The 127,370-nt window shown below is 39.2% G+C and overlaps 3 protein-coding genes across 8 annotated transcripts; 1 reads left to right on the forward strand and 2 right to left on the reverse strand.

The window, feature by feature from the left end:
• Nucleotides 1–10,629: 10,629 nt before the first annotated feature.
• On the reverse strand, nucleotides 10,630–14,605 carry RPS13 (ribosomal protein S13). Its single transcript, XM_074884885.1, has 6 exons — nucleotides 14,513–14,605; nucleotides 14,022–14,070; nucleotides 12,517–12,595; nucleotides 11,853–12,022; nucleotides 11,378–11,478; nucleotides 10,630–10,707 (listed from the first exon to the last, which is right to left on the reverse strand). The coding sequence occupies exons 1-6, from the start codon at nucleotides 14,533–14,535 to the stop codon at nucleotides 10,674–10,676; spliced, it is 456 nt and encodes a 151-aa protein (XP_074740986.1). The 5' UTR covers nucleotides 14,536–14,605; the 3' UTR covers nucleotides 10,630–10,673.
• Nucleotides 14,606–15,747: 1,142 nt separating this feature from the next.
• Nucleotides 15,748–89,321, reverse strand: PIK3C2A (phosphatidylinositol-4-phosphate 3-kinase catalytic subunit type 2 alpha). Of its 5 annotated transcripts, XM_074884519.1 has the most exons (34): nucleotides 89,257–89,321; nucleotides 82,870–84,527; nucleotides 55,414–56,588; nucleotides 50,110–50,216; nucleotides 48,242–48,399; nucleotides 45,085–45,205; nucleotides 44,307–44,418; nucleotides 43,624–43,703; nucleotides 43,456–43,519; nucleotides 40,936–41,079; nucleotides 38,721–38,763; nucleotides 38,420–38,633; nucleotides 38,220–38,342; nucleotides 36,414–36,581; nucleotides 32,973–33,081; nucleotides 32,348–32,490; nucleotides 31,485–31,673; nucleotides 30,920–31,013; nucleotides 30,572–30,666; nucleotides 30,079–30,259; nucleotides 29,371–29,475; nucleotides 28,265–28,357; nucleotides 27,805–27,934; nucleotides 26,152–26,288; nucleotides 25,308–25,477; nucleotides 24,035–24,191; nucleotides 23,522–23,631; nucleotides 22,569–22,776; nucleotides 20,032–20,156; nucleotides 19,519–19,636; nucleotides 19,341–19,422; nucleotides 18,776–18,885; nucleotides 18,420–18,545; nucleotides 15,748–17,872 (listed from the first exon to the last, which is right to left on the reverse strand). In XM_074884519.1, the coding sequence occupies exons 3-34, from the start codon at nucleotides 56,521–56,523 to the stop codon at nucleotides 17,690–17,692; spliced, it is 5,109 nt and encodes a 1,702-aa protein (XP_074740620.1). In that variant the 5' UTR covers nucleotides 56,524–56,588; nucleotides 82,870–84,527; nucleotides 89,257–89,321; the 3' UTR covers nucleotides 15,748–17,689. The 5 variants fall into 5 exon arrangements, with proteins under 5 accessions (XP_074740620.1, XP_074740623.1, XP_074740619.1 ...); XM_074884522.1 differs by lacking the exons at nucleotides 82,870–84,527; nucleotides 89,257–89,321 and adding an exon at nucleotides 68,247–68,349 and having other exon boundaries at nucleotides 50,110–50,210; XM_074884518.1 differs by lacking the exons at nucleotides 82,870–84,527; nucleotides 89,257–89,321 and adding an exon at nucleotides 68,247–68,349.
• Nucleotides 89,322–89,425: 104 nt separating this feature from the next.
• On the forward strand, nucleotides 89,426–120,487 carry NUCB2 (nucleobindin 2). Of its 2 annotated transcripts, none has more exons than XM_074884523.1 (13): nucleotides 89,426–89,647; nucleotides 100,878–101,021; nucleotides 101,658–101,765; nucleotides 103,083–103,209; nucleotides 106,590–106,693; nucleotides 108,376–108,561; nucleotides 109,201–109,291; nucleotides 110,846–110,904; nucleotides 112,424–112,516; nucleotides 113,570–113,659; nucleotides 114,240–114,410; nucleotides 114,740–114,821; nucleotides 116,613–120,487. In XM_074884523.1, the coding sequence occupies exons 2-13, from the start codon at nucleotides 100,878–100,880 to the stop codon at nucleotides 116,723–116,725; spliced, it is 1,368 nt and encodes a 455-aa protein (XP_074740624.1). In that variant the 5' UTR covers nucleotides 89,426–89,647; the 3' UTR covers nucleotides 116,726–120,487. The 2 variants fall into 2 exon arrangements, with proteins under 2 accessions (XP_074740624.1, XP_074740625.1); XM_074884524.1 differs by lacking the exon at nucleotides 89,426–89,647 and adding an exon at nucleotides 89,737–89,863.
• Nucleotides 120,488–127,370: the final 6,883 nt, after the last annotated feature.

Consider the following 127,370-nt stretch of genomic DNA (forward strand, 5'->3'; position numbering starts at 1 on the left):
CCACATGAATTTTACCTTTTAGACCTTGTTTATATGTAAGTATCCAGAAGCTCTTTGACTCAGGGCAAGGAATAGGACACCTCTGCAGCTTCCCAGGGATAGATGGGGCATGAGGGATTAAACATGACAGATTCGGCCTGAGTGGCAGTTGGGTCAAAAGGTCCCTGGTATTGAAGCCCGAAGTAATTACTGTTGTGCAAAACCTAGTGGTCCCGTTGCCTTCCCTAAATACTCCTTACTTAACAGGAAAAGCAGGCAGCATAATATGTAGTGCAGTAGTAAAAGGCTTTTCCAGGGGATTGGATAAATGAACCTAAAAAGTTAAGACAAACTGATCAAATGCCTGGCGCTTGACACCCAGCACTGTCCTCTCATGGCTTTCCTCAGGCAGCATGATCTAGCTGCACTTAATGCCCCAGAGTTATTGAGACCACACCACAGCCCAACAACAAGCCACGGACTGCATTTATGCTCATTATTTTGAGCTCAAAAAGTCCATTTATTGGTCAGCACATGAAGTGTTTACTCCCCTTTTAAGGCTTCGCTTCCACATACTGAATTATTAACATTAGCAAAGAAAAAAAAGGGTAATTGAAGGAAGTTACTCTGAAGAAAGATGTCTTTGTAACTTTATTTTATTAAGAACAGAAACTGCAGCCCTACCTAACACACTCATAATTCTCCATAGACTACAGCATAATTTGGATCTTGCTTTTGTAGCAAGTTTGAACTATAAAAGAACTATGGATTTTAAAAATTAATTTTCAAGATGACAATGGCTTGGTAGACATTTGAAAGACAAAGAGGAGGGTAAAAATAAAAGCAAAACCAATGACTGCTCAGTTACCCTGAAAGGTAAAGAGACAGAGCTACCTGTAACACAAGAAAAGCACTCAGCATACTTCAAGGCTGAGAGAGGAAACATTTGAAGTCACAAAAGGGGAAAAAACACTCTACTGAGAAATCCCTAAACTGCTTTGGGGGTCCCCCTGAGAGGAAATATGACACTGCTATATATAAGGCTAATTATCCTAATTTTATGGGTTTTGTCTTGCCCCTCACAGGACTGCTCGGGCTGTGGCCTGCGTGCCACACAGGGCACGCTAGGGCAATGTCTCCGGGCCACAGCTCCTTCTTCTTGGCTCTTCCCCTTTTTGTCACAGATCTGTGTGGGTCACATAGCAGGGAGACAAAGAGAGTCTCCCAGAAAAGGCACTGGTGTCAGTGGCCTCCTGCTACTGGGACCACCAGAACTCATCTCACGCACAGTTTCCCACACGCGTTGGGTTGATGACGCCAACCAAGCCCAGGCTGAGCACCTGCTGATGCACCAAGCCTCCTCCAGCACCGAGCCAGCTACGTGACCTGCGCACCCACTCGCTTCTGTGCTGCCTCGAGCCAGCTGTCAGGCAAACCTGAACTCTGCAGTCAGACATTGACAGTAAAGAGCATTTAACAGATAGCTGTGCACCAAAAGGGATCCTCTTCTGCCTCCCACTCCTTCACTACCTCTTTCCTTATGTCAGATCTAGTGTCTGCAGACTGAGCTGCAATACTGACTAGAGGCTGGATCGCACTTTCAGCAGCAGCCGGCTAGTGCACCAACATTGCTCAAATAGTAAACTGCAACCTACATAGCTAATGAGAGAACTTTGCATCCTACTCACGGGCTGATAGCAAATGAGGATGTCAAAGATGTCAATGGCAGGACAGGGGAAGAGGATCAGTTAACAGAAAACAGCCCTGCATCCGACAGACAGGGAACGTAGCCAAAGTGCGCAGATACAGAAACATTCTTCTGCACGTGATCTTCACCCCTAGAGCAAGTTGAAGCCTACATCAACATGTATGAGGTTTGGCTCTTCCCAAGCCATGGAACTGGGGAAGGTTCCCATCACCAGGAGCCACCCTGGATGCAGATAGCTGGAAGGTGGCAAATCTGTTTCCCCTTCCTCCTCCATAAAGAGAGAGATGTCTGCAATTCACTGTGTCCTGCATCAAAATGGATAGCAGTTTCTTGTTTGAAAACAGCAATCTTCCTAGCAATGAGAAGTAAATGCCTGCAACTTGGATGGGTGGAAGGTTTCTGTTTAAACTGGCTCTTAACTTGTATCTTGAATGGACTCCAGCAAGTGAAACAGCATTTCAACAGGATGTGCATGTGTGAATGATGCAGGGGTCAGTGTGTGCCCACCAGACACGGGAAGCACAGCAATCAGATGGGCCACCTTTTGTGCCCTCTGGGGAGAGATAATATGGAGCCAGGCACTACTTCTGCTAAAGACTTTTAGCCTGGGAACGAGGTATCTTTAGCAGATCACCAGGATGCGTTGGCTTGGAAGGGAAGTGACGGAAGAGACAGCACCTGGACCACCCCAGCTGTCTGCCTGGCACTCAGGTAGATCAGAGAAAGCTCCAAACAATGCATGTCAGAATCCCAGGCACTTTAACATGCTCCCTGATGAGACTCTGCACTTTAATAAGTGGAGGAGTACGCAGGGACCACGGAGCAGAAAAAAAGTCACTGCTTGAAATACCCAGCACAATCCAACCCATAGTCTGTACTACATTTTGTAGACACAAAAGTGAGGGGTGTTGCTAACACTGCAGACCTCCAGGACAACAGTACACCTAACATTTCTTCACAGTGGCCATATCTTCCCATCAAAAACACACACTGAGAGGGAAATTCCTATCATCTCCAAACTCATGTGAGAAGAAATATGGTTAAGACTAAAAATATACTGATGGCCAGGTCTTTTACATACAACAGGTGCTGGGGCCTGCTCTAGTCTGATGCTAACAGGGCTCACTTTCTATCACCGCTCACGCAGATGTCTAAGGATTAAAAGTCAGAATGCAGGGAGGAAGGCCTATTGTTGAGGTTATTCCAACTAATAAAAGTTCTGTGTTTTAAGACTGGCTGACACACATGCAATACATTCTGGTCTCTTCTCTTTTTTTTTTAAGCTAAGATTCTTGCACATTTTCATAAATCCAGAAGATGGAGCTTTATGAAAGTTCCCATGCTGGCAGATGAACCAAATCCAGGCACATATCTCTAAAGTCTGTGCAAACCCCCCGGAATCAGTACTTCAGCACATCTGCTGTGTTTCAGTGTTTACTCTTACATGACTCTCACCACCACCACTGCAGCTTTCTGAAACTGCTGCTTAGTTTCTCATGCTTCCACAGAGTGAGCCACTGCAAAAAGCTCAGGCTGGAGTTCAATATGTGTGCTGTTAGCAAGTACTGTTGGGTAAACCTCAGGTTCATCATCACAAATACCCTTTCACTTGACCTTCACTACAGAGTGCCATGGGCAAAATATTTCAGTTTAACGTGACTGTTGATCATGTGGTACACTGGAGTGAAAAAGAAAAATACAAGCACATATGTGACAGTGAAAGGAATACTCTCAACCTAAACTGCAAGTTACATAAACACTACTAAACTGCTGCACGCCCTGGGATTATCCATCATTGTGACGAACTGAAGCCAAAGCCTGTGTTTTGTTAAACCATATCTATCATTGGTATCTGCACTATGACATTTCCGATTACAGTTACTTTCAGAGGAGCTTTTCAATTTTGTTGGGCAGACAAATCTAATTGCTGTTTAATACCAAACAACACTGCAGCAGGACGTGATCGCTTTACTTAAATAACATTGTTTTATTAAACTGCTCAGATTCGACCCTTTTAGTTTGATCTTTGGATCAGACCAGAAGCAAGGCTGACAGGAATCCTTATCTAAAATAGAATTTCTGACTAGACCAATTTGTGGCCCTCAGAATTTTATTACACAGCTGCAGAAGGTACAGATGTTTGCTAAGAGGGGAAGACACAGCTTCCAGAGATCACTGAAACATAAGCTTTACCTATGCTTTAAGTGGAATCCTGTATATTAGGCAGCTAAATCAAGGGGATTATTGTGCAGTATTTTACCACAGAACTTGTAAGTCAAGAAGTTTCAAAACTGAGAAGTGACAGTGTCTGACTGTACAACATGGCCAAGCTCCTAACTTTTCCTGCTTTTTGTACCCTCCTTTGCTATATCAAAAGTTGCCATACACAGAAAGACAACAGTATGGGACCACATCATGGTCTGCTCTGAGCTGGTAGGAGGATAGAGGTACACAGCCCACACGAGCACAGGCAGGTAGACAAAGCTCCAAGACAAAGCCTGACTCCATTTCCCTGGTGCCCTATCAAGGAAGGAAGAAAGGCCCAGCCCACTCCCCACTCTGGACAGGAAGGGGTTGGCAAATTTTTCCCTCCACTCTCAACCCTGCACATACACCCGTGCAAAAAAAGGGATTATCCGAACTGCCTACTGCTGTCCAGCAAAGGTCACACTACGGTATTCTGTTCCAGGAGTGCCACACTCTGTGTCCCCAAACATCTCTGTAAACTGCCTCCATGCTCGACCCTACACCACTTCCCCACATATGCCATTTACATATAAATACCCATCTCTCTTTAAAGTGTAATTGTACTACAGGCTCACAGGTAGGACACACGGGGCTGGGACTTAGGGCAACAGAGCTCCATGCCTAGCTCCCCTACTGCCCAGGCAAACTTCATGCCTTCACTGCTTCATGGCTCTGTCTCCCTGGAAAAGGTGGAGGATAGTCTACCCTGTTACCACACAAATCACTGAGATTTATGGGTCAAAAGTACTGGGTAAGAGCCAGACATCAGTGAAATGGTGTTCTTTCAGCATCAAAGTTGCAACACTCACATTTGGTGAATTCCAGAAAATTAAACAGGATCAACTTTGTGGCCTCCTCTGGACCTGCTTGAGCAGGTCCATGTCCTTCTGATGTTGGGGGTCCCAGAGCTGGACACAGCACTGCAGGGGGGGTCTCATGAGAGTAGAGGGGGAGAATCCCCTCCCTCGACCTGCTGGCCACACTGCTCTTGATGCAGCCCAGGACACTGTTGGCTTTCTGGGCTGCGAGCGCACACTGCTGGCTCACAGTCAGTTTTCCATCCACTGATACCCCCAAGTCCTTCTCCACAGGGCTGCTCTCAATCCACTCATCCCCCAGCCTGGATTTGTGCTTGGGATTGCCCTGACCCGTGTTATAGTCCTAGTCTTGCCAAAACCATCAGAGCTAAGCAAGATGTGGTGGACTTTTATTTTAAGGAAAAGATGTTACTGTATTTCCACTGATAAAAAACAAAACAAAAAACCTCACACAGAAACAAGTTCTTTTACAGCCTGTATTTCACAAGAGCTTTCGGTGTGCCCCATTGTCCACGAATGTGTATTATACCAAGAGATGTTTCCACCCCCTTTCTTGCAAATCTCAAATGCCTTTGCCATCAGAACTGATCCTCTGAGATTTGGATCCTTTCCAAGTTCATTTAACCTGATTAATTCTTAATGGCTGTCACTGGTTATTTCACCCAGTCAGTCAACAGCTTCTACAGTTCAAAACGCCAGCCACCCTCTTCCCACTCTGGCATAACACAGGGCTCACGATCTACGGAAATTATTCATCTGCATCATAAAGAATTTGAAGTAGCTGTAAAAGAGATTGATCCCTGACAGCTGCACTAAACTTGAAAGCCCCTTCCTGGCTCTGAAGAAGGAGAATTCTGACCTGAAAAGGGGTTTTGAGTGAGCAGCCTCAAAGGGAATAAAATATTAGCCTGTAAAACCAGCACTCACTAGAAAACTCAGGTGATCTTTTAATGTAGGTACACCTCTTGCCTGAGGCACAGCCAAGGTAATTACTTGCCACACAGTATCTCAAGCTCGAAGGTTGATGTAAGGGGCTGTACTTCACTTCCTTTTGTCCTAAGCACCGAGCAAGCCTACAGAAATTAACTTCTTCTCTAGCGACCAAGCCCTGTAGGACAATGCTACCGTTTATCGTCATATCCTGTACACACTGCTGTGCCATTAACCTTTCATATTGATTCAGCTCCACTTACTGCATCTGTGCTGGTTAACGTCTTTAATAAATCCTGTGGTGACAGGAAAGAAACCAGTGAGCAACACTGTTCATGACAACCGTTACCGGTTTCTAACCAGAAGTAAAATTTATCCCAAAAGCAGGAGAGGGTGGAGAGGAAAGAGAGAAACCTTCATTTCTCCAACTGCAAGCATGTCTAGAAATCCTTGTGAAGCAAGAAAAGGACATTCACAGACACCCCATTTGTGCAGCGAACATTGTTGAACCATTTCCTGTTGCCAAGGTATGTGCTGTTACAGGGAGGTTACCAGGGCACGACGGCGTGTTGTCATGCAAATGATGCAGAGTTATTGAAGGCACTTCCCAGCAACAGCGCACATTTTTTCACTAGTTTGATCCCAGCATTGAAAAGGAAACAAAACAACTGCGTGAACGCGAAGCGGCATTGGCCTAAGCCAGAAATGCCAGCTACCCCAGAGCTATGGGAGTACCAAACCTGCCGTTGGTGAATTCAGTAGGTCCTCCTGCTCTTCATTTAAATGGGAACCGGGAAAGGAACCAGCCCCCGAGTCCAGTGCTTTTTAACTACATTGTTTTTCATGATCTGTAAGTGACACTGAAAACAGTGGAAGAAAGTGACACCCAAACCTTTGCTCAGAAAAATCACAGTATGTTTCATTCACATTTTGCTATTTGGGATTAATTTGCATGCGATGGTTTTGAATTGAAAAGTGTAAAAAGCTTACTGGCAGGACATCCAACTGAAAATGCACTTTAGAAGCTGTTTTCCAGAAAAAGCACAAAAGCATATACTTGCAGCCACACATTTATACATCCAAATAATTTCTTGCCTTTTCCAATTGTTATTACTATAGCTTGGTTGACTTTTTTTTCCCTTTTCAGCTAGAGAAATTCATGGTTCCCAGCAGTGGCAATGACTTATCAGCAGAATAACTGGTACTTAAGTTTCCTTACTTGAAACAAATTACTAGAAGTTTCTTATTTTTCACAGAAGTACTTGTAAACAGGAACTGTTGATAAGAAAAATTCACAGAGATAGAAGATGGTTTATTTGTCTCCAGAAGGGAACCAGCCACACACCACAAAATCCTTCAGAATGAACAGATAAGTAGCACTCAAAGTGTCCTCTGGACATGACTGAATCAGAGCTTTCCCTTAAATCTCTGTCAGGGTTAATCTTTCCCATACTTAACAGTCACCTCTCAAACACTTTCCTGAAAACAAAGGTAGAAACTGCAGGTGGCATCAATCACCTATTGATTTAACCATAGGAATAAAGACTCACCTTTCTGGACTTACCATTCCAGGATGAACTGCAGAAGTGAAGAAAACGTGGAAGTTGTGTCCATACATTTGAATGCTGCCCTAGCTGACCCAAACCAGGGGAAACTAAACTCACGTCACCTAAAGGAACGGAAGAGAACGGGCTTGACTGATTTGGAAAAAAAGGGGGAAATTTCCTTAACAGGAACTCTGACACACCGCCAGAGCGTCAGGACAAACACTTAGAGCACAGAAACTTGAGGGGGGCGGGGGGCAGGGAGAAGATACAGGCCAAGAGAGGGAAGACCTTTGTGGTCCCAAGAAAAAACATTGATTAGAAAGTACTTGGAATCTGCATGGAAAAAACAATCTATAACCCAAAGAATGCCATTTTCCCATCTCCCTGTGCCACGTCCAGTGGAGAAGTCAATGCTTCAGACCTGAAGGAAACCGGTTCTCTCCTTACCACCCGCAGTGACCCAGCAGTGACTGCAACAACCATCATTGTTCTTCCTAAAACCGTATGACAAACCTCCCCAGGGAATGGCAGACAAGCACGGATAGCAGGGGCTCTGCAAGAGGAAAGGGTGCCTCAGCAGCCAGCCTTCAAAACTGTTTGTTCTCCATGAGCCAAAGGGAAGCAGCCTCTGCCATGCACCCCACAGCCCTGGCACAGCTGCAGAGCTGGCAAGGACTGAAGTGGGAGGCTTTTGTGAATCACACTCGCCACACGAACAAGCCTCGTACGGAGCAGCAAAGCACGGCGTGGCCACACGGCTGCTGAGGGGCCCCGGGTACCGTGGCCAGCTGTGGAGGCAGAGGCCCTGCAGCTGCTCCTCTCAGAAGAAGGAAGGGCAGGCTTCACTGCGCCAGAGGGGCCAAGAGAGCTGGGAGCGGGGGAGGCTGCGAGCTCCTTTCTGATGTGTGACCTGGCACAATGCAAGAAAAAGCTCACACCAGGCTAGGGGAAGAAGTAATCATTGCTTAGATTTGTACCTGCTGGGAGAGTGAAAAATACTGCAGGAGGAAAAGGCAACACTGGAAATTCAGAAAAGGCTGCTGGGAATGAGGCAGAAACAGGGACACAGCTTCTCAAGGTTAAGTCAAGGCAAAAGAAACCATAAAGAGACAAGACATTGTGACAGAAAGCAAGAGGGCAGGGGGGCCCAAAGCCTGCAGACTGCTGGGGAGAGGGAAGCCAGGGTGGTGCCTGGAGATAACCATGGGGCAGAGACAGTTTGTGCTGGTTCATAAAAAGAATTCATTTTGGGCAACTATTTGCAGATCTGGATTTATTCCCATTATTGCATCTCTCCAGCCAAGGGAAGTTACAGGACCTTTACCCGGAGCAGCAGAAAAGACTCCACTAATCCTCCCAGGCAGTCACAACCCGTGTTGTCCGTGAGCAGGTGGATGCCAAGCCCTGAGCTGCACCGGGCAGCCCTGGCTCACACAGCACAGACTTCCACTCACCCAGGCCTCTACCACGGCCCTGGGTGAACTCCCCCCATGTGTCCACAGGACCATATTCCTCCTGGTCCCACACTCCCCCCCTCCAGACACACACCGTAGGACCGCATCCTCCAAACGCACTGCTCGGTACCGCGCTTCGCAGGGGCCCGCTCCCCAGGGAGGATTTACCCCTGCCAGTGCCCTGGCTCTGCTGTCCCCACACCTGGCGCTGTGGCAGTCCAGCTGCTGAGCAGACAACCTGGGGCCACTGAGTTTGACCAACGGTGTACCAATTCGGGTCATCAAAGGGGTAAGGGACTGACAACTCTAAGGAGAACGGACAACTAAAGCCAGCCTGTATGATTTCCAGGAAATACAGAATCTTTAGCAACGTAAATAATAGAAATATATGTACATAACAGTACAATCATGGTATCGTTACTGTTCTTTGACAAGAAATTGCCAAATTCTACAGGCAGTAGATATGGTGTACCCCTCTATCCTCAGGAGTACCTTCAACACCTGGATCTGATCTTACTGCAAGCCCAGGGTCTGTCCCCGGGTAATTTCCATTCCCGACAGTACACAAGGTATTTACGTGCTTGTGAGACAGACCCCAGCGCTCTAACAGCCCCTGCCCTTCCCTCCTCTGGCAAGGTCAGCAGCTTTCAGCACCACTGATGGGCCAGATGTCCCACGGGTACAGCACCACCTGCCTCCAGCCCTCCAGCACACCCGTGCTGGACAACACAGTACAGAATGTGTTCAGACCCAAACATCCCAGCAGCACAGCACCCAAGAACTGTGCAAACTTCAACACGCCTCACTGCGTGCTCAAAACCACCGTATCAGTTGGCACCACGTATACAGTAGTACTACAGTTCTAGATCGATCCATCACCTCTTCACCAGCTTGGACCGTCAGCCTTCACACTTCATCTCTAGGTGGCAATATTTGCAATATTAAACTTTTAAAACCATTAATGTTTCAGAAAAAGTGCCATCTGCTGGTAATTTCATTATTTACATATAGCTATTTCAGAACAATGAGCAGTGAAAGTGCCCGTGTGCTTTTCAGCTGGCAACACCTCCAACCCAAAGACTCCCAGCAGTTTTATTTTAATATCATGAAAGGGGTTTATTGCCTCTATATCCCAGAACACTTAATCACCATTGTGAAAGCCTGGCAAGTAATCACCAGAAGCTTCCAGAAATGAAAGTAACTTATTTTGACGGCATACGGAAGCTGGAAATTTAACTTTTAATATGGACCAGACAGTAGCACTTTAGAGCTCAACTGGAATGTAGTGATTTTCTTTTAAAACTCTTAATCACAAGTCTATATTTAACTTCCTAACCAGGGCAGAGGAATCCTTTCTTTCTACAAAACTAAATCCAGAAGTTACCAGGTTCCACTGGTTATGATCTAGAAAGCAGCTACTACACTTTATAAAAGCTACTGCCCTTTGGGTTTAGGGAAAATGACCTCAGTAAAGACAACACCTGAGGATGCTGTCTGTATTTCCAAATCTCAAAGATTATTCTTAAAATTACTTACAAATGACAGTAACTGTCAGGAACTGGTTGATGTCTGCTGAAGCTTTCTGCACATGGAACAGATCCACGTTACCTACAATGAATTAATCAACCTCTCCAATTTTGTTTCCCTTTTTCCCCCCTCCTTCTGCCTAATCCTTTCTGCATTTTCTGAATTTCCAATTCTTTCTCCTGTCATTCTTTTCTTCCACAGCTCTTCCTGCAGGACACAGAGAGACACAGCCCCACATGAATAAAATGCATTTGCTGTGAATGACCAGGTCACTGCTGGTCTGAAATGGCAACAACTACTGCCCAGCTTGGGTACCGTGGGCCACACGTCTGCTCCACCCTGAAACCTTTCCATTTACATGCAGCTTCCTGAACAAGCAGAAGTTTCTATGACACCAACCATTTAGAGACAACACAAACTTAGTTAATGAAAATTTATTCTTTCAGTAAGTCATTGCCAGCTCTTATGCGACCAGGGCAGAAGCTGTTGATGATTCACTAAAAAGAGAAAAAAAAAGAGAAAAAGAGAGAAATATTAATTGCAGAGGCAGTTTTTCAAGCCAGGTGTCAAAAACACCACTTCAGTTTAAAGCTTCATCTACCAGTCCCAAGCTTAATCACTACCCGTTTTTCTGGCTTAAAGATGTCACTCTTCCTTTTAAAATACAAATACTAGGATAACAGCAGAATATTGTATATTCCAAAACCTGGCTAGCTGCATTTAAGTCTTTTCAGAAAAAGAGAAGCTAGACGTAACATCTATGGGAATTCTCCTATGTTGGCTAAACTTTCCTAGAGAAAAACTACAAATTACTTTCATTTTTGCAACAGCTACTAAGCCATTTTTCAGTAAACTTTGAAAGTAACATAAAAGTATAAGTGAAAACAAAGACTGCGGTTTGTATAAAATGTTGTAAAAATTACCTAGTAGATAGTGACTTCATTTGTTGAGGCAATAATTATTTTTTGTAAGTGTTATGAGTCATTTTACCCAGCAATAAGTTTCATTAATTTATCAGTTAATATTTATGAAAATACCTATTCTTTGCTGCCTGGTTTACCTACATGCCTGATCATATTGGACTCTTCACCCTTTGAATGGCCTCAGCGTATTGTTTACTAAACCCACAAGACTTCAGTGAAAATAGTAACGTAAGAGAAGACTTACTACTTCCAATTGGGCGGCAGCACTCTCTTAGTTTTGTAGTAGCGAGCCAACCTATGGATTCTGCTTTCAATCAGAATCAGGCGGAACTTGGCATCTTTATCCTTGAAAAGAAAGTTATATTACAACCAAGCACTACTTTGACTTCTCAATGATGTTCAATTCAGATGGGCTTTAACAAAGTAAAAAATCCACAGCTACTGCTACAAACTCCACATTCCCATTACCAAAGTCTGATGAATCTGGCAAAATCAGACCAGGACCAGGAATATGTGGTTTAAGCAAGGCTTTTAAGATCCTTTTCACAGACAAAGACCATTTTCCATTATCAAAAGGCCTCTCCAAACACCTGAGTTTACTCAAAAGGGGGTGGCTAACAGGAAGCACACTAAGTCTTTGCTTTGTCAAGTTGTAAGTACACAACTGTATTATTTGAAAAAACAAATATAGAGACTTACCTACTTAAATTAGCACTCACCTTTCTGTTTCTCTCAAGATGCTTGCGAACAGCAACAGCTTTCTTGATCAAGTGATAAAGATCCTCTGGAAGGTCTGGGGCCAGTCCCTTCGATTTAAGGATTCTCAAGATTTTGTTGCCAGTAACAAAGCGAACCTGGGCAACACCATGGGAATCCCTCAGGATCACACCTGAAACAAACATTTGTATCTCACACTGAAAAGAAAAACCTTAAACCAATCTTACGAAATCAACCTTATAGTTACAAGATATCCAAAAAAGGTCTCCTCTAAATCAAAAACCTTTCTGGTGGAAACTGTGAACAAATGGTAGACAATGAGTGAGCAAAAGATAACTTACAGAAGCTGAAACACTTTATCAGATAGCACTTAACAGACAGCTAACCCACTCATCACATTTAGGCAGGTAACACATTAAGTGCTACAATATTGGGAAATTTTCAACAGTACTCATTAAAACTAGGTATTCAATCAGCCTTTTCTCTATGGTTAAGAAAGATGTCATAGATATCTTTACTCTAAAAAGTACTGTACCACAGGGATCATTAATACTCTCAGGATCATAATTAAAAAAAAACCAACTCAACATTCACATAGCACCTAAATACACCGCATAGCTCATGACCATAACTAAACTCCATTTAGGAGCGATTCATAAGCCTTACCAATCTGCGAGGGAGTCAGGCCTTTTTTAGCCAGCTTGTAGATCTGTTCCTTGACATCATCAGAAGTAAGTTTCAGCCACTAAAGAAAATCAAACAAAAAAATAAAATCTGATGAACACTGCTTAATACAAAAGCACAGGCTAGCTATACGAATGCTTTTTATAAGTGGTAGAAATAGATGCTTTGTAATGCTTGAAAATCAAGAACTAAAATTGTACTTTTAATGACATAGAAACTTTTTTACATACTATGAACCTATAGTGCTAGTGAAATATGGTAGGGGAAAGGCAGGGGTGAAGGAAGAAAGTCTCTGTTTAAAACACCCCATACAGCCTCTAACCAGCTGCTTTATCATCTTGAACAGCCACAATGGAAGCATGAATACAAACTTACAGACTGCCATTGGGAACTCTTTTAATTGGGCCTTTGACAGAAACACAAAATTGAGAACCATTTAGCCATCTCTCTGTAAAGCACCTACAGAGATCAGTGAAAATCAGACTATAAGTACACAAACTAATTAAAAAATGAAACAAATGGATCTACTTAGAAGTAACAGAAAAGGCACAGTTCTATGTTGAACTGTGCTGACAGAGCCATTGCTTCCATGATTATTAAGGCAAAGACACCACCAACAAGCTAGGCAGTCCTCACTCTTTCAATAAGCTACAAAACCTAGCTTTTTTTTTTCCCTTTTTAATACTGTCACAGTATGAAATAGAAAACCACAGCAAAATATATTTGGAAGTGTTCTGTAGATTACAATTCACAACAGAATACAAAATAAACTAAGCAAAAAAACCCACAGGGTTTTTTAAACCAACTGTAGCATTTGAGCATCCTAATCATTATTAAACCGTTTAACCACCAGCAGTACTTCAAGCAGCGTCACATTATCTCACTTCAAACTGTATCTCTTTATTTTCACATTTTGGGCTTTAATTTCATGTTTGTTTAAGTGTTTTTCAGCACCTGCTTTTTCACATGCACCACAAATTAATCTTTCTGCCAACAGATCTTTCAAGACATAGTAAGTGCGTTGAATGAACCAAGGGCATGTTGATATTACTTAAGTTAGTGCTCTGACCAGCAAATTACTGTCGTAAATAGTTTAGAAAAAAGCCAGTTTATTCCACAATGGTAAAGGCCAAACTCGAGCATGAAGAGAGTAATTTAATCTCTAGGAATTCTCATCATACAAACTAAAAGTAATTGAAGTAGCACTTAAAGAGAGGTACAAAGAAGAAAAGAGACCTTTTTTGCTCAACAAATCACTTAGCTAGGAAACCATACTTGCTTCCTCAGCATTCTAACACCATAGGCTAAGGTAGCATTTTATCAGGCCATAATTTAAAAACGGTGACACAAAATATCGCAGTTCTCTTCGTTTTGTTTCTTCTCCTGGGCACCGCTGAGCTGCACTGGGGGAACTGGACCCTGCGCCGAACGCCACACGGCAGCCGCCTGGGCCCGCCGAAGGGCGCACGGGGCGGGAAGCCACTTACCGTAGGCACACTGCGTCTGTAGGGCAAGGCTGACTGGGACAAGCCCTTCCTGTGGGGAAGAAGCAGATCACACGCTAAGCGGAGCCGGACGAGCTCGCCTGCCGCCCTGACCCGCCACCCGGCGGCCTGCTACAAGCGCTTCCTGCAGGGCCGCATCCAGCGCGCAGAGCCGAGGCCCGCGGCGGCCCAGCCTCCCTCCTCGCCCGGAGACAGGGCCGCCACGAGCACAGGCTGCACCCGGACAGCGCCGGGAACGGGAACCGGCGTCAGTCCCTGCCCAGGGCCGGCCAAGGGAACCCGCACCTCAGCGCCAGCCCGAGCCCTTCCCCACCCTGCCGCCATATCCCCTCAGCCGCCGGCCTCTCCCCCACCCGCCGCACTGCTCCCGCACAGCCTTCCTGCTCCCACATCTGCCCGCTGCGCCCTTTTAGCTGTCGCCACAGCCGCCAGCCACCCCATACGGCAGCGCCGGCCCCGCAGCTGCCGCTTACCCGGGAGCGTGCATGCGACCCATGATGGCGGCGGCAGAGAAGAAGGAGCAGCGCGAGGGGGCGTCCCTTCCCGCCCCGCTTCCGCAGGAAAGGGCGGGGCCACGCCTAGCCCCGCCCCACGCCCGCCAGCCAATCAGTGGCTCCGCGGCCGCGCTGCGCGCGCCCCCAGCCGAGGGCCCGGCTTGCACCGCGGCCTCGCGCCCCGCCCCGGCGGCCCCTCGGCGGGCTGAGGCGGGGCCGCGCGCGGGCCGCGCCCGCCCTCAGGGCGGCTACCGGCGCGGCCCCGGCCCCGCCCCGGCGGACAGAAGAGCAGCACGCTGATGGCTTTTTTTTCCCAGCATAGAGTTTAATGTACTTACAGGACAGTTACGGAGTCACATTTAACCCGTTCGGTACGGGCAGGCCGGAGGGCAATATTGTACATCTTTATTAACGAGCTCGTTTAATTAAAGTATTTGGTTCTTACAGACATACAGACAAGGGGAGGCAAACTGCTCTCCGCGCCTCCCACCGCCTGCAGCACTCGCTCAGTCACAGGGAGGCGGCGGGCCCGAGGGAGAGCCCTGGCGTTAAGGCAGGTGACGGGGATTCCTACACAACCCTCCGTGTAAAAATAGAGGAACGCTGCAGTCAAAGATCGCACATGCTTCCAGAGACAGGGAGCTGTAGGTCGTAAAAAGGCAGTAATAAAAAGTTCAGTGCAAAGTCCTAGGTTAATAGAGAAAAGGAAGAGGTCTTAGCGCAAGCTGTTACTCTGAAATACCCAAACAAGGTCGGTACAGACAATTATATTTCTGGCTGCAGGTCATACATTGCATAAATGATTTTTTTCTTTTCATTAAACGAGATATAAAAAGCTGTTAAAACTACGTTTTCAAGCTACTTAGTGTACTGGTAAATTTCACCCCAACTGAATATTTTCACATCCATCTTTTTTTGGATGTAGTACATTAAAGTCTTATTGCAACAATCACTTTTTTCTTAATTGAGAATAGTGCAAAGAGGGGCAAGCTTAGGGCTGTTCCTCTACAGGTGAGGAGAGGTCAAGGCCAGATCCCACAGACAAAATCCATGACCGTAAAAAGCTTCAGCCAGTGACTATTTTGAAAAGGAAGGGAAAGGCACAAAATGAGTTAAGCTGTGAAGAAGATTAAACCAGAAGTCAGGACACGTGCTAACAATAATACAGTACTACACATTTTTTTCAGAGTCCAGACAACTGTTAAAACTGCAAATCTTTTTAAATGATTTTAGTTTATTTGTATTTTGTGCTGTAAGACACTGTGCTTTAATAGCAAACTGCAAAAAAGGCAGTACATATTGCTTTTATTTTATTTCACAATGGAACGTTTCACAAAAACAGTAGTCTACTTTCCTGTGTTTAAGTGACTTGTGATTCTAATGATGGAATGGAGTAAGTCTCAAAAGCATCAAGTGAGCAGGAAATATCTAGTTAGTTATATAGTTTATTATTTACAGGCTATATACTAAACAAAAAATATGCAGAAGATGCCTAATAAAACTGGGATTTGTTAGCGCCCATTAGTATTAACCCAGTTTCTAACATTCAAGATATTCTCAGCTTTTTAATTGTAATAATTCCTACAAAATTGGACCATGAATACTTTTAGGCACCAGGAGATTCAAGTTTACTTCTCTCTTCTGTATTGAAGGGAGATTGGTCAGTAGCAGGGGAAGGAAAATCAGATTATGAAATAGGTTTTTAGTGTTGGGTATACAGAAGGGCTTTCTCGGTATTGTGTCTTTGTTTATAGTTGCATATTTTACTTTAAAATTTTGCTCTAGTCACAGTCAGTGGTGATAGTCTGTCCCGATTCAAGAAAAGTGCGCAACTTTATAGATTTGTTTAGACAGAACAAGATCATCCTAAACACCGAGTAAGGTGAATAAAAAGGCTACACCTGTACTACAGAAACACCTAATTAAGTAACCAGTGGTATTAACATGAGAGACATTTGTATTTCACTGTCACAGTATAGTTAAAATCTAATATTCCTTAGAATGAAGTATTTTCAGGGGAATTAATTCTTACTGGAAGTAAGAAACAGTGTTACTGTGAACTGTTAAAAAAAAAAAAGTGACCAAGTTTCTCTCTCAAAGCTCCATTAATGCACCTCATTTCTGGCCTGCAATTCACCCAGCAGTTGTGCTTTTTAACTAGAGGCCACCTGAAGGTACAGTGCAAATGCCACTTTGGATTTAGTGTTTGAATCTGTTCCACATTTATTCACGGCGGTATTTAAAAGTCCTAGAAATTAAGACATTTCAAAACACCGAGAAGCTGGGCACATTTCCTACAGCACCACATTCACCAGTCTTCATTCAAATTTTGGAAATCATGGGCAGAAGATGGGGTAGAAAAAATGTATATAAGTTGCACTAACTATGAAGATCAGTATGACTGATGTTATTTGTAAGTAACACATCTCAGGAAGACTTCCAGTAGGACCTGCAAGGTATCAAATATGAGAACATTTCCCCTTTTTAAGGAGCTAGAAGTTATCATGTATACATATTTAAATACCAGATATGAGGTAAAAGAGAAGCATTTGAATTATAAGGCACCATTATTTACAACTTCCATTATTGGCACTCACTCCAGTAACTCTCAGAGAAGCATCAATCTGGGATTAAATGCAACGCTAAGAAATTTTTCCAGCCCTTCAACCTTCATTTCTACAGGTGTCTGTGAAGCCACCAAAATGTTACCCGTCACTGCTTCTGTGATGTCTAGTGGGAATGTAGTCCTAAAATATGTCATTTCTTTGATGTTCTCCAGCATCATGCCATGGATGACACAACACAGGTAACAAATTAAAAGCAAATATGCACTCTATCCACAGGCCTAATGATTAAGTTATGGTTTAACCAACCAGCATGGTCAAACTGTTCATCTCACTTTCAAGGATGGTTTAAAAACCCCTTCCTCTACCTGCAACTCTTAAACATTTACAATGATGCTTTGATAGCATCACATAAGCATAAACCAGGTTTTCTAGAAATCGTCCAAATTAGGCTACATAAACATTGGTCCAACATATCTGTTGAAATGCAGAGTCTCTTGTTTTAAGATGTACAAGTTATCTTCAAGTAGGAAGATGCACCAAGCACAAGCAAATACAATTGTTCCGGTCTTACTCAGGTGTAGAAATGAGCTCACAGATAAGGTACAGCAGTTAGGCGATACCAGTTAACAGTCTCCTTGCTCAAGTTGAAGTCCTTTAGTGAGAGTGTAATTCCACCCAAGAAAAAGTTCTCACGTAACGATTCTGCACTGAGCACACTTAGCTGAAGTTCTCTCTGTTTCAGAGTCTCCATGCTATATCCACTGTACACAAGCTAGAAGGTAAGAAGTCAAGAAATTTTTGGTTATCCAAATGAAGTTACAGATTGCCCTTTCTTCTGACTGTCTAGCCACTCACAGATGTCTTAACTGCACATTATGACCATCCAGTATGTCTGTTTCTCAGAAGATGGGCTGAAGTACAGACATACTTTATTTTGTGCTCCAATGTTAAGTGTTTATAAGGACCAGTGTTTTTAGACAGAAGGACTGTTTAAATGCCAAGACTTCTGAATTAATTCTTCTCCATATTATAAACCAGTGGATCCAGGGCAGGTGAATCTTTAGTTTTAAGATTTCTTTCCTTCTCCCCATCGCTCCTCAGAGTCAGTCTGAGAAATTTCTGCTTACTTGTACATTTACCTCCTCAGTTGCTTTGGGCTTTTTGTTTGTTTTTAAACAGAGCACAAAGTTTTTCAAACAAGTTACTTTTCTTTTTATGTATCTTCGCAGAACTTTTTTTTTAAGACAACATTTTAATTACTGCTTTGAATAAGAGACAATAGCAAACCATAGGGAGTAAATACATAAATTTTAACTTGCCATTTCATTGAAAGTTGGATTTCTTGTCTTCCGGGAGATTTTGGTTTTGCGTTTGGATGTTTTGTGCGTATCTGGAAGTAAGTAAGTTTTTACATAGGGATTTGGATCTGCACCATCTTCTGTAACCTACAATCCAAAAACAAGTCAGAAAACAAGTTAGTGCATGCCTATTTGAATATATTTTCAAGCATCTAGACTTTGCAATTAAGCTAACCAAAAGCACCAGTTAATTAAGTTGGCAGTTAGAAATTTGGAGGGAAAGAGAGAGTTCCACCATTCCTGCATCAAACTAAGTCAAGGTGGTAACTGACAATATGGAAATAGTTTTTGGCAGTGAGCTCAGTATCTCTACTTACCAGGTCTTTAATGTGCATCACCATGATAAATAGAGTGCTATTTCTATATGATATGGATAGTTTCACTTCTCCTCCCACTTTGCCTGAGGTAGGACTTGATGGACTTGCATCTGAAAAATCAGACAATTTCCTCTAATATTTGTACATTTTCATCAGTACTACAGTGACTTACTATATATGGAGGAAAAAATACAAGCCTTAGACAAAGTTCAGTTTCTGATTTTATTTCTAGTTCCCTAATAAGAAGGCAATGCCACAGGTTATAAAGATTTTTGCATTATCTTCTATGAAGCAACTTAGAGGTTTAGAGTAAAAACTTGAATAATTTAGTCAAGCCATAAGCAAGCCCAAGTGATCACATACATTGCTGCAATTTTTGTTATGTTTTTACTTCCTTGAAACTGTATGCAGGCACATTTGGAAAGACAGTGATGCAAAGTTTTCAATGGGGCAAAACTACAGTTAATTAGAAAATATTTAAAAAGAAGAAAAAAAAAAATCACACTGCAAAGGTGTCATACTATAATCACCCAATTTATAAGCACCCCCCAAAAACATTACCTACCTGTAGGTCTGGCTATTCCATCTATTCCTTCCACTTTGTCATCACGAAGTAATGGATGGAAAAAAGTATAAACAAGATCACACTAAATTTGGAAAAAACGTTGCATATCAGTTTAAGTGTTAACAAGCACCAAAATGTGAAAACTTGCACTGGATTTTCTTAAGTTATTTGAACTCACTTCTGCCACCTCTGAAGAACTGTTCATCAGACTCTGTATGTAGCTGTTGAGCTCCACTTTTCTTTTAGCTGCTACATCTTTTATGTGTGTTCGTCCCAGAACCATCTTATTAGGAAAGCTACAAGGGCAGAACAAAATAGAGTTTTCAGTTAACCTCTCTGAAGTAAGTTAGATTTCATTGTCATTTCCATCCTGAAGGGCTGACATCCATTTTTTGATGTCAATCACGAGTGGAAACACAGCATGCTAATAGGTAAGGACATTATAGACAGGCAAGGAAAGGTTTATAGGGAATTTTTATAAGCAATACGACACACAGACTAAAGCCACTGAACTGCTCCTCTGTCTCTCCCCCTTAAAACCTAGAGACAAAGGTTTTCTCCCTTAATTGCCAACTCTGAGGTCTAGTTTGCCCCTTAGCAGTTTGGTCTCCATTTCAAGCTATTTCTTCCTCCACCCAGCTGGGAGCAGTTTCGTTGCTTCCATTGTAATAATGATGAGTTAGGAACATACCCTGGTAACTTCCAAAGAGGAAAGAGAATGCCAAGTTTGTTGTGGAGCTCCTGGAACTCATCAAATGTTCGGAAGACAAATGTTGGCTCAACTTGCCCTTCTCTCAAAACTCTCACTACATAGATCTGTCCAAAACACAAAACCAGAAAGATAAAAGTAGTGACAATATTATAGAACTGACTTAACAATACAATCTTCTTAACAATTAACTCTTTCTACTATGGTAATTCTTCTCCTGCATACGTATCCCAGTAACAGCATTTACATTTTACAGTAGTTTGAATTATAAATAGCCCTACTATAATGCAAAGTAACATCACATGATCTTCCTGTAATGTAGATCCACATCTGACAGGGGGATAAAGGTAGTTAAGGCTAAGCTGTACACATCCTCCCTTTTAAGCCTCATTGTAAGTTCATACTACATGTACAGAATTTTAACACATCAGTGCTGGATTATGTCTAAGATATGTATCTGTTGGGCCAGATCTACCACACACTTTTCAGGTGTGGACTATGAAGGAAACTAATACCTAAATTTTTTCAATCTAAATCTCTCAAGATTCTAAATGATTCCACTTTTAAAGTGATAAATTGGTGGGCAGATGCAAGTGTACTGCATTATACAAAAGGAATTTTTTAAAAAACTGGGGGTTCAGTCCCAGGATGCAGTTATTCACATTATTATGAAAGGAAAATGAAGGCTGAGAAACTGCTCAGAAAATTAAATTCAGTGGACTCATTTTATGGGCAGATGAGTTAAATGTGTATTTAAAAAACATGCAACTGGGAAGAGGTTTAAGAATCTAAACAAGAAGGAGACTACATCATCTTAACAGCTTCCTGGAAGATAAGAGGCTGTTTTGGCTTACACCAGGAGCACTCAAATACGTTTATAATGTAGTGATTCAGTACCAAGCTCTTCTTCACTTCTAGTGTTATTTAGCTCTGTTCTACATTCCCTAGCTGGTGTCTTACCAGATTAAGATATTTACAGCAAATACAACGTGGAAAAGAGATGTACATTAGCATTTATCAGTATAGGTCACTTTTTAAACAACTTGAGGAAGATTTAACTTGAGCTGCCTACTCTAGGCCAGCAAACAGCAGTAGAGAAGTAAAAAAAATAAACTTAAGATGGTTGCACTTCTGCATAGGAATCAAATATTAATACAAGTCTTAAAGCGTAACCCAAGTCTATCAAAGTCCTGAGGACAAATTGTAATGCTTGCTGCCTCTAGTAAGACTGACTAGGAGTGTAGGTGCATTAATACAGGGAATGATGCTTTTACTTAAAAGGAGTAAGTACAACTTAAATGGAAGGTCAGAACAAAACCAGAAAGCGTTTGACTTTATGACTTCTATTCAGGAAGGAGCCATTTTACAGAAGGCGGCTACATAAGCACGTAAACATGACTCAAATCCCCATTTTTAAAAATCATCTCCACCAACACTACTTCTGCCCTTTCTGCTTCCTTCTAGATTCTTTTCAAGAAGTGTCTTCATTTTGAAGACTATTATTGGATGCTAAAAATACCGATCTGTACTCCTGTGGTTGGTTTACCCTGGCCAGCAGCTATGCACCCACACAGCTGCTTGCTCACTCCCACCCCCTCACCGGTTGGACAGAGGAGAGAATAAGAGCAAATGCAAGAAGACTCGTGGGTTGAGATAAAGACAGTCCTAGGGAGGGGAGGTGACGCAAACACAATCTCTCACCACCTCCCACAAACAGACCCATGCCCAGCCCGTCCCCAAGCAACAGCCACCCTGGAAGACAACATCCTCCCACCCCGACTTTCCTCCTCTCCCCCCAGTTTTTATTGCTGAGCATGACATTATATGCTATGGAGTATCTCTTTGGCCAGTTTGGGTCAGCTGTCCCCATTGTGTCCCTTCCCAACTCCTTGCTCACCCACAGCCTACTCACTGCAGTGGGGAGACAGGGGTAAAGTGGAAGAAAAAGAGAAATCCTTGACACTGCAGAAGCACTGTTCAACAGCCAAACCAATGGTGCTCTAGCCAACAGTTTTAGTTAAACACCCAAAACACAGCACTGTGTGGGCTGCTATGAAGATAGGCAACTCCAGTCCAGCCAGAGGCAATACAACTCTGTTCTTCTCCAGGAAGCAAGCAAGCAAACCCATTCCCATCTAGATTTCAATTATGGATTTTGTTTTTACTTTCAAGTCATCCACAGTGGGGCTTAGTTTTAGGTGTCAACACTGGTGTCGGTTTCTGGGCTCCCATTATAGTCAATGCAGTCAGACTTCAGAAAACTCTACAGGTCATCCTAAATCTGACATTAGTGCCCTACTGAATAAGTAACTATCTATAGCTGTATTTACTAAATCTCTGTCAATAAATGGAACCTAGTCGTCTACCTCAAAGCTAGCTACTTAAGGCTAAACAAGACAAGCTTCCCCTGGACTACTTCTCCACGATTAAGTACTGAACTTATAGCAAGATGACGACTATCTTGTTGGAAGAAAATGCACAGTATCTTCACTGAGTGGAAACAGATTCCACATACTTACATAATGTTTGTCTGGGTTATATCGCTTCTGATATGTAAACACAGAGACTTGTTTGATTCGGCCATCTTGTTTAAGAGAGTATGTTTTAGCAGAAAATGAGAGGATGGGTTCATCATTAGAAGGTAGACCTGAGAAACGCAGCTGAGCCAAATTGTGAATAAAGAAATTAAACTTGGTGGCAACACTTCCCAGACTGGATTCAATCAACCTAGGGAAAAAAAAAAAAAAGTCAAATAATAGAGCACACGTCAGAATGCACAAAGGTAGTTCTGTTAATGAATCAGACTTAAGTCTAAGAAAAATAAAAACCAATTTCTTACTAACAGAGAAACAGTTTTTAAACTGAAAGTGAACAATGGGCTACATAAAAGAACGTATCAGCATTTAATAGAAGGTTCAGTATCCAAGCTTTGGAACAGGTTGTTATCCAAGTGAAGCCTTTCCAGAGTTGGTAAAAAAGTTACATGCATGCTACTGCAGTTTCCCCCATATATTTAAAATGAAGTACAATAACACATTTTGTAACACATAGCAACAACTTAGTTACACTATATACACACCCCCCTACTCGCTGCACTGGAACATCATCCCGCCCTCCCCAGTGTGCAAAAGCACTTCTTGACAGAGAACTTCTTTACATGCATTACAAGGTTCCCATCATACACACTGCTATTAAGCAATTTAGGATCCATTTAAAATGCAAGTCTCAAACAGCTGAACAGTATTTCAAACAAAATTTATGCAAAAAGTTTCTCTTAAAGGCAAAATATTTTAGCACAAGCATTAATCTTATCTAAAACTGATCTTATTTCTATAGTTCATTGGTTAACCGATATTTTACAATTGTACGGTGTAACTATTCTACAGACATGTTTGTGAAGGTCTTTAGTACATTTTTTCACAGCAGAAAGCTCCCATTAAGAGGATGATGCTAGTTTTCACTTATCCAGTACCTTGTGAAGAAAATGGTAGCTTCTGCATCTGTTGTTTGGGGCTGGAGAGCATCCTGGACATACTTCAAGTCCTGAACCCCACTTAGTTCTGGCAACCCAGAAGAAAGCATCTGCAGGAATTTACAGCTTTAATGCAATAAAACTAATACAATTTTACATTGAAATGATTAAAACTCTTACACCAAATTCATCTGAAGCTGCACTAACTTGCTAAATGGTAACAGCAATAGCCAACAATTACTTACAATCAGCAGTTACTCCCTTCACCATTTCTGCTGAGCTAAAAGCCATTAAAACACTTTGCAGTGTAAATTAGGGTATCATCTTAATTTTAAATTCACAGGAAATAGATAGGTAGTAAAAAAAGCTTAAAAGAAAAATCCAGATACAACCTTCCTAAAAAGTACTTCTGATGTTTCTGACTTTTAAAGGCATGCATAAAAAGCATAGCATTTAATAAAATCCTACATGAGCGATCTATCAAGTTTCAATTGAATTTAATAAAATGATTACCAATGAAAGTAGGTTAAGGAAGAGATTTGCATGTTTTCTTATCAGATTGTATGCTTGACAACAGAGATCCACGAACAACTGAAAGCGAATAGTGGGTTTTTCACCACCATTAATGACATAAGCCATATCCGATGTTAGCACAAAAGGAGCTCGATCCCTGTTCAAAAAGAACAGAATTCCTAAGTTCATTATAAAGTCTATTCACTTTGTCATGTGCTTCCTCCTCCCTTCCACCCCAAGGCGGTGATACTAAATAATCCATTAATGCCATTTTACTTTTTTGGGGTGGGTTCAGCTGCTTAGTGCTCTCTCAGATTCCCAGCACATTCACATGGTACTGGCCCTACAGCAGATCTCCTGGAGCAACACCTGGAGGACAGGTTACCTTACAATGCCTTCCATCCCTCATTTCTGGAAGCCATAACACACCAAAACAAAGGTAATGACTATATTATCACCTGACTAAAACATAACTCCTTTGTCCTGGATATCGATTATCTTCCCCTACAGAGAGGAGTAGTAAATGCAAACCTGCTGTTCACTCTTCTATAATATTGACATTCACTACTGTTTTTATGAGCCAGAGTCTGTTCTCATTTGTGTTTCACACTCATACATTCAGATGACATAGAGGTTCTGGCACTCAATTTCTCATTCATTGATAAAGTTTACCGAACAAGCACGCAATACATAATTGCATGAATATAGCTAAAAGGGTGAAGCTACACTACAGTTTTATCCAATATTCCTGGAAAAGTAGGACACCAATATTTGTGTTAGATAGAAGGCTCCCAAATATCAATAAAGAGTTATATGAATATTTTCCTGTACCAAAACACTTGGCTTCCATAACTATTGTAAAGAAAGTGCCATTGAGATTTGCCCAGTATGTATACCACAAATCTCTTAAGGAACGAATAAGGTTTGCAAGCACTGAAGTTAAATGATGTTTAGGAGACCAAATTCCTTATTTCAATCTACCAGTAGCTAGGAACAGTAATTTTGTTTGAAAGCTAGGCCTATGTGCTTTGACTTAGAACAGCTCCAGACATCAGAATATGAAAACAGGAAGCCAGAACCTTTTCAAAATTAATTCTGTACAGTTATGTTTGAATGCATTCTGGAAACTCTGTGGTTCAATGGGAAGATATTGGCTTCATAATGAGAACAGCAGATAACAGGAATTTAAGAGTTAATGCTTAGAATTATAACGCTTATAAAAGATATACTAAACATCACTTCACTCTCTACATCGCTCAGCTACAGAAAATACCTTTTAAAGCTACCAAACATTTGCGCATGACCCAAAAATTTTCCAAAGTCAATGTGAAACATATGCCCTGTGTTTCGGAGCATGATGTTATCATTGTGGCGGTCACAAATTCCCAATACGTAAGTAGCTACACAGCATCCTGCACAAGAGTAAATGAAGTTTTCTGAAGCCTGGGAAGGAGAGAAAAAAAGTGAATTGAGAACAAGTATCAGTGGAAAAACACTGTTCATGCATTCAACAGTCAATCTTGACAAGGGTAAATCCAAGGCAGATAAGACGGGCCCTAAAATTTGCTTTTTTCCAAAACAGCACTCAAGCAGATAGCTTCGCAAGTATCTCTAGATATCACACTTCCCAGAAAAAATATTTGGTTTTTAAAAAAATACAAGAGAAAAGAGGAGTTGAAGACAAATCACAAAAGGAAATAAATACGTTAATAGAGAAAAGGGTACAAGGCTTATTTTTCCAATGTGTTGTAACAGCGTTGTAGCCAAAAGAAAAATGTCTTTTTTTGAATCCCATGTGCTTATATGAGAAGAAACCACTGCTTTTATAACACAATTAAGAGCAGCCACCATTCCTCCCTATCTTAAATATGAAATACATTTTTTCTGTATCCAATAAAAACCTCCTGATGTGAATCGTAAGAATTCATCTGGATCCTTTTTAGTTATAAGGGATTTTTATTTGCTCTTCTTCAAGTATAGGAAAAAGTTAAGTTTCCTAAAGATATAAACCAAAAATTTCACTGGAAGATCTGGAAAAAGAATTTCATTCTTTCATAAGATGGTATTTCTCCCTTTTAAAAGATCTTCAGAAGAGAACAACACTGAAAAAAAGTTACCTTTTCATACTCCTCCTCTGTAGGATTATACTTTCTCAACCATTCTGCCAGAGGCTTGTCTTTAAAAGAACCTGTCACTCCATATTCCACTTGAATTTTCCTAAGTGTATCTGAAGCAGGAACAAGCTCTACCATGCCTTTATATAAAACAAAAATACAACAAAGTGTATTTAACCATGTCCTTAAATTATACTGCATTTTTATAATTCAGTAGAATCCTTCTTGACGACAATGGATTTTATAATCCTAGAACAGCTTCCTTCAAACCCCAGCGAGATGTAAAAATAGTGCACTAAGCTCTTCTGCTGACTCTATTACAAAGCATACCATGAAACACATGTAGCAATCCAACTTAGGCTTACTTTACTACAATTAGTCACGGTTGCTAGAATGCATATATAAATTACACTGTGAATAATTACTTTCTACTACATAAACTAGTATTGAACTATAAGCAGTAACTGCAAAATATTTTGATGCTGACACTTCAGATACACTGACACTTCAGTAACTTTAATGGCTGTCAAGCATTGAAACAGACCAGACCGTTGCTCCAGAAATAAGGTTGTGGGCTTTACATGTGGCCTTATTGTGGAGATACCATTTACTAAAAATACTTGTATAGCTAAATCATAAATGGAAAATATTTATTTGATTAACTGAATTTTGTTTCTACCTTGGCAAGAGCTACTAAAGGCAAATCCGTAATTTACATCCATTTTTATTTTTCACTTTAATTCTTCAAGTACTTTAGGAATACTAATATTAGCAGCGATAAAAAAAAGTAACATGCCGTGCAATCCAGTCATTGTTCAAAGTAGGAAGAAAAGGCACCTGTTTCTCTAAAAAACAGGTCTTACATAAATAGAAGCTTTTTGCTTATTTTGCCAGCCTAAACTTTCAACATTTCCATGTATTTAAGGGTTTTCATCAAGCTGTTCTAGCATCTGACTGAAGAAATATTTAAGTTATTGTTTATCCTCTTAAAGATCTTGTGGTTCCTGTTGGCTAGCTCTAGAGAATTACTGAAAACTAGCAAAAAGCATGTTCGAGGTGCAGGGTGGTATTTACATTCAAACTTAAGAGTTCTGTGACCTAGTTTCAAATGTGAAAGACAGCCTCGTATTTCCAAGGAACTTATACCAGCATATGACACTAATTCTGGGGGATAGTGTGTGTGGTGTGTGTTTTAAATTCTTCTTCTTTTTGCAAGTTTCAGTACGTGAATGACACTCCCCGAACCAACTGCAACAGATTCCAAATACTTTAGAATTTCAGTTTTGACTTGAATACTTTCTTTCACCATAACTAAACTTTCAGAATCAGGATTGCTATGGCACCATTATTTTCTTGTGTGGCATTAAGGGCATCGAGAGAAACCTTAGCTTCTATCATTATATTTACTTGTTTGTACTGCTGTTCATTGACAACACAACGTCAGGACTCAAGAGAAGAAACACGTTTAAACGCAACTCAGCCTTCAGGAAATTCAGAACAAGTTAACTTGCTGTACTCTTGAGTACTGAAGTTCCTTGCATGGAGGGCTTCTGGCCTTCCACTGTTTCTGTGTCGCTGCACAGAAATTTTCACTATCAGTGTGACAAGAAATTGAATTGGAGGAGCAAAAATTATAGGCAGCATCTGGTTTTGCACCTCTGTCTTTTCCAGTTGACAGACACTTGAAGATAACCATCCGTAGATCCAGTCCCTCCTGCAGCCAGATCTTATCCATAATCTTAATCATTTGTAAAGCCAACATATCTTGTCGCAAGTCTTCTCCAACCTTAAATGAAAAAATAAAAGTTAGAGACATCATATGCTTTCAGCAAAACTAAACTTCACAGATTGTAATTGCTTTACATTTCTAGGAAGTGATACATTATGCTACTTACTTCCTCATAGCTATGCACTTAAGAAGAGAAATAGGCTGCATTTCAGCTTTCACATGAAGTAGACTTACTTTCACATTTTACAGCCTGTTCAGACATTGGTTTCTAGATACACAGCAACAAACTCACAAAATAACTAAGCTTACTGATCTACCCTAAAGTTAATTGATACCAATAATGATTATCATTCAACGTTTTTTCTCCAACACGCATGTAAGACCTACCTTAAACATCACATTAATTTCTTCTCCCAGAGGGTCTGCATTTATCAGTGCAACTTTCAGTGGTACTGCATTGGAGCTGAAGAACGAACATGCCTACAAGTAGATTTAGTGTTAATACTTAAAAAGGACTACTCCTGCTAGCCCAGAAAACAAGATATTCTGACAACAAGCAGGTTTGACACACAATGTGCCTATTCAGACTTCTAACATTGCGATTGTGGTGAATATGTGTTTCCCTTGAATAAAGAGCCCTTTGGCTGTTATTTGTTGAATTCTTGTACAAAAGCCAACAGTGCTACACAGTGATGTTTTATACATTTTGAAGGGAAGAGTGAATAAAACAAGGATAAATATTTTATCAGCAGCTTTTTCTGAAACCTAGAAGATATTAAAAAATGGGTATTTGCAAGTTTCACAGCATTTTCTCATTTATCTGCTTTCAAGTACAGTAGAGAAGGAAAGCAAGTCTCTCCACACAGGATTAAATCCAGTGTTCACAGACCTTTAGGTTCTCAGTCAAGCATGATTATATCATCAAGACTGTGGTTGAGCAGATATTGCCAAATCTTGCAGAGTTCTGGAAAAATAATTTACCTGCTTCTCCTACATTATTACTTGCTGGACCTTCACAATAAACTAGAGCTACTGTCTGCCTCCCTGGATTCGGTGCATCTCTTGGACACAAGCAGTAACAGGTATTCACCTATTTCACAGTTTCTACTCATTGTTTGAACTTTATAGCCTTGCTCAATTTTCTCTTTTGATTACTACTGTGAAGAAGTCTTCTTCATACACTTTGAATAGTCCCCTGCTTTACTGTAGCCAGAATAGTTGGGTCTCAAGAGAGACGGGGTCTGAAGAAATAGGAAGGTATTACAGATTTTTTTTAAAATACAAGTACCTTCACTGGTTTTACACAAGTATTTGTATAAATTTTTTCTTTGCTCAGCTAATTTCATTGCCTTGTTCAATCAGAATTTTTAATCAAAACTCTCCCCCTCAGTCTAAAGAGCCTTCAAGTACTTCAACTGATATTTTCTCAACTTGTAAAAGCTTTGCCTATATGTAATTTTTCAAAAGGTTTTGAAACTCTGAATGTGCAGTACCTTAATGTTTAGTTCTTTTGCCACAAGACTGGGGTTGAGAGGCAAACGGCATTTGTTCTTCAAGAAAAATAACTGCACACGTTCCATACCATTTTGCAAGGCAGCCTGCAGACAAAAAAAAAAATCTCAGCTTACATTTTCCTAACTGGAGCATCTACAGAAAACTTCTGGACAAAGTTAAACTGAAGCCAATGTTTCAACCCCTCAGTGTCAAAGGAATGCTAGAAATAACTGCTGTTTTAGCTATTAAAAATACATAAGCCTAGCAGTACAACACTAATATCACACAGATTTGTAGGATTCTGGGGTTTTTTTTTGACTGAACCAGATGATAGCATCCCACTCTATCAAACTGTAAGTTCATATTATTAGCATATAAACAGATATCCCATTCTTCTGCATAATGGCATCATTCTTCAGCAATAATAGGTTTAAATACAATTCCAGTTTACTGTACACAGAAACCATTCTACTTCCTTACCCTATCACCTCACACAATCTTACATTTCAGATGACATCAGATTTGACAAATACATCAACCTCATTAAGCCATTATCTTTTTAAAATGCAGAGCAATAGATTCATAGACCTTCCTATATATTATATAGAACATTTTATTGAACTTAGACTAAAAAGGCAATAGAGTGCATTGTTTTCAGGGTATACTCAGTCTAATCTTCCTAAAGAATATTAAAAATATATACACACCTGACGAGCAGATCCACTTGTTTGCTTTACTCTTTCTGCTACCATTCCAAAAAGCTGAACCAGTCTGGTCTGCTTCTCGAGCTCTTCCCTCAACCTTTTTCCACAGACTGAAAGAAAAGCTCCAAGAATTTGCTCATACCTTACACCAAACTTTGTATCATACAGCGTATCCTTAAGAAGCCTGAAATACAGGATTTAAGTTAAATTTTCCTAAGGAAAATACTGCAAACAATACAATACTAAGACATTCAAATATTTTAATGAATCAGTACTATATATATCCAAAGTTACTGATATATAGGAAATAAAAAGAAAGGAGTTTGTGCCTCAGAGACACTGTCTGTTTTTTCATGACAAAACCAGGATCTACATATTGTATACTCTCCAATCATAACATTGTTATGAACTGTGATATTAAGAATTAATATTTTTTTCTGGCAATATTAGTCTTACAGTCAATGTTACGTGAAGAATGGAACAAAGAACATCTTACCAATATAGGTAGTGTGCTATTCGAATGCTTCCCAGCGCCCGAGCCAAAAGAAATTTGACAAGAGCACTGTCAAGGTAGGTTTCATACTTCAATGCCTAAATACAAAGAAAATTAAAATGGATTTAATTTTAGATGAAGACTGTAATTTTACAACTAATGCACAGACAGAACCACCACAAATCCATAGAACAGTCATAAAGGAATTATTTACTCAAATTGTTTTCCATACCACGCATTAAGGTTAAGCATAGAGACTTGCAGTTGTAGTTCAGCTACTATTAATCAGCAATTCCTTTGTGTTTTCAAGAGCAAAAAAGTTCAAACTTCAGTGTAGGCAGAAAGTCCTACCTGCACAAACTGAGGGAGGAAATCTGTTAACTCATCATCACTTAATGTCTCTATCCAGTTCACAGCTGTATTTCGTACTTCCTGATCAGCAAACCTAGAAAGTCACCACAAATCCACATTTAGTTTATTCTGTTCACGTAGGATTTGTCTTTTCTTTTTTGGGATCAACTAGATACAAAAGAATGAATATAAAGTCTTTAATGGCTCAATAAAGGACCAAGAAGTTTGAGGCCCTTCACTACCTACGATGCAAACACATGTGAATGTTTAGGACAAGCATGCTATCTCTCAAAACTTCAGCCTTGATAGCTTGGCTGTATAGCTTGCTCTCCCACTGGAAATTAGATTTCAGAATCCTAACTGCTATTGCTGTTCTTTTACTACATGACTTGGTTAAACCTACATAAATAAAGCAAACACATGTTCTTCAAAATTTTAAGACAAATTTAGCTTTTGATACAAGAAATTCAGCGATATTTTCCAGAAGAACGCCATTCAGAATCTTCTACTGAAAAGTTATTTAATGCACAACACACAGAGAACTTATTTACATTGTTTTCCTTACTTTGAATCAAGTAGTTCCAGTGCAGCTAAGGGTGATAAAGGAGGCCACTGCTGAAGTAATGAATATATTTCTGGAAGACTTGCCCAGTCCCAGTGAGGGGCACTAACCAGTATTTTTGGTAAGCTACTAGTATGACTATGACAATAATGCCTCTTCTCCCACAAAAATTCTTTATCTTCTTTTGATAGCCTGTAGATAAAAGTTAATTTCAGTTTATAAGACACATTACAGACCATCACCTGAATAACCCCAATGCTACTACTCATTGTATACATACAGATTTAGTACCACACATAATTCACACAAATTTTTTAAACATAATTTAACACACAAAATGGAATGAAATTAAAATGGCTATTTCTTCCACAGAAGTCAAAACAAGAAGCAAAATAAAGCCTCAAACATTATGGAAACAGTTGTTCAAAGTTATAATTTGGGCAGAACAAAAATAAGTTTTAGTATAATCTGAAATAAACCAAAATGTTAGTGTTAGTTTGGTGCAGATGAGTGGGAAGGCCTGCCAGAACAGCTTCCATGGCATACCAACAGCCACTGCTGAAACTGCCACTGCTCCCTGTAAGTGAAGAACCGCCAAGCAGGAATAGGCATATATAACAGGCAGCCAAAAGGGTGGCAAGTGCTGTGACAGCAGAATATTATGACACCGGCCATGGAAACCACAAGTAAATTAAGTCAGCACCATTATGTTGCAAGTTTAATTCAAACTCTTGTTTAAGTCTCCACAGGTCTTCAAAAATATATTAGAACCATATTAAAAAAATTTAAGAATAAATAAGCATTCCATACCCCAGCCACAAATTGTCATGTACAAAGAGAACATAGCTAGAAAGAGACAAACATACCCAATAGTGTTATCCTTTGAGAGAATGGCAAGGAGACGTTCTCTCAAAGGTTTTTCTAATGTTTCTATGGAATGATGCACAGTAGTCTTTGCAGCTTGAGGAATTTTATATTCAATATCAAAAGCATGGGATGGGAAGTCAATCTAAAAAAAAGAAAGAGATGATGCAAGTCCTTAAGAACAGTACTGACCATGTTTTGGGATTGCTAAACCATGCCTAACAAGGTGCCTTCTCTTCTGAGAAAAATTTGGACTCTGAATTTAGAATGAGAGGTGCTTATGTTCTGTTGTTGTTTGGGTCTAGACAACTCCCATGTCAGCATACATTTCTGTAGATTGCTTTTCAAAGATGTTCTCTCCCAGTACTGACAGCATGTCCTTCCAAGGCATCTCCAATTTCTTACTTCGAGATAACGATTCAACAGTGACTTGTATACACTTACAGCAGCTTTCCATTCTTTGCCCTCATCACTTCGCAATCACTATTCTATACTGGCTTTCAAATATGACTTAGCAATATTTACACTCACCCCAAAACATTAATTAATTTACTACCACTCATGTAAGAGTTAAAGTCATATTATTCAAATGAAACATAGTCAGATCAAGTCAGAATTATATATAACCTGCAATACTATTCTTTCCATATTTCCTTTCTTACTGGCCATCCCTGGCGCATGATGCGGATGTGACGGGGTCCAGAGTTGCAAGAGCTTTGTCCCACAAGTTAACAATCTGAGAAAAAAGCATGCGCAGGTATTACTGTCATAATCTGTTTACTTCAACAAGATATTAGTTATTAAAATACTATCTGGAGAAGACCAATGGTCACTACAAAGAAACAATTCAAAAGTATTGGTGTGATATAGGATAATAGTTCAAACTGAGTATGTGTTTCTACTGCAGAGATAAGAAAATATCTTATGAGTAGTATTTCAACACTGATGTTCAGAAAAGAACACAGGAAATCAAACCGTACTAGCCAATACAGTTTAGAGCTTAAAAAAGGCAATTATGGTAACTGTCACATTAATTTATTTCTTTCACTGGATGTCTTCTGTACTTTTAAGTCCTTTAAAACACTGCATACAGCTGTTCGGTGGAAAAGACAGAGGAAAAAGTTCAGTGCTGACACAGCTAAATTAAGTGCTCCCTATTTCTTAAGGGAGAAAAGGAGTACTTTTGCCTCTGAGGAATAAACTGAACACACACACCTGCTTACACTCAGAAAAAAAAGGCACAGGTATATGAATATTATAGACATCGCCATTTGCCTGGACTTTCCACATTACTAGATTCTGCAAGCACATATCAGATGACATTTGTATTTGCCAGTTTATCCCCAATATTAATACAGCTTCCAACTGTAGTAAGGCACAACTGAGGATACTTCCTAAGTCAATTAAAATGCAAAATGTTAGGCACAGAAAACCTCTATCGGTCTTTAAAAAAATTAAAATACAGTCTCAGAAGACTGCTTGAAGGCCAAGCCTTTAGTATATTTTGAAAGATGTTTTAAGGTTTATGTGTGTTTCAAAGAACAGTTCTTTATATGTAAATATTGATTAACTGGGAGCTTATGATGCCAATTAAGATTGCTCAATCATGCCACTGAAGTGTAACTGAACAGCTTGTTCTTTTTAATAATTCTCTAGTTTAATATACTTGCCACAGCCTTCTGTCTCACCCACAAGTAAAGATATTTTAAGGCACTCCACAGACACTTTATCCGAAGGGATTTTAATTTGACTACAGATTCTTCCAAAGCACATATATGACCTTTTATTCTTTCTGTGTTTTAGTTAGCTACAAGTTTTAGCTCCTGCCTGCTATTGATGGTATTCTCAACTATAACTGGAATATTTGGCTGGTATCTTTAATTACATACATTGCAAGTGGATTAGACCACTAGCATCTCCACAGCTGCCATATAGAGGCCATTCAGTAAACCCTGGCACAACACATTCTATTGTAGTGCTCTGCATAAACAGAAAATACAGTTTTTTCTCCAAACTAACTACTATGAGAACACCATGCAGCATGAAGATCAATTTGCAATTCAGATCAAAACAAAAGCTATGTTTTCAATTAAATACTGTGAAATGTGGTATTTAGATAGGAGACTGAAATGCAACATCTAAACAGAACACTGAAATAAGCATAATTTATAAAAAGAAATCCAAGTTTCAGTGGTGACTGAAAGCAGCTGCAGGCCATCTTTGCAATGCAGGAAAGCCTAAACTCTTAAGCATCCCTAAGTTGTTGGAATTGTCACCATACAAAAGGGGAAGTGGAACAAGTAGACCCATATCTAGAACCAGAGGATGCAAACCACATGGAACAGACATAAGTAATACACAGAAGTAACTGTCCAGGAAAGAGTTGATTGTCTTTCTGCAGCCTTGGTTGACAATTAGATAATTTAAGCTTCCAGTAAGACCTAGAAGTCAGAAGCACGTATAAATAGGAAATAATAGGAAATCTTAAGCATAAATCCTGATGCTATCCTGCAATGGTGTGATCACTTCTACAACACCATGCCTAACTCTGGCATCCATGGTTCAAGTCTATTGGTTAATGTTTCACTGAACAGCTACCAAAGTGATAAGTGTTTTGGAATACGCTTTGTAATGGAAGTTTTGAGGACAAGGCAGCTTGAACAAATCTAGGAACACTTAACTGAGGAAAGTTACAGTAGGCTTTTCATTCTTAGGAAAAAAGGTATAGCAGGATGAGGCAGCTGTACCTGAAAGGCAGTCAGTTCAAACTAGAAATATGCCATAAGTTTAACACAGTAGTTAATTATCCCTTTAATTTTTTTAATAAATCTAGCTCTGAATCAAAAGGAGTAATTTCAGAATATCCTAGGATCTCTATTACTCAGAGAGAGGCTGATGAAAGAAATGGCTTATTTTTCCTATCTATGAAAGTACACCTGTATTTTAAAATACATCTAAATTTTAAAAGAGTATTTTGATTCTTTTGCTGGCTTATATATTACCACCCTATTATCAGATTTAGGATTTTTTAAAAGGATTAAAGAAAAAAAAAATATCCAAAATTCTCCAGTTTGGCTCCTGTACATGTAAACTTAGGAAACAGGCAGCACTGAATATTTTGCAGCCAAGGAAGAGATGCCTCTAAAGAATAATAGTACTCAGAAATACTGCAGCCATTTTACATTAATGATCTTTTATTTCTAAAAATTTGAGCCATCACCATATTTAGCTCTATAAACAGGACTGGGTGAAGATAAGAGCTATTCTTTCCTATCTTAAGACAGTTTTAAGGCAAAAGTGCTTCTTCCTCAGTGACATGATGGAAGCATAGCACATTGTTTACCTGCTGTCAGGATTCTTTTCTGTTTTGTATTGCACTAGACATTATTCCTACTGAATACAAGGCTTGCTGCGAACACTTTTTTACAAGTTGCATTCTCTATCACCATGGCTCATGAATCGGCTGAGAACTGGCTGTTTACACTTTATCTGCTAAAATATGTGAATACTGACTGAACTGCCTCTAGCCAATATACTGTACTTTTAGATCTTCTACCCAGACATCAGAACTCATGAAATGCCACCTACCAGGACCACAGTCCTTCAGTAGAAGGAAAGCTATCAATTCCATAGACAGTGCCACCTGCAGATACTTTCACTGCATATGACTTTTAGGGCAACTGAGTGGAACATCAGTGGACTCCTTGACTTGAGTTATGCTTACATACTCAATTGCTGCGTACTTACAGAACATGTGACCTCTTTTGGCCCACGTTATTATGAAAATAACATGCAAATAAAACCACTTTCATCCAAACAATATTCAACTTCCTCCAGCAGTCAATTTTTTTCATCCAGTTAGATGGAAATACTACAACACAAGACTGTGCTTTGTACCCTATTTCACTGAAGGTATTATTTCTGTAATAATATAGTTTACGATTCTTATCTTTATCAAGACCTACTATGTTCAATAGCAGAGAAGAAGTTTCTATAGTTACAGAAATGGAGTAAGCTTTATAGAGAGTAAATAATATTAATAATCTTACCCATATTTCGGAGACTTACCGCCTAAAATCAAAAAGAGGTAGAGAAACCTGACCCAAAATTTCTGGGCCCTTTCTCTGCTTATTTGAGTCAGGAGAACTCCCACTATTTTGATTTAGTATTCCAAACAAAGTCAGACATAAGACTGATTCCAAAGGCAGCTGTGAAATCTGGATGGGGAAAATTATTCTGTAAAATAGAAGTATTAAGTCAGTCAGAGGAAAGACAGTTGTTAGTAAATTACAGGTTTATCCACATAATCTGTTGATGCCCATGGCTTTCAAAAAGTGAATTAACATTGAAGAACAAGTGTTACATTTTCATGCAATTATATTTCACTCCACTATCTCCTGTACCAATGGCTTGCAAAATCTGCTAGATTACACTTCTGCACTGGAGCCAGATTTGGAACAACCCTTTTTAATCTTTGTCTATTAAATCACATTCCTTACACAGAACTGCACTGTCCAGCGTAACCAGTCTTCCCACTCTATTCACTATGAGGACACACACAATTCCATGTTAGCTGTCTCCTAACCTCTCAGATTTAGGGTCAGCTGACAACAGTTTCCCATCCAAATTAAACAACCTATTAAGAGCTACTGAAAGCTAAATTTAGATGTTACAAAAACAGCACCCATAAAGAAAGCAGCTGAGAAGTATATACCTCACTGAGTAATTCCAACTGTTTTGTTTACACTGTTTTTATTGCTTAAAATGTTAAGTTTGATTTTGTGTAACACACCAAAATATCATTCTAAAAGTTATCACAGCATACTACTAAGCCAGTTCACTAAAACAATACAACTATATTAAGCAGCTTATGAGCAATCTAACACATCTTTCACTGTAATACACTAGTCCTTGCTAGCAAAAGGTCTGACAAGTAATCCTTTACATCATCAGAAAAAAGGTAGTTGGAGTACTCTCTAAAGGCAGTCATTCTAGAACCTGAAACTCTCATTCATGGTCTGAAATAATTTGTCACTGTAGACTTCCAGTGTATTCCTCAGGGTCTATCTCTGAGCTTTAAAAAACTGTCAGGAAAATAGATATACAACAACATAGAGCTCACCTGATGCTCCAGTTATGACAGTTATGACAGGCTGCCTGATAACTATTAAGTGGAAGAGAGCAAGCTGTGTATAGACATGAAAAAAATATTTTTCCCTCTCAGTTATCAGATATCACCTGCCATCCTCTCCTTATTTCTCTTCTCCATGCCCTTCCTTCTTCCTTTCTACCCTCTTCCCCTGCCCCATAAAGAGAAACTAAAGCTTAGTAGCTCGAACCAGACATTCTCATATGCTATAGACAGATACTCTTAAGTACTTATGAATCTGCTCTTTATAGAAATAATTCTAAATTACATGTTTAAATTCAGATACAAAGTTGTTACTAGTGTTTGGAACAAAAAACGATTCAGCATTAATGTTAGTAAAAGTGAGTTGCTTTTCCTCCCCATTTACATAATTTGAGCACTGCTTATAAGCCAGTTTTATTCATCCTTCTTTGAGCAGCACAAACTGTTCCCATTACAAGGAATGCTATGACCACCCCAACTCCTTATAACTGTATACTACAAAAAACATTAGCACAGGGCACTTGTCCAGCATTTCCATTACCACTTTTAAAACGAACAGTGAAATACCATTTGGAAAAATATTTCTGATTTTGGTCAGTAAGTCTCACACATTGTTCTTTCAACACTTCAAATGGAATCTGAAGCAAAAACTTGCTTGAAAAACCTGTATTCAGCAGCAAGCTAGGTAGGTACTAGCTAAACCAAAATATTTTAGTGAGTTTTAACATGCTGAATTCACTTACAGTTCATCCCATTTAATCAAGTAGAAGAAGTTCTTGTATGTGCCAACCTTCTTGGACTGAACAGGTTTAAAGAGATCTTTTCCATTATGGGTCAGAGAACAAATCAAGTAGTATTTTTCATAACTGGACAAGGAAAAGAAAGTATATTAAACAAAAATAATCCATAAAAGGATAAATTTTACAATTAATAAATTACTTACTTTGATACCCAACCAGGAGAAATTCCATGCGCAGCAAATACTGTGAACTGGAGATGTTCTGTTGCAGTCCATGCTTCCTTGGTACTCTTACTGTCTTTTGCAGAAATTGCTGCAGAACTGCTACATGAATTCATGTGGAGTTGCAGAAGGGCCTCAACTGCTCTTGTTAACTGGTCTATACTGACTCTCAGAGGGTTTTCAGGCTGCAGTGAAACTAAATTATAATTTATCTTTAATACATATCTTCCTAAAAGAGCCACCTGAAAGCAGTTTTTAAATAAAATTGAAGAACTTAACTCACCAGGTGAGCTGTTGCTAGTGTCATCACCACATTTTAAGGATACCTAGACAGTAAAGTTAGAGCAAATTTCAGTACCAAGAAACCCATATTAATTTTCCATTGCTTTTAAGTACCTTGTGCAGAAGTTATGAAACACCTGAATTAGGCCCATATTTGGGTTTATGTAACATCTTTTTACTCAAAGTTCCTCAAGAGCTAACTGACAGCATCACAATTTACATACCATGCAGCAACAATTCACCAAGTTCAAAAGCTCATGTTTTGTTGAGTCACAGCTATTTTGACATCCTTTATGAACTCTTAAAAGACACGGTACTTTGGAATATTGCTCAGGATGCTCTAACTTCTCTGAGTAGAAATAAAACTCGGTCAGGACTGTTACAGATGAAAGCAGAAGCTGATAGCTCTATTACCCAGTAATTTAAGTCTGAACAGCTGCTTTGTTTGTGGCATTTGTTAAGGTATCTTTTGTAGGCAGAGTTCTATAAATTTACCGAATAAAAAAACGTTAAACTGAGAAAACTGAACAGTAAGTACTGTCACTTTGTACTATCTGCTGTGTCTGCTCCTTGATCTGCTAAAATGGAAATCTAAACATGATACAGTATTACAGAAGTGTCTAGTCTCAACAAGGACACTGTTGAAGCCAAAAGGTGACAAACAAATCATGGGAATTTACTCCCTTCTAACAAGGAAGGGTTTCATGCCAAATTCAAATTCTGATAAACCTAAAACTTCTAATGAAAACTAAGGTTGTGATTTAAAAACAAAATCCAGTGAATTCATAATACTTCAGAGAAAGTCTAAGATTGCCACAGCTGCTGCAGAAGAACAAAAGTTCTCCTTACACTTAGTGTACTAGCTGAGCATCTTGTCAATATCAAGTTTTAACTACCAAAAACCTTCACATTCTTATAAAAAACATGCAGAAACTTGGTGGGGGGCAGGGGGAAATCACATCATTTTCTCCTTTCAGAAAAACTGCTTTGTTTCCACCATACTTGTCAAGTAGTCGAAGTACTTCTGGATGACAGGATGCCAAACTGTTGAAACAGCACTATATATAATTTTTCACTCGACAACCTACTGTTTTCTTTTACTTTTCAGCCACTTCTTTCAACCACAAAACAATTACTTTAAAAAAATTAAAAAATAAAAATCAAACAATATCTTACATAGGGTTTAGACGCCACTGACTCCAATCTTTACAGCAATTTAATTTCTGAAAGCAATCCTGTAAGCCTTCATACACATCACTGTTTGAGCCAACATTCATCACAAGAGGACTGCAGGGTTTTATTGATAAAAAAGTACCTTCTTCAAATTCTACTGGGATAGCATTATTTTTGGAAGTTACTTTAACACTGTAATCTAATTATTTCTACAGCTTTCTCCTATCAAAACTCAAATATCACTAAGTTTTCTTAATATGTGTTCGGCACTTACCTGCAAGAATTTCAGGTCTCGTGACAACTATATTTGGTCTGTGCATTTTGCAAGACTTCTGCTCAGTAATACAAATATATCACTGAACTGATGAAGTCAAAAGCAAATAGAACAGCACATGAATCACCACTCTAATAAGGCAGCAGGACAACAGAAATAGCATTACAAGACTACTTAGCTTTTTTATTTGCACACTTCTCCGATTAATGACTTATTTTTGACAACATGACTCGAGACCAATTCTGTTCGAGTGAACTGTTCATTGTAAGGCTGTTTTACCATCAAAATCTGTGCTATTTCAGAGATTTTATTTTTGTTCATATGTTCAGGAATGCAGAAGCATGAACTGTTAAGAGTTTTAAGATACTACTGGTATTCACATAAATATGCACAGAAAATACATGATGTGAATTCCTCCTTTAAGCATAACAGAACTGATTTTAGAGGGCATGAGCTAGCTGTCAGTTTCCCCTTGGCCAGATTTAGTGGAATCTGCTGTGACACAAGTCTAGTTACAGAATCAGAAAACAGTATTTTAAAACTAGTTTTTAAAAAGTCGTCGTTTAGAACAGGAAAGGATTCCAAGAGCAAACAATTAATGCATCAACAGCAAAGATGTTAAAATAAATGCAAGATAACAGGTAAGAAAACCCCACCATAACCCTGACTGAACTGTTGCTGGTATTTGCAACTACCAAAGATTATGAAATCATACTTTTCAGAGTTTAAAAGCATACCTCAGAACACAATTTATAGCATGAAAGTTTACCTCAGCATTTTTAGTCCTTGGGAGATTAACAGCCCTCCTTAGCTTCTTTACCGATTCCGTTATTGCAGGAGTCTCTACACAATCCAGTGCAGAACAGATTTTTCTGACAGTCTTAATTACGTGATCTACTGCTTTATGCTGGTTCTAATAAGGAATGTATGAGAGAACAGATTGATCTGATCACAGTTGTGAATGCCATTATTAATTTTATTTTTTTTTAGAATGAATCACCACAAAAATTTCATTATGAGATGCATGTCTCAGTTATATTAAACTGTGGTGTAACGATTAAACAAATGCCTCAGTATTGAGAACTTCCTTATAGCTCAGTTATCAATGCCAAAAACATAGTAGTACAGATTCTAGAATGAGGTCCCAGGAAACATTTGGAGGTTTCCAACCATTTTTCTATTAACCTCTTGGCAAACAAGTATTTTCTAATGAAATATTAAGCTCAGATTCCCTCATGGCATAAAAAGAAAGTGTAGTTTAAAAAATTATATTCAATTAGTGTGAGGAAGGAATGTTAAATAAGCAGTGTTTCAATTTCAGCCCTCTTAAACATATAGGTTCAAATTACACTTACACTACAGTACAGCTTCTGTCATGGAACCTAATCTTTTTTACTTCACTTTAATATACTTTTGAAAAAAGTTTGTTGCACCTTTTGCCTTGTACATCATTTAATTTAAATGGTTCTTCCAGATGAAGCAATTGCAAACAGTCATCTTGGAGGAGGAAAGGAAGGGAGGGTCATACACTTAACATGAATAGTTCACCTTATCAGAGAATTAAAATGCTGATAGACTGCTTAAGACAAAATGTTCCTGATATTCCCTTCCTTCTTTTACTGAAATATAAGAAAAGCCACTTCAATCTAAGTTATCCTAGGTTTCTTGGGGTTTTTTTATTATAGGCAAAGTCTTCATTCTTAAAAAACACATGTAGAAAATGAAAATATTTGCTTCAAAATAACTGTTTACTTTTTAAAGACTTAATGTATAGGTTTCTTTCACAATCACTTATGAGCACTTAAAACCAAATAAGAGGGATTAGTGCAACATCCTCTTGGTAAGATGTAAACTGATTCCCAACCCCCACCCTCCCAGACACATTCTCATGACTTTCCTACAAATGGATAGGAAGGAAGCCATCTGAATCAAAAATTTTTTGGATTGGGAGTTACCTGGCAACAATTAACTTTGTCCTGGTAAGAAAATAACCACAGAAGTCAGAAGACACTGTAAATATTTAAGCCATACTTTCAAAGCTAACACTTTGAAGATAACAGCTGTCTTGACATATGAAAAGCAGGATTTCCATTGCTATTTTCCTCACAGGCTCTCAAATTGATCTCAATAAAACGACAGTTTTATTGATGAATTCAGGGATTCACTTCAGGAAGTAAAAAATTTCAAATGCAACAACTGCTGATTAATCATCATCACCTACAAGCTACATCTCCCATCCTCAAAAAGACTGTACAAAGAGTAGAACATAAGCCTGAATTGGGATGTTTTGCATTCCTCACCTCAGCCTGTGAAATCACAGTTAAACAAGCAAGCTGAAGCAGCTGCAAGAGCAAAGCAACAAAACCACCACCATATCAAGGAACAGTAACATCTCACTCTTCTACAAAAGACTGTGTTCAAAACTATGCTTGAGAACATGGTGAATCACCATCAAGGGAATTAAATAACATTAAGGGAATATGTAAATAGTGGACATTAGCTTGTTCAGACCTGCATTCCTGGAGAGGCAAACAAACATAGCGAAAATGAAAAGTATTATAATTAAGTCATTCATTTCAAGACTGTTCATATAGAAACTGTTTAAGAAACATAGTTATCTAACGTTTAAGAATTTAGGTCTCCCAAGTTACATTACTATCAGGAGTTAAACTAAGCTTCTCCTTTTAGAAATGAGTAAAGCAGGTTATCTTCAGCTAGCTTTTGCCTTTGGGAAATCACTTCAAACTACTCCACATGCAAACTGTTTTAAGATACCTATCACACACTGAAATAGACAATGGTTTTGACAGTGTATTTTAAATTAATCCAGTAGCGCAGAGTAAGATGTTACTATACTTTGTGTAAAACTTACTTGTATGTTCCAAGCATGCTTCAGTTATACCTCCCATTGCACACACCTATTACTGCTCACTTTTGTGTAGATTTTTATCTGTTACCAATATACGATTCATGGCTGACAACTGACATAGTCCTGATACAAACTTTTTCCCTATTCTCCTAAATTAATCTCTTCCAGCATTTTTGAGGAAAAGGTTATTTTGCACCCCAGGACTTGGAAGATACAATTCTAATTGCGATGATTAGGTAATGTTTGCAAGAAAAGCTAGGAAGATTAAAAGCAACCTAAAACTCCATGATTCCAAATTTACATTTGACAGCTCGTTCACAAGCTTGTTTTCATCTGACAGCTCGTTCAGATCTCAGATGAATTTCCAGCTATCTCATTAGTAAATTTTCTCATGCTACTTTGGGTTCAGCAACAACTTACCTCATTTTTAAGAGCTATGTTAACTTGCTTGTGATAGACATCAAGAAGCTCATCTATTGAAGACCTGCAAGGAATAGTAGTTATTGAACAAAAGCTCATGAGCATAACGTAACCTTGATCAGAAATTTAGCAGTGGACTTGATTACTAAAATAACCACGTAACGCTACCTTATAATAGGTTCCCTGAAAGGCTTTTCTACTTTGTAGAGGTGTTTGGTTAGATGTATGGGTGTTCTGTCATCATCTTCCTGCAATAAAGTAATAGACATTAAGTCCAGTTCTCACCTTTCTACAATTTGTAATACCGTTTTAGAAGTTTCATTACTAATACTTGTGGAGTAGAAGGGGAAAGATATCAGGTGATCTCTTCAAAGGGGAAAAGAAATAACTAATAGTCTACAAAACATGCACACATTAGGACAGGGGGAAGAAGGAAGGAAGAGCAATCAAGTGCCTAACTGTGCAGATATCAAATATTCCTCCCTTCCTCTTTGACGGCCTGATACATATCTAATTAAACTCAAAAACCGTTCTCAACTTATTTAACTTTGAAATTTGTTGCTTCTCTTTCAGGTCTTAAGCTTAGTCCAAATTCACGCATACTTTTTCCAGCTACAGTACTTGGTCTAGTAAGAGAGATTATCCATATTTATATTATTTGCCTTGCAAAAATTCAGTATGAATTTCATTTCCTCTTAGTATAATTGAATACAATTCCCAACACCAAGCAGACATACTAATTTGTTAATAACACAGAAAGGGTACACCTCAGATCCATTAACATTGATGCAAACTCCCAACCTCCTGAAGACTTATATTGCTGCTGCAATACTCACTAAGTAAATACTTACTGTTCGTGCCAGATCTCTGCATATTACACTGTGGGTCAAGAGCTGCAGTTTGATTTCTGTATCCCACTTCCGACAGTTCTGAATATATTCATGACTTCCTATGCAGTGCTTACTGTTAAACAAAAGACAGCTATAGTTACACCAAAAATATTCAGTATCTTTCAAAAAAACTCATGTGGAATATTTAAGGCAACCTGTTTGCTCAAAAATAAGGAAATGTTGAATGAACCTCTATACCATACTTCTTGACCTGATTTTTACCTCTACAGAATAATTTTTAGTATACTATTACAGATACCCATACTTTTGCCAAAGCTTTTAACTACAGTGGCTAACATTGAAACCATATAGTCTAATCCAGACTAATGGGGATCTGTAAAGCATTAGTTTTGAAAAAAACCAACCCCACTCCCCCCCCCTGGATTATTTCAGATTAATAGAAATCATCAGTAGATTTTTCTTCCTGGTTGCTCGGATCTAAAGAGCAGCTGAAGACTACAACATCTACGTACAGAAATGCTCTAGAAATCTGCATCTGAAAGAAACCTGTGTTCAACACAACAGATGGCAGATTAGAACAGATTTCTAGGAAGGTGTTGAGAACCTACTTTGCTGTACCCAGAGCCACTCTAAAGACTTCTGATCTTTGTGCAAAGTGTGACTCCTTCACATCTTTAAGATTTCTGCTTTCACACATTTATTGTTAAAGATACACTTTCCAGTAACTCTACCATGAAAAAGCATGAAGTTAAATACTAATGAAGAAGAGTTTGCTTACTTCTGTAAAACTTCTTCTTGGCCACAGACTTTCAGGATATAGCTGCCAATATCCACTTCACTCAAGTCATCATGCACCCAGCAAAGTGCCTGCATTATTATAAGCTCAACAGGGGAACTCACTGTTTAAAGAAATTACATCTAAAAGTTAAATATAAATCCACAGCAAGTGATATTAACCATTGTTCACTCATAAATTGTAGTTATTAATGAAATTTATTTTTATACTTGTAGGGAAGACTCTTACGCTTCTATAATCCCCTAAATTTCGTAGTTTGAGATCTTCACTTTTTTCCTTGCAAAGAAAAGCATCTTATAAACCTGCCTGTAGTTAAAGAAATCAACAAATCCTTTTTAAAATTAGGATACTGTGTAGTCACTTGACCAAAAGTACAAATGCAGTCTGCACTCTGTTTTCCAGAAGTTTTTATATGAGGATAGCCTTTTTTTTTAATTATAAATTTGCCTTATTTAGCAAGGACATCAAATAGGTAAATGATTCCAGAGCTGCTTAAAGTTTGAAAAACATTATCTGAGGAGCTGGACATGGAACTTCTCTATTTGTTCTGCTTTTGAGGAAGTATCAGCTGTAGCAGAGACAAATCCTACCGAAAGTCTTTTTTCATTTTCCTTTCCACTTGTCTAGGGCAGTTTCTGCATTGTACAGATCATATTTCAGTAAGCATCACCAAGCCTTTACAAAAAGCAACTCTTAACTACCAGTACTTTCACATCAGTCTCCCAATGCTTTTTTGAAAAGTCTTTCTCTTCCATCCAGCAACAGAGCAAAAGAAATAATCCCAGTCAAACCCAAAATCCATTCCCTCGCAGCCACCAGTTGTCACAGATGAAAAATACAGATACATTTTAACACCACAAATGTTTTAAGTACAAAATGCTCTCTACCCCTCCCTACCCAGTTTATGATCTTTTTTAAATTATTTGCAAACAATATCAATAAGTGCCTCAAAATTCTGTAAAAAACACTCTGCAAAAGTATTTCATTTTTTCATCAGTACCTTCAGAGTGGTTCCCTTCACCCCCCCCACCCCCCCACCCCCCCGGGACCTTCCTAATTTTTCCAAATCACCTTTTTTTAAGAAAGAAATGTTACTACTGTGGTGGATAAGAGAGGTAAGGCCACAACAATATTTTCCACAAGGTAACACAAGTGCTTCACCTCATTAACAGATAACTAATTATTACAAGCATAAAAGTATTTGATAGCATATGAAGAATGAGTATGTGGCATTCAAGAACAAGGAATGACAAGAAGTATGAATGCAGAAACACTATTTATGTCATTATTAAGACTATTCAATTTATTAATCTGGAGTGAAACTGCTGTACTACCTTCAGCAGAGAATATGGTGGTTGATAGAGGAAAAAAGATATACTAACAGTTTATGGGCTATAGTCACAGGCTGCATTGGCGAAAGTCTGACAGTCCTGCAAAGCCTAGTGGAGTAACACAAAGATAATGTTACCACCTTTTTCCCTGCCCTCTGTCTTATTGAAAGATATGTGTTTCTTGCTGACACTCAATGATCGCTCAGGTAGACTTGTACTTCCCTGTAAAGTCTAATAAACAGATATAAAATGAATATGTATACCCAAATAAGCTCTAAAATTCATCTGTCTCCCTCCTGGCTCCTTTCTAACACAGGGTTGTCAGAACAATGAAAGGCTGCAGTTCCTTCTGAGCAGGACTGAAAACCATACTAAAGTAGTTCCAGCATTAGGATGCTAAGGTCTGCAACAATCTGACCAAGAACAGAAGGAATTAAAGGAAGAGAATAACTTTAAATATGCCTATTACTAGTCACATGAGCTACAGATACCTGTATTTCACTAGCTACGGAAGACAAGTAGTTTACCTGTGATTAGTTTCAGCATCAGAAAAAAGAGACCTGAGAGTGCAAAGAGTGAGATATGTAGGGCTAGAATGTAAAACATGTTCCAAGGTATTCACAAAACTTCTAGAAATCAAGGCTGAAGTTGTAACATTTTAGTTACGCTACCAAAGCCTTTTGTAGGAAAAGATTAAGCCTGTAATATTAGGAAAATGTAATCTTAAGGATGAAGAGCAGAAACCATTCCTAAGCTACACTTACAATCCCCTCACTACTTAACAACAAGAGTATTAAATCACAGCAGAATAACTCTAAGGCCCAGCAAATTAAAATAGAATGAAAACACTTAGGCATTGAGAGCTTGTTTTCCAACAGAGCAGCTAGTTTAAGTGAGTAATAGAGCAACTTAGTATCTTTTGAGAATAACCAACTCTAAAGCATCCACGCTGTTACAGATAACCAAATGATAACACATCACAGCACAGATCCACTACCATGTGACACGGTCTGGGAACAGGAACCCTCGCAAGGGCTAAGAGACTACAGCAGCAGAGAGGCTAAGAAGTATGTTCCTTCTGAGGTAATTTATTATCAGTCACTTTATCAAGAACTGCCAGAAGTTGACAGCATCCAGAGTTACAGCCTTTAATACAAGCATTCTGTGCAGTCAAGACTGCACAGAGAATATAACTTTCTGTACAAGGCAAACCTAAAAGTTCCACCCCAAACTAATACTCCTGGTTACACACAAGACTGGGCCAGCTAGTTGTGGCACATCACAACGGTATCATTTCAGTGTTTGTGTTCATAAGCATATACTGAAGTCAAGTAATACGTAATAAACACTGAAATTCTTATTTCCCAACAGCAATTTGTCTGAATTTTTAGATAACCTGCAAGAGTTTTAGACACATGTTAGAGTGTTGAAATAAAAAATTAAAATAAAAGTTAAGAATCTCAGTCCTGATGTCATCGTCCCCTCAACTACCATAAAGTAGGTCAAAGTCTTGAAAAACAGTTTGAACATTCCCAGCTGTAGATAGAATAGTGTTTCTGGTTTGCTTGGCATTCCTTTTTTAAAAAAATGTTTCACTTTGTCAGCTTCCAAATATTTTCTGATGGAGGCACTGACCCAGAATTAGGTTGGTTCTTCGGTTACCTTTTCCACATTCCCCACAAGCAATCCACGCACCTGAGACCCAGGGGTTACAAAAACTGAAAGCCATTGCCCTAGACTGAGTGTACAGTCTTAACCCACCATCTTAAGTCTTAAGCAAACTCCAGTTTAAAAAAGCAGAAACATACCATCACATGTAAAAGTTACTGGTTGCTGGAATTCTTCGATTTCTATAGAAACCTTGATACTGGCACTCTCCCCACTTATATTTCTTTGAAGCATGATTGGACTCAGTACAAAGCCTGGATTTGCTTGCTGATTGGTGTAAGGAAACTTGGTCCTCAATCTGAAAGCAAAGAAAGTTTATGAAACATTGCAAAAGATAAGTCTAAAACTAAGGCAAAGTAAGATGGTATTAACCACAAGCCAGAATAGTAAAGACTACCTTTTGCTCTTTACCTAAATTATATGTACAAAATACCATTTAATTTTTCTACTCTCAACAGAACACTGCCCACAATAATTATACAAGCAGTAGATGGGGAAAAAAACCTAGCTTATAATTAGTCAGGTTTTCCATATAGGTTAAAATGTTTAATAGGTCATTGCTTACAGGCCATATCCAGCTTCTGTAGAAGCTAAGCTCTAAAATAGTTGTTAAAAAGCTAATCCATTGCATTTGATGAAAATGAGTTTAAGAAAAAAAGAAAGAGTAATTTGTTTTCTGCACATAAGACCACAAAATGCTTACATCTTTCAATCTTTGGAAGTCTCATTTGAATTTAGATACTATGCAGAAGGTAGTTGTTCCAAGTTGTGGAAGTTGAGAAAAAGGTCTAAAGTAAGGGAAAAGCTTTTATTTAAGACACGAACAGTGTAAAACATTTATCTAGTAATGACCAGATGGTATTTCAATAGCTGCTTTTTATTTTCTACGGTTTAACCTGGATAAAATAATTTAACCTTAACCTTCTTCCAACATTAAAGTAGTATTATAGGAGATCAAGAACAGAACCCATCTGTAACAGTCATCTATTTCATCATCTTGATTCCTGACAATAGCATGAATGGGGGGGGTGCGGGGGGAAAATCCCTCTAGCAAGAGTTGTCCAGTTAAAAATCAGCATTTTAAGCACTGAGTCTTGAAAGAAAGAGCAACAATTAGATTTAAGTAGAAACTGTTGCAACAAGCCTATTTTATGTGAGCTTTGTCTTAATGTTGCTCATCGGTAAGTTTCACAGGTATATGACTTCTCATCTGTTTAATGGAGTTTGCTTTTCATTTCATAAACATTCCTGTTTTAAAAAGTTACTGTTATGCTTCAGATTCTCTATTTCCCCCATTATTTCTTGGATCTTGAGAGGAAAAGAGGCAAGACTACTAGTCTATCTTCTCTAGGAAGAAAGCAAAAAGAAAGAAAAACTAAAAACACATCTCTCATTAAATTGTGGCAGTAAGCAAAATAACAGAAGGAGCATTCCGGGTTATCAAGTCCCATTGTGACCTTTAAGAAACTTCACCACCTGACCAAAAGAGGAACGAGTCTGAAGGTTTCATTTGTTACAGAATTCCAGTTGTGGAAGCAGTAAAGATCCGAACATTTAAGAGTTAGAAAGCCATTGAGTGACAGGATTTAGTGAGGTGCATCAACTAAGAAAAAAAATGCTTCAAATTCTTTCAAAAGAAATTGTATTAAAAATAGATAGAAGAAGGACTTACAGATATATTGAAATACAGAAAAACAGTTTGAGGATAAAAAAGTATTACAAAAACAAGGAGAAAAGCAAGAGGAGAGTCACGGGACCAAAAGAATAAAGAAGAGATATGATAATCCAAAAACCTTAGTACTGATCACCTTCACAACTCTGTTGCATTCTTGAAAAAACAAGACAAAACTAGGAAAAACTGGGATAAGAAAAGGGAAGAGGACACATACTGAAATCTGCCCCATCAAGCAAAAAATGTAGGACTAGCCCTGTCGACCTAACTGAAAATGAGTTATTTTGTGCTTTTTTTCCCTTCTGAAAAGCTAATTCATGTTCAGTAATTTCTTACTTCGTAACTGCTTGAGAGAAAGCTGACCGTTCTTGATTCTGCCCTTCAATTTCTTGGAGAAACACGTTTTCTGTCAGCATGCCAGTGGTCCCATTGTCTTTCTGCAACTCAAAGATAACACAGTATTTAAATACCCACAAATATTCCTATAGCCAGCAAAGCCATGTGTAGAAGATAGATTTTCAGGAGTCTGAGGTTTACTATTAGTTTTATGTTTACTTCTATAAGGAGAAACATGTATAACATTACTAAATTGAAAAGTAAAGATTCACTGGACCAGTGACTCCTTTACAGAAGGTAATTTATTTGACAGCGTCATTATCAGTTAAGATTAAGTTGCAAGCGTAACAGTTCCTGAGCTCTCAGCAGTGACCTGTTGCATTAGAATTTGGCTAGATTTTGCTGAACCAGAGGAGGAAGACAGACAAATGTTTTTTCCTCCACTTCCGCGATTCAGCCTTCAGTTTAGTCCCAGAAAGAACCATCACACATCAGTTCTGCCCATGATTACCTTTTCCTACAAAGCAGGAAAAGATAAATTGTCACTGGAAGGAAGCAGCATTCATAACATAAAACTCAGAACTAATCTCGTGGTATCAAATTACTGCTGTTTTAATCCCCTATGTCATACGCAACCGCCAGCTCACAAAAATGTAAACCACAGTCTTTGGAGTATGCAATCAAAAACACAATTGCTAAGAGAACTGCAGTTTCAAACAACGAAATCTGATAAACTTTTAAAAACCACACAAACAAAAAACTGCAGCAGCTCTTAATCCATATCTGTTTCTGATCCAGTTCACAATACAGCCATACAAATGCTAGCGTAAGCAAAAAGCAAGAGAGCAGCTGGAACAACCAGTGGGGTTGAGGTGGAACTCAATCGTCTGTAGTCTAACAGCCCCCACTAGCCTGAAGCACTCATGAGACTCCAGCCAGACACTCCCTGGAATAAGCTGATCTTGAAGAGTTCGCTCATGTCCAAGCCAGGGTCATTGTGCACAGAGAATAAAGACATTTTACAATGCTTATAGAAACTTTTAATCCACCGAGGAGTCCAGAAAAAAAGCAGACTGCACTACAGTTTTTCTGAAAATCATCACAATTTATTCATATTTGAAATAGTGATTAACTACTTAACTAGTATGTGGTTATTTATTATTAGCTGACAAAGTTGGCCGAACATCTAATTTCATTAGAGCACATCAGACAATACAGTTAAATTAGACTGTCTCAGAAAAGGGATCAAATGTGTAACATGCAGAGCTAGGGACTGTCAGATCTTCTCCTTTTAGCACTTTTTTTCCCCTCAAATTAACTCGCTTAAGCAGTGCAGCATAAACTTAGAAGGGATAATATATGCAACTCATAACTGCCACTTTAATTGCATTTAAACCTAGTTATTTCAGCTAAAATATTGGTTTCATGAACACTCATCAGTTCAAAAGGATAAATTCTATATAATTGGGGATTAGCCATACCATGGGAAGCTATTAGAGCTGGAAGCTGTAAAGCCACAAATCTTAGAATGAGATTCAGCAGCATGAATACCACCCTAAGTTTATAAAGGTTCTTCTATTCTAACATCTCAAACAAGTTCTATCACATGAAATACTTACGGGCAGCTGCACAAGACCTGCTGACAAACCTGTGCAATTGTAGGTAGTACATGTATTCTTTACACAATTTCACAACAACAAAACAAAAAAACCATATAAGGAAAGAGGAAGTTAATGTACCAAGTCAAAGCTAAACACCTGTGATAAACATTCAACTAACTGCTAGTCAGCACTCAACACAAAACTCAACCATTTCAAATCAAGAAGCTTTGATAAACTAAGAAATCTATTTAAAATCCACTGGACTCAGATGATTAGGGTTTTGAGCAACAATTTCTTTAACTTCCAGATGAGCAAATCTAAGAGGTGCAAAAGCTATCAAACAGGAAATAACTTGTAAGAAGGGACTTCAGGCCAAACTAGATAAATAGTTCATATCAGTACAGCCTGCAAAAATAGTAGTGGTCTGCAAACATAATTACTCCTAACAATGCAAACACAAACCCCAGTAAATTACCAAAAGTCAAGTTAAATCCCATGAGTATATAAAGCCACAAGACTCTTCAGCTCTGTGGAGAGGAACAGCAGAGAAGACACACCTAGACTAGGACAGAATTATGATTTTTACCTCTGCTTTCAGAAAGGAGAGTGACAAACACTGACGTATTTAAAAGGCAGTACTGAATATATAGGTACTTCATCAAATATGAAGCAAAACTCAAAGCAATCTATTGATTCAAGGGATTAAATATGATAGAATCAAAATATATGACCAGAAATTTTTACTAATAGTTTTGTTTAAAGGAGCAGTAAGACCATGAATTATTCAGGGGAAAAAATGATCCAGACTACTTAGGATTCAAGACTTCAGCATATACTTTGAAGGAAATATATACCTGGAGGTAAATGGGATAAAATACAAGAGAAATGCCAAAAATGGAGGCTAAATAACTTAGCTTCCTACTATACCAGACGGAAAATTATTTAAACTAAAAAAAAAAAAAAGTAGCAGCACAGGATGGGCAAAAGATAAAGCAAAAGCCACAGTTATGCTGAAAGGATATCCATTTGAGAGACTTGTCTTTAAATCTATTTATTATCTTCTTTAATAACTCAGCACAAGCAGCACAAATAACCCTGCTGATAATTTACAGTCCTGTATCATCAGCTAACTTTATAACACAGACTAGAACTGAAGTATTACGCCAGAACTAGTAAACCACAGACTGGAGGAATGCAAGTGGAAAGTAAATCTTGAATCTTCAACTGGGCATTCACTGCAGCAATCTGTTATAAACTAAGAACTTGTTTGAAAAAGAGGGTATCTTAAGAAAATCGTATCTATTAACTACTACAGGATTGATATCTGCTGTTGTGATGCCATCGTGAATAAAGCAAACGCAATAAAAGTCTATCAAGCAGGATGCTCCTACCTGTAATGAGCAGTTATTCAGGCCACTGTACAAGGCACATGGTACACTGTGCTCTCAGAGAGAACCAAAATTCTCATAAACCATCTTCAAAAAAAAAAAAACCTGACAGGAAAGAGAAGCTATCACACAAAGCTTGCAATGAAAGCTGACAAAGTCAGTGTCTCTTATAACATGTTGAGATAAACAACAAAATGGGTCTTTATCTTAAATACCTGCTGTTCCATCCCATTAAGAAGAACATTTGCTAAGAGCTAGTTATGAATGCATTTCTGCTGAAAATCAGATGACTGATGAGGTCAGTGAGGGTCTGGAACAGTACTTAAACCAAAAGTAGCAGGAGAAAAGACCACATGTGAAGGCAGAGCTTGAGCACCTTATGAATTAGTTAACATGTGATCTTAAATAGCATGGGATTAGACCTGAGGAACAGGAAAGACCCTTTTAAATACTGCAATCTTGAAAAAACCCTAGAATTCACAAAAACAGACTGTGTTCAGCAACAGTCAAATATTACTTTCTACAGACAACACCTCAGAAACACTGATCAAGTAGAGTTTAGCTATTCCAGTCAATAGTTACATTACAACCAGGCAAACATCACTGGAAAGCTGACAAACACATCACTAGATAACATGACAAACTGAAGAAGCAAACTGCTGCAGAGCCCAAATTTACACGCCTCTCCAAATACTAGGTAATAACTGAGCTCATATATCACAGCTCAACAGTGAATGGAAAAAATAAAATTAAGTTGGACCAAAGATCTTCACACATGTAATGTTAAAAATGCAATCCTTCAAAGACAGACATAAAGGTTTTTTTTGGTCCTTCTCCACTGGCCTTCTATTAAACTTTTGCCAGAATACTGACAAGTAGCCCAGAAAAAACAGGAAATCCTTCAAATGAGGCGCCAAAATTTTCAATTCAATGGAAATTTAGACAGTCTTTAAGCCAAAGTCTAGTAAATATTCCTTTTTCTGAGAAAACTCCCCCAGTCTGGGGGGGAGGGAAGAATTAAGGAGCAATTTGGAAAATATCCCTGACTGATAACAATTGTTTTTTATGACATGTCCCTAGCCTATTAAAAACACCTAGAAAGACAATACATAAGATTCAAAACAGCTGCAATCCAAAGTCTGAGGCAGACAAATCTTTTACTCCTCCCCCGCCCCAGTTTCTACAAATACGATTTTTCCTGCCATTATCACCCTTGCCAGGGTGTTGACTCTTCCACTGAAAAGTTCTTCAGTCTTTGTACTCTCTCTACCAAAACTCAAAAGATACAGAAGTATTCATATTCACTTTCTAGTGAGGTGACTAATATTTTAAAAAGTAATGTCTTGTGACAGAATTATCACAGAAATAATTTTAAGATAGTAAAAGTTAAATAATCTACAGTCATCTATTGGACTTGGAAAAAGGTAGGATGCACTTAAAGGGGCATAATCAACCAGATGAGATTGCTACAGTATCGATCATCTGCTGTACAGTTTAGTTTTGATACAAATAGCATGTGTTCAATGTCCAAAAAGATGAGTATCATAACTAAAGCCTCTGTTGACATTTGTCTTGAAATTGCTGAAAACAATCCTGATCCTAGAGCAAAAATCACCCTTTTGCCCTGCCTGATAAAGGTAACATGACACAAAGATAGTTTTCCTTCTTCAGGGTTTCTGACCCAACAGTGATCCCACCTTCCAGGACAGCATAACCAAAAGGTTCAGTTATGATCTCGCTAGCATTCCTGCACAGAAGGAAAGCCTTCTGTCTACAGAAGAGAATTATAGTGGTCCTGCGAAAGACTGCAAGTGATACTGAGAGAGTAGAAGAGTTTTGACTATGTCACCTTTCTATTCTAGCTTTTTTTAAAAAAGGATGATAGATTCAAGTATAAGGCAAAAAATTTTTCAAGATCTGAGATAAAGGTTGCTCAAGATAAAGCTTTCAGTGTCTAACTCACCATCTTTTTATTTTGTAGTATCATGCGAATTGCTCAATAAATATTTATCAATATTATTTAAATAGTTAATGGTTCTAAAGATTATTTCCATTTCTTTTTGTAGTGTGTTGAAAAACAGCAATTTCCTCAGTAAATACAGAAAGATTACACAAGGTCAGAGTTATTTTAGGATTAAGTTCAGTAGTAATGTTCAATTTTCTGAGTATCACTAATACACATGCCAGTGACACCCCATTATTTGGGCACTGCTCAAGACAAGTAATATTTAACAAATCCAGACCTTAAAGTGTCTTTAAATACTGTGATTAATCTTGACTATTATACTGCAGTTTAAAAATACTGATTTACATACCTGTAATGTTTGGCCCTGTAACTTTGCAAGTTGAGTTGTTCGCATGTTTAAAGACTGGCTCCTTGTAACTGTTGCTCCAGAAGACTTCCCATTAACTTTTCTTTCCAGATGACAAGTTACTAACAGCTTTTCTTCTAACAGCACAGCATCCCATGGATCTTCGGCAGTCATACTTGAGGCCCCATCTCCATCATTCTCTGTCTTATTTGAAGTCTCCATGCTATCCACTTTTGGTTTACTTAGGGGATCCAAATCTAACCAATCAAATTTACTAACATCCCTGCAGCTTTCCGAGGCTGGTAGGTTAGAAACTGCAGACTTTATAGCAGTCATTTCTAAGTCTGTGCTTGACTTCCCATTTTTCAGAAATTCTGAGGTGCTTGCAATTTTGTCAAATACTTTTGCCATTTCTGGTGTAAGTACTGGAGGATATATAGGTAGGCTTCCTTGTGGATGGAAAGGTGTAGTAGCTGCCAATGGGTATGAAATGTATTGCGACTGTCTTGGAAGACCAAGATAAATAGGTTCTCTAGAGTGATAGGAGGACATACTTGGATGGAATCCATTCTGAAATACACCAGTCTGTTTTGTGTAAGAAGCTGAGGGGTAAACAGGAGGTAAAGTGCATGTCACAGGTGCTGGTATCCCAGGCATCCACTGTCTTCTCTGACCCATAGGCCCAAGATAAAATTGTGAAGACACAGATGGGCTCAAAATAGGACCTACTGGTAACGTAGGTACTTTACTAGATTCAAAACTGTCATCCAGCAGCAGTTTCTCCAGTTCAGCATGAGTAAGCTTCTCTATGTCAATGGTACTTAGTTTATCTTCCATGCTCTTGGCATCAGACTCTGGAAACACCATGAGATCATGGTCCTGTTTGTTATGAGTCTGTGTTTTTTGTCTGGTACTGCTTAAAGAATGAAAAGTTTGTTTATTACCAGCTACACCTCTTTCTTTCTGCATCTTAGCTAACGCCTCAGCTTCCATCTGCAATGCCTCCTCTTTGTCCACATCTTTTGACCTTGCTGCTGCCAAAGAAGGTGATGAGCGCTGTTTAAATCCATTGCTACTGGATATCTGGGCCATTCCGCAAGAGCAGAGGTCCATTTAAAGAAGCAACAATTCCCTCGTACTGGTTGTCTACCCGTGGCTTCGGAATAGATTTAGCAGATCTGAAAAGGAAATGAAACATTAGAAATGCATAAATCACATGTTGAGAACCACTAAGTCATGCATTACCAACTGACAAGGTTGCACATGTCCTTCAGAAATGCAGGACAAAATTTTGAACAGATCAGGGGGGTGAGGGGGTGGTGGGGGTGTCAAAAGAGAAGCCACACAATCAAATTCACAGCCTTTGAATTACATAAGACTTATTTATTCTTCTTACTAGTACTTACTAGTAGGTAGAGTAAGTACTTGGTTTCTTTTCACACCACTAAACCTAAGACACAGAAAAGCTACATTCAGGTACCCAACTGTTTTCAGATTTGAGCAATTCTGCATACTTAGCCAGGTTCAATCTCACAAGTAGAAAGCATTCCAAAGACTATACAAATGTCTAGCATTGATAAAGCACATTATTGAGAGGACTTCCAGTTTACTTCAATATATTACAAAAACGATAGACCTATCAAACAGCTGTACCACGATTATAATGGCATAAGGATGCTGAAGGACCTCTGTTCCTTTGGAAAATATCATTGCACTTCACCCTCTTAACAAGAAAAATAATGCTTATGAAATGCTATTTTTTGGACAAGCAAAATAAGTGATTTAAGTACAGTTGCTCATTAAGTAATCCCTTTAACAGCCCCTTAAAAGAAGTGTCATTCACTACCAGGTAAGGGAAGAAACCCTGAAAGGTCACTTTTGTGTAAGGCCACCACCAAAAAAATGACATCTTACATTTCTCTGATTCTAATCTTGTGCTCAGTACTATTATACAATTTCCTATATTTACCACAATATCTATGCCTCTTTATTAAAATAATCTTTCAAGAAATTACCAGAGGAACTACGTTATTTTTCATTATTATTTTTACTTTATTCTACAGCTTTTACACACAGCCAGGTTAGAGTTGAGACCAGGAGATAAGATGTCTTCCAGCAACAGCTAGTATGCATATCAACTAGCAAGATAAAAATCATGAATAATGAGTTTCTGCTAGGAGGGTTACATAAACAGCAATCCTCATTAAAACACAGTTTCCCTGAACTAGATGAGCCCTTTAGATGTAAATCATCATGGGTTTAAGTCATGCAACAATCTACAAATTAACAGAGTTCTCTGCAACAAATAATGTAGATAACTCAAAAGTCTGTCTTTGTGTTCCCTTGCCATTCACACCCATTGGAAGGGGTTTTTTTGGGTGTTGGGGTTTTTTTTTTTTTCCTCCTCCTTGAATCAGACTAGAGCTACATGCTTTAAACAAACTAACTCTACTTCTTTGGACTCACCACATAGACAGCAAGACTCTTAACAGATTTCTAACAGATTCTTTAAATTCTTTAAGACTCTGGCCAAGCATTTGTTTCATCTACTTCATTTCAGTGGCTTATACTGTGAGACGGACATCTTTACAAAGGTTCTATACATCTCAGCTAGATCTGAAAACAAATTCAGGTGAAACCCTTCACAAAGCAAGATTAAACCAGAACTGATGTTACAGGCACCAAGAGAAGATTTAAATGAAAGCATGTCTTCAGAAAGACTGAAACAGTGACAGACTAAAAGTTATAAAACCCTGAAAACCACGCAACTGAAGTCCTGGGGAATAAAGTCTTAAGGAGTAGCTTTAGAGGGTAGTAGTACGTATCCATTCTAGGAGATAATTATATTCAACACAGATGAATTCTACAGCAGACACCAGATCCTTTTCCATACAATATACTAAGCTGTGGAGTTTGACATTCATTAAAGCCACCACTTTTGCGTTAGGAAGAAGCCCTGTCGTATCTACTGCCTATTTGCACAGCTGAGTGTTGAACCTAATCAGGGAATTGATTTTAAAACAAAAAACAAACCCCAAACTTTTTTGCTGGGTTCCTTTATAGTCAGCACAGCTCCCTGGTCCCATTTACAGCACAGCTGTGGCTCTCAGTGCCATTCGGTTACTGTCCTCCTGTTAGCAGGACAGTCATTCTAAACCTTCTCCTAAAGATGTACCAAGTATTTTTCAGATGGTCTAAGCCTACTGGCCACAGACAACATACTAGCAAGAAGTCTAATACACTTTACCCCAACTGCTCAGACTGCCTAGATATCCAAGCAGGCTTTAATCTCTTTATTAACTTATGTCCGGTTAACATTGCTATGGCAAATTTTCAGATGCAATTACCCTGACTTATGAAGCGCTCTCAATAATTCCTACTTGGCTTTTCCAAGAAGCAGCAGCATGAGGTAAATGCAGTCTTCACAGTCTTGCTGTTGCCTAAGGATTCTAAACAGCAGCAGCATTTTTTTTCTGAATTCTATTCAAAAAACTAAAGTAGGATCATACTTTCTGAGACTATTCTGAAGTGTTTGGGCTACAACTTTGAAGAAGATTATCAGTGGATTCTGGTGCTGCTTGATATTACAGCAGCAAGTGATTTTTATTAAGGAAAAAATATCAAGATTACATGGTCTTCAAAGTAACTATATGTACAACTCTGGCTCCTTGAAAAAAGTAGAAAGCCTTCTTTTTCAGCTGAAATGGACAGCTTTGATCTCCATACTCACCAAGCAGTCTCCTACTCACAAGAAGTCACTGTTCCACAAAGTCATGACTGCAGATAAACATACATCCCTTATCACTCAGAAACACAGTGCACAGCTACTGCAGCACATTCATTTGTAACATCTAGAGAATCCCAATCACTCAATAATGGCTTAATTTACAATTTCACATTACAGTGCTGCATTTTTGTCAGTGTATGATTGCACTTGCACTGACAAACCCAATGACAGTATTCAAGACAGAAGAATATTATTATTAGCGGTTATCTGAAAAGTTGAATTTTATTTTTATTTTTGCAAGACAGTCTCATCAGCATGCATTCACTTTGATCGCTGTATTTAAATCCTACCCTTTGAAACTTCTAAAACCAAAATCAGCATATAAATTTCTGTCAAATTTTATAAGCAGACTGCAGTTTTCAGTTTGAAGTTAAAAACTGATTTTAAGAAGTCTGATAAAATTGCAACAGTTTTAGCACAACTTCATCCTGCATGCCAGCTGTAAATTCACATGATAAAACATCAGAAGAAAAGCTCCCTAGGCATAAGCATAGACCTTCTTTTAAATGCTAAATACACTGCATCAGTTAACATTTTCCCGTAAGTTTAGCTTCACTTTGAACTTCTGACTTTCTAATCATCTAAGTTCAAAGGCAAAGAGCCAGCAGAATTTAAACTTCTCCAACATTTACAAAGAGAAGGGCAAATTCCATTTGCACCATCTATCAGCAGGGATCTCCTCTCCAACACTCAGAAGAATGTGTCAATTCAAATCCCAGAAACAGGAAAACCAGATACCTGAACCATTACTGACCATGCCATAGGAAATCACGAGAAGTCTGCAACAACTGGAAGTCATCAGAAGACCTAGAAGTAATCCTTAAAGAGTCAGGATTGTTCTCATCTCAACTGCCACACACTATTTTAAGTAACAGTAATAATCAGTTTTCAAATGTCAATCTGTTCACCTTCAAGAGCACAACTCCCTTTCCAAGCACTTTAAGAACAGGTCAAATGCTTTTTTTTTTTTTTTTTAGAAAAAAAGGAAAACTGGAAGCAATTGAAGGGATTATAACAGAAATTAGGTAGTCATAAAACAATCCCCTACACCACTTATCTGTCCCCTAAATTCAAAATTAAAGGGACACATTCATACTTTATACAAGCCACCATATTTACACTGCCCTGGCAGTAACTCAGCAATACTACCTGCTTCATTTAAAAGCAGGTCTAAGTTTCAACCACTTGATTTATCTACAGCCTTGATGAAAGATTATCTGTCTCTTGCAGCGAGACTTCATTAACTTTAAGCAATATTTTCTTTAAGTATTCAACCAGATGCGATCAGCCATGAGTCTACAGACCTCTTTCTCTGGCTCCAGTCTAGCAGAGCTTCCCTAAGAGCAATGCTTCCTTGGTGGCAATTTTGAATAAATGTATTTAGAGTCTAAAGTTAATTTGCTCAGTCAAGTACCTGTGTATTGCTATGTAATTTTATTTGAGTATTGCTCAGTATTCATTATTTCAAAGGAGTAAAATTCTCTTTTTAAAAAAAATAAAAATGCAGCAACAAAACTTTATTAATATCAAGAACCAAGAAACAGCAAGATGTCTGACCATCTCCTTCAGATCAAAGCCTCCACATGGAATAGAAATTAATTTCAAATCAGATTTTCACTTACAGAGGCTTACATAAAAAACCAAGATATATTTACATATGCACCAATCTAGCAAATACGTAAAATTGAAGAAATTTTTTTCTAATGAGGAATTTATGGGTTTTGGTAAGAAGCTTCAGGAAAATCAATACAGATATTACATCTCTAACAGACCAAAGACTCCCAAAATTAGTTTCCTACCTTAATGATCAAGGGATGAGTTCATTAGAGATAAATCCTGTTACCTTAAACAGAGGTAATCTCACCATCTGCTCATGTACGTGTTACTATTCTTCTCTACTTAAGATGAGTTGCACAACAGTTTTCAAAAAACCCCAAGGCTTTTAATATTCTATTTATAATGTGTTCTAGTGCTAAACAAGCACAGAACGTATTATTTGGTAATTCATTCTTAGGAAATACTTTATAGTTATCGCAAATGAGTGCGCATAAATTCCCTAGAGTCCAAGCACTAAATACAGAAGCAATGATAACAAGTCAGACCATTTCCTGCATTCCTTATAAAGTAATGCCCTGACATAGAGTAGCCAGAGCTTCCTCAAAACAAGTGTAATTTTCACAATAACTCCGTGGTTATTTTGCCATGAATTAAAAAAAGATTTGAGGCATTTGCCTAACACTGAATGATAACTAAAGAATTAACAAACCTTGCCTGCATACCAGAGACAGTAGCAGTTTTATGGGATACAGGGAAAACTTAGAAAAATAAGACAGCAGTAATATACTATGGAAAGTACTAATCATCTGGAAAGGAATTCATAGCAAGACATTTGCCACAGCAGGAAAACTCCTTAGCAAGAAAAAACACAGAACTTTGATGTTCAAAAGCCCTCTCTGCCAGATGCATTCAGATTGCTACAAACCAAGAAACAACCAACGGATACCTCAAGAAGTCATGTTATGAGTGTGTTATTCTTCAAAATACTGTTAGGTTTAAAGTGGAAGTCTTCCAATAATGTGTACACAAGTAGTCCTGAAAGGTTAGAGTTTTAGGTATATAGTTCTGTCACACTGTCTTTCCACTAAAAACTTAGTAGCTTCTTTAATCCAGTCATTTTAGCAAAATTAGAAAGTACCTCCTCACAGATGAGATTAACACAGTTAACTGAATGAATCCATTTCGTTTCAGGCCATATCTATAGAATCTTCAAAAACAATTTCACTAGCTTAAATACAGGTGCAGTTTTCAGTTGGTCACAAATTCTGAACCAGCACCCATTTCTGTTTTGCTCAAATCATTCAGCTTGTAAATACCTAAGCAGCCGTACTGAGACCAGTAACTGCATCTCTTAACTTTGATTTTGAAATTTCATTTACATCTGAGAAGTACAGTTTCATCACAAAACCTCTGATCTTAAGAGCTAGGTAATCATAGGGTTTTTCCAGTACCAGAACAAGAAGCCTCCAGGAATGCTTCAAGGTCTTTTAATACTGGCAACAAATACCTTGAAAAAAATCTACCCTCGGCTGTTTCAGTGCTTATAAAAAACACTTACGAACTCTTCTACTCAAACCAATTTTCATCCAGGACACTGTACAGAAGACTGTTATTAGATATTTTGTAACAGCAGAATCTTGATTTTTTTGATCAATGTTTCAAGAGGGACAAAGGGTGGAAGCATCTGTCATGATGTTCCAGCCTAATCTTTGTGTAGGCAGCTACAGCTACCTACAGATCATATGTTTTCCATTGCCACAAAATACTTTTCCCCTTCTCGAACCAGTGATTTGCACCATTAGCCACCGCAAGCCACTCCACCAGCAGATGTTGATACATGCATACTTGGTATAGTAAGTTTGCAAGCTTCTTAAGCTTATTTGTGCTGTTATACTCCTCCCCTCAAATTTTGAGCCCAATCACCATTTCTTTTAAGTCTGTTGAAGAGACAATTAAATTCCATATAAGTTTCATAAAAACAAGCAATCTGACACCACCACCACCGGGTGTCACAACTAGAAGAAAACAGTAGCATGAGCTCGTATTATTGGATGCCACAGATTTATTACTAAGATAATCTTTATAAATGCTTGAATCATGGCAAGAAGTCTTTAAGACAATCAGCTGAAGACACAAATCAACAGGAAACTTGACATCCATTTCATCAGCTGTAGAACAACTCACCAACCTTTGCATCTCTACTTCTCCCTACTTTGTTCTCAGCTCTCTAACAGCATACCTGCAACTGTTCCTGCTCACTATTTTCTGGATGCAGATACCAGAAAAAGCAATAATGAAACTGATGGCATCCCAGGCTTTTTCATTCTGATGCACTTGGCCAAGATATTTTTTTTCCATGCCTTGCAGCCAAGCCTATTACCAGCATTGTTTGACAAAGGCTAAGAATTTTAGCTCTGTTGCAATGTTTTTCCTGACAGAATAATGCTTTCATATCCACTCCTTCTGTTTCAGAAGTCTTCTTTTAAAAACTTGTTACTGGTTCTCTTGCTTTTTAGCCACCGCTGAAGCTGTGTTTTGCTCCATGTCACCCTTATGATTCACACTTTTTATCCCCACCAACCCTCTTTTCAAAGGGTACTTGAAAACATACACTCACGCAATACAAAATATTCCACACAGAATCAATGTTAGCTACTGCTTTAGGGTCTGGGGTTTTCATTTTTTAAGTAATGCCATTGCCCCAAATATTTTGATTCCCCAGCTGAATAATTTGTGCAGTAATCCATGATTTGCAAAATAATTTTACTCTGGAATATCACTTTCATGGAAGAATTAAGAGTGGAACAAGCCTCAGGGGGTCTCTAGTTCCATTACCTGCTCAAAGCAGGGTCAGCTATGAGGTGACAGGGGTGCTCAGGGCTCTATCCAGGCAGCAATACCGCAAAGTTTCAGTTAGTCATACAGTGCAGGCCTGCTCACAGTGGAGTGCAACAAATTACCTGGAGCTTCTATCTATACTAGTATTTCCACTAATCCCAGTATCAGTAGTACTAAGCAGAAGACAGACAACCTTTTAAACTACACATCCAGTTCAATCAAAAATACAGAAAGGGTCTAGAGCATGGGGGGGACAGAGAAAAGAGGAAAGAAACGTTTGTGCTATCTGCTTTAATCACCCAAACAGAGATGCCCCAACACCTTCCATGTTTGTAACTTTCTACAGCATAGACAGATGACCATGGTAAAAACCCTAATTTTCTTAAGTTATATGCCTGAAGTAAGCCCTGCAAATATCCTCCTAATGTCACAAAGCATTCAAAACGCAGCAAAATGCAGGAAGTTCATGATGCAATGTACAGTGGCTATTAACACAGGGAGATGAAACAATCCTCCCCCACAAGGATCCCACTCCATTCCCTGGGCAGCAGCGCACAGTATACACCTTCAACAAAGCAATCAAAAACATCAGTAGTGTAGGGAGAGAAAACCATGTCACCACAGCTCTGTCCCAGACTTAACTCCGTATCACTGTATTAGGATCAACCTACCAGTCTAACCAAATGCAATTCTGCTGCAGTAGCCAAATTATGTCTACCACTTGCTTCAGCAGAGGAGTTTCCCCTCAGGCAGGAAACTTGCACAGTTTCAGTTATAACCACCAGATGCTTCTTAGTCACAAACCTAGTACTTACGAAAGTATTAAGCAGAATTGTTTATTATTGACAGAATATCTGTTCACGTGTACCTCTTTGCTTTATACATTAGAAAACACTAAGTGCTTATTACACATAGATTCAATGATTTTTTTTTTTTTTTTTAACACTACACAGGTAGAAAACTGAGCAGGATGGCTATACTCAGACCAAACGTTCATCCCATCCTTAACTTGTCTCTAAGGGTGACCTCAGAAATGCAAATGGAAAAAAGCTAAACCAAGGCAAGAGTGTAACGACACTTCCTCAAAATACTCTTCTAGTCTCCACAAATTTGCCACTCAAGTACTTCCTGAATCTTGAGGTAACTTCTCTATTATTAAGACCCCTGATGGATATTTTCCTCCTGGAATTTGTGCAGCGGCATGCTGAACTCATGTAAACTTTCAGCACTCACCTTATAGCTCAGCACTGTCACCACCCTCTGCTCTTCTGCTCTGGCTACAATCTAATTAGACAACCGTATCTGTTATCAATGACCTGTTCTTGATGCGTCTCCTCTAACTACTAACATCAACTACAGTATTGAAACCTACGAGCTACAAACCCTACAGGGGCCAAATTATTTCATCTAGGTCATCATGCAGTAACCAGCCTCCAGATCTGAACTAGTGACATACTCAACACAAATACCATGAGGTCCTCATACACTATGTACTGCAAGTTTCCAGTTCTGGTTGATTTTTTGTAAGTGATGTTTTGTTTGTAACTTTAATGCCCTTCACCTTAAAATGACAAGTTACATGAAATATACAGACATACCTTCTCTCTCTCTACTTCAGCTTCTTCAATAAAAGCATTCTGAAGTCACCACCACTTGGAACAAACTAAACTTACTCTAAGTAATTTCAGGTTGCATTTCTACTAAGGTATAGATTGAAGTAATATTTCTCATAATTTTTTAATGTGAGCTTTGAGGAAAGCATTTTATTCTAAATCTTTGCTAGATTAGGTGAGGTTTATCATCACTGGCACTCTTTGAAACGTTTCCTCCTCCACTTACTTGTCCAGCCTGGAAACAACTTCTGCATTCTTCTGCAAAAACTGACATCACAGCAACCTTCTCGTGTACAAAGGGGCTGGATGAATGCTGTGTTAGATGAATGACGTTATTAACCACTGCTGATAAAAACTGAACTCTGGTTCTGGTAAGTAATTACACATCCACATCTTCTACTTAAAATAGAGGACTATGTTTACAATGACACTTCCATGAAGCACACAATGTACATTTGTGCTATACTCTCATTTTTAAGTTTGTTGTACTGTTTTAAAAATAAATACCACAGTAATTTCTGCACTAACAAAGACCACTCAAAGGCAATAATTCTAAAATAAAAACCAGATCATTATCTGAATGTCATTAAGGCTGACCTTAAAACACATACTATATTTTGTGTATTCTAGTCATGTCAGCGTCGTGCTTATACTGTCCTACCTATCAATGTCAATGTATCACAATTTGTTATGGAAGCTTAAGGTTGTTCAAGAGTTTAAAGACAAAGAACATGCAATCCTGCTCTAATCAAATTCAAATCTAGCATTCATTTTTCTAGATAGCCCCATACTGGCCTGGTTTTGGTCCCACACCAAAGCCTAATGCATCAACACAAAAAAAAAAAAAAATAATCACCCAAACAAAACCAAAACATCACCTCAGCATTTTTATTTTTTTAAGCCACATTTTATTTCAAGTTTCTTCAGCTAGATAGCAGATATAATAGCAGCACTGGTAAGAAATATCAGCAGTTTCAAGTTAACTTAGTTTGAGAAGTAAACAGGAACACAAATTCAGAAAAGATTTTTTTAACTTGACATTTTGAAATGCATCATTTTCCATTTAAGGCATTCAGTTTTGTTTGTTGCTACATAGGCAGCTACTCAAAAAGAGATAAAAATAAATCATGAATTTATATACACTGATTATCTGTACTGATGAACCTTTACGTTTGAGTTCTTAATGATGACAGTAAGACTCAAAAAGGAAAGTGGAACCTCAAATATCTAAATCAGGATTACTATTACAATGCAATTAAGTAGCAAAAAAAAAATATCTATTTTATTAAATCAATCAGAATTTTAAATCTTTCTTGAGACCGCCTATGTATTTTTTATAAACAAGAATCTTTATGTAAGAGACTGTTCAAATACAGCACAACATTTAAGATGGGACTCTAAATAGTTTATTACTTGTTTGTTTGTGGTTTCCCCCCCTCCCCCAAAACAAAAGGCCATTTAGCTTCAAGTATTTGTTACTTCTCCCTGTGCTTTCTCCCATTGCCTTTATCTTTTATGCAACTTCCTTTCACTGTCCATTTGTTCTTACCAGTTTTGCTTCAACTTGCTTTCAGTTTTAAAAAAAGTTAACTTGGTGAGTATTATAGTCCAGTTCTTCCTCTCCCACAAATGCAGTAAATAAGTTCAATTTAAGCAACTCCTCTTCCTCCCAGACACCAAGTTTTTTCCAGGTCCACTCTGTGTTGGGGGAATGAAGGACACAACTGCCTTCAAAGCTAACAAAACCAACTAAGAAAATACTTTCATCTGTCAGATTTCATTCCCCCTGCCCCATTTCTGCTTCCCCTTTGGATTCTTCATAAATCACCCATCACTACTACTCTTGAACACAGTTTATATTCTAAGCAGCTATTGCACAACATCTTTTATGAACATCACACATTTTCCCTTGAATTTTCAGTTCCCTTCGGAAAGAGATTTGCACTAAGCATGCAAGGTTGTTATTTAAAACCTCTGCATCTCCCCCCTACCCCAAAACAGCTTAACTATGCTTCAGGATCACATCTGCAATAAGTAATACAATGACGAAGAAGAGCATCAGAATCTTTCTTTTCTTCCAAGCTCTTCTGAGTATATCTTACTACCATATTCTCCTTCCCCAACAACAGCATAGCTGTTAGTGGGAGGTCACTTGCTCTAACAAATATGCAGGTATACCTTTTTTTATTGCACTGATACAGAACAATAAGCTCGATCAAGCTGTGAACATTAAGCCAGTTAACGCTTCCACGTATTAATACTAATGTCTGAAAAAGCTCCCGGAAGAAACAGCAGGGCTGTTTACCGATCAGCTCTGTAAACAGCCAACTTCTCAGGAACCACGGGAAGGCGCCAAGCCGAGGTTAGCTAACCCACTCAAAAAGCCAACTCGAAGATGAATAAAAAGGAAACGTAAACCTGGTGGGTCTCTGCAGCGACAGCCAAGGTCCCCCCTCCACAGGGCGGGCACTGCGGCTCCCCAGCGCCTCCAGCTCCGTGCCAGCCGCCCCGAAGACTTCACCCGCAGGTACAAAAGGCTCCTCTGAAACCCGGCGCTGTGAAGCGCAGGCAGCTCCTCAAGACGCCTGGGAACGACCGCTCCGCGCGGGGAGCGGCACGGCTCCAGCGCTCGGACCGATGAAATCCTTCCCGCAGCCGCCGCCTCCCGGCTCGCAGGAGCCCGCACCGACACGGAGAGGCGGGGACGAGCCGGCGGGCAGCGCTGACCCCGGCCCCGCTGCCTGAGCCCCGGGCCCCGCCGCTCGCAGGTGCCGCCCCGGCAGCGCGGGGAACACCGACCGGCCGCCCCCGGGCCCGGAGCCGCGCCGAGGCCGCGCCGGCAGCGGGGAGCGCCCGGAGGCCGAGGGTCGCGTCGCGGGGACCCTTGAGGGAGGAGAGGGCGAAGCGGGGCAAGGCTGGGGAGTGGAGCGGGGGGGGGAAGGGGGAAGCAAGCGGACACCGGCGGAGAAGGACAGGACCAGGGGAAGGGAGCAGAGCCCAGCCTCGTCCCGACACCCCGCGGCGGGGCTCCCCGCGCCTACCTCGCAGCGCCGCCGCCCCGCGGCAGCGGCCATTTCCCTTCTGGCCGCCGCGCTCGCGGCCCCCCCCGCCGCTACCCCGCCGCCGTGCGCTCACTTCCGGCCCCGGCCCGCAGCGCTGGCGCGGGAGGGGGCGGGGCGCCACCCTCAGGAGAGGGGCGGGGCGGGGCGGGGCGAGGCGCCGGCCGCTTCCCTCAGCCCCCGCCGCGGGCGGCCGTCGACGGCTGCCGACTTACCTGTCCCCATCCCCTGTCCCCTGTCCCCTCCCGGGGTGCCTCTCAGGCGGCGCGGCCCGGCCGGCAGCCAGGGGCCGCCCCCGCTGGGGAAACGGGCCGGTAGCGCCCGGCTGTGACCCGGCTGTGACCGTCGCCGCGGTGGCGGCCGGGCCCCTTCGGCCACGACAGCGGGGGCTCTGAGGGGACGCTCCGTCATTTCCTCCCCTTACCGCCCGGTCTGCCCGGGAGCGCCCAGCAGGCCTGGAAGCGTCCACAGCGCACCGAAAGCCTCCGGCCGGGAGGCGGGTGCGGAGCCCTGGGCGGCGGCGGGGCCGGGGCCCGCCCGTGCCCGCCGGGAGCGGCGCCGGCAGCGCGGGCAGAGGCTGCGCAGCACGGCGGGGGCTCCGCCGGAGCAAGAAATGCCCCGTCCCTCGCCAGCCCACGGCTCCGGTGGCTCGGAACAACGTGTTCCATCCACCACACCGAATGCCGCGGAATTTAACTTCAGAAACTACTTCGCCGGCCCCGGCAGATCCCTGATGTCAACGCCAACCTTCCTGACGTACCGACACGTTTCAAAAAGACAATATTTTGGTTTGACCTTCACAACAGCTTCAAAAGAATACAATGCTTTGAGTACACGCAGAAGTATTGCATGGGGGATTTTATACAACGTTTAGACAATGGGCCTTTCATAACATCAAATTAAAAGTCGTAATGAGCATTTAAAAGTAACAACACAAGTTTTAATGTAGATGCAAAAGAATTCCAGAGAGAATACATTCTGCCCATTCAGGGCATACTACTCAAAATAATCAAAGAATTCCATTTATGCCCATTGGTACTTTATTCAGCACTTCTAGCACACCAAAGAATACAAAACACTTAATGAAGCATAGAAGACACGCGAAAAAGTGTCAGTTTAGAAGCTACAATATAAATGAATGTCATAAATACATTGCTGGCAGTGACATCTTCTGTGTGATCGTATATTAACCCCACCATTTTAGCATCTAAGAATTTCCTATCAGATAAATCTTGACCTGGTGCCATTAGGCCAATGAAAGCCCTTGCAGGTGACTTCACAAGAGCAAAATGGAGACTTGGAAGGCCAACACAAAATGCATTCCTGTAGAAGCATCACAGATTAAAAAAATTACCAGAGTTCTTACTACCCCTGTGACCTAAGCCTTCAGTATTCAGGTTGTCAGTTAAGAGCAGAAATCGATCCTTTCTGACACAATTCCAGTATTGACAGTCAATAAGCCAATTCTGCTCCAACTTTGAACACGGAACAGAGAATCAGAAGACATCTGCTTTGCTCTCAAGGTCCAGGTTTCTTTCCAGACTGCCTGTCCAAATACATCTCCTTTTTGGATCGCATTTTAGATTTATTGTCCTGGCAGTCAGGTCTCCTGGCCGCCTCTTCTGCTGGGCTCCTGCAGTGGTGCTGACCGGGAGAGCAGTGTACGTGGGGGTGAGTGACCCACATAACAATGGGAGGAGGGCTGTGCTGGCTGTGCTGCCCCAACAGCCCGGCCTTCAGGCCTGTGCTTGCTGTGTGCATCCCCCGGCCGCAGGATAAACTCTGTGGCTCACTGTAACAGGGGGCTGCAGGCAGCTCCCGCTTGGTACCGGCGATTACACCACCTGCGCGTCCTTGACTTTACCTCAATGTGCAGCAAGAGCTTCCCATGTGAACACCCTTTGTGTCTGCCAGTAGAAATGAGGGACAGCATTGTTTTCTTGTAAGAAAACCCTATACTGACTGATATGGAAAACCCTTTTCTACGGATGGTGTCTGCAGAATGTGCTGCGCCCGTTCGATGCTGCACAGCTGAGGGTTCCCAGCATCTACAGGGGTGTAGGATTATTTATGCTATGCTCTCTTAGTAGCGCTGGGTCTAATAAACAGCAATTTAAATAATACTTTACAGAGGCAGAATGCCTTTCTCACTGGGATCCTAACAGACCAGCACCTCCTGCTGTAAAACAGTCCCTCCAGTGTTTGTGCTGCTTTGCCCCTCACACACGGGTCGCAGGGAACTGCTGCGGATTGCACCTCTGACTCACCTGCCACAGGGTTTAGTCCTGGGACAACCATTTGTCTGTGTTTCATCCATCACTAGCCAATGGAGCATTAATCTGCTTAGCCTAAGTAGAAGGCGGCTAACACATCCAACAATTTCAACAAGATCATGACTATCTGACTGACTAACCCCCATCACGTTACGTAATACATGACAATATGACCAGGTCATAAATGTCAAGATAGAAAAGATTATTTGGTTCATTCTATGGATTAGTGCAGAATTTTAGACTATTATCAAGCCTGTATATCAGTCCCATGATAATTGTAAGACCCTCTTGTGATTCTCCTTAGAAATTGTTTCCTTCTTGTCAGGAAATTTTCCTGCTATTTTGCATGTATTTTAATAACTTAAGCCCATGCTTTTTAGCAATATCTCATTTTTGCAAAATATTCTAGGTTACAAAGGGCTGCATAAAACCCAAATTCCGTGTTAAATAGGTACACTAAATTACAAACTGAATATGCTATTCCTTCCTTTGCTTTCACTCCTTACACTGAAGAGCATCTACAACATCAGTTCTTTTGCTTCTGTTTTCATAGTTTCTCAGCTACATTCATGTTAAATATATACTAATTATCAGGTGCACTCTAGAAGCAGTACCAGCCAGTTTTAGAAATTGCATTTGTATATCAGATGCCATGTAACATTCTCCATAGCTTGGCAGCCAAAATAGTTCTGCTTCAAGAGAGATAACTGCTTGGCACTGGAAGCCCAGCTCCTAGGTAAAATGACACTATCCCCTAGAGAGTTGAGTCAATGAAGGGAACAATGACATAGCCTGCAGACTTGCTTATGAATGGATAATTACAAGTTACACATTCCCACATGAAAACATTACATCAGTTTTAAAGTATTTCTTATACAGGAAGTTATTAATATATCCATGTAAATGCAATGCACAAGGTGTGTGTCTCAGCAGACTCACTACCTCGCTACTATATATGTTGCCTGTGATACATTGACCAAATGCCACAGCTGCCCTGAGTCAGGAGACACTTGGTAAAACTTGTTAAAAAAAAAAAAAAGTGCGTTGCAGATAAACAAGCAATAAAGATCCATACGCTTTTATTAAGGAACATTTCTATTAAAATTTAAATTACATACTACAGGCAGAATAAACATGAGAGAATTTGGTCAAATGTTTGGAGAAATTAAGTGCTGTGCTCACTACCCTGATATTCAAACTTCACAAAAGAATTCCAACACAACATATGCAAAAATTGAATCAACTTTTGTAACTAACTATACTGACACTGGTATTAACTGGAAATATGACAAACAGCAGCTGGCAGATGCCTTTTAACACAATATTGAGGATACAAGGAAGCTTGATGTATACCCAGATCAGAAGTGTGACTACATGTAACAAGGCATAACAAATGTGTTTTGGTGAAGATAATACATGGGAATAAAAAAAAAAAAAACAACAAACAAAACCCCACCCCCCAAAAAAAATCACTTTAGAAACAAAATTGCCTTAATTTTCTTCTCAGCCTAAAATGCATTTATGTAAGCCCTACAAATTTAACAGATGAAGGCTGAATTTAACTACTGGAATTGCTACTTGCCTTTAATTAACTGAAAGGAATAAACTTCGTGAGCATTGTTAGTGTACCCTTTTTGTGAATGAGAAATTGTTAGTAGAAGCACAGGGGTTATTAAAGGAGAAATGTGTTTCCTCTGACAATAGGAAGATGGAGCATATCGTACCAAGGACAAAAACCTCTTGGCAGATACCATGACGTGTACCAGAACACGGTACTTTGTGCAGCACGTCTGTTCCATGGAAATTCCCAAACACTTGTTCATCGGGGTGGGGACTGCAACACAAAGTTCAGCCCCATCCCGCTGACATGCTCCCCTTGGCACAGAGCTCGCGCGGGTGTCTCCCCGCCCCGGGGAGCGGCACTGGGGGGCTCGCAGCTCGGCAGGGCGGGCAACACTGTGCTTTGGGCAGGTGCGAGCACCCATCCCGCAGCAGCCAGCCTCAGCGTCGCAGGCCCAGCGCAATGCAAAGCAACCTCAGGCGCCTGTCATAACTGGCGAGCTGTGCTCAGCACTGCAGCTAGGCTGCTGTGTGTGGCTTTCAAAAGCCTTATGACTGGGACTTACATTATGGAGCAGTTTAGAAACTCATATTTGAAAGAAAAAGGCTTGATCTGAATTATAAAGTACACTAACTCAGGCTATGCAGGAAAGGAAAATGATGCATCTACATTTACGACTCCAATATTAGGCAGCTCTTCAGGATAGCTACGAGACTCAGTGAGGTTTGAATTAAAGGCTAAACAGTTTAAATTTATCTTGTTACATTTTCTTAAAGACGGACGTATAAAGTAATCATGCCAAATATACTGAGAAACAATTAGCTTAAACAGAGTAAATACTACAAAAATCTACCAATTCTCAGCTAATCAAGACAGGTAGTTCTAATGTCCTCAAGGTGACTCCTATGTATTTAAAGGCAACACGTTTTAAGCCCTAATTCTGGAACATATGGTAATTTGTATCAAAATTTCAGCTATGATTTTTTAGTCTTTATAAACTTTTTTTTTTCCTCTGAAAACCAGCAGAGGGAGACAGGTTCTTTTTCACTCCTAAAGAAACCAAAAGATTGTATTACTTCCTCAAAAATATACTTTTTGAAAATGCAGTATAATTTCCTGGATTAGTCTCACAATGCCTTTTCTTGGTGATTTTGAACTTTATTAACACTCACTTTTCTTGTTCTGAGTGTTTACTCAAGCTTAAATGGCTAATGCTTACATCTGCAGATGTTTATTCAACAGTATGTTGCTATTAATATTTCATTGTGGATTTCTTTCAGGGAGAAAGGGGCAGTGTTAGTAATGAATGAAAGAGAAAAATAGGCCATGGTTACGTTTTTATTGTTTCACTGTTATGCAATAGCTTGCATGTGTTTTCCACATGTGTCAGGTCCGCATACGGCTCTCAAAATCTATACAATAATTTCAGCTAACTATATATATACAAGTTACATATATATATATGAGTTAAGGCTCAAACATAAGAAGAAAATTCTACTCTGCAATCAAAAAATACTGCCAATAGTTTCAAGTGCAAGTAAAATCTTCTCTTGGGTTAATTTCTTAGGAACTCAGGTCCTGTTTCAGTAAATGGGAATTTAGGCACTAGAAGCCAAAATACTACTACAGATCTTGGCACAGCAATTGTATGTCCCACAGAATCTAGACAACACTCCCTACAAAACAGCATGACAGGGCATACATTTGAAATTCATAAATGATTTTCCATATTTACCTCTATTTTTTTCAAATACATTATGTCCAGAAGAGCTATTAGAACAGGGAACTGAAGAACAGAAACAATTTAACACATTTCACTACTTGTTTTACTGTAAATACTTTGTGATAACTTTTAATCTATTTTTTTGATATAACTTCCTTTTACAGGTGGCTTATATAATCAGAGAGGAAATTATAAGAGAAGTTTTCTGGATAGATGTGTTCTATGTCATATGCACGATTTCTATAATTTGAAGGCTTTAAATAAAATGAAGCTTCTGAACATTCCTAAAATGGAGTGGATGTAGAAGAGTTAGAAAATGCACACAGAAACCGTGTCAGGGCTGAATAAACTCCAGAGGTACCGTGGGATAGTTGTTAGTCTATAGTATGCTTTCGTAAGGCCTATTAATGCAAGAATGATGCCAGAAAATCCTGAGGGAGAAACTGCGGGCAACAGGATGCGTACCTGGAAATAGCAATCATTCCTTGGGTAAAGGTAATTGAGGTAATTGGAAAGACTTCTGGTATTTAAAATCCCAATCACAGCAAGTCATGCTTAATCAGACATCCAAAGGCAGAGGATGATAAAACTTCATACTGACTACTCACTTGAATTATCCTGTATCGAAGAATTAAAATAAAACAAACAAACAGACCCAAACCACCACTAGCAGTAGGAATCCTAGAGCAAGAGACTTCCACAGTGATCTCTTTAGCAGGCTGCTAAGAAAGAGGCTACAGGGTCTTCCCCCAGCTGCCCAAATTCCTGCAGCTCCATCGAAGATCCAAGCCCTCACCCACAAAATCTGCTATTTCTTTTCTGGTATGAGCTAATAGCATGAAGCTTCTTGTAGTAACCCTATGTTCATCAGTAACACAACTTCACAGTTCTTTAAGCATTGCGAATCAATGGAAATATTTTGCAAGTAAAAAAAAACTATTAAAAAAGAAATGTACAATTCCTCAATGTCATGCATTTATTTGTAGTCACACAGTGCATATTGCTGAAAAGAAATTATCCTATCAAGTACAGTGAGGTAGTTTTCATATCCCTGTCCAAGTCTAATTCTGTCACGGCTGTGGCCCTTGTAGTTTGGTGTACAATTTTTTGTAGTTTTCATAGGGGAAGTTAAGTGCACAATGTGTTTCCTGCAGGACCTTTGTAAACCTGGTTTTCAGGTTAAGGGTCAATGATTCAAATTCAACAGATTTTATCTAATGGATGTTCTGGAAGCAGCAGAATTAATTTAAAATGTCTGAAATCCTTGCCAAGATGCTTTAGTTGGTAAGAAAGCATCTTCTACTTAGGACTGACAGTTATGTAAGAGTAGAGTACTGGCACGTTATTCAAAGGGATTTATTAATTGCCTTTGATGTTCACATTCATGAGTAGAAAGACACCCAAGCTTGAGGGACAAAACCAGATATTGTTTTAATGAAAAATAATCTCAGAGTTTGGTGGAAAACTTTTCAGATAGGAGTGCAGTAGTCAGCCCCCAGCAGAAAGAAGCCAACAGCATGAATATGTGTCACAACTCACTTAAACAACTTGATGCAGAGTTTGCGTGCGTGGGAGGAAAAAAGTAGTGTGTGTTCATGTATGCACTGCTCACCGAGAAACTTCAAGGAGGAGGACAGCTAATCGGCATACTGCACAGTTCTGGTCTCATTACGAACCCTGTCTTTGGGGATACTACTCATCCATCAGAATAATTCTACCAAATGTATCAGGAACTCTGTCAGGATTGAGCTTACGCACCCCAGTGTGGGTGTGCACAGCACGTTGGGAACATCACTTCTCATCTTCCGAGGTGTCAGAGAAATCACCTGTCAGCAAACCTTCTCGGGATCCACAGTCATCCTTCTGCAATGAAGCAGTGACACATCAGGCCATGGAGAAATACAGCACTCATCCTAATTAAGAGCAGAGCTCAAGCAGCATTGAAGCATTTGCAAACACAGTATTAATGTTAAAAAAATTATTTATTTTCCAAATATAAATGTAATATTAAGTTTTAAATAGTAATGGTCCTTTGCTTGAGAAATAGGCTCAAGAGTAGCTGAAGGATATGGAAGACGATGTGGATAAGGGAATGGCACTTCAATATAGTGTCGTTGGCTAATTCTGCCTATGACACCATAACTAATTTGCTACAGTGCAGCAAGTATTTAGGTTTATGCGTGTGTGTGGTGAAAGTATAGAGTGGTCTAGTGACTCTTTGAAACTTCTCAATGGAAAAAATTTTATCTACCTCATTTTAACTAAATCCCAAGCCTTTCAGAAAAAAATGATTAAATTGCATGTATGTCACCTGCAAATATTACTTCCATTAGAATACTGCATAGTCTTTTGGAAGAGCAGAAATTCATCATCCAAGTCAGGAATCACATCAGAGTAGCATTAAGCATGATCTTGGTTTTGTATTTAAATCAATGGAAGTTTTGTTCTGGTTTCACTGAAAGCATAGCCCAAAAAGAACAGAATTATCTTTGCTTCAACCCATTAAAACCAATGGATAAATCCACCTGAAATGTTTTGGCATCGCCCAAAGGTACCTGGCTGAATCCTTGACCTGTGAGAGACTATGTATTAAAATACCAAACTAATGAAAAGCTAGGTCCTCCTGCTATTTGTTCATACTCTGTTAGAAACGTCATCCTGTCCTTCTTAGTCTCACATTATTAAAAGCAAGTCCAACTCTAACCTACTAATTAGATTATGAAGTAAATTGCCCATCTTCTATCTAAAATTAAAAACCTTTAGAAATCCACAAGGTTATAGACAGAAAAGCCAGATTTGTTCTAAAGACAAGTAGTCTTTGTAAGATTTAAAACCTGAATAAAGATTAACATGCTAGTCTTATAAAATGGCCCTACCATGCAGTGAAGTATTATTAACGTAGTTCCCGGCTACTGCATTTTCCTAAAGCAGCAGAGAATACACAGTACTGATCATCTCTGATCCCTCTCTTTGGTTGAGAGAGACTTTAATAGCTTGTTCTAAAGACAGACAGAAGTAGACTTTTTTCAATCCTGAAAATGTAAGAAACATTCCCAGCCTTTTAGAGAATTCCTAGCATATCTCTGAGTATGCATACAGCTCTCACTAAAGGGGGAAGATACAGATTTGAAAGATTCCTCCTCCCCAAATTATTGCTATCACAAGTCCTACAGTTTGGAACAGTCAGGCTAAAAATCCTATTCTCAGTTAAACCACTTCTATGTGCTTAGTTTTTCTCACATCAGTTTCACAAGCTTTGCAGCCACCATGGCTTTCTAAGGAAAAGGACAGATAGCCTGACAGCTGTAGAGGGCTTACACTGAAAGCATTTAAAGAATCCTTCTTTAATCTGATTTTAGTGGAAATTAAGCTTTACTCATTTTCTATTTGCACCAAAATTAACAGGGTTGATCTCACAGATAACTAAAACATTCTCCCAAAGTTTGGAATCTGTTATGTGCAGTCTCAAAAGCTTTTATTATGTTGCATTCAGACAAAGAAAGAACAAACGAATGAATGATTCAGAGCAAAAAGCTGAAACTATCTGTTTCCGTGACAGTGTGTATCATAATGTAATTTGTTAAGATTCCATCTGACCCCTCAATAAAGGGGATTTGCAGCAAGCCCTGGAGTCTCTGAAAACCAGGCCACATGGTGGGATGTGGTTAAGACTAGAACTCAGGTATCCAGTTTCCCACAGGCTCTTCCATAACTGATTGTTTCCAGAAAGTCCCTTTTAACCCTAAATTACTTTAAAAATACTCACAATTTTTTAATCTCCTTTCCGATATCACAATTCTGAGAATTCACTAACCTTTTGGAGCGTGATCACCAATAACATTTTTCCACTGCTGTATTTCTTTTCCTTTTTTCCCTTTCTTAAATAAGCATATAGGTTAAGGAAGCTCAAATAAGCATGCTAGGTTATTTCACCACCTAGCATTTTAGTGACCTAACCCAAGTCATTTAGGGTCAAAACAGACTTTCACAACACTGAAGACCCTGCAACTCGTTAGAAACCATTAGTTCATCAGGAAAGAACAAATGTTGTATTATGCTCTCAACTAAGTGCACACATAGAGATTAGAGAGTACTAACAGAGCATGACTAGCACCTTTGCAAATAAAGGACTTCAAAGATAAATACACTGCTTGCCTAATGGCAAAAGGCAGACAGATGTGATGACAGAAGTAGATCTTGTATTGAAAGCTTTTTTTTTTTTTAAACCCATGCTTAAACTGTATGTCCTTCTGTGATCATTAAGCACTGGCAATGAATGTTTATTGTAAATGAGGATTTTTAAAAAATCTCATGATGATATTTTGACTGGCTTTGAAAACCCTTACATGATTAAATAACTTGATTGCAGTCTACTACTAACCATTAGTGGTACAAAAGCCAGAATATTTTGATGCAAGACATCAATTCTTGCCCAAAATTTGAGTCCTATGAGGGACCCTATGTCTACAGTCATTAACATGGAGGGAGTTTTGCCTTGACCAGATGATAAAGCCTTAAGACTGTGTTTGAGTATCTAAAAAAAGCTTTGTGTGGTCACTTCAGTTGGAAAAGTTCCTTAAAAACCTCAGAAAATAGTATTAATTTTAAAATAGCATGGGAAGCAACACAGAGACTGTGTAATTTGTTGGGTAGGTTGGGGAAGGATGACTCCTCAGAAGGATTTGCAGGGGCTCTACATGTCCCTTTGCACAAGAAGTTTTGAGGAGAAACTCAGAAAGGCCAGGGAAGGATGAATGAAAAAGTTTTGTTGCAAGACAGGCCTTCCAGTTGCCTGGTAACGAGGCAACTGAACCTGCACCATTTCTTAGATGAAATTATACATCCGCAGCCTGAGGCTCACAGAAAGAGTTTGATAACGCTTTTACAACAGATACAATTTGTTTAGGCAAACCAGTTTGTCTTGGCTTCAGTTCACCAGCCTGCAAAATGGACATTATCTAACTGTGGTTTTGTGAAACAAGGAACAATTGCAGAGTGCTTTCAGATAGACTGATGAAAGCTCTTACTTCGTACGTTACATTTTTATTGGTGGAGGGTATAGAACATGGAAGGAAGTGAGATTAAGGCCAGAAGAGGTGACAACATATGCAAAGAAAATAAGGTCCGGAAGAATTTTTGTTGTCCTGATCTATTTTACAGGTCAGTCTGTCTCTCAGACGTTTCCATCTCCACCACCTTTTAAAACTGTAAATGCTTTTGCATCAAGTACCATAAAGAAAGGCAGTATTAGCTACCTTTAATCCAGTGTCAACACCAGAATAGGAGGCAACATGTAGCTAACCAATTCTAGGAAGCTCTTAGATGTCAGTTCACAGGGCAGCTTTTCCACTTCTAAATTGTATCAACAGATTTGGAATCAAAGCTTCTGGTTTTTATTTCCAGTGTGGCAGTTGCTCCACAACATGGAATAACTTATTTGCTTCACAATCTATGAAACCATTGGCTTAATGTTTATCTATTTCACAGAATAAGTATGAACACTAACCACTGTAAAGTATTTCATATTAAAACTGCCAGTAAGAAGAAACAGTGTCTAAGTAATTACAGTGTGATGGCCATTTGGTTGCACAAATGATTTGATGTTGGTCTTCCAAAATTATTTTAAAGGTATTACTTTTATATTCATATCACTATTTAATTCCTGTTTCTGCAAAAACATATTCTTAAAAGTGAGTGTTATTTGCAGGAGTATGTAGCAATCTTGATTTTCTTTCTCCACAAGGTTTCCTGTACCCTTTGCTTCAAACTGTCCTTCCCCTGCTTCCCCCCATGACATGAGTCATTCAGGTCAACCACATAACTTTCCATCCAAACTAGATACATTTGGTAAAATTACCAGTTAGATACCAAAGCAAATGTCTAGGGTCCATCTTTTGAAATAAAGCTCAAGATATGCAACAAAATGTTATACTGATCTGTGAGTTTTCCTACTCCAGGATATGTAATTTCTTTTGAAAGAGCTCACGTGAGGATTTATTTCCATTCCTCTGCAGTAGGCAGAAGCCTGTATTTCTATTTTCTAGACACACAGCTCAGCAGAGGCAAGAACAGGATAAACAATGCTCTTTTAAATATTCTCACCCAGTCTTATTAATATTTTTGGAGGTGAGGAAAAATATCTGCAATGCAACATTAAACATGTATGAATTGACAAAGAATAAGGATCAATGGTTGATAAAGTACAAAGGGTGACAAAAGCAGAGTGAAACAACTTGTAAGCTACTTTTATGTTTAACTAGGGTTAACGTAGGTCAATACAAACCATGCAAATTCCTCCCTGCATATCTTTTGTAGAAATCTTTTTAAAATTTCATCAAAGAAAAGAAAAGTTGGGATGACTTCCCTTTCTGTAATAAAGTTGCCCCTTGCCACAGATTATTTATACATCTTGCTCATAATATTACTTCTGAAGAGAAAGTGTTTCATCTCTGAAGTAGACAAAATGTTTCCTGATGGCCAGGGTCCAAAACAGCGCAGGATGGAGTAGAACTTGCAACCATATCCTCCCATTCTTGTAACATTCAAATTTCCTCAGCAAGTTTTTCAGGAACAAGATAATGTTGGGGTCCAACAAGGATACCAACAATACTTTTTGCTAAATACTGTTCCTTTTTCAGTGTGAGGAAACAAATACATATCCAGTTTGTAACTCATTGATCCAACAAGCACATAGATACATTTTTGTGTGTGTTTTATTTTCAACTTCCAAAACTGCAAACATTGTCAGCACTATTCTACAGATGTCCACAAACATGCATATTTCATTTTGGCATAACCAGATGAAACAGTGGACAAAAGGGTGCTTCACACTGCTGAGAGTCTAGAAAGATTGGGGAAATTGCTTCCAGAGCAGAAATGCTCTTGCTACCCTTTCACTGGAAGATTCAGTCTTCAGCACATTCCCCATGGAAGTGCAGCAGGGAAAAACAAATGGACTCCAGACAGGTGGGGGACTGGGGAGTGAGAGCCACCTCTCCTCAACCACCTCTGTGGGGCACAAAAATGAAAGGCCATAAATTCTGGTTTAAATCCTCCACTTTCCTATGTCCTGAAAAACACTCGATACACACACTCACCTGCATGCTTGCTCACGCTTGTGCACATGTTCACACTCACTTGCACGCTCACCAGTATGTACGCACACTGATGCATCTTTACATTCACTCCCCCCCCCACCCCTGTGCCCATTTGCTCATACACAGACTCCTGTGCCATCTCACGCCCATGCTCACATGTACTCACTCACACTCACTTGGTCCTACAGCTGCACCTCCTTGCACTCACACATGCTTCCCACCCATCCTTTGAGATTTTTTTTTTTGCTAGAACAACTAATCATTCATTCTTCAGTTACATATTTTTTATTTTCAACACCAAGTTCTGCTAATGGCACTGATTGTTATTTTGTCTGCAATTAAACATAAATTCTCACCAGGAACTAAAGCACCATAATTTAAAAACCTAAAGGAAAAGGAAGACCTTTGGTTCGTACAATTCATGACGACACAAGGTAATAGCACTTTTCATCCACAGTGCTTAAAGAGCAGAACTGTACTTTCACAACATGCACAGGAAAGTGAAAAGTGTGTTCTGAACTTTAAACTCTCAAAGGTACATCAGATTCTACCTCATCTTCTCCACAAAGCAGTTAAAAAGCTTATACTTTAACTCTGATTTGCAGTCCAGTCCAAAAGGTGGGATAAATTCACAGAGCAGAAGACAGTTGAGAAATTGCAATATGCAATACCAGGGAAAGACAGGTAGCAATGTTCAGCATGCACTTTTGAATCTGCCATCTGATTTGATTCTTTTTTTTCTTGTGTTATAAGAAATAGTGACCACTTCTATTTACCTCCAGCATGCCACTCATTACCTTACAGGAGTAGACTTGCATGTCATGTTTATGATACAGGTGTACCATGGATTTATGCAGTAATACAACAATCCTTTGCATTTTATGCTATCATTTTCCTAACAATTCTACTATTCCTAATACTTGCTATTTTGACCACCACTGACTATTGCACTATTTTCACAAAACTTTCTTATTATACAGTCTAAGCAATAACAGCTAGTTTAAAGGTTGCCCTTTTGGATTAAAAAAACCAAGACCGCCTTTTCTTCAAGCCAAATCAGTTTACATTACTAATATATCATTTGCTGCTTTATCACCCAGCTACTGAGTATCATGAGATACTCTACAAATCTAAAGTAAAAGGTCAACTTTTAATTTTACTACTCTAAGTAATTCCCTGTCATCAGCAAACCTTCTCACCTCATTTTGTAGCCCCTTTGGGATCATTTATGACAACACTGAAGCACAGAGGCCTGGTACAAATTCCTGGGAAACATCACTGCTGACTTCCCCCTATTAGTCCAAGGTTGATAGAAAAATAATAATAAATAAACAAAAAAACCCTAAACACCACAGGAATAAAACCCCCCTGCTGACTCCCCGTTTTTTTCCCTGGCAATAACTGATAATGACATGCATATAATTATGACAGGACAGAAGTAGATACAATTTTAAAAGACAGGCATTTTTAAAAAATTACTACCATGATTTTGTAAATATCTGGTAGATACTTAGCTTTTGCTTAATGTTCGGATGCTACTCATCTGCTTTATGATGACAGTGGCATTATAGAAACTGCAGATGACTTGAAAAAATATGTAATAAAATATTGATTTACACAAGAAATTGAATAAAAACTGCATCAGGAATAAAGTGCTACATTTTCCTTTAATGAGACATTTATGGTACTTCTTGTTCCACAGGAGATTTGTGTGATATACATACACTGTATGTCCTTTACCACAAGCCTTTTTTTTTTGACTTTTTTTAATGTTTCCATTAGTGGAAATGAGAAGCCAAAAAAGTGCTGTAAGTGATAACACTTCTTGATGGAACCACAGTACCCTACCTTTCACTTCTTGTTTTTCTTGCTGTTCGTTATTATCTCATTTCCAAGCCACCCTCTTCAGTGGAGAGTACCAAAATAGCTTGTACCAACTCAGATGTCTTACCTCCTTCTCAAGTAAGATATGGTTCCTCTTCTGTCTTCTCTTTGTGTTGCTTCAAGTCTGAAGTTATCATGTCCTGTACCAGTATTCATATTTTTCTACATCTTCAAAACAGTGAAACCTTTTTTTGTTTTGAAACTAGGTTTTCTTCCTCAATTTACTCTGTTCTTCCCTTCTGAATATATTATGGGTCTTGCCTCAGTTCTATGTGTTTCTCTGACCACATCTCCTTCATTGTTTCTAAAGCACCCTGCATCTTTACCAAGTTTTGGTAAATGTGCATGTAAATAATCTTCCCCTACAGAATAAAAACTGTCTATTTCCTTTCTAATCAGTGTAGAGCTGAAATTTTCAAGGAAGCCTCCCTTCTTCAATCTAATCTAAAGTCCTGAGTCACTGACTTGCTCAGTTAGAAAAATATATCTTATAAAATCTTCCAGAAATGTAAACAAATACTCAAAAGGAAGTAGGCATAGACCTAAAAATATGATTAAATATTTTGCTGCACCAAGGCATAAATATCCCTGTTTCCAAATAAACTTACTTGGCTGATAAACTTCTGTTTAAGTGTTGCTGAAGGTAGAAGTTGAATCTGATTAAGCATATTTACCTTTATAAAACATGTCCAGTTGAAACAGAATCCTCTTTGATCAGAATAAGACTTATTATTTTTGTTCTAGGGTAGACCTTATTAAAATTCAGTAAATAAAATTTTATATTATGAAAACATTTTTTTCTCCTCATCCTTTCCAACCCTTTCTAAGTTCACAGTATAATTCATTTTTTCTTTCACTTACTATATAAAGAGAAAAAATATTTTTTATAATTTTAAGATTAGAAAATCAATCTGAAAATTAATACATCACCGAAATCTGCAGCAGAAAGCCAGTGAGGTACATGCCCAAGAAAGGATAAGCAGAAGATGAGAGATAATATAGGATAGCTTTAGACTTACAGACTTTCACAGACAAAGAGCTCTCTTGTTCTGTGTCTGAGCTGTTCAGTACCTAACAGAAAAGGGACCTGGAGATTCTACCACTGCAATATAAATAGCTGCAGTTACACTGATAACTCATCTTCATTCTAGAATTTGGGTTTTGGTCAACATTAGAAGACAATGCATTTTTCTCCCTGCCTCTCCAAATTAACCAGTGTAATGGAATTCTCCTCAAGAGCTGCAATAAATAGGTTCTCATTATATGTCACTGAATAGATGACTAACACCAGAACAGGAATAAGAAGTCTCTAATAACTAACGAGAACAATCCATCTAGTTTTTCTTTCCAATTAATCACATGACGTGACCAGAGTGGATCCACCAAGGGTCCAAACTGCAGGCACTCCCAGTCAAATAGGCACACATCCCACCCCATGGCTGTGGTCATGCTGCCAGATATGCCCCAGATCATGGGAGGGGGCACTGGCACAGCCCCAGAAAAGCCAGGGATCCACCCTACACAGAGATTCTCCACCCTTCAGCTAAAGCAGGTTCCAGCCTGACATGAAATAGCCACATAGTACTTGGAGACAGAAAAATAAATAGCATAACTAACTAGCTATGGTAGGCTTGTGATTGAGAGAGGATGAAAACAATCTTGAAATAGTCAAAGCAATGATAGAAATCTTCACTCCAAGCAGCAGGCCTTACAACAGCATGGGACCTGTGAGAAGAAGAAGAAAAAAAAAGATATTAGCATCTTTCAGCTGTTGGTTATTTGCTTCTAAAATTACAAAACCTTGCTGCTTGTTTTTTCCACTAAAGGGTGAGGTATCTCAGGTTTAGCATAGAATAGCTGCCATGGTGTAAGAGCATGTCATGGTTTAATCCACAGCAACTTATTAATGAATTCATACTTTTGGCTTATGAAACAACAGCTTAGAAATATTCCCTTCTTCCAGACTGGAAGGAGTTCTTAAAAGTGACTGAAATTTTCAGCTCTGAATTGCAACATCTGGATTAGTTCTATACAAAGTCTTTTATTCTAAATTTCATTTCCTAGAAAGGCTTGTACTAGCCAAAAGTAATAGAAAATGCCACCGCAATTCTACAACAGAAAGATGTATCTTGCCTCAGTAAATTCATCTCAGTTGTACAACGAATAATTAATCAGTCCCAAGTCAAGTCAAGTTAACAACAGAAGATCTAGCAAACTTTGAGGCAAATATTCTTCCCTGCATAAAAGACAGACTACTCAAAAAAAAAAAAAAAAAGGCTAAAATTACAGCATAATTCCTCTACTCCCTTTTTAGTCAGTATACTCGTACCAGGGCTTAAATGTAAGGAAGTCATATTGTTGAGAGAAAACCTAACCCTGTTACAACAGGAGACAACGCCCTCAAAATATGTAACTCTGGTACAGAACAGTCTCCTGAAAGCCAGGATATGGCCATAACTGATAAGCTCGTGGAACCAATACATTTGTATAAAGACTTTCTGACTACTTACATATACAAAAAAAAAGGGTACTATTAATCAGGGAGGATATGAGCTGTACTTGTTCAAACTGGGAAAAGATTCTAGGCAGAGGTCTGCCAGAGGGAGAAAACTTATGGGCCATACACTAAGTAGAAACTCATATAACTCCTCTGAAACCAATGCCTCCTCAGGGAGACATAAGCCACAGGAGAGTCTCACCAGTGAGCTAATTGCATTCTTGCCTGCCACTTTCATGTGAAGTCAACAGCCCTCCCACACCAGATAAATTAGCCAATTAACCATGACACTCTTAACTTTACAATCACTATTTTATTTCCATTTCAGGTCTGTGGTTAAGTGTATTAACTCATTGCTGTTGGGAAACACAGCAAACGACTTCAGCAGCCTCAGCTCTGTGGCCAGCAGATACTCGTACGCATCACAGGAAACCACACGTTGTGCTAGTTAAGCATGAGTTTTTCAATACGAGCATTGCCATGACTGTAGAGGCACGGAGAATAAACTCTCTTCTCATTTCTAGGTGGTTTTTTCCTAACTCAAATGGAAGAAGTTATAATAACGCTTCTTCCAGTGGACAGGTGGGGGGAGAAGTACTGTAGCACCAGCCTTGAAGTTATCAGTTTACTCTGTTGTTAAAACACAAACTAATGCTATTGTTAGCCTCTCTCCCCACTTTTACTCTGAGAAAATTATGTTTGCTGCTGCCAATGGCAAAAGTAGCATCTGTCACTGTGTTTCCCAGAGCAGAGAGACAGAAGAGGAGATTTAGGAACCAGAGTTTAGGACTCCTGTTTCAGAGACATTTGACTACCTCTTTGTTCTGCTGATGGGAGTTTTAATATCAATAACCTTCCACAAAAAAAAATTAATAGCAAAAAGTATCAAGGGCACTCTGATATATAGGAGTCCTTGTGAAACCCTACCCATTTTTACTACCGTACTAGAACAGTGTAACAAAACGGTATTGCTATGGTATGTCCAGCATTAAGAACAGTGTTTCTCAATTTCAGATTAAGGTAACTGCTTCCGTTGCAATACTAAAATCCTTAGCAGTTTTCAAATCTTGCAGCTTCCTGCATGTTGAAACTGGAGTAACGGTTTAAGACTCCAAAAAGCATCTTCTAAACCATCTAAACCAGTAATTGAACAGCTTTAGAAGCTGTGTGGCTAAAGCCAGGGGAGATCTGAGACAAACAGACCCAAAAAACCAACAAACCCAAAGGAATTAAGTGAAACAAAAAAAAAAATGGCAAGAGCCAGAAAAAAGCGATTCAATCTCAGTAAGCGTAACACCATCTTGTAACTTATAACAGAAGGAAAAACTGCTTTAGAAATTTAAATAGAAAATTAGAAACTAATTTAGAAATAGAGCAGGAAATCATAACAAACTGAACCTTGTCATTGCATCAAAGTGAGTGTATTTTAATCTAATGGTATACACCAAGGTTCATTTTCTTGTATTCAGACATGCCAGGGCTTCTCATGTATTGGCCAGTGTCAGCACAGCGATTGCACCACTGCCTGGGTTGCTCTACAGGATGTTTGCATACACTGGCCATGGCCATTTTTACCATTGGATATTCCAGATCAGCCATTGAAGAGCTTGACATTGTGCCTGACTGAGGAAAACAATGTTGGATGTCCCATATTACCATTGGCATCAAGGGCACAGCTCCACACAGCTTTTTTCCTCTTGACACCAACACGTGTTCAAAGAAAGTCCATCTCTCCCCTATGCTCCCCTTAAAGTTGCTAATAGAGGCAGAAACACCCCCCCCACCATATATTTTAAATATCCAGCAGCAAATTGATCTGTCCTGCAGCTTTGCGAACACTTGTTCACATACAGAAGACAAACCAGCAGCATGAGGTAGGCTATAACCTTAAATTAATTTGCAAAAGGTGAGGATGATCATGTTCCCAGAAGGCCAGCTAAGTCAGTTACGGCCAAACACCACCCAGAGCACTAGAGGTTTTCTTTCCTGCCTCAGCACGTAACCAGCTCCTGACAGGGCGGAGGTGAGGACGCTGGGTCGCTGCCACGCAGGCAGAGCACGATCTCCCTGCCTACAGTGTGTCATGCTCGTGGGGCCTGTGACATGGCAAAAGGGCCGGTCCCAACCAGCTCTCCTTATGCAATGTCGTGGTTTACCCTGATAAAATGCAGGGCTGCAAGTTTACAGTTCTTTTTGCGCATATTTGTGGCACATTTTTAACTGAACTTTAAGTATTATTGTATATTTATTTCACCTGTCCCATCAGAATGGCTATTTAGCTTTTTGTCATAAGCTGTTTGTGATTACTGACATGTACAGATGAATTTACACTTAATAAATTCCAATGCTTCTGGGTCCTAAAAATTATTGTTTACAAACTAGTAAAGAATACAAACTGACCACAAAACTCCGTTTCTAAAGTGAAAAATACGGTGGAAAAATTATTTTATAGGATTGAACAGTATTTCCTTGAGAGGAAAAGCTCCAAGTAGTGCCAGCCCTATTACATTAATAGCTTTCTGTTACCACAGAGGTCATTATAGACAGTTTACATTCCCATTTTTCTTTCACATGCATAACCCAGAAGCTACAATTTCAACCACCACTTTGGACTCCTCATTATAATTAAGCATTCGAAACCCCATAACAGTTTTGAGTATCTTGCCTAAGCTACACAAATCCCTCAATTTTTTTTCTTATTTGTGTAAGCTATTGCAACAGTTTCTTAAACAAAACTTAAACTAGCTTGTAGCTAGTTAATTATCTTGTAAATCAGAGTAACAGAAATGTAACACAGAGCAATAAAACTTTTTCAAGCATTTGTACGTCTGTTTAAATATGAGTAGAGGCTCACAGTATTGAAACATGTAACAGGTTACAACTGGAATCTATGCTTATTCCAGAAATAGTTGGTTTTTATAGGAACTATAGACTATTTGCTAGTATTTTCCTATCCACTAAAAATAACTTTTCTGCATAACATATGATCACTTTTAGTGCCCAGAACGCAGAAAAGATACTAAACCTAAAAAACCAGGTACTGCACTTCAAAACAGGGTGGGAATGGAGATCCACAAATCAAACCCCAAGCTTACACCAAGCATAAACAAATGTGCAGGTTGAAAATAGTTTTCTAACTTGTTAATTAACACAGAGGTCAAGATTTTTTTCCCCCCTTTTTCTCCTCTAACAGGAAGGGACAACCAAGTCTGAGCACAATAATGCTCAAGTGGGTGAAAGAGAATTAGCAAAAAGAAGGAGCAGTCATGGAAAAGGATGCCTGAAAATACACTTTCAAATTCTCATGTATCAGTTCACGATTGGACACATAATAGTAACGATTTACTGCAACCAGGAGATTTGTGCGAAATGCCTTTCGGCGTAAGGAACGAGCTCTCTCAAGGGGCACGGGGGGCAGTGACAGGGCTCCCACAGCGGACACGGCAGGGAAACGAGCTACCGCGAAACAGCTTCTGGCTCTGGGAGCTGCAGAAACTTCCGACGACCTCGCTGCTCCCCGCAGCAGCCGCCCGAGCGACCACAAGCACCTTTTCCTTCTGCAGCGCGGCCCAGAGCGGCGCGGCCGGGCGGGGCGGGGAGAGCGGCGGGGTCGGTTAACCCTTGCAGGCGGGGGGCTGTGCGTGAGCCGGGGGTGTTTAGAAGACGGCGCTGCACCCCCAGCCCGGGCCATCTCTCCGCGGAAGCCGCAGGCCGGGTCCCCTCAGACCCGCCTGCCGCTGACCGAGGCGGCCGCTGCAAAGCGGCCCGGGGCCGCCGGCTGAGGCAGGGCTCGGGCAGCCGAGACAGGGGGCCCCGGGGCTGCAACTCGCCGGGGGCCTCCGCAGACTAACGGCCCCCTCGGCGCTGCCCGGCGCAGGGACGGGCCCGCGTCCCCACCTCCCCGGTGACGCCAGAGGCGCGCGGCCGGAGCCCGCCCCCGCGGCGACCGCCACGTACCTTCCCGGCGCAGGCTGCCGGGGGACGGCCCGCCCTCGCGCGCAACCTCGCCTCGGCGTCCAGCGCTGCCCAATCAGAGCGCTCCGCGACGCCCGGACGGCGGTCAGGCCCGGCCAATCCCCACGCTTCGAGGGGCGGGACCTGTCCCCATGGCAACGGGAGCCGAGGTCGCCGGAGCGCCGTGGGGCTGTCGCGCCGTACCGTACCGTACCGTACCGTACCGTACCGTACCGTACCGTACCGTACCGTACCGTACCGGGCCTTGCCACGGTGCCGAGCCCCGCAGATCCTCAGGAGGACGCCCGGGGGACGCTCCGTTCATCCCCGCGCGCAAGCGACACCTCGCCCTGAAGAAGCAGCGGCTCCTCTCCCGCCGCAGCGGCACGGAAAGGTAGCGTCGCCCGTCCCAGGCCGCCCCCGGGGCGGTGATGCCCCCCTCGGTGGCGGAGGGGGCCGGCGGGCGCCGCCCCGCGGGCGTGGAGCCGGGCGGAGGCCTCGCGGCGGGGCAGCTCCTGCCGTTGGCCGCCGGAGGGGGGGGAACACGCGCTCTCCCTCGCCGGTGTCTTACCGCCCGCCCGTCTGTCAGATTTGAAAACGCGAAATAACGGTAACGCGGGGGGAAACGGCGCGCGCCGTGGTGCCGGGAGGCGGGCGGGCGGGCGAGAGCGGCCCGCCGGGGCGAGGGGCTGTCTCGCGTGTGGGGGGCGGCTGAAGTTTGAGCGGGAGCGCGCGGGGGGCCGGCAGGAAGGAGGGTCCCCCCGCTCCCCTCCCTCCCTCCCTCCGGGCCCTGGGCACGGCTGCCCCCCGCCAGAGGCAGCGGCTCCTCAGGAAGTAACACTCGAGCAGCCCCGCGGTCAGTTTTAAAGCACCGGCAGAAATTCCTGCGTTCCTGGCAGCAGCAGCGAGATCCCGACCGGCTGGTAATTGCACAACCGCAGGAAAAGCTTCTGCCGCTTTGTCCGGGAGACTAGACTGGTTTCACTGGAAGGGGTACGGCTGTTCAGCATTAGGCTTACTACAGTACCCCTGGAGGAGCTTGGTAAAACAGTGTCAGGCTAGCCGCTGTACTTGCAAAATATTCCAGAAGAGGAAAAGGTTGACACACAGTTGTAGAGAGGTAGCTCTTTTTTCCTGAAATGAACACGGCTATGGTTTTCAAAAGAGTTCACGTTTGGCAACACTTTTTAGTAAGCTTATGGGAGAAAAAGCCTCTGCTCTTTGAGTTGCAAGTATTTGTTGTGGAGAAATAATGTCCAGCATTTTCAAAATTAGACCATCACAGTGACAACAATGAAGCATCAGTACACCACAGTATAAAGTTCAACGTGGAGGTTTTCTTTGCGGTTTTTTTGTCATCTTGTTTTCTCCTGCTCTACAGAAAAGTCCTGTAGCTGACTCAGTATTGGTGCAGTTCTACCCTGAATTCTGAAGTGACTGGCCCTCTCAACCAAACAGAGCAGCATAGGAAAGGTTCCTACTCTAAAGACTGGATAGGAGATGAAAAGCCACTCAAAAATTGTTTGAAACCAGTTTTGTTGTAACCCGTATGGGCCTCTGCTTTAAGACTCATGAAAGGTTTATGGGAGGGGCCCACATTTCTGTGAGCACTTAAGATCCACTTACATCTCTTACTGTCATTTGCTACACAATGATCTTGTACAGTCACAGGGCAACATCCACCATGGGCCGCAAATTATTAACCTGATTACATACAGTACCTCCTAACTGTGATTATGTATTTTCCCTTTTACTCACTACTGTAGTCTTTTGGATGGTGGCAGTATTTTATTTTAGAATAAGATAATTATATTTAAAAAAGTAATAACGTAAGTCTATCTTTAAACAAACTGTGTCCACATAGAACAATGTGAATCTCGTTCACTTCTAACCAAGACAACATAAAACAAAGGGGAAAACAAAATTATAAATTAATATTGCCCATTGAGTCTGTTTAAAAATTCCATTAGCTATTGGATGTGAAGGCATACAATGTAGGCATCTGACATCAATTTGCTTGTGACTTGATGCTATAATACAGCTTTGAGATACCATTATTTGATATCTGAAATTATATTCAGAAAACCCCACCAATAAAAACTAAGCAACAAAACCAGAAAGGATTATTTTTTTAATAAGACCAAGGAGAAGTTTCTGTACCTTGGCTGTGTAGTAATGGTAGTACTGCTGAGCATAAACTTTCACTTCATATAAGCCAAGTTAAAGGTTTTCTGTCAAAAGCTGCCCCCAGGTGATACACACAGAACTGAAATTGTAATCATGAAAGGGGAGAGCAGTAGTTCTCTGAGATAATAAAAAAAGTAAAATATTATTATATTGACTCAAATGTCCAAGGTGTGGAAATATTGACTCATACTTCTAGTGATACACTGACTAAACAAATGCGCTATATGAAAGAAAGATAAAATCCTTTACTGTTAAGTTAAAAGCCAGTATCAGTGTTGTGTTGATTTGAACTCCTGTGCAACAAAGATGTTTATCTAGTGAGGTATTGTGCTCTTGTCTATTTGATTGCTCAGTAAGCAGAAGAGATCTCTCTGAAGTTCCTGTTAGATACACATCATATCTGGCCAGGGAGATGCTTGTATGTAGCTAAAAACATGGCCAGGTACTTAAGCCAAATCAAATGCAATCATGGGCAAAATTCAAGTTAATTTCAACAGTTTTTGCTCTTATGTACTACGCATGATTTGACAGCTGGAAGAAGGAAAGAAACTGCATTTTATTAGAACCGTTTTAATCATATTCAGTTGAAAATATTCATCATAGGTAATTCAGGAAATATATGGACTCTTTTCATGATTACATTTCTTATGCCTTATATTCTTTATAAAGCAGGAGTGGGACATTTGTGTATATTTTGATTCCTAAGCAAGTAGAAATCAATGGGAATTAGCGAATTATGGAAATAAATCTCATTAGGCAGCTATCATTAAGTGCCTAAATATTTTTAAATCTGGCTCCATATCATTAGCTCTAGATTTATTCTTGTTAGCTATTTCGTATTTTCTTTCCAAAGGAGAAAAAAGGTACCTTTAAGTCCTGGGGCATTTAAGGTTTACTTTAGCAACATCATTTGTTGCTGACTACAGCAAAATGTGTATTAGTAGAATAATTGAAATACTTTTTGATTTGAGATTAGGGTTTGAGCAAATACTTCAGTTGCATGTAGTAGCATATTTGAAATGAGGTTGCTTTTTACACCAGCACTGACAAAATTGCTGTTCACATTTATACAAAAGGAATTTGTGAGATTCCAGGTGTGCTGTTGTATTTTGTTCTGTATGGGAACTGAACTTACAGTACAGGAAGCTATTTTTGTACTGGTAATTATTCTTTTTAATTTGCTTTTGAAGTTGGTAAGAGTTTTATCAAGTATGCACTGAATTCAATACAAGTTTTTGCCCGAGTACTGGCTTCATGAATCTTTTTTTTTGAGCCAACTTTATTGGAAGGAACAGATAAAATCATGCAAGTTCCTTTTAAAAACAAGACTAATATTTCAGCATTCTTCAGTTAGTAAGGTAGCTTTGTAGATGCTGATATTTATTTTTCTGAAACAATGATAGGGAAGTTCTGTGGAGACACGTAGTATAAATATGTATATTTGTGTGTGTGCACACAGTTTTTTAAATAATGAACCATTAACATTGCAACAAGAAGAAAAACAGTTTTCTTTTCAAACTTTACTTATGATGGAGCTAAGCACGTGTAGCAGCAGCCATACATTTTGCTTCTATGCCATCTTTATTTCTGGACATACAGTTGCCTTGTAAATAGTACTTGCTTCTTTCCCACTTGAGCATTCATAGTTTGTGTTACTATATAGTACCCCCCTGCATTTGGGTGACTCATTTAATAAAACAGCTGATGTATATATTTTTTTTTTAAAGATTCTGTCAGCAAATGTTGTACTACACACAGTTGAGGCATGCTGTCTTTTCTGAGAAGCTGAAAAAAGAAGCTGTTCTGTCAGCCAACTTTTAACTGTAAAGAGAATGAAGCAGATGAAGTGCAGTGAGAAAAATGCAACAAAGTCAAAAGAAAAGAATTTAAGCAAACAGGATGAGAAGAAAGGGTTCTGCTGCCTTCATGTACTTAAATAATACCGGTTTAGATGTTTATGTGCAGTATTAAAATGTTTCTTTTAAAAATAAGGAATGTCTTCTGGTGCAGAGAACTGAGTGGGATGTACTCTAACAAAAGATTAGGACAGCATGTCTAGGTTGAACCCTGTTGGATATTGGCTAGGAAAAAAAGAAGCAAGATCTGAATCATGGGGTTAATGGACAACTTTGACAGAAGAGAAAAAAATGCTTGAAGGATAAATGAAAGGAAAACTGTTGCTGCTTGTGTGGGTGGGACATTTACTGAAAGAGGAGAGAAGAAAAAATGATGCTTACATCTTAGCTTTTAAAAGGATGAATTCGCATTTGGGAAGAAAAGTATGCAGGTGTTTCGGTGTTTTGAAAGATAACTTGTAAAGGGAAAACTATTGCAGGCTGCAGCCATTTCCCTTTTCACATTGTTTTCTGCTCATGTCTTCAATGAGAAATCTATATTTAGAGGACTGGTGACCTAGTGAAAAGACATCTTCACCACAACCCGAGGTTTAGCTTAGCATCTTGAGCTGAAACAGGTTTTTGCACTTGCTTCTCAAAACCGTTGCCACGTTTTTCCCATGCTAGTACCAGATTACCTCGTTGGACTAACATTGTGAAGAAGATGCATTAACTATAGATTCATTGACTTTCATCGTTGGTTAAGGTATGATAGCTTTCAGTGTCTGTGCAGCGAGTCCTTCTGAAAGAACAGGGAGGGACTGACACTGATATTTTAGGTGTTTCCAAACAGAAAATATGGCAGATGAATAATCTGTTTCTGCCTAATTTCAAACATTTAATGTATTTTTTTAAGATTTTATGGTCTAATCAATTTATATCTTTGCAAATAATTTTTAAAGAAATGGAAAACCCCATGGAATTAAACATTCTGTATTTAAACTGCAATATATAGACAGGTATATCACTGTTTCAGAGAGGTGAAACAGATTCAAGATGCTAGATGGCTAGCTCAAACTGCTGGAGGAGTACTTTACACAGTTCAGACATAATATTTGTAATATTCTCATTTTGGTAGTGAGGTTAGAATATTCTTAGAAGGATGAAGATTAGTAGATCTATTTTATCTCTTTCCTGTTTTGTTTTGGTTTTAATTTGGCACTGCATATGAAGATTGTTCACTTCTCCGATGTACAGCATTAAAATAGGAAGTCACAGTACAGTCTTGACTATAGAGAATATTGCTATCATCCTGCATTGTATGTCACACAGGTTTAATGACTTCCGTATCAGATACAGCAGGTGTATGTGAAATTTTATGAATAGGTAGGCTTATTTGTGGATTTTATAAGTCTGGATTTGTGTTTACATTGCCCATCATGGTGCGCACGGGTTTGTCAAGAGCAGACGTGCAATATGACATTCACAGTGTTGTGCTATCTTGCTTCACAATCATGCACTGAGCTTCTGCATGTGCAGACATTACACACTATACATGATGTCACTATATGTTTTTGTCTATCTCAGTTTTAGAAAATTTGACATTGGGTGTTACTTTTTAAAAAATATTTGTGCTTTGCTAGGAAGGTGATGGAGACATCAGTACCAGAGTTATGCTATTTTCTGGGCAATAGGTGCTGAGTTAATGAAAAGTAAATTTTCAGGTTTATATTATAAACACCTGGCAGTTGTGTAAAATAGGTGTGCTAGTGCTATGTTTAGGTGCTTGTGTTAATGTTGCTAAAACAGACTTCAGAAGCTGCATTTTGTACTTACCTTTCAAAGCCCATAGCTCTTTATAATTCAAATGTCTGATCCTACCCCACTGAAGTTGATAGGAATGTGTGATTAACTTTAGTGGGATCAAGATCAAGGTTGCTGGCAGACAGCCTGCTTCTTTTCTTTTCCAATTGTGTTTTTCTGTTCATGCAAGTACATTGGTGGCTCTATTTTCTGCTGACCATCTCATTCTTTTGGCTCTTGCTCTGTTTTTTTTAAAATACTTAATACTCAGAGAGATTTTTATTTTTCATTTTCCATGAAAGCTTAGGATATTGGCTCTGCCTATAAACACAGTATTTGTCAGTTTGAGAGCACTGCTTTTATGATTAGTTCTCTTTATGTATTACAAGTAGAAATGTTTGCTTATCCCTCTAGGAAAGATGAGATTATTTCTGATACAAGCAGATTAAAGTTATGCTACCTTTTAATGCAGGTGGGCTACATGTCTTTGACTAAAATCACTTAATTTCCATGTGACAATTGTAACATTAGCTCTGTCCATCTGCTTTAAGAAAGTAACCAGTCAGCTGGGCAGATCCATAACATTTTATATTTCTGTTAAACTATATAGCAGTAGGAAGAATAGTAACAATAGTTGGCTCAAGTGACTCACCCATGGCAGGGCATGAGGATGTATACTGCGCGTTACGTACCACAGATGGCAATGATCAGATTGACATTGCTCCTCTTCTGCAGCACTGTGATTGTCTGTTGATTTGGTGGCTCCTAGTCCTTACAGAAGAAACCACAACCCTGGGTCAGACACATAGATTCACCCTAAAATGCCTGGGAAGGGATGGGCATCCCGGAATGTGTTTCTCAAAAGTCAAGAACTCTTGAAGGTAGCTGGTAACAGGCTGAGAGTGGAATGAACTCTTAGTAGTAAAGTGTTTAGTAGGACAAAAACTGGAACCACAGTTTTCTTCTCTTCCTACCTCTTGTCACTCTTCCCTCTGGTTGCTGAATTTGAGAATCATGCTGAGTTTTTTTCTTGCAGCTGATTAATGTTAGAATTTGCAATGGGCCTGGTTTCTCTCTTCTAATATGTGTCAGAGTAGAATGTGCTCAGTGATTCAGGTGTGACTGTCACACTCTCAAGGTTGAGGCATAACTCAGTTGCCTGTTTTTATTGAGGGAATTTTGATGAATATAGCCTTGGACTGATACCTAAGTACAGTAACTGTCTTCACTAGGTAATTATTTTTTATTCTAATAAATGTATTTCCAATTTACTTGGTATAGCACAGATTGTGTAAACAGTTGGGTTCCTCAAAAGACTATGGGAATTCCTGTGTTAAGCATTTGTGTCTGCAAAGTCAGCTGCAATGGTAGAGATATTTTTTGCTTATCCATTTTGGTCTTCTCTGCTTTTAATTCTTCCTGACACCTGTGGATTTTTTGGCCTGTTTTATCAAAAGGACTATAATAAAAACACCCTATGCACAACCTGAAACAAAACTGCCTGATGGGCAGTAGGTAGCCTTCTTTTCAGAGCAGTTTACTACATTAAATAGATGTGAAGAACATATTGTGATGTCATCCAGTCTTTCCTATTATGTATGACAGCATGTAATTACAGTGGTTGGTATTTCCACAGGAACCCAAATTGCCCATGAGCACAAGTCCCACGAAAAGTCAGCAGATCCCCAGTGGTACTTAGTTTGCTTAGGGCTTTTGGTAGATAAGCTCTGCTGACAACTGCAGAGGTAGTTTAAGATGATATATCTCAGTTGCCCATCCCAAATCTGCTGGAGACTAGTGCTTCCTCACATGAGTTTTGGCAGACCAACACAGTTGGTTATACCTCAGTTGTTTCAGTTCAGCATGGACATTTTATGTATCAGTTTTCCTGAGTAGCAAGGGAAAAAGTCTTAAAAATTTAACAGTGTGCCCTGCTTTGGCCTAAACTGACAATCCCCATCTGCACAATTATTAACGTTACTAGAAGTTGTAGGTCAGCAGCTTAAAAAAGATTATGGCTTTAACATGGATCAAAGACCAGGTGTCATTGTTGAAAATGTTGGCTTTAAGTACTTGCTGTGGGCAAAGAATGAATCCATGCCATAACTGTGGCTAGCACTTGAGTTTCTGGCTTCTCTGCCGTGGTTCATCTCACTACATGACCTTACATGAAATGAGCATGCTCAAATAATAGCCACACAGGATTTTCAAAAACACTGTTTACAGACCTTACATAACTGGAGTGGCTTATGACAATGTTAAATTACTTTTATTACTATAATTTTGTATATATGAAAATATTTTGGTTGGAAAAATATTTAGCCATCTATCAGGGGTCCAAATTTTTGCGTTATCAGAAGTTACAGTTTCTTTAAATGAACACTTCAAAAATACATGACCTTTAAAAAATATTTCTAAAAATACCAAGAGTATAGTTATTATACTCATATACTTTATAAGTCTTTTGGTTTTTATTGGTTTTATTTTATATCCATTGCCTAGACTTCATGCATACTAATGGCCTTTCACTTACCAGTTTACTAGACTTATTCGCATTCTGCAGTAATTCCAGCAAGGTGGATTTTTGTTTTGCCTGTAAATTTTTTTGACTGTGGTGCTCTGTGCTTAGAGAAGCTATTGCCCAGGCTGTTCGTCCAGAATCTTTCAAGCTAGGTTTTGAGGTTCAGTTCTGTCCTATTCATTTTTAAATGACACTTAGTTGACAGATACTGAATTAAGAGTTTGTCTTACTTTTACTTTCTTTCCTGTTTCTTTCATCTGAAAAAGTACAATGGCTTCCTCACAACTGTATCTCAAAATGCTTTGGAAGTCAACCATCAGCTTGCAAATATTCTCAGTCCTACCTATAGAATTTATAAACCTTTCTTGTTAAGAAACAATGCTCTGGTAAAATCTGTAGCATAGCCTAGGCCACCCAAGATTCTTGTATTTCAAATCAGACATTAAAGGACTTGAAAAGATTCAAAGAAGACTAATAAACATGATCAAAGGTCTGGAAAAGCTTGTGTAAAAGGAATCAGTAGGTAAGCTAGTATTCTTTAGGCTAGAAGAGCAAGGACTGGTGTATGATCACTGTTGGGGAGCTATAATATGAAAATGGTAATTTAAGAATAAGTTGGTTACATCTCTTCCATTGAATGAGGTAAGTGGATGACAGATTCAGAGCAGAAGTGGTTCACACCACGTTATCTGTGTAACTGCTTGCCATATTTGTCACGTTACAGGTAATTTGTTACAGAAACACTGTTTCCTATTTCTGTCCAACCTGTGGCATAGGTTATTTCCACTTTCCATTTGTTGTATTCAAGCCTACATGATGATCTAGCTGTGTTTGTATTTTGACAGGTATATCAAAATGCTATGGTAAGGATAAAATAACAGGCAACAGTGGTCAGAGAATGACTAACACTAGACATGGCAATCTACTTCTGGAAAAAGAGGACAAAATTAGGTGACCTTGTCCATGCAAGACAAAAAAAATTAAGTGACAGTAGGGTGATGGTTGTCTGCTAGCTAAAAGAACTGATGGCCTGCATCACATGTATTAACTTATCAGTGTTATCCATGCTGCTGATACATAAAATGAGCTGTGCCACTAACAGATACAGACTCAGCTGACTAGCTCTAGTTCAGGACTTCGCAGCAGCACTGTTGATCTGCCCTAGTAACCTAGCCTGGCCTGAAGATCCAGTATGAGGAGGGGAAGGGAGACTTCTGGGCAAGTCCACTAACTTGGTGATTTGGTCTATAGAAGTCATCCAGTTAGTACTCAAAAATATTCAGTCTTGGCGTCTACATCAAGATTAGGAGGCTTGAAAACCTAGTATTTGTTAGTTATTATCATTTCCTGTCCCTAAATCTTGTTGAAATTACAAACCTAGGCACAGCGTTTACACAACAATATTCTGTAATTAAAACCATCTGAAATATCGGAACCTAACTCCTTCATTCATCAGCTCTATAAAGTCACTGCAAGCCAACAGCTTGTGTAGAAATTAACCTGTCAGTTCCAGCAAATCAGTCTGGGTTTGGGGTTTTTTGTGTTTGTGTTTGCTTGTTTTAAAGGAATGACCTAGGCAAAGCTAATCAGACTTGCTGTTGTGAATCTGACAGTAGTGCTGACATTGAATCGAATATGGTCAGTATGGCAGCAACAATAGCTCCTGCTATTCCATCTGGTAATGATCAGATGTCAGTCATTTTTTAAATTAAAGTAACAGGTATTTGCTATAACTGAGCAGAATCCATTTAGGCTTTTTGTTGAAGATGTGAGTAAGAAAAAACAGTTTCAGAGAATTCTTGTCATCCTTGAGCCTTTGAGATATAAACCAAAAGATGGATAGGCAGATATATTTTTATCTCCTGCTATTCCCTCATCCCCAACAAAAGAAAGAATATCTCTATACATCTTGTATGCATTTCCCATTTTTTTCTTAATAAGAGTGCTTTTTTTAACGTAATAGTTATATGAATGAAGGGTGTCAACAATGCTTAATATTAAGTAGGTACCGTTATCTACATTTATTGCATTAGTAAAGGGGCAGCTTAATCCAAGCAAAAGTAATGCTTCACTATCAAGTACCAGAGCATGTAGTCAGGAAAACTGGCACTGACACCATAATTACAGTGTCCCTCCCACCCCCCCAAAAAATTTGGTGGGCATAAGCATTTTTGATAGAATTACTTGCATGACTAGTTAAAGCACTTGTACAGAAATTCTCCTTGTAGCAGGTATACTTTGGATTTGTTTGACTGCACGTTTCTTCAATATTATGTCTCTTTCTTTGACATATCTAAGCTAATTTTAGACAGTATTTGACTGGCAACTTTCACTTTCCAGGAGGTGATTTATATTACTAATGTAACATTGGAGTTTACCCAAGCTTTTTATAGAATATCCAGACTGTGGACTGTCATAGGTTGAATTGGCTGAATTGTCTCGAGAGCCTGACTTCTCTGTCAGATGCTGGATTACCATTTCTCTTTTAGCTGTATTTCCTGTACTCGCACTAAGTATTCTTATCAGTTGCTGAGTGAATTGAGCTATTTTCAACCAAATTTGATAAGAGGGGGAGAAGACAGAGGTCAAGAACTCTCAAAGTGCTTGGTGCTCATCAAACTACGTGCAAGTTAGCACCATATAAGACACCAAAGAAAGTCTAGGGGAGACTGGCTTAATAAAGCCCCAGCCTCATCAACAATTTCAGGTAGTGTGAACACTTTTTTCAGGAATCTCTGTCAACTTGAAATACAGATATAGCATGGATAGTAAAATATTTTTCCCGCAAATAAATTTTGACTCCAAATTAGGCACACTACCCCATTGCTGAAACATAAAAACTACTGGCATTACTACACTAAGATTTGATTCAGTGTCCATGATTATCTTTCAGAGTTTGCCAGTAACTTCAGCAAAGACAGGATCAGAGTAGGAATGTCAGTATTAGTTGTGAAAGACTTGGCCACCCTAAGCAAGTGTATGAACGTTGGGTGCTCCCACCTGTTCTGCGTAGCCATTGATAATACCTTAACATGTTAAAAACCTCTCACCATTTACAGTACAACTGTAAGGTAATCTGAGGAAATCTGCTTGTGTAATAATGGCCTTTAAAAATCAAAGCTGTACTTAATTCTTTGAGTTTTAGTGTTCCTTGAGAGCAGTAGAACATGTGGGAAGTGGGTTATTACAGGTATCTGTGTAGAAACGTAAAAAAATTCTAATCAGTACAGTATGATAACCTAATTTATGTTAATTTTTGTGACTTGGTCTCATTTCAGATGAAGTGGCTATCTGTCCTGCCCCAGCAGTGTATTTTGCTGATGACATGTCTCCTAATGGCCTTGGAAGCTGTGCCTATAGATATAGATAAGACAAAAGTCAAAGGAGAAGGTCATGTAGAAGGAGAAAAGGTAGAAAATCCAGTAAGTAATGAAATTTATCTAATTAAGTATTTTTTCCAAATTGTTAGTAATCTGGCTATAGCAAATTCCTGGAAATTTAGATGTTCTTTACTGGAGTTACTTGCAGAAAGGAAACTAGTATTAGCCAATATTGTCATGCAGTCTACCATCTACTATGCTGAGGTTCCATTTAAATTTGTTGGTTTTTTTCCATGAGCTGCTAAAGGCACATGGAAGGGATTCCCCAGCTTGCAATAGGAGGAACTGCTTACTGTTCCACAGAGACTTCTTTCAAGCATTTGAGTGGTGACTTAGGAAACTGCACTCAGTGATTCCAGTTCAGTGTTTCAAATAGAACAGTAATGAATGAATTGCACTGTTTAAAAAAACCCACTCCTATATTAACCTGAGAGATTCTTGTGTATTACATGGATTCCTAAACACTTTTCTCAACTTCCCCTCAGTTGCTGAAACAAATGAATCATAAGACTAAGTTGTTTTATGGCAATTATGCAAATCAGAATAAGATGAAGATAGGTAAGAGAGTATAATGCCTGTGTTGCTGAGATTTGTGTTTCAGTTTAATCATTGTATTTAAACAAAATGAAATTTTTGGTGGTATGTTCTTTTCTCAATTTCACTTTTTTTTTTTTTAAGGATACAGGACTTTATTATGATGAATATCTCAGGCAAGTAATAGATGTCTTGGAAACAGATAAGCATTTCAGGGAGAAACTCCAGACTGCTGACATAGAGGAAATAAAGGTAGGTACAAAAAAAAAAAAAAAAAAAAAGAGTTAAATTAGGTTAATTAATTTCATAATCAAGAGCCAAGTATGCTGTATTCTTTCTCCCTTTTCTTTTTTCATACTTCTCTCAATTTTTGTGAGCTTAAATTTCCTCTCATTTCTATTTACTTAAGTATTTAACTCTTACTAGATCTTTGTCTTTAGTCAAGGGGCAGCAGAACTTCTGTTCATTAAAGCATAAAAAAACCCCCAACAACGTATACTCAAATGCATAGTTTCTGCCTTCTGCCTGTCTACTAAAAAGCCAGTTTCAGGCTTCATACAGGTAGATGAACCTTCATGTACATCAAAACAGCTGCAAGCAGTTTTCGCTCGCTGTTGCCTGCAGAGTAATTTGGAACACTGTTTTGAACATAGAGGTATATCTGCCTTCTGAGATTAAGATAGTGTGTCACAAATGAATATGATGACATGGAAGAGAATTACAAGATAGTCAGAGTTTAGAGTCTGGGGAAACTGATAAGTTGTGCTAGAGATAAAGTCAGTGTATATAGGAATAAAATAGACCTCTGGCTTTCTTCGCTGCTGTCCTTTATTTTGTGCCAATCCACAGAGCACTCTCTCCAAAACCTCACCACATTCTTGTCTTTTCTACTTTAGTTCCTGGCTCTAGGTGGTGGCTGTTCTGCATTCCCCTTTATGAGCTAGAAATTCAGCAAGGGACAGGTAGGAAACAGTCTAAAGTGATAGACTTAAAAAGGAGATCCTGCCTTTTGTGGTTCCTTTAGTCCCCCATGTTGCCGTTGACAGCTTTTGGCTCCTTTTTCTTCTGTGCCACATCTAGGGTAACCCTTGAAGGTCACTATCCGTTTCCAGATCCTGATAAATATTCCTGCAGTGCACATTGACGCTGCTGCTGTGCTTGTACCTTCTCTCAAGTCTTACAGCCGTCGTCAAGTGGATGAAGAACACAGCACGTTGTGTGCATCTCAGAGTTCTTTTGAACTAATTCGAGAACATTTGATCAAGAAATTTGTCACTTCTTCAACATTATTAGGTGTTGCTGCTTTAAGGTCATGCTTTTGCTCTTTGGAGGAGCAAGATACTTAGAAATTCTATTTTCAGAAAGATTTTAGGATTCCTCTCTGTTTCTATAACCATGGGTTTAAAAAAATGTTAATCTGCTCTTTGAAAAAATTTTGAGCTTCTTACAATGTGGGCTACAATATTGCCAAAGACTGCCACTAGTCTGCTGTCTTGCAGCCCGTGTCTAATGGGAATCCTAAAGGCTACTTACTTCTAATTTTTATACATAACTTTTGGTTTTTGACAGAGTGGGAAGCTAAGCAGAGAGCTTGATTTAGTAAGCCACCATGTGAGAACACGGCTGGATGAACTAAAAAGACAAGAGGTGGCAAGATTAAGAATGTTAATTAAAGCTAAAATGGATTCTGTTCAAGGTAAGAATATAAAATTTAACTAGGTGAGCTAACAGATGGGATTGTGTTGAAGAGGTGCCCAAAGGCCATCAGTTACGCTTTGTTTGTTGTCAATAATGATTGTAAGCTGAAAGTGAGTGTCCTTTCTGAGCTGCTTAGGGCCAGTAAAGACCCATCTTTATAGGAAATGGGAGAAGAGAAAAGCCATCTGTGTTTTATAAATAACTAAACTTGATTCTGGCAGTGGATTTTTCAGATACTTCTAATCCTTTTTCAGCCTCTTTTTTTATTTTTGTAGTGCATCAATTTATAGATTACTCACTGAGAACTAGTAACGTAGTAGGACTATATTTAAAAATACAACATGACATAACATTTCATGTCTTTACAGGGTAGAAAATGAATTATTTTTTTAATGACAGTTAACACAGAAGTTTTCCTTTTTTTAAGACCCCTTTCCACCAATAAGTTATTGTACAGATTTATAACAAACATTAAATATTTCAATTTAGAAGATTATTTTTCTTATTTTGGGAGCAGTTTTAAGCTCCTGAATAAAGAAAAACATTTGGAGTGAAAAAAGTTCTCTGTAACATTTTCTTATTTGCTAATGAAATTGTACAAACTCAGGCAATTTCTTTTCAGTTGTATACAAATTAAATGAATTGAATAAAGTATACAGGTCGCTAATTATTCTGATTGCTGTAAGCTTGTGTGGGATATGATGCTGTCCCTTTTTATTTCTTATTACTGAAGAATTTTTAAAGTTTGCATTAAAATTATTTCTGTACATTTCTTATTAGTGGTTTCTTTTTGAGGAGAATTAGTTGCTCGTAAACAAAGATCCTAATGATGGACTGCACAATCTTGTTTCTGAAATGCTGTTTTTCACAAAGAAGCTCTAATAAAAAAGGCTTAACTTGCCTATGCAGAATATTTTATTATTAAAAACCTTTGCAAGTTATGGGGAGGGATCCCACTGAACTGAGTATGTCATGTATCAATTTAAAATACTCCGAGAACAAGGATTTGTCTTCTAGGTTAAGCGGAATTTAGAGGTGGCAAGCGGATGGCAGGAATATGCATGTGCAAGTATGTGTTTGAGGGGATGTTACTAGGGTCAGGAAAGCATCGGATTAATTTGGGATAAAAGATATTTACAGTGTAGTACCTTTCCAGTGAAGTCTTTAGGTGATACCATAGTATAATTAATGAATAATAGTATGGAGCTGGCTGAGGGAATCAAATCAATTTTCCGTCCTTTGCTTTCTTTTAATGAAAGTTCTAGTCCAGAGAGTACAGTCCACTGGTCGCTAGGCAGTGCAGACCAGCGGTAGCCTCTCCACAGGAGTCAGTGCATTGCCTGACATACCTGCCAGACCCCAAGTTCATCTTCCTCAGGTGGCTCTTTAGCTGCCAGGAGCCCAGTCTCATGCTCTGATTGCAGACAAACAGTCCAGTGACATCATGGTGACACTCACAGTGAGCTAGTTGACAGCAGCTGACGGTACCTGGTTGGGTACATAGTAATTTTGTGTATTCCGAATTTTTTTAATACTTTAACGGACTGATTACTTCTAGCCCTCTCTACTTCCATAAATCAAGAGTAACTAACAGAGCGTGCTTTAGCAAAATAATTTCCCCCAACAGATCAGATCTCTTACAGTAGAAGAACATTCTTACATTTGGAAAAGAACAAGAACAGATTATTCCAGTTTAAAATATTCAGATGACTACTAAGATTTGAAAACATCAGGAGTGGGAAAACATTTTATAAAGTTTATAATCAGCTCTGCCAGTGAGTTCTTCACATCACATAGAAGAAGTATGGCCAGATTATCTATAAAATACAGCTGCATCTGTACACCTGTGCAACATCTTGGAACATGTACAAAAGATCATTCTGTAGTTACAGCAGGCAGAGCTGTTTGATTTCTTTTTACTTCTTCTATTAGTCTCTTCCCTACAATACCACTTAATATAGTCTTCTATCTGATCTAAGAAAAAAAAAAAAAAAAGCACACAAACTCACCTGTTTTCCTCCCTATCAGATGTATCAGGTTTTTAAAAAAAAGCAGATTTGAGATTATATTTTGCATATATTCAGTCCTGATCCAGATGTGGTTTTACACATTTTCACCAAGATCCTACTAGACTGATCGGTACAGGACAGAAGAATGTTAGGGCTTGGCTCTCAGATAATACAGTGATGTGGCAAGTAAATATTGTCAAATAGAATGAGTCTTCTTCCATAAATATAAAAAATGGAGGAAAATGGGTTTGGGGGCTGGGTTTTTTTTTTTTGCTTGTTTTCTTGATTTGGTTTTGGGGTTTTTTTAAGCTTATTATTACACTTCTAAAAATGTTTCAAAAACAGGCTAAGGAGCATATATTTCAACAGAAATTGTGATCTCACCAGGGAGGAATGATGGTTGAAATCTGCCCCAGCCAGTGTTTGCTGTTCTGTGATAATATGGATAGTTTGTGATAATATGGATAGTTTGTGATAAGATGGATGGTTTGCCAAAGAATAATATGTTCAAAATTGTGTTTTCTAATTTTTTTAAAACAAATAAAATATTCTTTGCTAAGCCATCTAGTAAAGGCTTGTCAAAATTATTATACATAACATATCAATGTGTATGCTGCTTAAGATAGCATTATTATCTAGCATTAGCAGTCAGAAGCCATGGTAACAGCTAGGAAAGCCTGCTGTAGAAATAGGTTTTGTTGTTAGTGCATTGTGTATTGATATTGCTGGGTATTGTTCCTGTCATAAGGAAGACAGAAATGTTTGCAGCTTTTAGACACAGGACCACAGGACCTGGCTCTCCATTGTCTTGCACTTCTCATTTTGCACAAATGAAATTTGAATATCTGCTTATCTGATTTGATATAATTTTACACCATATTGTACATACATCTTTGGCCAGATACAAGTCATTTGCAAAATGTACAGGGCAATAGAAGAGTCAGACTTCTCCCAGTTCAGGAGAAAGGTGCAAGTTGTTAGCTTTGATACTGCACATAACTTCAACTATCTAATTTATATAAAAGAGAATAAAATGTTTTGCTTAGTTTATGAAGCTCAAATGAATTGTATTTTTCCTCGCTGAAACACAAGCCCTAATTTGTGCATGTTAAATTATCGTGTGCAGTGCAACACTGACACATCAGAAGGAATATAGTGCAAATTGCTATCGAGTTTGCTGATCTCCTTCAGGAAAAGCAACTTTAGAAGTGTTGCTATAGTTTCCTCCAACAGTGAAAAAATTATCCAGTCCTCAGGGAGCCTCAGGTACTTAGAAGGCACAAGCTCCCATATGAAAGTTTTTAACTTCCTGGTCTCACTTGATTTCAAACTTATTTTAATGTTTTACATTTGTACCTTGTTCTTTCAGACACTGGCATAGACCATCAGGCTCTTCTTAAACAGTTTGAGCACCTGAATCATCAGAATCCTGACACGTTCGAACCTAAAGACTTAGATATGTTGATCAAAGCAGTGAGTGCTAGATATAAACTATTATGGGGGGGTTTGGTATTAATTAACTTTTTTCCTCTGGTAAAGGCAAATCCTTTTATATATACACCACTTTTTTAAAAATTCCATGCAGTTTTCATTTTCAGAGAAAAGTCGGTTGTCTCCATTGCACACTTGAAAACTGTTGTCAAGTATGTATTATGCTAAAGAGCCCACAAATTTTGAGGTGGCATCTTAACAGGACTTTTATTCATGTGCCAGTACAAACAACTTTGGGAGTAAACCATGCCTTTCTGGGAGCCTTCAAATACACAGTTTTGATAGGGGTACAAGTTTCCAAAGTGTATTTTCTGATTTCTACTTCTAAACGATTTAGGTGTCTCAGAATGACACAAATAATCACCCCTAAACTAGCCATTTGAATTTTGGAATCTATTATATATATGTCAAGCTGCAAAACCACAGCAGAGTAGAATTTAAGAGATCAATATTAGAAATTGCATGTGCTGGACATGGCATTCAGTATATATTTAGCAGATTCAGTATCAATCACAGGTGTTGGGGGTTTTTTTCAGTGCATGTTTATTAAGGGGATGAAGTTAAGCCAAGCATGGCATGGCTTTTTTCAATGCCTGGAAAAAATACGCTTCCCAAGGGAAGAAGGTTCTACTCTCAGATATGCTTTAGAGGGCACTGCATGTTGACATGGGAATTTGACAGTTTTTATATTTTCAGAATAAATTGAAAGATAAGGTATATTTCAAGCTTTCTGTAATTTTTGTGGATTTTTTTTGCCCTTGGAAAATTTAATCTCAATTTTCTGTAAAATTATTTTATTAAATATTATAAATTAGATATTATAAAGCTTCTTGCCATTTCTGAGTATCACTTCTGGGAAAATTCTGATTGGCTAGGAGAAGTATATCCTCAGTGGGGCAGTTCTTTTTTTTTGTTTGTTTTTTACCTTCTAATTTATTAGCTGAGATATGAACAGAGTGTAATAGGCATTTTAGGGGTTCTTTGCTTTGGAATTGTTTTTGAAAAGGTACAGTGATTCTGAAAACTAAATAATGAAGAGACTATATCAGGTATAAACATGTTACTGTGAAAAGCACTACCAAAACATCCTTTAACACCTTGAGCTGTCTGAAGATGATACACCTCTAAACTCCATACATGTACTTGTCAGCAATTCTCCCCTCACATCCTTTCTCCCCATATAATTGGGTTTTTTGATATAATCTGTATTAAGCTACTGCAAACTAACTCCCATTATTAATGAAGGCACTTTTTTCATTAAACTGTAGGATAAGCTACAGATGTTCTTATTCTGAAATAATCAAGGAGTTAATGGTACTATTTGAAGCTGTGCTGAATTAGTACGGGACTTACTTGAGTTAATTTATTAATTGATGAGAAAGGACACCTTGATGCCTTCTTACAGTACTGTGTAGTTGCAAAAATTGTCTAGCAGTTGAACCCTTGCAAATTCATTTCTGTGAAAACAATGAAGTGAGGAGAGATGTTTCTGCATCACTGTCCCATGGAAGGTAACCCCCAACTACTCTACCTCATGTTTAAAAGGAGAATGGCAATATGGCCAGCTTTGCCCACAAATCTCAACAATTCAGTGGTTTTAATATCATATGTGTTAACATAGTCGTGTGGCACAATTATATGTCTACATATATTTATATTTTTAGGCTACAAGTGACCTGGAAAACTATGATAAGACCCGCCATGAGGAGTTTAAGAAATACGAGATGATGAAAGAACACGAGAGGAGGGAGTATTTAAAAACACTGGATGAAGAAAAGAGACAGCGAGAAGAATCCAAATTTGAGGAGATGAAGAAAAAACATGGAGATCACCCTAAAGTTCACCATCCTGTAAGGCCACAGGCTGCTCTTACATATTTGGGTGGAAGCTTTCCAGAGAGAAAAAGCTAATAAAGAGAAGGGTGTATCTTGTTTGTTCTCAGCATTTGCCTGTTCTCATTGGCATGGGAGTAGAGTGTGGGAACAATGCTGAGAGCATTACAAAATCCACTATATATACCCCCATTTTTTCTGTACAAGTATGCTGTTTGCTGGTGGAATTATTATTTACAAAGAAGCTAAAAGTCATGAGGAAGAAGCCAGAATGGTTCAAAACTGTAGAGAAGCCTTCATGGTGTGCCTGACCTGCAAGGAACTGCATCACAGTACCATTTGCTCTAGAACATGAAAACTTAAACTTAATTTAACTTCCTTCAGCTATTATTTCTAGATGAGTCTGTGTGGCCATAACTGATTATTACAAGTATTCCTTTCCACAGAATATGCATTTCCTTGACACACCCTCTTTCCCTGGGCATTTCTGTCTAATGAAAGTATTAGACCTGACCAAAAGGGTATTAAAGAAAATTCCATTTGCAACATGACTGTTTAGAAAATAAAGCCTTTCAGAGAAACTGTAATGCAAAGGTAATGCAGAAAAATTACACTTAATCATCTTTTGAATAGTTTTTCTTTGTAACCAATCTATAGGGAAGCAAAGATCAACTGAAAGAGGTATGGGAAGAAGCAGATGGACTAGATCCTAATGAATTTGACCCCAAAACATTTTTCAAATTACACGGTAAGAGGTTTAGTTTAACTTAATGAACAAGTGAAGTGACTTTCTGTTACCTTCTGCTGAGGGCAAGTTTGTCTTATGCTAGGGTGAAGTCTTATACCTCCAGCAATTTGGATGAATCTGAAGAGTATAGAGGAGAAAATATTATGTTATTTGTAAGTTTACTGCAAAGTTTAAATGGGGTTTAGAAGTTGAAAACAGAGTTTTGTTTAACTACTCATAAAATCATACAGCCAATAACCAGTAGTGGTTCCTCAGGGAAGTATGGGTCCTTAGAGGGCCTTATCTATAACTTTGCTTACACACTATGTACTAGGAATAAATGCTCAGAGGTGTGTGTGGGAAAACCTGCTTTCTCATCATTTCTGCAGATAAGTGCCAGGCACCCCTTATCTTTGGAACGGTCACAGAAGTGCCAAGCCTCCTCAGAAGTTGCAAGATTCCCTTAATAAAACAAAAGCCAAAATGCCTTCAGTCCTGCCTCTGTATTTCTGAGCAGTGTGCAGCTAGAAACAATAAAATAGTAGTCGACATGAGGATGCATCTCAATGGGCATTTTGCTTTAAATGCGGTTATATAAATGTTTAACCTTATATGCCGACATTGTTAAATGCTTCATAATAAAGTAGCCTTAAGCAAATCCTGCCTGGTACTGGGCTGTGAAGGGTTGAACAGTAGACAGAACTTGACTAATCCCAAAGATGATAATTTAACTGAAGAAAAGTGTTCTAGCTTGACTCTGAACTTTTATCTTGGTTTATAGAATATATAAATATGTATTGCGGTTATTAAACCTTATTTCTTCTTTCTAGAAAGAGATCCTGAAAGATAATTTTCTGAAAATTTTAGGTAGCTTTTTTGTGCAAATCTTAACCAAAACAGAAATAGCTGAAATAACCTCTTGCTTTAGAGCTTAGTACATAAAAAACTTTGAAGCGATTAAACAAAAATATAGTATAATAACACTCATTTGAAGTAGATTCTCTTTCCATTTCAGAGGTAATATAACAATATTCGGAGTGGAATGTAGGATAAAAGATGGGTCGTTAGTCATCAAGTATTCTCCTCTTTGTGTTTGTCATGAAAAGTCATTTTACAGTGATCTCTTCTCAAGCGCTGCATATTTATATAGACTTTCACATTATTCTTTAGGGTTTTTGGAGAGTCATACTGTTTGTTAACAAAGTTTTTCTACAGATTTTTGTTGCTCCTGAATCTATTTACCAATTTAGTTGTTAAATTGGGACAACTTGTTCTCAGCAATATTTTTTGGCAATTGCACTTTGTGCAGTCCTGTTGTGACCTATTTCACTTTGCTAATCTAAGAAGTAGGAAGATTGTTCCAGAATTGTCCAACCAACCAAAAATGGCAATACAGTTCAGCCAATGCCTAATAAAAACCTAAACAGAAAAAATGACCTGTGTAACCAGCATCTTGTTAAATGAGGCTTTTAATCCACATGAGATGTGTATGTTGATAGTTAATTCATGGAGAATTATTACATGTATTACCTTCTGTACATACTCAACTTGTATTTTCAACACTTCTTTTTGTAGATGTCAATAATGATGGTTTCCTGGATGAGCAAGAATTAGAAGCCCTATTTACTAAAGAGGTAAAAAAAAAGTTCAGAAACTTAACTTGTTTCAGTAAATGGTTACAGGGATGTCTGTATTTTTTCCACGTATATCTGGGGGGGCTTTGGACTACAAATTAAGAGTATTCACGATAAGTTATGTGCATCCTTAATGTTTCTACAAAAGTGTAAAAACATATCAGCAGGGAAAATAAAGTAGTAGAAGCATAGGACTCAAGCCACCAGAGAGCTAGTGCTCATGTACTTCTCTGCCACAGGCTTGTTTGAGATTTTATAATTAATCTGCAGGATAGCTATACGTGTATAAGTTGCAATGCAGAGAGCTGCACTCCTACTCTGGCTTGATGCAGCCTGGTAGAGGTTCTGAAGCTGGGTAGCTGCGCTCAGTCAGTGCTAATCAACAGGTCATAAGACTTGTTAAGATAAAAAGGGTCACACTCGTGTGAATTGGTTCAAAGAAAGCACACTGTGGACGTGGCTACAGAAATTTCACTTATTTTTTATCTAGCTAGTTTGGAGCACATGTACATCTGATAAAACAGACAGGCTCTTAGTTTCTTCAAGCCTTGGTTTGTTGTCTGTGAAAACGCAAATATTAGTACCTCTTTGCCTCCCAGAGGGGTAATGACAGCAATGTACTGAAATTCTACAGTGATGAGAATTGCAGAATCAGTGAGTAAACAAAAGGCCTTGGTCTTCATTTTTCCAGTAGGTTCTGGTTTGGTATAGCAGCAAAAAACCCTAAACTTGCCATTCAAAGGTCAGTACTATGGCTGTCAATATCTTTTTTCTAGATTTCATGAGTCAGGGAGGAAATGTGCTATACAGTGTATATAGAAGCTTATAAATTCAAACTACTGTAAATTTTTTAAGAAATTAAATCTGCAAATACAAATTTCTAACAATACTTTGCCATAATCCCCTATAATACAACGAAGACATATGGCAGTCTTTTTTGACAGATATGTCCTACCATATTGCAGTATTGTAGTTTAAAAACAAATAGTCTGGGGCCTTAAAATTACCTGTAGCTAAGCAAACGAAGCCAAATGACTAAGAAAGCTAAGTAGAAGCAAATAAGCATGAACTCACCAGAAAGACATTGTGCAAGAAGAGAAGCGGACCATTAAATTAAGCACTCGATTTGTCTTGTGATGTCCTGAATGCTTACAGGGTCAGCTGCATGCTCTGGTAAAAAAGCTACTCTCTCCTGTTCCAGAAACCACATAGAAACTGTTTTGAATCAAATGTAGGATCAGCCTGTGCATGCCAAGGTCAATTTTGCTGTAATGTCCACAGCACTGAATTACAACAGACCACATGAATTAACTGAAGACTGCATTCTTAGCAATGAAAGGCTCACTTGATGCTTCAATACTATGCTAAAAGAGGAGAATTGCACACACACTCTCACTCCGTTGAAAAACTGGTGAACTCATGTTTTTAGCAACATCTCATTCTACTGTTCCAGATATGCTCTGCCATTTGAATGAGCAGCCCTTTCTCCAAACTAATATTTTCTAATTTTGAATTTCAGCTAGAAAAAGTTTATGATCCCAAAAATGAAGAGGATGACATGGTTGAAATGGAAGAAGAAAGGCTGAGAATGAGAGAACATGTAATGAATGAGGTGGGGATTGATGTTCAGTAGAGCTGCTGATTTCCTTCTATGTTCAAGAAAGACAGTCCTCCTAACATGAAGCGTTGTCCAAGTACAGCAGACAGGGATGGATGACCTGTCACACTGAATGCTGTTTGTGCTGGGATTCACATAAAGTTATAATTCTCAAGCCCAGTCCCTATATTCTGATGTAAATGCTTGCTGAGTAGTTTTTATTTAAGAAGTTCCAGAGAAGGAGTTGTGTTGTATCTTCTGTCTTTTGCAGATACTGAGATTCAATAGAAATTCCCTGTGAATTTCATGTCAAACAGGGAAGACTCTAAATGTGCTTTAGTACTTGACAAATGGGTAAGATTTAGGTGTGAGAAGAGGGAGTAGAGCAACGGTCTTTCTCACCTTTCTAGCTCACCTTTGTGCCTTCAGAATAGGGCTCAGAGCTCAAGGGATCACCTACAATAGTGAATACTTTTACCAGTTCTGATAGGTTTTCAGCTCAGGAGACAGAGGAAAGGGAAGAGGATGTTTTGAACCACTGTGTTTTTCACTCATATCTTTTGTGCATTCAACTACATTCCTTAAATTTGAGGAACAGAGCAAGCCTGGTCTTCTATTAGTCATGAAGGGAAGCATTTCCTCCTTTCCCCTTAAAGGATTCTGACACAATTCAGTTGGGGTTTTTTTGATGTTTCAAAACCTTCCCATCCAACCATGGAGATTACTCTGACTCACAGTTACAAAATTATTACCAGAAAGCTACAAACCATTTTTCTCAAAAAAATCATGCATGCCACTGTTAGTGTTGGGGCTGTGACCACAAATAATGTTTCCAATAAAGCCAATGAATTTTGAAGTAAAATGTGGGGATTTTCTTTTTATTTCCATTTTTGTTAAGCTATATAAGCTTGTGAGAGAAGTTTTCAGAAGGTGTTGCAGGCACTCCCTTGAAAATGGGACAGTCTAAAAATAAAATTATTCTATTTGAAGATACTTGCATAATGAAATTAAACATTAGCTCTGCCAAGACCATTCTTTAAATTGAGTTTAATGTTTTGCTTCAAATAGGTCGACATCAACAAGGACCGGCTAGTGACTTTGGAAGAGTTCCTGCGAGCTACAGAGAAAAAAGAATTTTTGGAGCCAGATAGCTGGGAGGTAATGAGAATGCGTTCTAGCACAACACACAGTACTGTTACCATCACTCTAACCAGGAAACTAAATGGCATGTCTCTGACCTTTGCTTTTTTTTCAGCTCTGTTTTGGTATGTGTGTGGTTAAGCACCTTAGCTAAATGTAAGGTACAAGACATAGCAGACAGTGTAATGCAGACGTGAGCTCCATGGCCCGCACACAAACAGAAAAGGCCTTGCGCCACCCTGTGGACTCGAGAAGGGCTTTCCCCACATGCTTTTCAAACCGAAAATGGACATTTTGTTTATGGATCACTTTAAAGGGAAGATCAGAGCTCAGCTGGAAGCAAGAGGAATTTTTCCTCTTTCCTCTAAATCTGTAGTAGAATTTTGCTGAAAAAATAGCTGAGAAACGACTATTTTGCTGTTTCTTACAGTGAGTATACTAACCCTTTACAGTGTCATGTCTGGGTATTTTGATGAAAATTCTGAGGGTTGTTTAGTGAACTGAACAATTCAGCTAATAATAACTTCAGTAGGAAGGTAAATAAAAATATATATGTATTCCTGGCTAAGTGTTCACATTTATATGTATTTTCTTGCAGACACTAGATCAACAGCAGCTCTTCACTGAGGATGAGCTGAAGGAATTTGAAAGTCATATTTCTCAGCAGGAAGATGAACTCAGAAAGAAGGCAGAAGATCTTCAGAAGCAGAAGGAAGAACTACAGAGGCAGCACGACCAGCTTCAGGCTCAGAAACAAGAGCTTCAGCAGGTACACTTATGAGAACAGATTTTTTTTTTTTTCCCTTTTCTGTATCCTTATATCTGTAACAAATGGCTCGTGACAGTCCCAAGCTCTGGAGCATTCTTTACCTTGGTTTCTCATATGAGTCCCAGCTGAATTCTAAACTAATGGTACCACAGCAAAACATAATTCAGGATTATAGCAAACAATGCAAGCATCTCAACTCAGTAGTATACCTATGAACAAAGATTTTACATAATGGCTGCAAAATTTTTTTAAAGTATATTCATTTATATCACATCAGAGAAAGTTGACAGATTGAAGTTTTTCAACTGTCGTATTTTATTTTTCACCAGGTCGTAAAACAGATGGAACAAAAGAAACTACAGCAAGGAAATCCTCCTGCAGGACCAGCTGGAGAACTGAAATTCCAACCCCGTATGTGTCTTTCTGTGTAGATATGCAAACTTTAAAATAAGATCTCCAGTGTAAAAGTAATTAAAACTGTATTTTCTGTTGAAAAGGTTTATATAATCTGGTTTTAATGATCCCTGTAGAGAGGTTCACTAAACTGTCTTTAAGAGGGAAGTATGGAACTCTTCTAAAGTATTCCTGAAGTCTCAGTGCTTTTAAGTCCATAGTAAAAAGAGGCTCTACTTAAGGCACCAAATGGGCAGAGAAGGATGACTGTGTTGAAACTATCAGTCCAAAAATACTGAGATCTAGGATATCTAGGATTTCTGAGCATCCAGAGAAGAACAGGGACGTAGAAATGACCAAGTCTGATGTTCTATGGCTGAATTGCCAGTCTCAGACTGCAGAACAAATCAACATGTCTATCCTCAGTGGCCAATTTACCAGCAGTTGGGCACAACATGACATAACAAGTTAGTTTTAGATAGTATGAATGACCAATTGCATCAACACCCTCAAAAGATAGTGTCATAATAGATCATTGCATTTGCTCATTGGTGGCAACAAAATGGTCAGGTATATATCAGCACTTCTTACCCATAACACATTGTCCATGTTTCTTTTGTGCTTTAAAGGGGCTCCACTCTCCCATACATCCTAATTTAGCTTTTTCTCCCCCTCTAGAAATGTTGAAACTAATATGGCTTCCATGTTCATGTGCTAACGTTATCAGTAGAGCTCAAGAACTTCTTGACAGTTGTCTCAAACATAAGGCTTCAGACTATATCCAGGCAGCCTTTTGAATACTGGAAGCTCTTAACTGCTCCTGCAAGGCCAACCGTGGGATTTCAAACTTTAAATGCTATATTCAGTTATTACAGCTAACTTTGTTGAGTACCCTGAAATTCTATCCCTAAGCCACTTTGTTTTGTGAAGAGATATAATGAAATTTCAGTACCAGTTTAATCTGGTCTTTCATTTGCTTCAAAACTGCCTGTGGGTGATTTCAATTTACGATTCTTAGTTCTGAGAGGCTCTCTTCCCCTCGCCTTCAGCAAAAGCATCATGTGTAACAGCACATGCCCTGGGAGTTGGACTAATGATACATCTTTTCATACTAGCAATATTGTAGCAGATACTGTTCTTAACACATGTATTATTTTATGTAAAAACTCTCTGAAAAAATAGTTTAATCAGGTGTCATAAGAATTCGTGACATTAGCCAGAACTAGTCACTACTCATTCACTGAGTTAAGGACATCCAGGTAGACAATGTTTCTAATCTGTTGGCTATTGGAGCTACTAAGGGTAATTTAAAGGGGGGGGGAAATCATAAAAATGCAGCTGCAAGTTCTGAAATCTTCACCAAACTATGAAAATTAGTATTATTCAAAGGTAGGCAAAGGGAGAATGTTGACATAGTGAGGAGTAAAATATATGAGCAAGTTGTTTGTTTGGGGTTTTTTTTCAAGTTTCCCATATTGGGATTAAAGGTTTCATAAACATATAATATATTTCAGAAAGAGCAATCTCCAAAGAACCGATGTGTTATGTAAGTAAAATTATTTCACAGAAAACAGAAACAATAGTAATTTATGAGGAAACACTGAACGTTGTAATGATGCAGTCTGTTGGGTAATCTCAATCTGATTTCGTTGGTAGTCACATACAAAATTCTTGATTTTGCTTACAAACCAAAAAACAGAAGGTTGTGTTGGATTGTAGCTACACTAGAAACTTTCCTTTAGAGACTTCTCCCAAATTTTGGACCAATTTAATTGAGAAGTTACAAATGATTTTATTCTTGTTTTACAGCTGGGGAACACAAAGTTGGAGATGCTCCAAAACATCCTGCGGGAGGTGATCAGCCTTTACCACCAGGACACGTCCAGGAACCAGCTGCTAGAACTGATCAAGTTCACCCTTAACCACTTGTGCCTCAACTTTATAGCATCTTTATTATTCGGGGGCGGGGCAGGAAATCAGAGTGAAACATGAACTCCCCACTTTATTCCCCAGATTGTAAAATCATTGGGAATGTTAGAGATAAAGTATCAATCAGATTTGAATCATAATTTAAACTAATTTTCTCTCCAATGCATCAGTGAGAAACACCACAAGAGGATCATATAGAGGCTATAATGGAGGAGGGAATTAAGGAAACTATTAATAGTAGAAATTTTTATGGCCAAGGGACTGAGCTGTTGAACTCTTCTCTTACGAAAAGGGAGGAGATGTCTGCCATTCTGTGTTTAGGCATGAATCAGAATCATCTCAGAGAGGAAACAGGGAACTGGCCTGAATGTCAAGTTAGGTCTAGTTTTATGTAGAAGCTCTTTCCAGAAATGCTGAGAAGCAAAATATGGGGAAATGAAGACCATAAATAAAGGCCTACCATTTCCAGCACTACCAAACCCTTTCTTCTTTGAGACCAAATAAAAGTCAAACTTATAAACCTTAATCACAGAAAATTTGCACTTTCTAAAAATCTAAACACAGCAAAGAATTATGTGGAACAGTGAATAGTTTTCATGTTTACAGAAGCCTAAGAATTTCACTGCAAGCCTTCAAAAGGAATATTGTACTTCTGGTGTATTGATCTGAACCGTCCTCCTTGTTGAGATTAATTCTGTGTAGCAGTTGAATACTCAACTGGCTTTTGGGACAGTACTTTTGTCCCTGTTTCTTTCATCAGGTGCCAGCTGATCTCAAAATTTTGCATGTTATTAAGCTTTTTATGTTGATGGAAATATTGTGCAAAACAGAACAAGACTCACTGTCTTTTTCTGTACAGATTATCCTACCTCCTATGATAATACCAGATTTTTCAAAATGCACCATGTGCTTCAGAAAGCTCTTCTCAGACATGAATCTTTGACTTGTTAAGAGTCTTACTATTAACTCTTATTAGTCTTTCAGCAGTTGATGTAAGTTCATGAAGTGTCCTAAAACAGGGGTGCTACTTGATTGTATTATTTTGGTAATGAACCAGGATAGGTCCCTAATATTGTAAGCCAATATTTTACAAGAATAAGTTGATTTTCCTGTGGGTTTTACTATAATGTTGAAAAGTTGTGTGATTGTCCTTGCTTGTCATTCATTTCAGACCGAAAGTATTCTAAAGTGTAAATCCTGTTTGGTTTTTTTTTTGGTTTTTTTTTTGTTGTTGTTGTTGTTTGCTTGGGTTTTTGTAGTTGTTTTTTAAAAAAAAAAAACATGGATTGTTCTGATTGTATAATGCTGGCTTTGAACTGATACACACACACACCTTGGCAAGCATCCTTTGCATTTCCTTCCTGTTCTGTGGCTAACTGTCATTAAAGGAGATCGTTTGGGTTTTGAGCAAAGAAACTGTCTGTTACAGAAAGATATTCCTTTCAGAATGAGACTTGAATATTTTAGGCAAACTCAAAAAAGACGGGAGGCAGTTATTAATATTTTGTATTGACATTTGGGAAATTTCTCACCCTGAAGAACTTTGATTGACAGAAGCTAGGTATATTCCTTCCATGTTTAAGGCTTCTTTCGTCAGGCCTGAGAGTATTCTTATTCTCCACACAATATAATAGAACTCACTGCTGGAACAGATTAGGTTTCCTTATCTGTTTCATCTTGTTAGTTGTCACGTCACATTTCCTTCATTTATACCGCTCAAACAATTGGACTTCTTTTACCATTTTTTTGTTGTTGTTCTCTATCCAAGTGGTTAAAATTTTAATTTAGATTACAAAATCAGTGTTCTCCACTGTGTGTCATTTCCCTGCAGCTCTAACATCAGATTGATTATGTCTTTGTCAGACTAAAATACATTTCAACAACTTCATCTGTTTGCTAAGAGGTCCAGACATAGTTACAGCTACATCCAGACTAACAGAGTTTCTTGGTGCACAGCCCTGGCTTTAGGGTTGTAGCCTGATAATGGGTAACAGAGCGAGGAAAGAAACAAAGGGAATTATTCAAATGCTGTGGAAAAGGTGAGGGGAAATTTTTTTTGTTCTCCCCATCCCACATGAAAGTTCACAGAGGACAGATAATACAGCCACAGATGTCTGTAGAGACTCAAGGACTGAAACATTTGGTGTGGAGGCATTTCTACCATACAAATCACTCCTTCAGGCTACATCTGACAATGTGCTCCTAACAGATGCACTCTTAACAAATGTCATTATGTGTAATGACATGCTTTGTGATGTAATGCTCAAGCTTCAGTTTCAGTACAACCTCTTACATTTTGCTTGTAAGATCCTGACTCTCCCTGCTGTTGGAGATGGGCATTATATCCCCCTTATCACATTTATTTTGAATCAGCTAGAGTTTTGTAAAGAACTGTTGTAACTTGGGTGCTAAACTCAGCTTCTACTCACCAGTGTGCTGAGCGTCAGTGGTGACTGAGGAAGCTGCTTGTGAGAAGCCAGAGTTTTCACTTGTTTCATCATGAGTTAGCATTAGCAAAAGTTCCTCATTTTGCATTTCAACTAGCCATTGAGGTGCGTTCAGTGTAAAACGGTGCTCATCTTCCCTTCAGTTGCTGATACCTGAATGTTGTTCTTGTCACTGTTAATTTAATTAGTAGGCTTGCAGCTTAGCAATATACTACAGACTTTCTGTTCATTTTTTAGAAGTGAAAACGGGCAGTTTTTTAAATTGGTGGTCAGGTTTATCTCAAACAATAATCAGGGTTTAGACAAACTGACAATTATTTGCCCTAAATTATGTGGAAGTCAGAACCTCAGGCCTCAATAATGCTTAAGTTATCAGACTTCTGCTGAACACATCTTAAGTTTATTGCCTAAATGTTTTTGAGATGGGAGCCCAAATTAGAACTCCGTACTGATCCACTCAATTTAAAAAATCTTATATGCATGAGTATTTGTATCACATGTCCACAAAGATAGCAAGGACTGAGTGGATGTTCTTTCAAAGGATGGTCTGTCAGATGTGGTCTGTCGACAGTGTTCATTCACCCAGTACTGTCCACCTCATCCTCCGTAGAGGAAGGGTATTGTTCTTCAGGCTCAGGCTAAAAGAGGTCTCCACCTGAGTGTAATAAAGTCACTAAACTATTTTTGTGGATCAATTCTGAAGTGTGGTTTAAGTAAGAGTTATCTCACTGTGAGGAACATCTGCCTTAGAGGTTATGCAATGTGCTCAAGTTATGCTTACACATGAAATGTTTAGCAGATTTGTTGCTTTTTAATGTGTTTGTTGTTTTCGATGCTGATGTCTTCTTTTAATTGGCTTCTCTCTTCCATAAAAGAGACTAAAAGTATTAGCCACTAAAAGCATGTTTCTGCCATGGTACTGATTTCTCAGGAGCTTTTTAAAGTTGGGAAAAAAAAAAAATTAAGCTTATAGTTAAGTGAGGAAGTAGAAAGCTATAGTCACAAATAAATAAGGGACTGGATTATCATGGGCACTAGTGCTTTCACCTGTACTCTGCTTTTCATTTAGGAGGTGATTACAAGAAAATCGAATGTAAGTTCATACAGACACCAGTTCCAAGACAAAGGTGCAGAGATTTGGTTTTGTACTTGGCTGGGATTTTGGTAGGAGGATGAAGGGGTAAAGTTTGGTCAATGTTGTACAAGTTCATATCCTCCAGTGCAATATATGTAGGAAAAACAAAAAATCCCCGCTCTGTACTTTGTATAGATTAGTTTTTAACTGGATTAAACTGAAACTCAGCGCAATGACAGATGTCTAGTGTTTTATTTTAAGCAGGTGGGAAAGAGGCAGGTTTAGATCTTGTCTATATGCATAACTTTGTATTTCTGCTTAGAGGCCCTTCCTGTTTGCCCTCCACTCTTTGCTTTCTGGAAAGATGTGAAAAGGAATTTATAAAAATATATAAGTATCTTGTGTTCTTCCCTGGCACCAGCTGCCTTACTGCAATTAAGTACTTGAATGCTCAATTTTCTATATTCACAAAAATACAAAACTAACTACTGAAAATGCTACTGCAACAGCATTACAAACTCTTGATGACACCACCCTCTTCCCTAACTTGTTCAAATTCAAACCAGAAATCCCAGAGAAGGTGAAGTACCCACAAGTTTAGTAACAGATTTTTCTATAGTTTTCTTTCTCTTTGCTTACAGATTTTGCCTTCAAAGCCAGGTGTCAGCTATTTCAGGATGTAAGAATGGCTGTAGCAATGCGCCTCTTGAGGATGCCCACAGGACATGATGCCATATCTGGCGCATTAGACTGGTTTTTTTTCAGAGATAGCCAGGCTTCTAAACCTGGTATATTTTTCAGTGGCAAATGCAGAGATAGAGCAGCACTATGAAGTTGACCTTCCCATTCTTTTCCATCAATTCAAGCAGCTGTTAGTCTGAATGACTGCACAGTGACTGCTGCTTAGCCTCTGTTGCAAACAATTTGTATTTACTCAGAGATGTATTTCCTTAACACATAATAGCTCACAGTTGGTATCTTCTAAGAAACTGCCCATAGAAGCCATTTCTGTGTTACAGAAGGTGATGGTGGATACAATACACAGAGTTTCCTCTCTAATATTTCACACCCTCTCCCACTATCTTATCATTGCTGTTAATACTACATTGAGAAGAGGACTTCAATTTTTGCGCTATCTATCACCAGTGACAGTGGAGAAAGTAGGATGGAGGTGCAGGCAGCCTCCACCACCACTGCTCATCATACCAATCTCCCCGGCTGCACGAATTCAGAGCCCACCTAGGAAGAGAGGATGAGTTACTCAGCCATGGAGTATAGTCCTATGCAAACTTGTACGTATGGAAATTTCCACAGTCACAGAAATAACCTGGATACTTCAGTAGCAATGAGTGAAATTCTTGACCCCACACCTGTTCTACAGGCTGTGCAGACCTTCCCAGTGCATTGAGCACCATGGAGAAGTGATGCAACATCTATGGCAACACACAAGCCTGTAATTAGCCCCTGTTTGGCTGATCACTAGCAATTCTCTCAGTGGAGTCTCACCCAGTTTCTTGTTTTCATCCTCCTATCTTCTGATGTACAGACAGGCAGGACACCAGCCTTTTCTTGTCGGTTGTAACACATGAAATACTGTGCCAGATCAGAGTAGTTATCCAATGACCTGATTCCAGAAATGGCCGTTTTCAGACATTTCAGAGAAGAGTGTAAGGATTTGCATCCACATGTGATGGACACATGCAAACCAACTTGTTTAAAGTTGAAATTTCTCCCTATACCCAGCAAAGGAATAGTTGACTGATGGCTGGCACACTCAAGTCACTGTCCTTCAAGTTATTTTAAATCTGTGTAAGGTTAGTTATCAGCCTTGAGCCATTTTAACCCCAACAGAGACACAGAACCTGAAATATTTCAGTGCCTCACTCAGTGATGAATATTCTTTAAGGATATGGGCCAAAGGGAGGAGGGTTGGAGCAAGACAAGAGCCCTCTCTGGTATCAGTACACTTACATAAATACATATAAGAAGGCATGAGCAAGAGCAATCCCCCATCCCATAGGATCCATGTTTTCATGAAAGCATATGCAGGGATAAACTCAGAGTGACACGTGCTCAGTTTTCCTCAGCTCCCTTTGATGTTTCACATAAGCACATACAGTTGCATACTGTTTCTTCGCTAGAGGGAGTCTAAGACAAGGATTACTGAGCATTTTTAAAAACTAATTAAGAAGCAGAGTGGTGGCATAATAGGATGTTGAAAACTGAATGTTCCCTCAAAAGTCAAACAACAGTTGCCATGTTTCAAAAGGGCTTTTTTTCTTTATTTCTTTCACAAGAATGCATTTCCCATATTATGCTGTTTCCTTCTGGAAGAGACCCTGAAAATGCAAATGAGCACTAAGCTAACGATGCTCTTTCTGAATGCAGACACCTCTGCACCATGCTTGATCTCCGAGTACAGTACAACTGGAAAACAACAATAAGAAAATCACTTGGTATTTAAAAACCCAAGATACTGTTTACATTTACAGCTGGAAATCACAGTCCTCCTAGAGCAGGGTCCTACACAGTGAAATAAAAAAGGCAATAGTGCACTATTCCTGCTAAAAATATAGGTGGAGGAAACTGGATTACACAGATGCCAACTCACTGTCACTCCTGATGCTGCTCAAGGAGCAGCTTCTTTGGAGGCAGTTGGTAAGTTGTTTTATATCAACTTTTTTCCCCAGAAGTTTAAAGGTAAAAAATGCATATACCAGACCCAGCTTAGGGATGCTAGTTCAGTCAGTCTCTGAAGCAACCACGGAAGCACAATCATCAATGCATAGACAAGCATACTGATAAAAGTCATGATGTTAAGTATGAGAACTGGGATAAAGGAATAGGGTGTCGTCATCAAGGCATGCCTTTAGTTTTTGATCAGTTTCTCTGTATCTCTAGTTTAATTGTCTGTGTTCAGTATCATGCTGCTCACTACACATAAAGCCATGGCTCCTTTTCAACTACAATAGTTTTATAATTCTCAGTCTAAATACCCTCTTTCTATGTATTTTATTTTTTACCAAGGAAAGAGGAAAATGAAGTGCTGAAAATGTTCACTTATTTGTGTTCACTGAGTATTATGAAATTATTAAGAACTTAATAAATCACATATGCTATTCAAAGTCTAAATAAGTATCTGTATTTTAACTTCCTACCATGTTTGCAATACTCAAGACAGAAAAATAACCAGCCAGTCATCTGTCCTAATGGGTAGATTTAGTTCAATCTACAGGTAATTACAGTGTCATCAGAATAATCTTTATTAATTTATCTATTAATTATTTACAGCTCCCAAATTGCATTTTAGTTGTCTCAGTCTTTGGCTTAACAGCTGCTTGTCTTCTGGTTGGACGGATTGCTTTCCCGTACATTAAGCACTATAAACCACATAAGTGGTTTCAAGTGTCTAAATTTCTCTTTTGATCATATTACAATTTCTACACTGAAAACTGTTTTTGCAAATTATTTTATTCTAAGCCTGACAGGAGGGACAAGCAACTACAGCCAGCACTGGAATACTCCTTACTGCTCCCAAAAGCAGTGCTCGCATGTTTTTGTTCCCATTCGCTTAAAAGCAATGTTTTTGTTTGGTACTTTAGCATGGCTGCAGGCAGGCTGAGGATTGCTGAGCCATCTGTGCTGGTACGTGGCACCACAGACCTGTGCTGGCCAGACCCCACGACTGTCTGACTGCCCACATGGCACCAGCCTCACAGGGCCAGGGATCACCAGGCGGCATCATATCCATTCGTTCTCTGCCAGCTTATACGTGCTTTGTTGTATCTCATCTTTCAGTCTAGACATGTCCTAAATGTTTCAGATATCCCTTGGGCTCCTCAGGACAAAGCCAGGGTTGCATCAAGTATGCACAGAGCATTTTTAAAAATTTATTTAAAAAAAAAAACACAACAGTGGATCGCAATATAATAGATATGAAATAGGGGAAAAATAGTGCTGGGATTAGATGCATTCTGCCACAGAGGACTAACTGAAAAGATGTGGTTTGACTCAGAAAGTGGCTAATACACATCATCCTGCTCAAGCCTGATGCACATGTGTCATCAGTAGAACGTCAAAGTGGTAACTCCCAACTGCTTGATGATATGGTTTCTTCGTTATTAAAAAGAAACAGTGGCAAACTTACACATCTAAATAACCCTACTTCCTACAGAGACATTTCTAAAGACAAGATACTGCCTTTGGAAAAATATCTGTTTACTGCCTATAATTCTGGATAAATTCTCAGACAGCATGAGCTTTCTCCATGGTTGGTGAAGCCAGCCATTAGCTCTTTCAAATCAAGCCACCCTCATGTATTCAGTGATCAGCACACCCAGAGTGCTAGTCATCTTCTAAAACATCACTGGCAATGGCTGCATAGGGTAGCTTCTTTACACTCAGGGTCAAGATTTACCATCATTTTACATAAGGAAGCTGCTCTCTGGGCACTCTGCTTCAACAAAATCCATACATTTTGCAAGAAGAACACGCCAATCTTCCTGCTCATCTCACTGCTCTTCTTTTCCACCCATCCCGTGAAAGAAGCATTATCTTGCTGACTTATTTTCTCAAGTTTTAAAGCTAAAGTAGAGATAACAACACTGGAAAAAGGCATCTGGGGCAAAGGCAGGGTATAGAAAACACTGTCCCCATTATTTGTATGCACTCACCTGGAGACTGTGAGAACTTAGAATCATAGAATCATTCAGATCATCAAATCCAACCATAAACCTAATACTGCCAAGTCCACCACTAAACCACATCCCTAATTGCCACATCTACAGATCTTTTAAATATCTCCAGGGATGGTGACTCAACCACTTCCCTGGGCAGCCTGTTCCAGTGCTTGGTAACCATTTCAGTGGAGAAATTTTTCCTAATATCCAATCTAAACCTCCCCTGGCACAACTTCAGGCTGTCTCCTCTTGTTTTATCACTTGTTACTTGGGAGAAGAGACCAACATGCTACAACCTCCTTTCAGGTACTTAATGAACAGGGCAAGCTGATCTCAGACCACGACATAAACATTCAAGTGCCTCAGCATAAAGGATTACACAAAACACACAAGGACCACATTCTCTCATTCTAGAGAAAATGAAATAAACCAAGATTTTTACTCACAATGCACAGGAAGAAGTACCCGGGAGATGCTGAAGCAGAAGGAGACTTTTAACATAAAACATGGGGAACAGCATCATTGTTGCAGCAAAGGCACCATCAGGGACTATTTGGGCTAGCTGCCCATCCCATTAACCTAATAGTGCCCAACCCAAAGAGGGAACTCCTGGCACTAATGAATTCCCTGGCAAGCTCTCTTGGATTTAAAGGCCCAGGATTTCACATGAGGGCCTAATCTGAAGCTCATTGAAGTCAAGGGCTCCTGTTGCTGGTATTGATGCTCACTGTCAATCTTTGTGCCTCAGCTCTGCTCTAGAATAACATTATGATGACTATAACAACAACAATACTATTTATACACTGTGCCTACCCCCTCTTGGGCAGAGAAGACATAAGTGCAAACAATAAGCAGGTATTTGCCACTTAAAATAGCTAATGAACAAGGAACAACCAGGGAAGGAAAAGGGTGTCTCCCACCTCCTGCCACAGCATGTGGCAGCCCTACTCCCAGCTCAGGGCCTCACCACTCTCACAGCAGCAGGGGCAGAAGGATGGGATGGGATGCTTGATGCCTCCTGCAAGGGCAGGCCCCAGCTCCTGTGAGGGGAGGAAAGAGGAGACCTGTTCCTCTGTGGGGCCACCATCACAAGGTCTCTGGCTTCCCTTCAGTTCAGATGGGCTTGATTATTTAAGGCTGCTCAGCTTTGCAGTAAGGGATCTGTTAGGAAACTTCTCATAGAGTTGCTATCTGCATTTAACCTCAGTAAGTCAGGCACAAAGGTTGACAGAGGCAAGTGGTGAAGGGGGGCTGCAGGTTTTGATTTTTGAAACTTACTTTTAAACTGAGTCATTCCCCTGCGATGATTCTTTAAAGTCACACTATGTATTAAAATAGGGGTGTAAGACAGAAAAACATGCAGCATACCATCCTCTGTAGGCACCCAGCAGTGCTAGGAGCAGGATGGAGGCAGAGGTATCTGCAGCCTCTCAAGAATGTCTTCTGCTCTTTTAATAGTTCTCCTTAGGGGGGCGTGGAGGTTTGTATCACGTATCTTTCTCCTGTTGCTGAATCAAAAATAGTACACTGAGTCATTTGTTACAGGCAGTCAGACAGTCACCAGCCATGTTGAGCACGCGTCCCACCGCCTGCTCTGGTCCAGCTTACCCAAGGCCTCCTTCACACAAGGGTCTTCTCACCTCAAACGGCAGCTTTGCTTGAGCAAGGTCTGCGGCACTGATTAAACCCCTTTTTCTGCTGCAGCACATGCTTTCAGCAGGTTGGCAGATTATGGCCTTTGATCCAAAAATCCACTGAAATGGGTGGGAATTTTTCTACCGCCCTCCAGGAACCTTGCGTCAGGGCTGTTGGGTTTGAGATGTCCGCCTTGGAATGTGGCAGCTGGCCCTGGATGAATGCAGGGCCACACGGGAACATGCCCCGCAAAGAGCATTGACCCTGCCCATTTTTAGTGACAACACCAGTCTGGCTTTGAGCATGGGGAGAGAGAAAGGTGTAACCAGGGAGCCTAAAATGCAGTGATTTTGACCCTTCTTCTCCCTCAACCCTTCAGGGTGACATGACCAATGTACAAAGAAAGAGAGGAAGAAGAAGGAAAACATGAAGAAACAAATTCAGTTTTCAAAGAACTATTAAAAATTCGTGAGATTGATATTATTAACTATTAATAAATAACTAACCACAAGAATCGGTTGCCACAAAGCCCTCCTAACACTGCTTCCAACAGGGCTCTCTTGTGACTTGTACCTTGCCCAACACACAGCAATATTTACCCACTGGATTGAGCAATGCTGATCATGCCCAGCCTGCAGTCTCGCCTTACAGGGCAGACTGAATTTTGACATTGACCCCATTGCTAATCTGTGCTAACACATAAACCTTGACCTTGTTAAAGACTTAGACCAGCCTCTTATATCTGCTTTTTAGGTCTCTGATCTCTCATCTCAGCATTGTTACATCTTTGCTGGTGCGAAGA

Source organism: Strix uralensis, chromosome 15 (genome assembly GCF_047716275.1).
Source record: "Strix uralensis isolate ZFMK-TIS-50842 chromosome 15, bStrUra1, whole genome shotgun sequence".
Taxonomy (NCBI): Eukaryota; Metazoa; Chordata; class Aves; order Strigiformes; family Strigidae; genus Strix; species Strix uralensis.

What these genes read in the sequence shown, in the direction of transcription:
- RPS13 (XM_074884885.1), bottom strand. Translation starts at nt 14,535, where the DNA reads ATGGGTCGCATGCACGCTCCCGG. An exon ending in GGTCGCATGCACGCTCCCGG is followed by an intron (nt 14,071 to 14,512) that starts GTAAGCGGCAGC and finishes TCTTCCCCACAG; the next exon opens with GAAGGGCTTGTCCCAGTCAG. An exon ending in ACAGACGCAGTGTGCCTACG is followed by an intron (nt 12,596 to 14,021) that starts GTAAGTGGCTTC and finishes GATTTTCTTTAG; the next exon opens with TGGCTGAAACTTACTTCTGA.
- PIK3C2A (XM_074884519.1), bottom strand. Translation starts at nt 56,523, where the DNA reads ATGGACCTCTGCTCTTGCGGAATGGCCCAGATATCCAGTAGCAATGGA. An exon ending in CAAAAGAACTAAACATTAAG is followed by an intron (nt 28,358 to 29,370) that starts GTACTGCACATT and finishes ATCTACTTGTAG; the next exon opens with GCATGTTCGTTCTTCAGCTC. An exon ending in ATCCAACTTTCAATGAAATG is followed by an intron (nt 17,873 to 18,419) that starts GCAAGTTAAAAT and finishes CTTACCTTCTAG; the next exon opens with CTTGTGTACAGTGGATATAG.
- NUCB2 (XM_074884523.1), top strand. Translation starts at nt 100,878, where the DNA reads ATGAAGTGGCTATCTGTCCTGCCCCAGCAGTGTATTTTGCTGATGACA. An exon ending in GAGAAAAGGTAGAAAATCCA is followed by an intron (nt 101,022 to 101,657) that starts GTAAGTAATGAA and finishes TTTTTTTTTAAG; the next exon opens with GATACAGGACTTTATTATGA. An exon ending in ACCCTAAAGTTCACCATCCT is followed by an intron (nt 108,562 to 109,200) that starts GTAAGGCCACAG and finishes ACCAATCTATAG; the next exon opens with GGAAGCAAAGATCAACTGAA.